Source organism: Panthera leo, chromosome C1 (assembly GCF_018350215.1).
Source record: "Panthera leo isolate Ple1 chromosome C1, P.leo_Ple1_pat1.1, whole genome shotgun sequence".
NCBI classification, from domain to species: domain Eukaryota; kingdom Metazoa; phylum Chordata; class Mammalia; order Carnivora; family Felidae; genus Panthera; species Panthera leo.
In genome coordinates this window covers 80,673,022-80,817,200 of record NC_056686.1, presented here as the reverse complement: position 1 = coordinate 80,817,200, position 144,179 = coordinate 80,673,022, and the positions used below count along the sequence as shown (strand labels likewise).

Sequence of the window (144,179 nt, the reverse complement as noted above, 5' to 3'; positions counted from 1 at the left end):
TCAAACTCACAAATCATGAGATCATGACCTGAGCTGAAACCAAGAGTCAGACACTTAACTTGACCGAGTCACCTGGGCACCCCTACTCTTGATTTTAGTCCAGAGTCCAGACTTTGGATCCACAAAAACTGACATATTAAGTGGATGTTATTTTAACATGTTAACATTGTGGTAATTTGCCATGTGGCAACAGAAAACTAATACAAGAACACAGCCTGGGGCAGATGATATTGATAAAAAAAAATGAATAATGCAGCCAAGACCCAGAACAAGCACTGAAGATGGCTGTAAAGAGACAGGAAATGGTGGCTTTGGAAAAGTCTCAAAGAGGCTCCAAATTTGCAATCAATAGATAATATAGAACAGGAGAGAGCTGTGGGGCTGCAATCAGGAGCGATGATAGAGAGATGGCCGTGGAAACGCTGGGCCAGGGATTCCCTCCCCTTCCTTGGTATACATAAGACAGCTAGTAGCAGCATTTTGCCCAGCTAAACCCTCAGAAATAGTTTTTTAATAAAGTGGGATTTTGTTTAGAAAGGACCCAAGATGATGTGCTAGAAATAGGGAAAGATACACAGCAGCAGAACCTGTGATAACTCCAGATTCCACCAGAGACTTGGAACAGGAAAAAAGACCATTCCACTTAAGGAGAGGGTGACTGTGTAAGCTATCACCCGAATCAGTCTTCTTTAGAAGGGGGGCACTATGAGTAATTATGATATAACAATGGGCATAAATTGAGAAGTATGGCCACACTACACAGGAGTGAAATGCATGAAAGCACTTCGTCCCAGAATGAAGTCTTCCTTTAGCTAACTTTCAACATATTCTGCATCCACTACAATCTTGTGACTCACTCCACCCACCTATACAGAGTCTGCAGGCAGTCCTTCCACTCACAAAAGAGGACTTTAATCTAACGGACTAAAACCGAGCACAGGAAGCACATGTCAAATACCTTTATTAAAGTCAGCACAGCCCTTTATACATATAACAAGGGAACCGAAAATGCTAGTTTTTGTAGAAAACAAAGAGCATGAAAAAAAAAATTCAAGCCAAATAAACATAATGACTGGCCCTTATGAAACAAAAATGATATAATAACAGGAGAAAATTTTAGGATCATTTTAATTTCAGAGACATTCAAGCGGATCTGGCATTAATAAAACAAGAATAGGCTACTATGAAAAAGGAGCAATCCAAAGACAAGAAAAAGGGTTTAGACATTAGTTAGGTTTGCTGAAATTAAAAACTAAAATAGAAAGGCTTAATAGATAGAATCATTATGAATGACAGCAGATAAAGACAAGAAGATCTCCCAGAACATTAAGCAAAAAGAAAAGATGAAAAAATATGGTAAGAAATACTCAGGTTCCTGGGTGGCTCAGTAGGTTGTGCATCCACCTCTTGATTTCAGCTAGTCATGATCCCAGGAATGTGGGATCAAGACCGGCATTGGGCTCTGCACTGAGCGTGGAACCTGCTTAAGATTCTCATTCTCTCTCTCTCTCTCTCTCTCTCTCTCTCTCTCTCTCTCTCTCCCTCTCCTCTACTCTCACCACTCTCAAATAAATAAAATGAAAAAACATTTTTAAAGAAATATAGACAACAAACCCAGAAAAATCCAAGAACTATTTAAGAGCAATTACAAAAAGAGGAAACCAAAGCAATAAATGACCAGGGAGGAAAAAAAGCATTGAAATGAGTTCATTTCCCTGAGCTTAAACACACGCATGTGCGTGCATGCACTCTCTCTCTCTCTCTCTCTCTCTCTGTCTCTCTATCTAAGTTTCCATATTGAAATGTCATCTGAGTGCCAAGCACAGAGTAAAGATACATACTTAGAAATACTCTGATAAGGTTTCATAAATCCAAATATAAAAAGAAAATCTAAAATTTGGAAATCAGGGTGGGATCAGCTTTCTTCACATATGAACTCTGAATGTTTAAAACAGTGTCACAATTCCCTTGAGGTTCCTAGGGAAAATTATTTTGAACCTATATTTCTATAACTAGTTAATTATCAATAAAGTATAATGGCAAAACCAAGACATTTTCTGACAGGCAAGAAGTTAAAAAGCTTACCACCCACATATACTCTTTAAAAACAAATTATTTGCACATGTATTTCTGTAAAGATATGCCATGCTAAAAGCATATGCCTCTTCTGTCAATAACCAAAAAAAAAAAAAAAAGGGAGAAAGTTAGGAACTCAGGGAAACAAAATGCTTTATCTAAAAGTCATTCAAGTATGAATAAAATTATAATGTGGCATGATTTTGAGTTCAAGACAAGAGATGCCACTTTTCCTTGATGCTTGGAGCATGTGCCATTAAATGCACATATATAATGACATAGGACTACATTTCCTTCTTTTGGGATACAATCAAACTACTTAGCTCTTCAGTGAATAATACGTATATCATAATACAATTGCAAATGCTATTTAAAGGGTATTCAGCTTTTCAAATCGACTTACATATGGCACACAAAAAATTTAATTATAGTTATAGACCAGAAGTTAAATGTTTTGAAATTTTATAATATTTAAGTAATATCACTAATATAAAAGTAATACAGGAGTCCAAATATCACAACTGGGAAATAGAGTCAGCTGGGGCCTGGCAATGACATTTATTTAATTAAGCATCCTTTGAATTATTGATTTAAAGGTTTTAAAGCTCATTAATTCCACCCTCTCTTGCAATGAATAAGGACAGCCAAGAGTATATCCAAGCCACCAGGGAGCCCCAGCTATGGGTATTTGAACATACAGAAACATCATTACAGAAATAATTTACTACACCTCTAATGTTCCCATTCGCTCCTTACTTTTCTGTGACTTCACTGTTTTCCTTTTTCTCATAGTCTCTAGCACACAATAACAAATAATCTATGATTCCTAGATTTCATGGCAGTCTTCAATTGTACAACCGAGTCCATACTTAGCTTCCATAATGATGTATCTCAAATATATTATGAGCCTCATTTTCTCACAAGATAAAAGTATACTCTTGACTCTGATGAGCAGGATCACCTCTTTAAGTTCCTTAGCATATTAGTTATTGTACCCTAGAATATACAATACATAAATCCTATAATCTCATCAGCCTAACACATATGGATTTATCGCTTGCTCAGCAGGGAGTGGTGGTGTAGAAAGTTCAGCTTCATTTAGGGACCTACGCTAACAGGTTCTACTATCTTCATTCAATACTTGACTTTCAGGTAGTGGCAGGTGTGGACATCCAGCCAGCAGATGGCATAAGAGAGAATAAAGGGTTGTATGGGGGTCTTATGGGACAGATAAAAAAAGTGGGATTCATCACTTCTTTTTTTTTTTTTTTAATTTATTTTAGAGAGACAGAAAGAGAGTGCAAGCAGGGGAGAGGTGGAGAGGGAGAAAATCTCAAGCAGGCTCCACGCTCAGCACCGACCACAATGCGGGGGCTCTATCCCATAACCGCACAACCCTGGGATCATGATCTGAGCCAAAATCGAGAGTGTGCTGCTCAACCAACTGAGCAACCCAGCTGCCCCTCATCACTTCTATCTACATTCCATTGGCTTTCACATAGTCATATGTTCACATTTATTATAAGGGGAATCTGGAAAATACAGTCTAGCAAATTGCCAAGGAGGGTAGGGAAAACTGGTTTGGTGGACAGCTAGCCAGTTTGCCACAATTTAGAGTGTTATTTAAAGGGTTTTTAGTAAATGTTTATTTTCAGAGAGAGAGAGAGAGAGGGAGGGGCAGAGAGAGAGAGAGAAGGAGAGAGAGGGAATCCCAAGCAGGCTCCACACTGTCAGCGCAGAGTCCCACGTGGGGCCTGATCTCACGAACCACGAGATCATGACCCGAGCTGAAATCGAGAGTAGGACACTTAAATGACTGAGCCACCCAGCTGCCCCGAGAGTGCTATTTAAAGTTTTTTTAAGGACAAAAATGTGAAACACTTGCAATGTGGTCAACCACTGGCTCAGCTCTATCTCATCATTTAGCCCGCAAGTAGCTGTGGGACAGGAAACATGGCTTAAATATCTTTGCTTTCTTAGTTCCTTCACTTGCACACGAGGTGTTGGAGAAAAAACTTGAAGGAATTAATTTACTTAATTATATTCTAGTCGCAAAGGCAAATTAATGCAGCTACCAGAGTGAAAAATAACCTCTTTCCTCAATGAAAAGATCAAGCCAAGTATTTTTGAACTGATTATATTTTTATTAAAATAACTACAATACAATGAACCCATAATTGGTTACTCTGAATAATAGCTGAGTTAGTGAATTTCAATATTTGTTTTATTATTGAATGCAAAAGCAATGGTAAAGACTGCAAAACATAAGCATTCTCTCATTTTTCTTAAGAGAATAGAAACATGCAGGAAATGTTTAATGATACAATGAATTGGTAATTTCCTAATTTGCCTCAAAAGAAGCAGCATTTATCAGGTGAGGTTTATGCACGTATGCTGCAGCAAACCATTAATGTAATAAATCCAAATCCCATAAATCAACCAAACAGATAAATCTTCCAACATAGCAACTGCTACAGGGGCACCTCAATCTCCAATTTAGGAGGTGAAACTTCAGATATATGGATAAAAAATTATACGAGGGGCACGATTTGTGAATCCGCAAACCAAACGGGCAGTGGTCTGGAGAAAGAATGAAAAAGAGATTCCAAACGTCGTTCATTGCCTTCTGTAGTTTAGATATGAGATATTATACCTGTTAAACACAACCAAAGAGCAAGAGAAAAGGATTGATTGTGGGTAGAGGTACATAAGTACAAAAAATGATGTTTGAGAGCTATGTGAAGCAAACACCCTTTATCAAACTGTGATTAACAGCAGTATCATGAGGCAGATAGAAAAAGTGCGAATCCGCGAGTGGGCTGTTTAAAACCGTGATGGTGGAAACTTGCTGAGAGAGCAGATCTCAAGTGTTCTCACCACACGCACCAAAAACAAACAAAACAAAACAAAACAAGGCAACTGTGTGAGGTGATTGATGTGTTAACAAATTGACTGTGGTAATCATTTCACAAAGTATACGTACATCAAACTGTCTCACCGCGCACTTCAAATATACACAATTTCTGCATGTCAGTTATGTGTCAGTAAAGCTGAGGTGAGGGGTCTGATGGAAGGTCACAGTAAAGACAAGGTCCAGGATGTGGTCATGGGGTGAGTGGCCAGGACAGCACCGAGGACCAGACGGTTGGAGAAGAGCAGGCCAACAACTAAGAGGCCAGTTGACTGGGAAGACTATATTGCAAATAATCCACTCGTGAGGAAGGAAGGCAGAGCTGGTGCTGGCTAACTGACAGGGAGTCAGGAACTAAAGACACAGGAACCCAGGGCTCAGGAGATAACCAGCCACGGAGACGTGGGGGTAGTGGGTAGAGTCTGAGGACATGAGATTCAAAGCTTGCTTTTCCTAGAGGTCTAAGAATGGTTTGCAAACATCAATGAAAATACAAGGAGGGAGGAAACGTGTGTGAGAGAAAACAGACACCAAATGATAGAGCTGCAGAGGGAGCAGCATCTTCAGGGGAAAACCAGGAAAATATGGCAGATTTTGTTAATGACGGACTATTGTGTTCTCTCTGCGTGAATAGCCTTTCAGGAGTTGGCGGGATGCCTTTGCTAAATGGTGCTTCACGATGCTTTCCATGACTAAGCAGTGCATTCAAACGTGCTAAAAGACTGCAAAACCATTTGAGACTCCTTTTCTCACACTCTTCATACTCTGAGAAAGAGGAGCCAAGGAAAATTTGAGGCCTGAATGTCCAGTCTTGCAAGGCTAGTGAACGATCTTGGCAATTCAGGGGCCATTCTGATACATCACCTTTTTTTTTTTTTTTTTTTTTTTTTTTTTTTTTTTCCAAATTTCATTTGCTTTTGTTTTATATTTGGGAAGTGCTTGTTAAAATGGAAGCTTGGGGGGCACCTGGGTGGTTCAGTCGGTTGAGCGTCAGACTTCGGCTCAGGTCATGGGCTCACAGCTTGTGAGTTCAAGCCCCATGATGGGCTCTGTGCTGACAGTTCGGAGCCTGGAGCCTGCTTCAGATTCTGTTTTTGCCTCTCTGCCTCTCCCCCACTTGTACACTGTCTCTCTCTCTCTTTCTCCAATAGAAATAAACATTTTTTAAAAATTTAGAAAAAGATGGGGCACCTGCGTGGCTCAGTCAGGTGAACGTCCGAATTCGGCTCAGGTCATGATCTCACGCTTGGTGAGTTCAAGCCCCGTGACAGGTTCTGTGCTGACAGCTCAGAGCCTGGAGCCTGCTTCAAATTCTGTGTCTCCCTCTCTCTCTGCCCCATCCCCACTCATGCTCTGTCTCTTTCTCTCTCTGTCTCAAAAATAAATAAAACATTTTTAAAAATGTTAATATAAAAAAAAACTTATAAAAAGAAAAAAATGGAAGCTTGGGTCCCAAGCAGTGACTAGGCCATCTGATGATGAGAGCTGACTAGATTAGCATGCTAACTGGGTGGCTAGGCCAAGGGTTTAAGCCAGGCAGATTTCATCAGGATTTCAGAATGGCGCTCGCACTCTTATATTTGAAATGTGTTATAGTTTACATTATTATAAAAGAAATCTCACTGGATTGGGGAGTATGAAAGGAGACAGGGAGAAAATTCCTCAACTGTTTTTTGACCCCAGAAACCCTATAAAACTAGTTGTCATCATATTTAGTATTTTACACTTATACAAGTCAAATGTGGTTTATAAGAACATTTTTAGAAAATTATCCTTGGGATGTGGGGTCTTTCCTAAGCTGGAAGCCATGTACATTTATTTAGAATTATGGCCTTGGGGGCTTTATGACCACATCCCAGGATTAGAAATACATTTTACATTTTAACTCAGTGTAAGTACACATTAACAAAGCCACATGCTCCACACATGAAATAACATTTTCATGAAAAAGTATCTGTTCATGGATGTCAAATACTCCCTCGAGTTTGTACTCTATTTCCTATTTTACTTTTTAAAGTTTACTTATTTATTTTGAGAGTGGGGGCAGAGAGAAGGGGAGAGAGGGTCCCAAGCAGTCTCTGTGCTGTCAGCTCAGAGCCCAACGCAGGGCTCAATCCCATGAACTGAGAGATAATGACCTTAGCCAAAATCAAGAGCTGGATATTCAACTCACTGAGCTACCCAGAACCCCTATTTCCTATTTTAAATACTGGCCATGACTTACTAAACTAACTTCATGACCCACTAACCGGTCAAATGACAGTTGGAAAAACGCTGATCTTTGCGTGGTGATATGGAATTGCCTTGTTCTTTTTCTTTTTCCTATCAAAGGTAAAATGTTTATTTCTCCTGTTTCTGAAATAGAGCAAATGCCACTATCTTAAAACAAATCAATAACCAGCATAAGAAAATAACTGTACAGTAATCCTAACAGCTAACATTTACTGTGCTGGGCATGGAGCTAAATGCTTTGCATTCTTTATCTTACTAAATCATCACAGCAAACCTAGGAGGTAGGTACTCTTCCCAAAGTACATTTTCCATTTTACAAATGATGGAATTGAGGGTTTTAACCCTACAGTACACTATATTGTTCACAACTGCCCCAGTTTTTCTCACCACGACTTACTGGCTACTAATGGACATATCAGGGGACGAGACAGGGAAGACATCTTTGGGGATTTCTATTCACATCATGTTTATCCCCCCACATGGAGCACAATTAAAGAACTATACAATATATATCACCTTTTCCATGTTCATTATCTTTACAACTCAACTTCTTAAGGTAGTACAGCTTGAACTTCAGAAAATTCACACAATAGCTTTCAGGATTCTGATGCTTTTATCTGTTTCTATTTTCTATTCTCTGGTATCAGATGGCTTCCCGTCTCCTCAAAATGCTGCTACTAGGTATCTAATTTAACATTGTTAGTGGCGGCCAGAGAAACTTGGAGATATAGCCATTTCATCAATTATCTCCAGCTGGGAGGATTTAGTGCTTTTAAATAGGGCCACAATATCAAGTTCATCTACACTATTAGTGAGGTCTTTATCACTGCCAGGTTCAGAAAGTGCTAAAGCATTTAAAACGGGTTTTCTTTTGCCTTTGTATTTTGGGTGCAGTTCATTTTCTGACTTTTGCAGAACTTTCATCTCCAGGAGAACCACCACTCAAAATCCAGTCAAGGCAGAGCTGTGGAATGAACATCCTTTAGGTCCAGCAAAGAGTTAGCATTTACTGTTATATACTAGAACCTACACAAACCTTCAAAAGGAATAGAAAGAAGTCTTATGTGATCGTTAGTGCTGTTCATCAAAGACTTCTACTCTTTCCATGTGTACAGTGACGTTGCATTTCTCTACCCCTCAGAGTTAGGCATGGTAAAATGGCTTGCTTCGCAAATAAGCAGCGTCACTTCCAGGTAAAATTTGAAGAGCCAGTATGAGATTTGCAGTGCTCTCTTTCTGCTATCAGCTTCTATCAGTGTTCTATCAGCTTGGGTCTTAAATAAGACCAAGTGGGAAAAAGTCCTAAATGACCTATAACAGGGAGACTGTATGAATCATTAAAAACAAAAACAAAAACAAAAACTATCTGTTGCTTTAAGCCACTGAGTCTTGGGAATTGTATCCTGACTGATACGACTTTCTCTGACCTGTTAAGTCTCTGAAGAGATTTTTAAAATTTTAAAAACACACCAAGGGAAAAAAATAGTTTAAAAAGTACTAAATAAAAATGGAAAATTTAAATTACGTAAACATAAGATAAAAGAGCAAAGCAATAGCTAAATGAATAATCATAATAGTTGGCAGTTAAACATGGGGAGCAATTTCAATGTGAGGCATCCAGGAGGCACAGGGAATAAGAGGAGGTGTGAAATGGTTTGTGTAAAGGTGCAAAGGAGGAAATAAACAAGTCACATGAGCAAAGCCACATTTGAAATGTGGCAAAGCCACATTTGTTTGTTGAGGCAAAGAACTAAGAACAGAAATACTTGAGGGGGGAAGAAAAGGCAATTGAAAGGGGGATGCAAAAATCAGACAAGGGAGTTCAGGCATTGATATTAACTTACTCATCCCTCTTTACTCACTCATTCGTTCAGTCATTCATTCATGTATTCAGTAAGTATTATGAGCTAGGATCTCTGCTAGCCAGATGCTTCGAAACCAAAAAGAAATGAATTATGATCACTAATTTAGATCTCATCATTTTGTAGGGTTCATATAAACAAATGATCCCAATATGGTAAGCTTATAATTTATTATAAACATTTATGCTGCCAGAAACATCCAAGCCAGGAAGGAGTTGATTTACACATAGGGAAGGGTGTAAATGAGGAGAAGATGATGGGATCTGGTAAGGCTTCAAAATAAAACATGACTTTTGAACAGATTCTTCAAGGATTATTTAGCACACAGATAAGGGAAGGAAAGATATTTCAAGGTGAAGAATATCAATTCATTACTCATTGTTTCAACATCAGTTTTATGTAGGCATTTTCTTAAAGTGCCCTGTGTGTTTGTCTCACTACAAGGCTAGTAGGTATTTATCAAATACCTACTACCTGCCAGGTACTGTGTTTGGCTCAGGATACTTGGATATCCTTCCTCGCTTCACATTCCACCTGGGAAACAGGAGATAATTGATTAAACAAGTAATTGCACTCATTTGTGACATGTGTTCTGACAGCGGAAAGCTGTGCCAGAACATAGCAAGGGCACCTAATGAAGTCAAAGGGCGAGGAGGAATACTGCCAGAGGGAGTTGCCTTGAGCTGAGATCTAAAAGCTCAATAGGAGCTAGCCAGGTGAAAAGGAAAGAGAAGATAGTTCCAGGGAAAAGGACCCACCTACATGCAGACTTGGAAATAAGGCAAAGTATACGATGCTAAAGAAATGAGAAGCCCAGTGTGGCTAAAGGGGGGGAGGACAGTAGAGGACCATGCACCTGAGGAAAGGGCAGGAGCCAACTGCAGTGCAGTTTTTATCCCAAACTCTGCTGAGAGCCTCTGAAATATTTTTTAAAGGAGGGCATGATAAACTGTGCATTCTAGAAGACATCTTGTGTGGCAGACAGGAGAATGGCAAAGAAGCATACCCAGAGATAGGGAGATTAGGTCAGAGGCTTTTGTAGGGATCCAGGAGAAAGACAACGGTAGAGGTAGAAAGTCGTGGGCATATTTGAGAAGTACTGAGAGTAGTGATGTAATTTTATTTGGAGCTATGTATGAAGAGATAGAGAAAAGCTGAGGATCACTGTGAAGTTTTGTTTTCAAATTTTGACCAGTGGACATGTAGCAGTGCCATTCAGTGAGATAGGGACACGGGATTTGCAAGTCAATGAAAATAAAAAAGAATCACGTATGCAGAGAACCAGATTCCCTCAACACAGTAAGAAATGGAGCTCTACCTGGAGGCAGGTGAAACTTGATATTTGGTTTTCAGCTAAGATTGCACATGCCTTTCAATGTCTATGTGAAGGCAGTGGATTGAAAGGCAGAATCTGCCAGATTCAGACCAGGAGATTGAAATGATCTGATTTCAAGTAAAAAGATAACTCTGGAGACAGTGTGGAAGGAAGACTGGAAGAGAAAATGGCTAACAACGAAACAATAGATTAATTCAATTGTCCAGGCAAGCTTATTGCCTAGTGGGGTTCCAGAGGAAGGAACAGAATCGAGACTTAGGGGAAAGAATCAATAGATTTTGATGATAACTGCACGTGAGGGGAATAGGCAAAGAGAGGTGCTGAAGACGAGCTGGATATTCTAGTTCAGGAGACTAGAGAAGAGGAGATTCCATTCATGGAGGGTTGCTCTTTGAGAAGAGGAGGAGTTTCAGAGAAAACATGACATATTTGGTGTGGACGTGTTAAGTTTGACATACCTGTGGGACACAGAAAGCAGTCAGTAATGTTTTTTGTAATCGTGAGATAGGTCTGGAGTTGAGGAGGCAGTTGGGAATAGGAGATGCAGTTGTGGGAGTCATCAATATCTGTTGGAGCCCAGGGAATGGGTGGTAATTGCCCAGCAGGAACAAATGGAAAGACAAGAAGAGAAGGAAGACACCTTGGGGAACTCTGATGTCTAAGGAGTTGCTGGATGCAGGTGGATGATTGCGATTGGAGCCACTATAGCCTCTGATGCTGGAGACCCACTGAAAGACAAAAAGATTTCAGGATGCTTGACAGGTATCTACATGATAGAAGGATTGAACAGCAAGAAGCTGGTGGAAGGGAGACCAACGTAAAAACTAACAACAGACCAGCCCCAGAGAATGGTAAATTTCAACGCCGTCATAAATAACACGTAATGAGGATATAAATGCCAATAGGTCTTTGACCATAATGAATAATAAAAATATCAAATTTTAGTTCCTTTCTTCATGCAATCAGTTTTCCCATAAAGTGGGCAGTTTCTTATTGAATTTTTATCGAATAAAAAAAAACTAGATAAAAAGTGACTGTTCAGTTACTAGTCGAGTCAAAGAATAACAGTAACTATTATTAGTTGGGCAAATGGTCCAGAAAGAATAGAAAAAGAACTTACAGTAAATTTGGCTGTATGACTGCTCAACTGAGAATCTGTCATGAGGCACCAATTTAAGGGTGCCTGCAGCAGTGTTCAGATCCAAACAAGGTCAGTAAAAAATGGCAAGAGCACAAGCAAAGAGGCTCCACCTACTCATGCATAATGCTCATTCCATAGCTATCTGGAGACTCCGGGACCACTCTGGAATTGTGTTTTCTAAGTCCTGGCTAGCACGTGTGTGACATGATGATGTGTCACTGCTTACCAAGTGTCAGTGCAAAATATTAGTTTTGAATTTTACCAGGCATCTCATTAAAAGGAAAAATACACTGTAAAATTTCCAAACATAAGCCTCTGTTTGTCTTTCACCTGTCTCGGAGAAAACCATGGACAGGAAGATATTTGTCTCTATCCATGGCTGGGGCCCCAACGAAGTACTGTATAATGGAGTGAGTCATTTCCCTGTAAGCAATGATTTGAAATATGCTGTAATTATGATCTTGCTCATGTCACAAGGAGAAAACAAAACATCTGAGTACCATTACTCTGCCTTACGAACTGTCAACTCTTCATCGATGATTTCATCACACACTGGTAATGACCATTCGGTGCTTTTACACTCACAGAACTGCCAGCTTGATTTGAGAAGAGGAAACTTAGAAAGTCGGGGTGTTGGGTTCATAATTAGCTTTATCACGACAATCCAGGCAAAACCCAGAAGCCTATATTTTAATTGGCTTGCTAACATATATGAAAACGACATTTCGAATGAGATTATTTTTTCTAAATTCAGAAATAAGGGGAGAAAAAAAGCAACAGTTATGTTTTAAAATTGCTTAATACTTACTATTAGGAGGTTAGAAAATTATTGTCTGTTTAGCATAAATGAACCTGACATTCTCTTAAAGCTAAGATTTTCTTCCGTGGAAAGGTGCTCAGAGGCTATGGCACAAAGAGCTGGATTAATAAACTGGGATGGAATAAATGATTGTTTTAGTTTGCTAGGGCTGCTGTAACACAACGCCACAAACAAGGTGGGTTAAACAACAGAAATTTATCGTTTTGTAGCTATGGGAGCTAGTAGTCCAAAGTCAAGATGTCTCCGAGGTTGGTTCCTTCTGAGGTCTTCTCTCCTTGCCTACAGATGAGCATCTCTCCCTGTGTCTCTCCACACCATCTTCTCTCTATGAATGACTGGTTCCAAATTTCCCCAATTTATAAAGACACCATTCACATTAGATTAAGGCCCACCTAGTGACTCATTATAACTTGATCACTTGTGTCAAGACCTTATCTCCAAATAAGGTCACATATTAAGGTACCATGGGTTAGGACTCTAGCATTTCTTTTTTGGGAGACATAATTCAATCCATAACAATGGTTAGAATAATCTTTTGGGGGAGAGAAAATGAATGGCATCAAGTCCATCCATTTACCTGCTATCTGCTATCCACTCTCCCCAGGTAAGATAAAACAGACAAATCAGAGATACATTACCACGGAGTTCAATAGCTAAGAGGAGTGAATTGGTAATGCCAGTCCAGTTCCTTAAGGACAAAAATATTAACAGGTAATTTTCCTGTAGATGAACCCCATTATTGCCTCAGTAAAGCCGACTAGGGAAAATAACACCACATGCTATGTCATTTATGACCATTACAACTCACCAAATGTTTAAGTTCTAATAATGTGAAACTACTGAATTCTACATTAAATTTTCTCTATCACTGACATTCCTAGGAATTCTAAAAAAGTAGCAAAATATCTTCCTCTCTAAAGCTGAACAAGAGGATGATACTGCAATGCATCAAATCAAGATGAATTTGGGCTTTGCATCTAAAAAAGTCTGAAGACACTTGGACTCATTCCCCCACTGACCTGGGCCCCCAGGGATGTTTACTCTGAAGACAGACAACAACCTTACCACAATGTTGCCATCATAGCGGCCCAATGGCAGGCCAGTGGACCCTTTCCTGCTCTGTGGCATCTTCATGAAGATGACAGACTCAGAAAATAAACTCTCTTCCAAGGAAATAATCCAATACGTGTAAAAAGATGTCCATCTGAGAATTATTTCTAGTAACAACTTTAAATGCATACTCAGTATCAGTCAGTAGCTCAATATCAATCGATTATGTTATATTTACTCTATGAAAGATTTTTCAGTTATCAAAAGTAGCAAACACAAAGATTATATAGTGGCCTGACCATGGGATACTAGAGCAAAACACACAGGTGACAACTTCATTCATGCACACAGAGCCTTCAATCAACTTGTGAGTGTCCCTAAAAAGACAACCAAGGATTATCAGATAGCTGAGAAAATGCTTTAACATAGAATGCATAACTCAAAACAAAAAGGGGGGGGGGAATGATTGGAGGAAAGACACTATGAAAGAGGAAAGCCTCAAATAAAAAGCTATCATTTATAACCTTAAAGAGATATCGAAAGATAATAGCATCCACAAAATAAGAACAAACATTATTTCATCATTTTTCAAGGAAAAAAATTAGAGTTCAAAAAATTTCTCCAAAAAGGTAAAGCAAAAAATGAGACAGAGAGAGAGAGAGAGAGAGAGGAAGAGAGATGAAAAATAAGTAGAAAATATGAAGAAAATTAAGGGTAGATCAGGAACTTCAACATCAGATAATAAAAGTTCCAGATAGACATCACAGAGAAAATGGAATGAGGAATATTATCAATAAAATAAATAAATAAATCAGACAAATATCCCAGACTTGTAAGGTAGGAGTTTCAAGAATTGAGAGTTCACCCAGTACCTATCACAATAAAAAAAAAAAAAAATGGACTTACATCATAGCATAGTATCATGAAACTTTGGAACACTTGAAACAAAGAGAAAGATCTAAAATTTCCAGAAAGAAAAAAATCAAGTTATATCGCAAAGGATCAAGAATCAGAATGGTGTTCAGTTTTTCAAAAATAATAGAAGCTGATATATAAGGGAGTCATGACTTCAACTTTCATAAGATGACTTACAACCTAGAATTCTATATCCAACTATATCAATACTAAAGACTTTTTCCAAACATGCAAAATATCTCTAATTTGGGTTCCCTCAGAAACAACCTCTGAGACAAGGATTTTAGTACAAATAGTTTATTTGGGAGGTGATCCTAGGGAGCACTGTTCGGGGAATAGTAGACTAAGACAAAGAAGAGAAAGAAACAAAACAAGAATGCTTTATTGGATAGGTCACCTCAATGGACAACTGGGACTCAATCCTTTTGAGAAACTGCAAGAGACAAAACAGGCACCAAAATTGCCCTCACTGGCTGAGAGGGCTTCTCTGGTGAATAGACCAAGAAAACCCCTCAGAGGTGCCTGTCTATGCAACAATGGATACAAAATTTCAAATATCAAAGGAATCTGGGGAGGGCACCCACAATATTTGCTACAGTCACGAAGTTATAAAAAGCAGATGCTTCATCAAAATGCAGGAAACAGAGGATGCGACTCTAGAGAAAGGTGAAGGGCTCCTCTTGGGATGATGGTAGATGGAGATAAGATGATAACCAGACAGCAGCCAGTGAGAGTTGGAGAGGTCAGGAAAGATGTGCTTACATGATCCAATGTGTTTCATCAGAGGAGACTGAAACAATTGAGGGAGTAATTGAAGGTGAACAAGGGCTAAGTACACAGAAGATCAAGAAGACAAAAAAGACAATTATTAACCCAAAAGAAAAACAAAAAGTTGTGCAAGAAAGGAAAAATAATTCTAGCATACTACGTGAATGAGGTACTGTTTTTTCTCTTGATAATTCATCACATATGTACATGGAGACCTACCACATATTTTAAAGCCGTATCTCTTAGTAAGAATGTATTACAATTCATGTAACATCCCCACTATGATAGATATTTCAGCTATCCCTGTTTTTTTTTCTATCACAAATAATACTGTAATGAACATCCTTGAAATTTTCTATAGGGTATATTACTAAGGTGAAATTTCTGGATCAAACAGCACACACATTTAAAGTTTTGATTTTTCATCTCCAGAAAATTTTCATCAATTTACATACCCACCAACAGCACAGTCCTTTCCTATGTATCTTCTACAGTGGATATTATCAATCTGCTTTTTGTGGGTTTTTCATTTTGATAATTAAAATTAAAAGGGTAAGGGGGGAATCTCTTTTTTTACTTAATTATACCTATGTGACGGGGCACCTGGGTGGCTCAGTCAGTTAAGCGTCCGACTTCAGCTCAGGTCATGATCTCACAGTCTGTGGGTTCGATCCCCGTGTCAGGCTCTGTGCTGACAGCTCAGAGCCTGGAGCCTGCTTCGGATTCTGTGTCTCCCTCTCTCTCTGCTCCTCCCCCGCTCACACTCTGTCTCTGTCTCAAAAATAAATAAAAACATTAAAAAAAATTAAAAAAAATTATACCTATGTGTTATTTTGTTTTGTTTTAGCGAATGATTTTTACTTTTATTTTTTTAATTAATTGTCATTAATTTTTATGAATTGTCCTATATTTCATTTGAGAAATGAGAATATATATTTTCCTTCTCCTTACATTCACATCATTCTTTGTTGAAGGATATGGATAGAGAGAGAGCTCATGTGTGGACAAGCAGGGAAGAGGCAGAGAGCAGGGGAGAGAAAATCCCAAGCAGGCTCTGTGCTGTCAGCACAGTCCCACACGGGGGCCTCATCCCACAGAACTGAGAGACCATGATCTGAGCCGAAATCAAGAGTCCGACACTTAACTGAGCCACCCAGGCGCCCCTCAATGAACTATTTTTAAACTAAACTAACACAGATAAGCTAACGCAACTGATTAATTTAATTGTATCTTTATACGGTATGGGCAAATTTTTCAAAATAAACAGTGTTTTAAAGACATGAAACATAATAGTTGTACTTAATGCTGACTTATTTTACTCTGTAAAAATTTATAATCTAGTCTGTCATCTATAACATAGCTGCCAAATAACCAACATAATTATCAAGAGATTATCTTTGATATTTTAAAGGATCCATATATCTTGCACTGCTCGTTAATCTCTAAGTACCTGATGTTGTAAATTCCAGATCCTTCAACAAAGAATGATGTGAATGTAAGGAGAAGGAAAATATATATTCTCATTTCTCAAATGAAATATAGGACAATTCATAAAAATTAGTGACAATAAATGGGGAATCATATTAAATTATCTGGATTGATGATCACCTCTTACTCTGTTCAGTCCCTTTAGTTCTATACTAAAGATTCTGCTACCTATAGATGTAGACCCAGCTTGTGGCATAGAATTTTACCCACTGTCTCTTAAATATTTAATACTCTACTCAACTTCCTCTGGTATTAAAAAACTCCTTCACTAAGACAAGTAGCTCTTTATTTACATTGAACAATTTTCTGGCAAGATTTGAAGCTAATTATTTTGTCTTAGATTATACAAAGATAGATTTTAGTGTTTTATCAATTTCACCAAATGATGAACCACCCTCCTCGCCAAAACCCAAAAACTTAAGTAATAATAGCAAAATCTCATAATCACACACACACACACACAAAAACGAGTTTAAACTTTAGTCCTTTTAAATAACTATTGGCCATCAAACTAAATAACTTATGCAAAAATAAATCACATGTATTTGGCCACTTTTTTTTTTTTCCAAATTAACTATTTCAAATTTAAAAATCTTAAAAAACCCTAGCTGAGACTCTGAATTCATGAACACCCCCCAGTTGGGACATTAGAATAGTTGTGGTTCCAATTATTGTTTTGAAATGTGTTCTGCTGATAACCCCTTTAGCAAAATTCAAAATACAATGCAGGCACCGTTTGCATCTGGTATGTGTAGGGAGTTGAGGAACAGAGCAACTTCTCTCCCATGCAGCGAATCTTGCATAATTTCATTGTTAAAGGGCTGCTGCTGAATAAGAACGCCACAGATGCAGAACACAGAGGCAGGGGAGGAATGTCAACTGGAAACCTGGAAACTACAAAGAATTACATAGTTCGTGAGGGCCACAAGTGCTGTCCCATTCTCTGTGGTCAGGCCTTATTGGAATATTCATTCCATCCTGGGCTCCATAGGAATAAAGAGATGTCGGAGGGGGTTGGAAGGTGAGCCCTGATGATGGTTAAAGAGTTGGACAAGGACAACAACGAACAGATTGCTGAACTTGGAAAAGGAGGGCGGTCTGTTTAAAAATGGCTTCCAAGTAGTGGAGCTGATTAATAGACAAAAATAGAAACTCGGCTGCTTTTCATTCCTACTGTGCACAGAATAAGAGAAAACAGGTGGAACTAAATATGAAGATTAAGGCTGCCAACAGCTTAGCAAGTCAGGAGCAGCAGTGTGTATAGCAACCAGTTGTGATATTTCAATCCACACAATCCGTAAAGTAGGGCAATGGTCAAGGTAAATGAGTCATCGCCACCAGAAGCTAAAACAAATGAACATGTGTTGGAAGGAGGGAGAGAGTATTCCTAAAAGCGCTGAGCATAAGTCTGCATCCCACCCAGACCGTTACGATGACTTGTGTGGCAATCCTGATGTGTATAAATTAAATGTGTCTGGAGCTAGGGCTGCCTGGGTTCGAATCCTGGTTCTTCCCTACTGGTGTGGTGTCCTTAGACCAGGCACTTCCCCTGCCTGCTCTTCTACTTCCTCGTCTGCAAAAAGGGGGAAACCTCAGTGTTTGTCTTATGGAGTTGTTGAGAGGATTAATGAGTTTAATTGTGTGTGTGTGCCCACACATGTGTTATTATTACTATTCCTCAATCAGAAGGCATGTGCATTGGAGGAATGTAATTTGGTTGAGGACTGACATATTTCGCTTCAACATCCTAATAGTCAGAATTCTCCCTTCGCCATCACTTGGAGCAAGTGCACCAAATGCAGATGTCTACGCTGATGATGTCTCTGAGATAGACACCATGAGCCCCTCAGGTACCAATCAGGCAAAACGTATTCACATTTATCACTTTTTCCAATTCAGTCATCTAATTCTTTCTGATTGGGGACCTATGTTTATCTTTTACAATAATTCTTTCTTTATATGATATTCTATTGACTAGAACATTAATTTGTGGTCATAATACATAATAGAGATCACTTAATACATAATATGCAGCACTTAATAAGTTAACCAGTGACTGCCTACAGATACAGTTGGCCTTTGGCCAACTACCCCGTGTTGGTTTGTGATTAATAGCAAAGCACTTGTCTCTTTCAGTAGAGAAAATCCCACCCACAATTTCGACCAGGTTGTTTAATGAGCTGAAAAAATCAGTCAAGGAAAACAACATCCAATATAAAAGTGAGCTTCATCTATTTCGGGGAAACTAAATCTTTTAATGTATCTATTTATACGCTATGGATGAGCACTGCTTGGGAAAAAAATTCTTCACTAAGTTCTTGTGTCAACACTACAAGATCATAATCTAAAATGAAATAGTACGACTATGTTGGATAATTAAAACTATTTTAAGACTCTTGAAATTAAGAATAGAAAAAAAAAAAACGATCCACATTCCTTTTGTCTATCAGTTTCCTGTGCAATGATGTCAATTGTTCAGTCCAGAATTTTTTTTCTACTCTTTATTTATTTTTAAGAGAGACAGAGTGCAAATGGGGGAAGGGCAGAGAGAGAGGGAGACACAGAATCCGAAGCAGGCTCCAGGCTCTGAGCTGTCAAAGCAGAGCCAGACGGGGGCCTCAAACCCACAAACCACAAGATCATGACCTGAGCTGAAGTCAGACGCTTAACCGACTGAGCCACCCAGGCGCCCCTGTCCAATCCAGAATTAAAGTAAATGTATATTATTGCACATCTACTCTGCACACAGAAATGCTGTACTTGTACCTTTACAGTAATGACTCAAAACTGTTCTACTTTTAACACACTCTTTTCTATTATAATTTTTATTCAGAATTAAATGAAAAAAAAAAAAGCTTTAAGAAAAGTGTCTTGTAGGATGATTAAGCAAAGATGTTACATAATTAGAAGTAATTTCTTTAGACTAAAGATCTGAATGACAGGTGATATATTCAGGGTCTTTACTTTTAAGCAAAAACATTCCTTGGCTTCTGTTAGTTGACAAAAGTGGTAGAGATGAGCCAGGCCAGGCACAGATGACCCCTTGGGGATGAAGGGGACTGAGTGTCTGAGCCCAGATCTCTTTCTGAACATCACATAGCAATAGAACAATCTGGATGATGCTGTATTTCCACACCGTAAATCATGTAACTTCTGAAGATGAGCATTTTAAATATATTTACAGAGATGAACATAACTTTGAATAATACTTTCAATTCTCTCAGGCCAGGGAGACTGAATTGATTTCTACATTTGGAAAGACTCCTTCACAGGACTTAACATACATATAACATACTACATAACATGTAGTAAATGATGTCATAAGTAGGTCAAGACATAACTGATGGAAAAAACTTCTCCAACATATATGGTGAACAGAAGATTTGTATCCCTAATATACTCAGAGCCTCTACTATACGTTAAGAAGATAAGCAACAATAGAAAAATGGGCAAAGGATGTAAAACTAATATGACATATAAAAATAAACACATATTACCGATAATATAGCTATAAAAAGATACCCGATCTCACTGGTAGTCAGTGGAATGCAAACTTAAAAGGAGGAGATGCCATTTCCAAACATCAGTAAAAAAATGTTTTTGTTGTACTAACCAGTACAAGTGGAAATACAGAAAACTCAACACTCTAAGGATCGCTGGCCAGAATATGATTAACCACAACAAACTTTCTGGAAACTACTTTAGCGATGTTGACTGAAATTTTAAAAGTACAGATATCCAACTGAGCAATGTACTTTGGGAAATCCTTGCTTGTAGTTGGTCGTCTCACGCTCTTCGTATTCGTTCCCTTTCTTCAACAACTGCACCCCAGTTAATCTTTGGGTAACCATACTTCTGTTATTTTTCACTCCATATGTTTTGGTAAGGCTGGTCTCACACTCCAAGGCCCAGAGGAAAGCATGTGTGCTATGCATGGCCAATAGAATACTGGCCCCAGCCTTAGAGGCTGGTTCAGGGCTGAGCAACCTGGCCAGTGAACGTCCTACCCAGGATTTTGGATAAAACTACTGGGAAAGGAAAGCTCTCTTGGCACCACAGAATGAGATTTAAGATTGGAAGTGATGAAGTCCATTTTGTCAAAACTAAAAGAGGAAAGATTGAGCACTGAGCTTACAGAGAAGAAAGATGAAATAAGAACCAGAGGCAGACAGACTCCTGAATACATCATTTCAGTCCCTGGATCTAACAGTACCGAAGCCTATATTCCTTTGCACTTTTCAGGCCAATCAGATTGAGCAGATGATGCATATCCATTCTATGGAATATTATGCAACTTTCTAAAAGCAAGGAGATGGAACTACCCATACTGAAAAGAGTTGGCAAACTTCTTCTTCAAAGGGATAAACAGTAAATAGTTTTGGCTCTGCCGCTTTAGGTGGTCTCCACCACAGCTTCTCGATTCTGCCTTTGTAGTGCGAAAACACCACGGACAATCCATTTAGTATGGCCAGATAGTTTGCCTACCCTTGACCTGGAAGAATGTCCATGACGAATTATGAAAAGAAAAGTGATGTCATTTTAATCAAAGAAATTATTTAAAGACCAACCTATATGTAAGCATATATTAAAAGGATGGTGAAAATAATGGAATAATATATATTAAGCTGCTATCACTGATGACCTTACGTGGGGTGAAAGAGGGTGGTTCTAAAGAAAGGTTTAGGAGGGACACTTGAGGTTGAGCCCTTTGCTTTCTGTGTCTCTATATTATTGACGTGTTACAATGAGACTGCATTTCTTTTTTATTTTAAAAACACCTAATGACCAAAAAAAGGGAGGTGCCAAACATCTTTAGAGAAATGTGATCCGTAAACATTGACAAACAATTTTGTATCATAATTAGACTAGAATTAGGGAAACTCCTGAATATCCAGTCTGCCTACATCTTTTAGCACATGGATCAGTTTAACAGACCCATTTTATAGGTAAGGCCTAAAGAGGTATTGTGCCCTGCTGAATGTCACAGAACTCATTAGTGGGAAAGACTCATCTGGAAAGAAAGCCTTGTGCCATCAGCCCGATTCTTTATCCTTCACATATTACAGGTCCATAGATGCTATTACCCTTTCTCATCTGAGATTAATGCATAGAAAATAGATGCCTCTCCAAACACCACATCATGAATATGTTTATAGCATCCAGCTCCAAGCAGCTCTGCCTTCAAAGATTTTTACACCACAGTTAGATTTTTCTCTTCTGTAAATTGTTAGCACTATTTTTAGGAGGCCTTTTCTCTGGCAGATCCAGGCGTTCTCGCATTTGAGCCTGTCATCTCTTCAGTGTGTATTTAGTAGTTTCCGCGCTCTGCTCACTGTTTGCATATCATGACACCGGGCAGAGTTCAGCAATACAGAACGTCTTATCCATTTCCTCTTAATCCATTTTAAATTCATCCTGAGCCCATCAGAGCAGGAGATGGAATGAGAGTTTTATAATTACCTTTTGCAAACAGAACATTAAATTATTATACAGTGGAATCCTCTAGTTTCTTGGACATAAGATGGCCTTTACTTGCTAGTGAACGAATGTGCCTGTCTCTGTAAGTACACATATGTACTTTAGAAATCAGCCCTGTTAGCTGGAAGTTATTGATCAATTTTGGTAGATTACTGCAATAGATTCTTAAAGTGCTTTAAGATTAAGAGATGTGCTTGGCTTTCTTCTGTCATGTATCTCAAAGGAAAACCATGTGACGAGACACACAATGAAAAACAGCAGGTAATACCATATGAGACTCCTTATTAAAAACATAAAGTGCCTTTCACTCCTGCTTTTATTAAGTCTACTTTTCAACCTAAATGGGGGTTAGGTGAGGCGATTATAATACAAGTCACATCTAACTATTTCATTATCCGTGTCCTACAGCAAGATAGCCCCCAGAATACCTTTGAAAGCTCTAGAGTGATGGCAGCAGGTTGAATATAATGAACAATGTTACAAATGGGGACAGGAGATGGCAGGTCTGGTGGGGACAGAATCTCGTAGAAATTGCAAGGTTGTAATTACTGAACACCAGCTCAGTCTCAGTTGACTTTGAACACTGGAAACCATCTTTGGCAGATTATATTTTCCTCGGCTACTTAAAATGAAGCCAGTCAGGAGGCCTGAAATTTAGAAGGCATAATACACAAGAAAAGTCACGGTAGGCTTTTATGACTCGAATTTTTGTCTAGTTTCCAGAACATTCCACTGTATGCTACACACCTGAATAAAAGTTGGGTTGAGAAATATTTTTATATTCTTCTGTCTGAGGCTTGAATTGCTATTAGTGACATTTTAAATGGAGTGAGCAGTCTACTTTTTGGTTGGGGGAGAGAAGCAACATGGGATTCCGGTTTCTGTGTCAGCACGTTTTTGAAATATCTTCTCTGAAATGGTCGCTCAGTGAAGAATGGAATGAAAGGAGGCACAGGAAGAGAGAGGCATGGCATGAGTGGGGCAGGGGGAAAAGTATACATGGCAGTCCTGATGAAAAGTGAGCACTGCTAGTTCCATTTTCTTGATTCACCTTGAATATTTATCCCAAAACCACAAGAAAAATGAACATTGCTGACAAGGCCCACTTTAACCTGGTTTCATTCCTCGGCCGAGTTTTAGGGGGCAGTCGTTGTTAGTACAAATTTATTAAAGAGCTTGAATAAATTCCATTAGCTGACCTGCTACGTGGATAAGCGAGAATCCAGCTGAGCGGATGCCTGTTTTCTTGCCTGGAACTCCCTGGATAAAATTCAATTAGGTCAACTCTGAGAGCACAGCACAGGCAGGACCGTGCCCAGCAGGGCTGATGCAGTCCTGTGGCAAAGCACAAAACAGCTTCTACCCTTATCACCCATTCTTTGTTCCCTCTCTCCCTGATATTTCTGGGAATCTAGTTAAAGGGAACATGGTGGCCATAAAGAGCAATGTCACAAAAAAGCACAACCTGAGGGGGACGTGTTGAAGAGGGTGCCATTAACAGGGAGTCAGCCCCAGGCCCCCAGACCCCCAGCCCCTCACTGGAGCCTGGGAGCAGTATGGTAGTCGTTAGCTGGAAAGACACCTCTATCTCCACTCGTGGCCTTTGCTTTAGCATTGCTTGAGAGCATCATCTCAATCCAATCTCTCCTCCCACCTTCTGCTCCTTCAGTTCTTGCCCCTGTTGCAGAGTCCAAGATCCAAACGCGGGCCCACTTTACGACACCCCAGTGATGCATCCCAGCCGTGTTAGCTGCAGTGTGCCAGTTCTCCTGCCCTGTGTAGATGCAAAGAAGCAGAAGACAAGTGAGCATGGGTGTGCCAGCCTGGTAGAGGTTCTGCTGCCAAGGGGTAGGAGTCAGAGGATAACCTCCTGGGTTTCCATGTTGCTCCGCAGGACACTCTACATTCTCTCAGGGCTCTCCCGTGGGACTGAGCCCTACATCCACAGTAATAACTCTTTCTTCACTTTTCTGTCTTGCCTCATAGCATGTCCTAGGATTACCTCCGAAATGAAATACTTGACTTAAACCATCGTCTCCATCATCTGCATTTAGGGGAACACCATCCAAGAGCCATGGCATTATAGCTATGCCCTACCCAAACCAGAGCTTCTTCTGACCCCAAAGAATCATCTCTGACCTCCCAGAGAAGCAAAAGATGCTCCTTTATTAATCACGTTGCTACTTCCCCCAGGACAAACCAGTTGTTCCACCAGACCAGACACGGGGAGCTGCAGCCAGCAGGGGCGGAGTGAACACCTCCAAAGTCTCCTCCTAGACAGCAGTGCCTTTGGACCCTTGTCCTCGGGCTGCCATTTCACTCCTGAGGGATATAATCCGAACTTCACTACACTCCGATGTGAGCCACAGATGCTACCGGCTGACTTACGGTGTGCCGCACTAGATTTCACTGCATTGTGAAATCTGGGAAAAGAGTCACTTTACACCTGAATATAGGATATGAATGATGGGCCTGCGGTTTACCGTAACTCTGTGACTATGCTACAGCAACACTCAAAAAACAAATGGAACTCAGTACACCTCATCACCCCCCGTGGCCTCCAGGAGTCCAGTTTCCCATTCAGGTCCCTGTTTCTTTATTAGTAAAATCCAAATGGAAAGTTTCTCAGAATAAGCATGTTACAGGAGCTGAATTGAATGGATGGCCACGGGTCTTTGTCTGACGACGGTATGTAGTGAAATGGAGATAGACTGGTGCTAGACTCAGGTGGGATGTTTCGGGGTCCTGACCGCCAGGCTAGACCACTGGCTGGAATTTCTGCCTGCAGGAAATGTAAGAGTCTAAGAGGATGTGTGGCAGGAGCAGAGGCACCAGGGCGAGCAGCCAAAACAAGGAGTAGAGGTGTACAATGGGGTCGGGGGGGGGGGGGGGGGACAGGGGGCAATTCAGGAACTAGACCCAGGGCAGCCAATAGAACCTCTATTCTAGGGGTCTGGGAGAACTTAAGGGGGCCATATCGGGCTGCACCGCACATTAATCAGGTTGAGAGTGGAGGTACCCTCTTCCCAGCTTCATTTTCTGTCTTAGAAACAGTAAAGATCTTATCTTCCATCTCACTAAACCCCTGATGGGAGAGGGACCAAACAGTAGACTTGGGAATTACTAGAATCATAACCATTCTGAGGCTGCCATTAACGAGGATCCCCTGTGAGTCTGGGAATGGGTGAGTTTTGTCCTCAGCTTCCACAACTATTCTTGTCCAAGGCCCCTTCCTCAAGCCTTGGCTCACTCAGTGCCCCTGTACCTCAGCCCTATTCCCAAGCTCCTGCATTAGGATTATAAAACTTCAGTTATTTACTAGGAACTTATGAAGCTCCGTTTCAACTAAAATATACAGTCCCTGACTCCATAAAACTTCTGTCTATTGGGAAAGATGACATCAGTCAAAGGCTCGCACTAATAAATGTTACATGGCACCTGTGGGACACGTTGTGAAAAGCACACTGTTATAAGGGATACAGTGAAGGAACTGCTTAACAGGGAGGTCAGAAAATGAACTGGACAGGTGATGGGTGAACTGAATTCTAAAAGAAAAGTAGATATTAAGCAGTAAAGGGGTAGTGGCAGGATGGGGCATCAGGGTGAGAAGAGCATCCCAGGCAGGGAAAACTACATGTACCAAGGTCCTACAGCTAGAAAGAGAGTGGTGGGAAGTCACCAAAGTTTTAAGAAGTAACCAGACATAGGACAGAGTTGGATGGAGAAGGAACCTAATCAGATCTGTGTTTATAGGACCATGCTGGCTAAGTATGAAAAATGGCTCAAAAGAGCAAGGGTGGATGCAGACAAACAATGGACAGGCTACTGCAGTGGCCTGGAAGAGATGTTAGTGGCAAGATATAGGAGTAACGATAGGAACAGAGCAAAAGGATCACTTCTGATGTGGGAAACAAGAAAGAGGGAACTGTGGGAAACAGAACACCACAATGACCATAGGTGCATATTCATTTAGGCTCCAAGATCTCCGAGAAAATAAGATCGTAAGGTTAAAAATAACCTGAAAGGACTTGAGTGAATGGCCCTTGGAAAATGTGGTCTGTTCTTTAGTACGCAGATAGGGATGTTTTGCTTAAAGGAAGCCAGCTGTATATAGCACAGTGCATTCACTCCCTTCTTTGTCTTTGCTTCTATCGTAAAGATTCTTATCAGAACATATGTATCTGCAAGACTGCTCTTGTACACAAGATATGTACATAGCTGAATCAGATGTACATTGTTGACATGCTTTGCTAAGCTTCTGTTGTTAATCATTGCTGATCCGTTTTTCCTGAAAATGTATATAAGAAGATGTACAATAAACCTCGGTGCCTCGGGCTGTTGGCTCGGGGTCCCCTGTGACTCACTTTACCGTCCTCTTTTTCTCAGTTCCTTAGCCGCCCCAGGTCCACGGCCCTTTGGAGGTCGACATTTTGAGATAGATTAAGGAGGTAAATCAATGGGACTTGGTGATGGGTCAGAAATGAGGATTGGAGGAGAGACAATAGACAGGTTGCTGGCATACATAACTGAGTGGATAGTGGTGCCATGCATTAAGACAAAAAACTAGAATGAAAAGATGCTCAACATCACTCATCATCAGGGAAATTCAAATCAAAACCACAATGAGATATCACCTCATGGCAGTCAGAATGGCTAAAATCAACAACACAGGAAATAACAGGTGTTGGCAAGGATGTGGAGAAAAAGGAACCCTAGTGCACTGTTGGTGGGAATGCAAACTGGTGCAGCCACTGCGGAAAACAGTACGGAGCTTCCTCAAAAAGTTGAAAATAGAATTACCACAGGATCCACTAATTTCATTGCTGAATATTTACCCAAAGAATATGAAAACACTAATTTCAAACTATATATGCACTCCTATGTTTACTGCTGCATTATTTACAATAGTCATGATATGGAAATGGCCCAAGAGTCTATTGATAGATTAATGGATACAGAAGATGTGATATAGATAGATAGATAGATAGAGACACAGATATAGATCTATATACCTTTGAACATGGAATATTATTCAGCTGTAAAAAAGAATGAAATCTTGCATTTGCACCAGTCAGAGAAAAACAAATACCATAAGATTTCACTCATATGTAGAATTTAGGAAACCAAACAAATGAACAAAGCAAAAAAGAGACAAAGCAATGAAAGACTCTTAACTATAGAAAACAAACTGATCATTGCCAGAGGGGAGGTGGTTAGGGGGCATGGGTGAAAGAGATGAAGGGGATTAAGAGTACCTTTATCGTGATGAGCACTGAATTATGTATACAATTGTTTAATCACTATATTGTACACCTGAAAATAACATAATAACACTGTATGTTAACTATACTGGAATTAATTAAAATTTAAATTTTTAAAATTAAAAAAACAAAAACACAACAAAAATATCTTCATAAAATGAAAAAAGGAGAACTAGAGAAGGTCAGGTTTGAAGAGGAAATGCATGAGTTTGATGTCAATATAATGAACTTAAGGTGACTTCTGGACATCCAGGTAGCGATGATGACTTGGCAGTGAACTAATGAATCTGGAAATCATCCAGTCCAAGTCTTCTGAATGCAAGAGTCCCTTCTAACACATTCCCTGAGGATAACTGCCCAGGCTGGTCGTGCACACTCACTCCCACAGGGCATCTCAGTTAAATGGTTCTACCAGGAGAGCTTTCTTATGCTAATGTCAAACATACAAATCCCACTCTTGCCTGGATTCTGCCCCTCTCAGACCCCCAGAATAAAAACAGTCCAGCTTCTCTTCCGAAAGACATTTGAAGATGGCTATCACGTTTCCCCTCTCTCAGGCAAAGCTTTCTGGTCTCTAAATGTTCTCTGCTCTGTTGTGTTTATCCTGTTCTATAATTTCTAGACCCTCTACCACCCTAATTTTTATTCTCTGACTGGATTCCATTTTGTTGACCTTCCACATGAATTTTCTGTCTTCCTACCTAACTTTGCCCCTGAATGTCTGTCCCTTTAAGACTATGTTCGTGACAGTCATGATCTCAGCACCACTCTGAGTATGACTATACACAAAGGCCGTGATATTACCTATTTTCCAGATTAATCAAAATATCCACATGGAGTGTGTTACAATTATCCATAAGGAACCCTAGGAACATTACTTCTGAGATTTGTCAAACCACTAGAATGTCTCCACTAAGCTGAGTCCCTTGAATTAGCAGTTCTAATTCTTTGGGGAGCATTCTCTTTGAGAATCTGATAAAAACCATGCATCCATCTAAACAAAATGATATGTGCACATCCACAAATAACTCTGCATAAGCTATAGATGGATTCAATGTTCACCTGAAGTCCGTCTCCAGACCCAGCTGAGAGTCCACATTTCCATTTCAATGCCTAAAGCATCCTCCTCCCAACCCATAGTATATTTTCTCCATTACTCTCAAGCTAAAGATCCAGGCATAAAATTAAATTCATGACTATTATACAACTGGGACTTGGAAAGACAATTTCATTAGCTCTAAGAAAAGACTCTGCCTTGTTGAGCACTGTGTGACTGAATCCTAAATTTTCTTGGAAGAGGATACTAAGCAAAAATCACCACCTATTGCCTTTCTGTTTCTCACTGCGCAAAAAGAACCCACATACCTTAAACGACTTGCTATATAAGGTGACCTTCTCACAGCACCTCAAGGTGTTTGAATTTCTTTTGAGAACTTTCCAAAGTTCTGGTTGGAGTATAGGAGGTTTTAATTACTGAGAACTGGGTAAACATGCCTTCAAAAAAAGCTGTCTCTCTGGATAGGATCATTCAGCTGGAATGAAAGCTTATTAAGGCTGTGGCTACAGCTCAATTTCTTTTACAGCACTAAGAAATCAGCTGATTTCAATCTCTAATGCCTAGATCAGATATTCAAATAAGCTAAGTGACAAAGGAGGTTGAAAAGCATTGCTCTGTGAAGCAAGTGTGCTATGCACGATTACATAATGTTTTAGCAACCTACATTCACAGTTACTCGTACACTCCAGGTGAAGGACATTGAAAAGCTATGATTAGGGCTAGCACCTTGTCTTTTGTGTTTGTTTTCTGCAGAACTTTACAAGTACATGCGTGAGTGCATGTTGCTTTTTAAAATATTAATAAAGGCCTACTGTGTGCACTGTGAGGTATGTAAAGATGAATGGGATCTGCCATTATCGATGATTTTTTATATTTCAGTAGGGAAGATAAGACTCAAACACAGTATAATCGTTTCAGATCAAATGCTATAGGTATCTAGAAAAGGAGAAGGGCTCCTTCACATGAGATTTACCTTACATTTAAAAAGTAGATATTATTTCATCTGTGGTCATCAAATGAATTGACCTTAATTCCCTTTCTTACCAATCAAAGCTGGAGGGGGGTGTTTCAAACAGTTAATTCTGGGGACCAAACAAAAATTTGATAAAATACCAACTGCGTGTCCTAATGAAGGTAACATTCCTCAGCTAAAGAAATAACCAAAATATAAAAATAAGCAAAATCAACACATTTAATAATCATCCATAGGCAGGAGCTGAAAATATATGGAAACTAAAATCTAGAACTGCTCATGTAAGTGTAGGGTGCAGTTTTTGTTAAGTTCCTTCCTGATGATACTCCATTGAGAATAACAAAATTGCAGCAAAACCCCACATGAACAGGCCCAGCAATAACAAAAATGTGGATAATTGACTCCTCTCTGCCTAATCCTATCCTCAGATCTAGTGGGCTATGGTTTTTTTTAAATCTTTTATTTATTCTTGAGAGAGAGAGAGAGAGACAGAGCATGAGTGGGGGAGGAGCAGAGCGAGAGAGAGACACAGAATCTGAAGCAGGGTCCAGGCTCTGAGCTGTCAGCACAGAGCCTGACACGGGGCTCGAACTCAGGGACCACAAGATCATGACCTGAGGTTCAGTCAGACACTCAACCGACTGAGCCATCCAGGCGCCCTGTGCTACAGGGAAAGATGGAGCAGGAATGTAAAGAGGAAGGGGAGAAGTTTGTTTACAGTGGCAGGCAGCCTCTTCTCGGGAGGTTGGGAAGACGAGGGTGGGTCCCTGGTCCCGGCTTCTCCTGGCTCAGCCTCCACAGATGAGGCCAATGATATAGGCACAACTTAACCATGAGATTCCTGGAATCGCCGCTGCTGTCCTAGTATTCCAGGATGCTGGATCAGTGCCAATGATACTTAAGTCAGAGGACAGCCATTGCTAGGTGGCATGACACTGCCCCTGGGATGCAGACAGATTTGAATCCCGCGGCCCAAAGCCCCAAGAACTTCCTGGCAGCCAGCTGAACAGGCTCGCCCCCCTCATTTCATTAACCTCACAATATCTTGAACCTTCATTTTATAGGATTGGATTTTTTGAACCCCACTTATCAGGTTTTGGCAGGGTTTTCCTTGGTGAAATATCTCCTAAGTCATCATTTTTATCCAAAATCAAATTTATGAAAAGGTCAGCTATGTAGTTTGTAGGAATGATGAACAACTCAAACAGAAATTGAAATCTGAAAGACTTTTTGGAGGAGACTTGGAGGCAAGAAACAATATTGAATGAGAAGTGTACAAATATGAAAGTTTTCTCGGTTTATTTTTATTCAGTTTTTTAAACCGTATCTAAGCCCTTCAAAAGTCTGCCATTATAAGCTCAGAGGAATTCAGAGCAACCACTATCTAAAAACACAGCTTAAGAAAAAAACGACATTGGAATCATGGGGCAAATTTTAATCCAATAAAACCAGGATCCCAGATGTCCTCAAGAGATTGCACTGAGGGGACACACACACATGCAGGCAAACATGCACGCACACACACACACACACACACACACACACACGCAAGTCAAAATCCATGTGACCATGAAGTGTGATTTCCTGATCTCTGAAATTTCAAAGTGTGTATTTTGGTGATACAACTAGTTAATTCAATAAATATTTAGGGCGCATCGATCAAACCATTTAAACATAGTAACCAGGGATTTTTACATAAACATGAAAAAAACAGTACATGAAAATGAAAGATCATCACCAATGTTAATTCCACTTTGACTACTGGCTGCACTACATTTTATATACGAACTACCTCTTTCTCACCACCCCCATACACACAACATCACTTAGTGCTATAGGCAAAGACATAAAGCAGTATCAGAGAATAGGTACGAAATGTGACGAGAATTCTTTATCAAGTTTTACCCCTGGTTTATTTATTTTAAAAAAATCTGTCATCAAACAATAGGGTATCAGAAGTATAAAGAAAGGCCCTGCTAGGGTACCAAGAAGGATTCTGTTAATGTACTTAGTTAACGAAGATGCCAACGTTTTAAGAAATAGAAACATTTCTTATCGGAGTTTAAAATGAGTGCTGTTAGCAACTGACAAACATGTCCCTCCCTACTAGTTTCCATGGCTTTTGCGACTATGTCACTCAGTCAAACGCACTGCAAAAAGTCTGTGGCCACCCTTTTTGCACCATCTGGTATACTGCAGTTCTGAGGAAGGGGAGTTAATTGGCTATATCTGAGCAGCCACAAGATTTATAGGTTTGATTATCCAAAATAGATGCTTTTAGCCTGATATATAGAGAGTTTTCACTGTTGTATTAATAATAATAAAAGCATGCCAAATGAATGAAAAAGCATCATTATAAACGGGATTTGTGTGTGCAATGAAACAGTATGGGTGCTTCGTGGTTCCCACAATGAAGATGTAACTATTTTCATATACAAGTTATTAGCTCAAGTTGTTCTTTATTACACCATAACTTTGCTCCTATGGCAACATGGCTCCAGCAGAAAAATAATTGTGCCTGGGTGTTATATGCCAGATGTTTTTAAAGCAAAGGTGGCAGTTTAATTCTAAGCTAGTTTAAATGGTAGATACAAGCAGTCCCAGTGGGAAAAAAAGAGTGTCATGCTTAATTAGAAGCACATATTTCTAGATATCTTTCTTCTAGACCAGAACTGTCCAATAGAAATATATGCAAGCACATAGGTAATTTTAAATTTTCTGGGGGCCACATTTTTAAAAAAGTAAAAAGAAACAAGCAGGTTTAATTTTAATAATATATTTCAACCCAATGTATCCAAAATATCATTTCAACATGAAATTAATATAAGAATTTATTAATGAAATATCTTACATTCACTTTCTATATCTGGTATTTCATACTTAGTGTACATCTCAATTCAGACTAGAAAAATTTCAAGTACTCAATAGCTACATATGGCTAGTGGTTACCATAATCAACAGCACAGTTCTAGACTTTTCCCTTGCTTACGTTTAGGACTCTAGTTAACCTCTGCTAGCAGCTTATAAAAATATTCAGAGAAGATGACCCTAGGAAGGCTCTCCATGATTCATTAATCACTTGGAAATATCTGCATGTGTCCTCTTCACAGAGGGCAGCTGAGTACTTTCATTCAATCAAGATGAACACAGTTCTAAATTCAACCCAGAAAACATATTTTTAAAAAAAACTTCTTTAAAAATCCTGGGGTCCAATAACTAAACTTGAGTTACTATATCTGACAGTAAGAAGGAAGAAAACCCAGAGACCATAGTGACAAAGCTAAAGTATTCCATGTTCTCACCCAGCTGTGGGAGGCAGGTGCTGCATGGAGTTGTAGTGAAAATTAAAGGAACTAATGTGTGAAAAGCATCAGGGCCGGCAAATATTGGCCTAACAAGGAATTGCTAAAGAAAGAGAAGGCTCTGCCTCTGCCCCAAAGTTCTAGGTCTCACTGGGTCCAGAATAACAAGACAGAAGACATGATGCTGGAGGAACGTAAATGGAATGCAAGGGAGTGGTTGTGCATGGGTGAAATCACAGGCTGTTTCTGAGTGTGGATATGTGTGGTGTAGTTCACAACCAACCCCTGCAAGAACTCCTAATCTGTCTGTCCTACCCCTCCCCCCAGAACATTGGCAAGTAGATAAATTTAAGTATATGTTTGTGTTTTGGTTTTACATGAATACCAGCCTTGAGAGAGCAAATCACAAAAGAGAAACTTGCAGTCTAAGATGTAAGGAGAAGTAGTATGGAAAAGGAAAGAATAGTCCCTTTTGGGGGCAGGGGGGCAGGAGATGGTACCTAAGTTCACCAATTGTGTGGGTGTGTTTTTTTCTTTTTACTTTACCTTAAAGTCATCTCTTACTCCATGTCTAGCCAGAGCAATTAAACAAGAAAAAGAAATAAAAGGCATCCACATTGGAAAGGAAGAAGTAAAACTGTCACTATTTGTAGATAACACGACATCATGTATAAAAAAATCCTGAAAAAAATAAAATAAAATAAAATAAAAAACCCTGAAGACTCCATCAAAACACTGTTACAACTAATAAATGAATTCAGTAAAGTTACAGGACACAAACTCAATACACAAAAATCTGTTGCAGTTCTATACACAAATAGGAATCTACAGAAAGAGAAATTAAGAAACCAGTCCCATTTACAACTGCAAGAAGAATAAAATACCTAAAAAAAATTTAGTCCAGGAGGTGAAACACTATATTTTGGAAACCATAAGACATTAATGAAAGAAATCAAAGAAGGCATAATTAAATTAAAAGATATTCTGAACTCATGGATTCGAAGAAATAATATTGTTGAAATGTCTGTACTATTCAAAGCAATATACAGATTCAACGCAATCCCTATCAAAATTTCAATGGCATTTTTTTCTCACAGAAATAGAACAAACAATCCTAAAATTTGTATGGAGCCGCAAAAGACCCTGAATAGCCAAAGTGATCTTGAGAAAGAAGAACAAAGCTGGAGGCATTACACTCCCTGATTTCAAACTATATTACAAAGCTATCGTAATCAAAACAGTATGGTATTGGTATAAAAACAGACACATAGATTAATGGAACAGAATAGAGAGCCCAGAAATAAACCCAAATGCATGCAGTCAATTAATTTGTGACCAAGAAGCCAAGAATATACAATGGTGAAAGGACAGTTTCATTAATAAACGGTGCTGGGAAAACTGGACAGCCACATGCAAAAGAACAAAACTGGACCACTATCTTACAACAGACACAAAAATTAACTCAAAAGGGATTAAAGACCTGAGCATAAGACCTGAAAACATAAAACTCCTAGAAGATAACATAGGCAGTGAACTCCTTGACATAGGTCTTGGTGATGATTTTTTGATTCTGACATCGACACCAAAACCAGCAAAAGCAAACAAATGGGACTCTATCAAACTAAAAAGTTTCTGCACAGCAAAGGACACCAGGAACAAAATGAAAAGGGAACCTACTAAATGGGAGAAAATAACTGCAAATCATACATCTGGTAAGGGGCTTATATTCAAAATATACAAAGAACTCATACAACTTAATAGCCAAAAAACCCAAATAATTCAATTAAAACATAAGAGATCTGAACAGAAATTTTTCTGAAGAAGACATACAGATGGCCAACAAGTACAGGAAAAGATGCTAAACATCTTTAATCTTCAAGGAAATAGAAATCAAAACCACCTCACACCTGTTGGATTAGCTAGCATCAAAAAGACAAGAAATAACAAGTGCTGGCAAGAATGTGGAGAAAAGGGAATCCTATGCACTATAGTTGGTAATGTAAATTGGTGCAACCACTGTGGAAATAAAAAATAAAACTACTCTATGATCCAGAAATTTCGCTTCTGGGTATTTACCAAGTAAAAACAAAAACACTAATTCGGAGAGATGTATGCATCCCCATGTTCATTGCAGCATTATTTATGATAGCCAAGATATGGAACCAGCCTAAGTGTCTATGGATGGATGAATGGATAAAGAAATTGTAGTATATATACATTGGAATATTATTCATCCATAAAAGGGATGAAATCTTACTATTTGCAGCAACATGGATGGACCTCAAGGGCATTATGCTAAGTGAAATAAGCCAGATAAAGAAAGACAAATACCATTTGATTTCTACTATATGTGAACTCTTAAAAAGAAAATTCGAGCTAATACATACAGAGAATAGATTGGTGGTTGCAATAGGTGGGGGGTGAGGGGAGATACAAATGTGTAAACAGATTTGTTTTTGTTATTGTTGTTGTTTTGTTTAAATAAATTGAATTCTTAAAAAAAAGAAATAGAAAGAAAGAAAGGAAGTTTGGGCCAAGGCTCATATATCATTGTATCATAGTGGTGTTTCTCCCTGCCACCTGCCTTTGTAGGGTTTGCTCACAGCCAAGAGCTATTGTGCTCTCTCCATGTAAAAGAGATGGAGAAAAAAAAATTCAACCACTTCCAGCTAGAAACATGGCAAGTGGAATATCATCAATGTCTTAGTTGAGGCAGCTATAGCAAAAATCTCATGGCCTGGACACCTCAAAAAACATAGTTCTTACTATGCTGGAGGCTGGAAGTCCAAGATCAATGCACCAGTAGATTTGGTATTTGGTGAAAGCCTGCTTCCTGGATGAAGACTGCCAACTTCTCACTGTGTCCTCATATGGCAGGCATAAAGAGGGCTGGAGAACTGTCCGAGGTCTTTATTTTTTAATGTTCATTAAGTTTTGAGAGAGAGAGCATGAGCAGGGGGAGTGGCAGAGAGAGAGGAAGACAGAGGATTTGAAGCAGGCTCTGGGCTGACAGCAATGAGCCTGACACAGGGCTCAAACTCACAAACCATGAGATCATGACCTGAGCTGAAATCGGACTACTCAACCAACTGAGCCACCCAGGCGCCCCAACCTGGAATCTTTTACATAAGGGCACTAATCCCATTCATGAGGGCTCTGTCCTTATGACCTCATCCTAAAGGCCCCATGCCTTAATATCATCACTTTGGGGATTAGGATTTTAACATATGCATTTTGGGGAGACAAAAACATTCAGTCCATAATAACCAGTAATCCTCTAGGATACAAGCTCTCTCAAGACAGAGCCTCTTTCTTGTTACCTAGTGTCTGGACTTACAATAAATGCTTAATAAGTATTTATTGAAGGAAGGAAGAAAAGGACACCAGCAACTGTGGGTTTGGAAAATCAAGGCTGCCTGTCATTTGACATCCCCAAAGATATGACAAAGGACAACTGAAAATTTGCCAAGGCCAAGCATGAGAGCAGATGGGAGAAAGGGCCAGGTAGGTACTAAAGGAAGAAATGGACACTAGAGGAAATGTGGGAGCTCTCGTTCCCAACTTTCAAATAAAAGTGAGATCAACTCATTTGCAGATCAATTTTTCTTCACATTTATCTCTATTGATTTGTCACTTTTGTTAAGTGTCTACCCTAAAAGCTAATCACTTTGCTTCCATAAAGCTAATCCTAGATTCAGCCCAGAGGTCATTTTTAGTTACTCTTAACCATACTGTCTTCTAACAAGCTAAGTAATTTCTCTCCATCTTTGATGTTTATGCCATTCAAATGTTTGTAGAGCATTATCACATCTCCCATTAGTTGTTGCTGAGCTAGGCTTTAAGGATTAGACACATTTAGACCCTTTAAACCTGGTAAATGCCTCAAATCAATCCTTCCAGTACTCTAACCATTTCTGATGTTCTTCTTGACTGTCTTCAGTATCTTTGTATATTTCTATACCACTGAGAACTCTGTGGCTCAATCTGATATTCAAAAAAAAAAAAAAAAAAAGCCTCACCAAAGTCATATAATGACATAGTTTTCTCGGATCACCTACATCAAAATGCCCTAATGAATCAGAACCTCTAGGAGGCCAGTGCAGAAATTTAAAATGTTAAATTAACAACGAAGTCCGAGGTTTTTCTTAGGCACACTAAACCTTGAGGACTACCCACAAAAAGTCATTTTGACAAATCCTCAACATAAAACTTAAATATCTTTACTTTTTCTTTAAAGATTTTATTTTTAAGTAATCTCTACACTCAACATGGAACTTGAACTCAAGACTCTGACAACAAGAGTCTCACGCTCTACCAACTGAGCCAGTGAGGCGTCCCCTTGAATATCTTTTCTATGTACATACCTATACATAAAAATTTAAGAAAATATATTATCTTCTATTATTTGTGACTGTTTCACAAGTGAAGGTGGCAGAGAGAAAGCAGAAAGAGTCTCAGACATGCAGGAGAGGGAACGAGAGGCTTTAGGTATGTTACTTATAGTCTTCTTCCCCATTACTCTGCAAATAGCAGCTACCCTTCTGTTTATTTCAAGTTCATGGAATTAGATTCATCATACCCTTGATTCTTATGGCACACTTTCATCATTGGTCTATGCAGCTTTGTTTATTTATTTGTTCATTTTGCTTGCTTATTTAAAACACAATAAACACCAGTGATTCCCATTGCCTAACACAGAAATTGGAACATTCACAATGACTTACATTCTCCTGTGTGATCTTTTGTTTTCCTATCCCTTTGTCCCACCTCCTTTTACTATAACAACTGCAAGGGCTAATTCTGAAGCTGGCAGGGAATGTGCTGGGATATTTTATAAAGTTCTTCCTTTGCACTGAAAAGAACCATTACGAAAAAAAAGAAAAAGAAAAACTACTCAAGCTATCCAATCTGGGTAGAACAAAAGTGTTTTAAAGTAAGAGGAGATCTAAAAAATAATTTAAAGTCACATTATCAGGAATCCTGAATGCTATGCTGATGAATTTGGACTCTCATTTTAATACACAGTGTGGAGCCACTGTGTATTTTTGTCGTTGTTCTTCTTCAGGAATATTCCCCAGGCAGTGGGATGGGGGCATGGAAATGGGGAGAGACGATAAGCGGGAACAACGGCTAATAAGTTGTTTATTCAACAAGTGTGCACTAAATGCCTACTGTGTACCAGGTGCAGTGCTAGGCTCCAAAGATACAAAGAGAGTTTCCACCCTCAAAAAAGTCACAGTCAGTGGAGAGACAGACAAAGAAATTTAGTGTCATAGATGAAATGAGAGAATTATATCCAAATAAGAAGTGAGACCCATAGGAGAGTCAACTCCATTAGGGAAATGAAGAGTACCAGGAAACGCTTTCACAGAGAAGGTCATGTTTGAACTAAGTCTTGAAAGATGGCTTTGAAACAACTGTAAATAAAACACAACTTTGAGTCTCAGAAATAGGAATCGAAAAGGACTAGTGCTTTTAATCCAAATTCCACCTCACGTCCACTTAGTTTCCAGAACGTCACTATCATTCATGTACGCCTATTGAAGACAGGAGCCATGTGATTCAGTCTCAACAGTGCACATTCAGCAAGACACTGTTCAGCAACAGAGTAATTCTGAAATCACTCAACCCCTTTGGATTACATTTGAAGAATGACATTTCACAGCTATATGTTTTTTAAAACTTTAACTTCTTCTCCCATATATTTTTTTCATACCCTGGAACACCTCTCATGCCCCTCCCCTCAGGACTCTCTAAAAATACCTCCTCCTCCACATCTGGTCTGAACACTCTGATTGTTCTACCTTTTCCACCTATCTTTCTCATTTTGCATCACGAATCCTCCAAAATCTGGCCTGGCAATAGCAGAACACTCTTCAGGAGGTAAGAAAGGCAAAGAAACTGCAGGTAAAGCCAAAACACTTTTTTGCAGACAAGGGAAAGAGAAAGGCTCAGAATATTGTTAGGTTATCTCTGTATTCAAATACCTAGTTTTTTAAAAAACAGTGGATTTATCAAAAATATGTATAACCTGTGTCTTCTAGCCTGATAGTCTTCTCTATCATCTGAGAAGTTGGAAGACTAAAAAATACAGGGGTGGAAAGGCAGGTAAGAACCAGATTGTGGGAGGCCTTGAATCCAAGCCAGGAAGCTTGAATTTTACACTCCTGTCAATAGAAAGTCAGTCATCAAAAGGTTTTGAGAACATCTTAAGAAAATAATACATCAAATGGTTGGAGGAGAGAAAGTTATGAGGCCACTAACAGTCCATTATTATCTTCCTCAGTGTCAAGCATAATTCCACATATTTAAGGGTAAGATTATTGTTTCTTTTCCCAAGAACCTGCATTTACCATTAGCTACAAGAAAGGGCTGGACTCTATTGTTTCCTTTGTTTCCCTAGCCTCCAAAGCCATTCTCTATTCAACACTTACTTTGCCTCCTCCCTGAACCTGGAATATTTTTTTCCTCCCCACCAAGTCAACAAACCAGGCTCTCTTTCATCAAACACAACCTCAAAACCCATTCTCCCTACATTCTAAGTGAGTAACTGGTATGCACAGATGCTGAATTCTTTCTTTCTTCTTAATGTTTCTATAAATTTCAAAATGCCAAATATTCCTTTTCACGAAATCTCCATTGACTCAGATGCAAATCCTAACCTTGTTGTTGCCATGTTTTAGAACTACTCGTTGGTAGTTGGTGGTCAAAAAAAACCTCTTTTCCCTTTTCTTTTTATTTATTTATTTATTTATTTATTATTATTATTATTATTATTAAATAGAGAGAGTGTGAGAGAGCAAGCCAGAGAAGAGGCAGAGGGAGAGAGTATCCCAAGCAGGGCTCAATCCCATGACTCTGGGAACATGAACTAAGCTGAAATTAAGAGCCAGATTCTCAACCAGCTGAGCCACCCAGGTTCTCACCTTTCTTTTGAAAAAACTCATTCCAAATTTAGTGCCCAAATATATGAGATAGCCATTTGTCAAAATACAAAGATAGAATTATTAATTTTTTTAAGTTTTAAATAAAGATGTAAGTGATAATCTTGAATAAATTACAATGTAATCATTGACACCAATATCTCCCTTCTGAATGGGCTGGAGATGCTGTAGAGATGGACCTTCTATACATGTTCTACATGTGCAGCTCACTTCTGAATGTGCTCTAGATGCACACCTCACTATTACCTTTTGCTGTAGGCAGAATATAGATGAACAACTTCTTAATCTATTTTGGTTGTCTGTTTTTTAATTGGTACATTTAAACCATTTACATTAACATAACTACTGAGAAGAAAGGCCTACTTCTGCCATTTTGCCATTTGTTTTCTTTATGTATTATATCTTTTTGTTCAATTCCTCTGACACTGCCTTCTCTTGTTTTCATTTTTTCTAGTGTACTATTTAGATTCCCTATTCATTTCCTTTCCTGTATATTTCTTCAGTTACTTTTGTTAGTGATTATCACGGAGATTACAATTAACATACTATGTCTCTAACAATCTAAATTGATACCAACTAAGCTTTAATAGCATACAAAATCTGTGCTCCTGTACTTCTCTCTCCCCGTATGCCCTTATCATCACAAATTAGATATGTATATACTGTGTGCCCATTAACCTAGAATTATAATTAATCTTATGCATGTCTTTTAAATCATACAAGAAAATCAAAAGTTACAAACCAAAAATACAATAATGTGGCTTTTATATTTACCTATGTAAGTTACTTATACCAAAGTTCTTCATTTCTTCATATGGCTTCAAGTCACTATCTAGTTTCCTTTCATTTCAACTTGAAAGACTAGCATTTCTTGCAGAGCATGTCTATTAGCAATGAGCTCTTTCAGCTTTTGTTTATTGAGAAATGTCTTAATTTCTCTTTCATTTTTGAAAAGTAGTTTTTCTAGATGTAGAATTTTGAGTTGGGTTTTCTGTGTTTTTTTTTTTTTTTTTTGCTATCAGCACTTTCAACATGTCACTCACTGCCTTCTGCCCTCCATGCTTTCTGCTGTGAAGTCAGTTGTTAACTTTATTAAGAATCACTTGTCAGTGATGAATTGCTTTTAACTGCTCTTCTCAATATTCTCTGTATTTAGCTTTTAGTAGTTTGATAATAAGATGTCTTCCTGTGGGTTTCTTTGGAGTTTACCCTATTTAAGGTTTGTTGCAATTCTTGGATGTGTAGATTCATGTCTTTCATCTATTTTGGGAAATTCTCAGCCATTATTTCTTCAATATGACTTCTTTCCCTTTTCTCTCTTCACCTTCTGCAATTCTCATAATTATATGTTGGTATAGCTGATAGAGTCCCACAAATCCTTTAGGTTTTTTTCTTTTTTCTCCATTCTTTTTTTCTCTTTCTGCTCCTAGACTCAATTTCAATATTCCTGTCCTTAAGTTTACTGTTTCTTTATTTTGCCTTCTCAAATTTACTGCTGAATCTCTCGAGCAAATTTTTCATTTCAGCTATTGTACTTTTCACCTTCAAAATTTCTATTTCATTTCTTTCTTATAATATCTATGGCTTCATTGATGTTCTTTATTTATTCATTCATTTGTTCTGCTGGTTTCCTTTAGTTCTTTATCCAACAGTTTCATTTAGATCTTTAGATTTAAAGTCTTTTTCTAGTAAACCTAATGTCTGAGCTGGCTCAGGACTCATTTCTGTCAATTTATTTTTTCCTGTGAATAGCCATACTATCCTGTGTCTTTGTATGCCTTATAATTTTTGTTGAAAATTTTGTTGACGTTTGACATTAAAATGTGGTAGCTCTGAAAATCAGAGTCTCTCTTCCTCCATGGTTTGCTGTTATTGTTTGCTGAGGGCTTCAGTCATCCATTTGTTAAGTGACTTTTTCCAACTATTTTTTGCAGACTGTATTCTTTGTTATGTGTGATCCCTAAGGTCTGCTTCAATCTCAGCAGACACTCAATGACCTGACAGAGATTTCCCTAAATGCTGAAATTTAGCAATCACTCTCTTCATTAATCTCTCTCTCCATTATCTTAAGGTTTTTTTTTAAATTAGATTCTAGAGTTCTGAAAAACATGAGTCTATCTGTTTTTACTGGTTAAATGGCTACCTCACTGGAAGAACCAGTTCTTAGAGCTTCCGACTTCATCATTTCTGTGACATCACTCATGCATATCACTCTGAATGTGGTCTACATGCAGATCTCGCTCTGTAAATGTTCTAGATGCACTCCTTACTTCTGAATGTACTCTACATGTGCACCTCACTTCTTTCTGTATATATTCTAGATGCACACATCACTTTTGAATGTGCATCTAGATACTTGCTTCCATGTGCCCAATGAGATTTGAGTTTATCTCCAATTAGAAGACAAAGGGCTATAAGGGGAATGACTTTTCTTAGCTTATTTATCATTTATTACGTGGCAAAGAGAAATTTCTTTCATATTTACATATATTTATTCCTTTCTATCTTTTTCTCAGAATGGGCTTTAATGGTTGCTCTTTACTAGTTTTGCTTTTGGCCTATAGAGTAGGATTTGTAATAAGGTATGCGAAAAATCAGTGTTGACAAAAAAGCACTATGATTCCTTTTTGTTTCAGCCTTCCAGTAGTCCCCTATGAGGAATAATGAGTTAATGCTCGCAAGCCCCTCTGAAGTATTAGGATATTACATATTACTGAGAAGAGGCAAGAGCCGTATGTTAAAAATTAATTGGAGGAAACCACTTGCAGATTGTAATAATGAAACATCCCAAGTTCCAAGGGCACTGGGGACTTCAAGTAAACAAGCCCTCATTAATTTGGCTAATTAGTCACTTGCTGTATTTGCTGGTTTATAAGAGGCACCCTTTTAAGCAGAAAATTGAGCTGTAAAGTGCTAAGAGCCATATGTGTGGTAAAGATGGCATTAGTACCCTATACCTAGGATTTCGAAACATATCTCCAACATTCAGAAATGCATTTAGGAGACTGGGACATTTCAGGTTCATCCATGTAACCTGAATGGACACAGAGAAGATGAGAAAATAGGCTCTGCTCTACTAGATGGAGGAAAGAGAAAAGGTTAGGGAGACACTGATGGAAATCACCGTTAATTTTTTTTTTCCAAAAGGGAAGCCAATAGGCTTTTTCAGACTAAGCTTCACACACAAGGGTAGTGCCTCATTATTGTCAACATTGAGGCAAGAGAAAGGGAAGAGGCAAGTTTGATTCCTATGACTGGCAAATACAAAACCCCATATACTCCAGCTCTTGAGAGTCTCATAATGAAAGAAAATTAGATATCTCGTGTAAACTGTGGCAAAGCCTGGTGAACTATTCTGCCACAGAGAGTCCCCATCCACTGAACTGAATGCTTGTGTCTACCAGATACAGTGCTTGACTTTCTCGGGCTAAAAGTTACTGGGAAAGTCTTACCTTCCATTTCCTTCTTACGTCAACATATGTCATATGTTCAATCACTGAAAAATTTTCTTGATCTTATTCTCAAACCCTCATGACCTATTAATCCAAATTCAATTAAAATTTTTTGTATGTATTATGTACAAAAGCCCTAACTTGTAGAGAGTACAAAGATGATTAAGATTTTCTCCTATCGTAAAGGACTTCAAATTTGCCTCTGCAAGCAATGATTGTCATCTACAGGATAAAGAGCATGTTACTTGTAGTGGAATACAATGGCTGGCTTCCTGTCATCTGAAACTGAAATAGTTTCAAAATTCAATTCACTTAGAGCTCCATGATTCCAAACGCATTAATTTAAATGAATTCTCATGTAGCACATGCACTTTTCACCACTGCGTTTGTCCCAGAATGGCTCTCTGCCTGCTTTCCAAATACAGTTCAAGTGGACCAAAACTGCAGAGAAACTGTGGGAATAACCAGGGCTTTTGTGGTTGGTGCAAAGAGGAAATGTAAATATCCTTTTAGCAGGCAAGAAGCTAGAATATATTTTTGAGTGTTGCTAATGAGTGGAAGAAGCAAGCTGCTTTTATCATGCAGTGGTGCAAATTAGATATTTATGGGTTTCCTGTGGTGTTCAAGGTGTTGCTCCTTTCCAGTATTTTAGGAAGGAAAGCTTTGTGTTCTAAGAATAGTTTCATTGATGATTCTCCATTGGGCACAAAGATATTCTGATGGGACTAGTAAATTTTATCTGAAAAGCCTGAAAATCTTAGTGAGTGTGAGGCCTACCTTCAGGCTTTGGGGTGTGTTTGGGTTTTTTTTAGTGGTTTTTAACAGCTTTATTGAGATGTAATTCATAAACCATACAATTCACCCATTTCAAGTGTACATAATTTGATGGTTTTTAGTATCTTCACAGATTAAGTGCAACCATCTCCGCAGTCAGTTTTAGAACATTTTCATCACCTCAGAAAGAAACCCTATACCCTTTAGCTATCACTCCTCTATCTTCCCATGATCTCATCCTCTAAGCAACTAATACGTTTTCTGTCTCTACAGATTTCTCCATTCTGGAAATTTCATATGAATGGGACCATATACTATGTGGTCTTTTGTGACTGTCTTCTCTCACTTAGCATAATTTCAAGGTTCATCCATGTTGTGGCATGTATCAGTGCTTCATTCTTTTTTATGGTGAAATAAAATTCCATTGTATGAATATGATGAGGGACCATAAGGCAAGCTGAGGGCAAAGCACAAGCCAGCACAACTCCCTCCCCAAGTGGGATATGTGTGATATTCCTCAGGCTCTCCAGGCTGCCAAAGAACAAAGGAAAGGACAGAAAGCAGATGGTTGAACTGTTAAGAATCTCCATCAGTTTACAACTATCTTAGTACAATTACAAAGAAAAAGGCAATCTTATCAATAGCCTAATCTCCAGAAACCTATAGACTCAGTTTCCTGGAGCCCCAACATCACCCTTCCTTCCAGAGTGATGTGGGGAACAAAGAAAAGAAGGAAATGGCAGATAAAATTGACTTTCCTTATACCCTGCAGCCCATTGACAAATACTTGAGGCAGGAAGAGTAGAACGTTTTTCCAGGAACTCCTTACTGTCTTAACGTTAATGCTTTGCCAGAGGGAAAAACAACTTTAGCTTGACAACACCTAGGCCTCCAGTAATCCAGTCTTCAGCATATGGAAAATCCCTTTAAGAAACCTCCTCTTGATTTTACCTCCCCCAGCCCCATAGCATATGAGTCACTCTTCACAACCCCAGTACAGCTCTTTTGCCCATAGGTCGTGTCCGCATGCTTTAGTCTTCAAGACGTCTTCAAGAATTCTTTCTTGGCCATTGGCTCCGAACCCCACCATAACCCCAAAACCCCATCCAATATACCAGATGTTGTTTATTAATTTTTCAGTTGGACAAACTGGACATTTGAATTGTTTCTACCTATTGACTACTATGAATAATGCCACTATAAACATTTGGCTGTACAAGTTTTCATGTGTCCAGAGGCTTTCATTTCTTTTGAACACATACCTAGGAATAAAATTGTTAGGATATGTGGTAACTCCATGTTTCATCATTACAGGAACTGCCAGACTGTTTCCTAAAGTGGCTGTACCACTTAATGTTCCCATTTACATTCCCAGCTTATGAAGATTCTGATTTCTCCGTATTTTTGCCAACACTTGTTATCATCTTTTTTATTACAGCCATCCTAATAGGTATGAAGGGCTATTTCATGATTCTGATTTGCATTTCTCAGACAATTAATGATGCCAACCATCTTTTCATTTGCTTATTAGTCATTTGTATCTTTTCCTTGGAGAAATGCCTATTCAGATTCTTTGCCTATTTTTAATTGGATTATTTGTCTTTTTACTATTAAGTTATAAGAGTTCTTTATATATTCTGGACATAAGTCCCTTTTCGGATATCTGATTTGCCAATATTTTTTCCCATTGGACTATCTCTTCACTTTCTTGATGGTGTCTTTTGGAGCACAAACATTTTTAATTTTGATGAAATTTTAAAGAAATTCTGTAGCATGGTGTTTTCAACACTCCAGCAGCATGGATCAGCTTTTGACGTCACCTAACTCTCACCCCGCTCTTTGACACGACCGTCTCTAAACCCCTCACATTCATCCTCACATCCCTTCTCTCTTCTTGTGCATTCAGCCTCGAGCCGCACTGCCTTCCTTCCATCTTTGATACACACCGAGCTTTTTCCTACATTTGAATCTTCACATTCACATATCAGTTCAAATATTATTTCCTCAAAGAGGACGCCCCTGCCACCCATCTGAATCACGTCTAGTCATTATCACAATCCCTGTTTGATTTTCCTCATAACACATCTTGGTTGTTTATTTACTTGTATAAATACTAAATTATTCCACCAGAATATAAGCTCTATGAGTGTATCTTTTAGGTTATCCATTTTGTTCACTGCTGTATCCTAAGTTCCCAGAATAATGTCCACCACTTAGTAGGTGCTCAATAAATATTTGTTGAATGAATGAATGAATCCTCTAGCCCAGACATTATGCTAGGGACTACTGGCAAAAGAGTAAATAAGACAGATCCCTGAACATGGGTAGTGTCCCATTAGAAACATGCCTTGTGATCAGTGTTCTTAGAGGAGAATGTTTGTTTACAGGAAATTCATTGGCAGGATGAATTCATTTTTTTATTAAGTTTTTAATTTTAATTCCAGTATAGGTAACATACAGTGTTATATTAGTTTCAGGTATACAATGTAGTGATTCAACAATTCTCTACATCACTCAGTGCTCACCAGGATAAGTGTACAGTTATTTTTTAACTCTTTATTTGTAAATAAACTTAAAGATATGAATACTCAGCACTCCTTCAATCAACTTTATTCTCTTCACAAATACACTTTTCATTGCATTTCACTCCTGCTAACTCACCCTGCAAAAATTTTTATATTTTCACTAGTAGCCAAGAGAAGTGAATGGACCTGATTATACTCTCTTCCTCCATATCTACTGACTGATAAATCATAATCATAATCATAACAATGCTTTGTAGAAAAAGTTTGCTGCCCTATCCTAAGGAGGGAGGAAAAAGCTACCCTCCTCTTCTGATCTAGTTGGAAGATGCAGGATGGCCACTGGGGGGCTGGGTTTCAGTCCCAGCTTACCTAGAATTAGCTGTGTAACCTTAAGTGTTGTGTACTTTTTTAGGCTCCCATTTCCTCCCCAGTGATTTTCAGTTGATAAGATCTTTGCTACTTAATCTATGGAATTTGTGTGAAGATCAAATAGGGTAGATGTCAAAATACTTCTAGCTCCTCCGGGGCAGGGAATGTGCTATAATCAACTCAGTATCTCCAGGGACACCCAGATTTAATCAGGTGCAAAAACACTTCCTAAAAGACTCCATCCTCTTAATGCACCTCCACACCCTTGCTTAACTCATTTCCTCTGCCTGGAATGACATTTGCTTTCCCTTTTCCCCCTAACTCCCTTCCATGCCTCAGTGTTTGTATAAACATCCTTTCCCAGTAAGGAATGCTGGTTTTGAATATTCTGGGCTTCAGAATCTTCAATGTAACAGTCATATGGGGATTAACAGCTTCAAGATTAAATAGCAATGACCAAAGATATACTCTATAACAGGAACCACACATACATACGCTATAACAAACTAGAAAGGACATTCAGTGTATTTCCAAGTTTCCAAGTCCTAAGAAACTGGTGATAATTCTTAACCAGCATGGCCAAGAAGTGTGTACTATGAGCTGGTCTACAGCATTCTTTTTGCAGTCTCTGTGATGTTTCCGTCTGCCCATACTGCTCACCTTCTTTGCCACTGGCATTAATATATTCACTCCTTGCTTCAGAATTTGTTTCAGGAGTTGTTAGCTTTAGCTTATGCATGTTTTCAAGCCACGTACAGTTGTGCAGATTGTGCACTGCAAAGAAGCACCCACTTGGTGGGTGTGGGGGAGTGGTAGGAGTAGGGGCTGAAATCCAGCCTGTCCCGTGCTAGCCGTGCCAGGAGGAAGAGGTGTCTTTTCCAATCTGTCCACCAACAGGCATCAACATTTGGTGATTTATAGCATATAGAAGCTTGCAGAAGCTCTCTTTCAAAATACCAAGCGAACAAGTCAGTCTTTATCAATTAATTTCTACAGAAGACTGCATCCCTCCAAAACTCTGGGTAAAGGGGACAGCTCCAGGATGCTGCCTCTCCCTAACCTTGATGGTTCTGGTCCAGGGCCTGTGGTCTCTCTCCTCTTGATCCATGTTCACCATCCTGAAAGAGGAGGAGGCATTTTGAAGCCTTTTGGTGAAATGTTCATTTCTTGATCGGGATCTGAACTGCGAACTAGTCTCTCTCTGGGATAACACTTCCCCTCTTTCAGAAGTCACTCATCCCAGTGGTAGCGACGGGGGTTGACGACAGTTAAATTATGTGATGCTCAATATCCTGGGGGCTACACATGCATTACAGTGAAAATGTACCTCTAATGAGGAGGGCCACTCAATCTGTGCATTCTACCCCTGTTGTCTTTGCTCTGAAATGTTTACAAGGCATTTCACAATATTGGGGTGAGGAGTAAAATAACTGTAGAATGTCTGACCGAGTACCAAAGAGGAATGAAACCATTTGCAATATTTTTTCAATATTTCTCTAAGACCTTAATGAAATGTGAAGTTTAAAGGCACTCCACGCAATTGAAATACACATGATGTTCTTTAAGGAAATTTTCATAGAAGCCAAAAACTCCATCATCATTAAAATTAAATATGTTGTCATTAAAAGAAGTGGGCTTCTTGTAAATGCACTGAAATGTAAAAATATTACTTCAAACTTAAGTCCAATGCACCACAAAAGGAGGAGGAGATAGCTGTTGAAAGGATTAATAATGAGAAATGACAGAACTGTTTTATATCTATTTCTTTGTGTTTCCCCCCTTCTCCTTAAAAGCAAAGATACTATAACAAAAAAAATTTAATAAGTAAAAAATACATTTTAAATGAAAAACCATGATTAACTTATTAAGAACCATTAAGTATATAATTACAAGGATTCTATTACATTAAGATACCAATTTCTTTAAAGCCAGAAATAATACCTACTGAAACTTTAATTATTTAAATGAGAAGAGAAAGAGGCATGTTATCTTCTCTGACAAAGATTAAAATCAATTTAATTGCTTCTCTGCTGCCTTGACATGATTCTTGCTGTGAGTCAAGCAACCAAAAAGGGAAATTAATACCGCAGCTGTTAATCAAGTGATATCCGTGCACTCCGTTTGATTGCATCAGGGAGAAAACCATTGCTACTCGACTGACTCGGGCGTCCACACCACTCTGTGCTGTTGGTAGGAGCTGGGTGAGCTCTGAGAGGTGCTGAGTCTGGACTTCATTTTTAGAGCCTGTGAGAGCCCCGGCTGAGTTACGGCCTCAGGAAATTGCAGGTTGCTGTGTTTGAGCCTGAGTAAAGGCAGTTCTATCAAGACAGGGGGGTCTGTTCCAAATTAAACTCACCCTCTGGCTCCTGATTCTACTGTCCACAGTGTGAAGTACAAAGAAACACAAGGGCATAGCAGGGCTGGAAAACGAAAAAGAATATGAGAATGTGGCTAAGAGGGATGCTTTTTTGCCTGTAGAGCATAACAATATATTTTTCAAAGTAGACAGCAGCAGTTTCTAGAGGTCAGACAGCAACTCTCTCACCCGAATTAGAACATGCATTTGAAAGCAAGGTACAGTGGCAAGTGATGTGCACCTCAAGGCCCTAAATGTGCCGGTTTAAAAGCAGGGCTTTTGTGAAACACCAGCACCAAGCAAGCATCCAGCAGCATCCACACTTGGCAAACTAATGTATCTGATTGTAAGAAAATGGTATTGTGAAATATTTATGAGGCTGGAAATACAAACCAGTACCCTGCCTCATCATGTCTTATCAGCCCTTGTTAACTTTACAGATGATGAGAGGCACCGGAATAACTGAGGTTGTCGAAATGAATGGATCTCAGGCACTCTGCACCCGTGGAGCTCAGTCTCATCAAGAGCCCTTTTTTCAGGAACTTTTAACCCTCCTCTTCCTGTTTGCCTTCTCTTGTCAGAGACAGAGGTGGATAATAACAAGCCTCAAGTAAATACATTCCGGGGGAGAAAATTCTCCTGAGGACCTTACCTTTTCTCCTGGATAGGAGAAAACCTCCAGTTAGGGAGCGAAAAATTCAGTTCACAGGAAAAAGTTTTCGATCTGGGCTGTTTAATATCCCTGCCAGTGACATGAAAGGATCCTGAGGAAAGTGGCCAGCTGGAAGAGAAGCCTGCATCTAGCAGGATATGCAGAAAGGCAGAAACAACACAAAACAAAAATCCCATACTGCCCCCAAAAGATTACTCAACATTTTTTACATTACAGAAAACCCATCATCGGCTCAGGTCAGCCCATAAGATGAGTTAAGATGCCCATCAGCTCTTATTGTAGCTGAGCTCAGTTCACCTGTCCCCAGGATCTGTAGACGACTCTGCCTGGCTCTTTTTCATCAAATACAACTCATCGTACTATATTGGATCACCTTGCTGTTAGCCTGGCACTGTCCCTCCCCATTTCAATTTGACCAAATTGAAACAGATGCCCAGAGGCCACAGAGATCAAGACTGGTATAACAAAATTTGGAGCCAGTTTCCAAGCTTAAATCAATATTTAACGGTAAGCCCGCTTTTATTTATTTATTTTTTGGCAGGCTTTTACTGGCAAATATCACTTTAAACCGAAAGCCAGAAGCCTTAATTATAACGGATGCCGTTCAGGCTATATTTTGAAAAACAATAACTCATTTGACAAGCCAACCTGGTAGTTTAAGGAATTGTGCTCCCCCAGAATCAGGCAAGGAGAGGAGTGTTATTGCTTTCTGTATCCTTCAAGGATGTATTTAATTACCTCATCTTCAAGCACACACAGACAATTCAAATAGGGGAGAGAGAAGGGGGGGAGTGAGAGCCGTTCACTGTCTCAGTCAAACCCGGCGGAAGCCCCGGGCCCACCAGCGACATCAGAGGTACAACATCCCCAAGCCGGCGCAGAAGGATCGTGGAGAAGCGCGCAGTGGCAATCACTTGCCAAGGCGGAGGAACATCACCCACAGAACTTACACGCACGGACCTCTGGCTAGCATGAAGACCGGTATGCGTGCTATCCCAGGCGACCTTTGTCTCACCTCTCTGCTCCCCAACACGTGTGGCAAACCTTCTGATGGGTCCACATCTCGACAGCTGGGAAGGAAGTGATATTAGGTCAGAAACATAAACCCCAATGGGCTTGTCAGTCTCAGCAAGCCCAGGCTAGGAATTTTATTTCTTCAGTACAATTTTCGGAATGAGTTGCAGATACCAAAATTCTGTTTTCATCTTACCTACTTCGAACAGCGATAGCAAAATAGAAACAGATGATCCACATAAGTTATTATTAAAGATAAAAAAAAAAAAAAAAACTATGCACGTGCAGGTATACAAAACAAATCCACACCCAACTTAGCAACCAAAACACAGCTCACCAAGAAACAGAAGGGACTCAAAGCCATCATGAAAGAGAAAAAAAAAAACAGTCCCCACATGGGCACCAAGCCTGTTTCTCCCCCGTCTGCCAGAACAGAGTCAGGAATGGTAGTCTTGTATGTTGTTTTACAAATGCAGACCAGCCTCCAGCTACCGTTCTCTTCCCTCTAGAAAGTAAAAATTCCACGAAGCTTGTCCCCCTTGAAATGCCACCCCCAGCCTCCACCCCCCTCCGCTATCTCCCCACCAGGGCCTTCCAGAGACTTGATACTTGCCTTTTGTGTCTCCTCCAGCTCTGGGCAAAATGACTTCCGCAGGATCTCTTCCAGACACTCCTATAGGTTCTCACACCCACCTCTGCGAGCAAACCGAGGAGGGGGGACCCCCATCTACATTGACACAAACACAGTTGTAGGGCTTTAATTTCATTTCATCGACTTCCCTTTGCAGCTTGTCTGTCTCTCCCATGTCTGCCGCCACAGCAGGAGATTAAAAGAACAGAGGAGGTAGAGGCTCTTGCGAGAACCACAGGGATTTTGGCAGAACCTTTACAGGAACCATATGGCAGCAACTTTGCAATACAGGAAGCACTTCTAAGGGAGAAGATATTATTATTCCCAAGGAATTTTTCTCACCCGCACAAGGGAATGGAGCACTCCTGCCACAGGATGGGAGTAATATTTTCTGGAAAGACTGTGTGAATACAGATGATATCTAACTTCCATGTAGCTAGTCATAACAGGTCATCATTATAATGCACAATATATTTTACTAAGCCCCAAACAGAGAAGACAATACATGGTATTTCTGATATTCCTAGCTATTAAAGCCTGCTTAGAGCACGTTTTACTCATGTGTGTAATGAAGGGACTGAACAAGATAAATGGTTTTTAATTTTTTTCATCTTTGTCGTAGACTCCTTTTTCAATCAAAATCTGATTCAGAAGAACTTCAGTACAGGAAACGAGATAATGACAGAGCACGGGTGGCTGAAGCAAGGGTCAAAGGTCTGGGTCTGCTTTCTTAGGCTTTGCCTCACTTTTTTTCTTCTTTCCTTCCTAGTTCTTCTTTTTCTTTTTCTTTTTCTTTCTTTTTATTTTCAAGGGTCTTCCCTAGATTATTATTCTTTGTTAATTTTCAACAGGTAGAACAAAGAGAGAAACACGCTTTACTCTTCGGGTAAAGAAAGACGAGCTATGTGTTACATTGCCTCAGTGGGTCCATGACTTTGCAACCAGCCCTGCAGTCCACGTGGACCCCGGACTTCTCTCTTAACAATCCAGTGGGCAGAACTCAGCTAACAACCAGGACCAGCACTCCTAGAGGACGTCCCCAGGACACTGCCTCCAGCCCCGGCAGCCATGGAGTCTGTTGTGAATGAGACACAGCCACGGAGGAGGGATTAAAAAGTGGCTGAAGAAGGGCATCACCAACCCCAAACCACCTCCAATCTAGAGCTCCCAGAATGCATCAGAACTCTCATACCACAGGGATGCCTGTATATGGTTTGAATTTTAAAAATATATTTAAATTTGAGTTCACTCTTGATGTAATGTGTAGCGTTTACTTCTTAGGTCATCTTGAGTTCCTTCCCCCTCAGTTATTTAGCCCTAAACAAAAGAACCCTTCAGACACTTTAATGGAAATGCTCCTCAACCAAGGGAACCCAACGTTACTCTTGGTCAGATGGAAGCAATTGAGAAAGAATATAAAAATGTCCTTTAAGTGTCATCACTATAGATACATATGTGCTTATTATTATTCATCGAGAACATATTCTAGAACAAGCAGTAATATAACTCACTTTCTCTCAGCATAAGTTAGGATGCTTTTAAGAAATAAGCATTCCAAGGGGTGCCTCGGTGGCTTAGTCGGCTAAGTGTCCAACTCTTGATCTCAGCTCAGGTCTGGATCTTAGGGTCATATGTTCAAGCCTCACGCTGGGCTCCACATTGGGCATGGAGCCTACTTTAAAACAATGGGAAACAAAAGAGAGAAAGAAGCATTCCAAACATACTAGGAAGAGATACAGAGGCAGTTCATTTCACAGGAAATATGGAAGACCAGTTCTAGTCTTCTATGACCACTGTTAGATTTTTGGAATAGTGTTAGTTTCCCTTTCAAGGTGTAGTTTTAGAAGCCATCACTTTTTCCTGGATGAAAAACCTTGAGTATTTTATAGGTAAAATACTTTCAGAATTCCTCATCTGAAAACGTGATAATGACGATGATGATGGTGATGTCTACAACTAGTCTAAATATGCTTCACAGGAGGAGGAACTGGTACTTGAGTACTAGCCAAGGAACCTAATTCTAACACCTAGATTCTGGAACTGTTGGGAGTTAGCATTAGACCGAGATGTACTGGATACCTAGCAAGCTAACAATTTGGTGGTCCTTAATCGGGTATTATTTTTTAAAAAATAGCTGTTTGACACTATCTATGGAAGATGTTGAGGGCTGAGATGAGAAAGAACAACTGCTGTCTATCAAATTCTATCTCCCCTTTTTTCTTAGCAGTTGGGCTCTTGCTAAACTACTCAAGAATTTACCTTCAGTGTCTCATCACCTCCCCTCCAAAGCAGCTTCTCTGTGGTTTCCTAACCCTGAGAGGAGTTCCAGAAATATCATTTTTCTCTATCTTTTCATATTTCCACGGATAGTTTAGAGCCCAGGAATATTCTAGTGCTCTGAATTACTGACACCCTAGGAAATGACCCAGCTGACCTCCCAATTTAAGCTGAGTCTGGGTAGGGCTTCCTCCCTGACAGCTTCCCAGCTGACCTGACCTTCCAATTTAATTTGATTCTGGGTGGGCTGTCCTACCAGATCAGTCAAATAATACCAGAGTGAGTGGCAACCAAAGTCTTTGGTGTTGGGGGTCCAGCAGAGACAAACAATAGCAGCTAATATATCAAAAAGATGAAAGCAGGGTTGAAAGTGAAAAGGGATATTCTTTGGAGCTGAGACTGGGGGACTAGAACCAAACAGAAGCAGGGCAGGCATGAAGGAGGAGTATCCTGGAACCCGGGTCTTGGGCAATGGCAGTAGATGACTGTGCCGTGTCTTGGCACTTACCAAGGACTCCAAGGTGTATCACCGTGTTAGGGCAACTTAAAGGTCGAGGAAGACAGACTCTATAGTTGGGAGAACTCAGTAAGATAATGCATGTAACGGTTCCTGCGTTTAGTGGGCCACTGCTCTGTAATTAATAAGCAAATGCTGTGATTACTACCTCTGCTGCCCTAATTACCAATGTCTCTCAAGTACAATTTGCTTGACATTCTTAGTCCTCTCAGAGAATACAATTCATGCTGGAGAAAGACATCAGTAAAGATCATGAGATTGGGATTCAGAGAGAGCCAAGTTCAAATTCCAACCCCATCACTCAGCAGCTACGTGAACTTAATCAATTCACGTAACCTGGAGCCTTGATTTTTCTATTTTTCAAAAATGGGGATGACAATAATGATTTGAAGGGATGTTGTGGGATTGAAGACAGCATTCATAAAGGGTCTGGCCCAGAAGAGTGGTCAGTTAATGACATTCATTAGTGTTATTATTTTCATATATTAAGTTGAAACTGTCAGTCTGGGGGTCTTCTTTCTGGGTTTGAAAGAAACGAATGAAGTTTTCCCACTTATATAATAATTAAAAAAAAAAAAAGGGACAGTTCCTTGGGCACTCCTGCCAGGAGAGGAGGTTATCAATGCAAACCCATTAACACACGCATTTTTTAAGTATTCAGATGATAGCAAGAAAACACCAGGGTCAGCACAAAGTAGCTTCAGTTTACTCTTGCAGTGTCCTTTCTTAAGGGGTGGAGGGAAGTGGGGAGGCCTAAATGTCCAGCGGGTTTGATTAATGGTTTGTTGTTGTTGTTTTTAGAAGAAAAACTTTTTTCTTGACTTGAGATTTTGGGATTTTCAAGTTCTAAATTGACGATCAGTGTCTTCAAAGATTAGAGAAGAATATTTGAACTTCCCAGATTGTGTGAAAAACTGTGGGAGTATTTCACATGTCTGTAGAATGATTAAAAAAAAAAAATCTCAGCAAACACTCACTCCTGAGAGACTGACAGAAACATGCTGAAAAGTCGGGTGGAAATCAACACACCCGACACCATCCAGAGACAAACACAGCTTCCAGGAGAAACGCTGGGACAGCAGCGGGTTCTGAGTGAGTCGCTTTTCTTGTGGGTGGAACCAGCGTGCTTTGTGGACAGGCTGCAGAGTATGTGAGCCAAAGCCTTGGAAAATTCACACACAAGCCAGCAATGCAACAGGTTTTGGCTGCGCACAGATCCAGCCTCCATGAGGAGTCAAGCACCAAGAGCTGGCACAGAGACACAGCACAGATGTTGGTTGGCGTGGTTTCCCGTTGTGCCCACCCGCCCGATCCTTCGGCACCCTCCTCCGCCCCAGGTGATGCCAGCCGCCTTCCCATCCTCTCCCCGCTCACTCACCCTGTCTCCATGAGGTGTCTCTGTGAGTCCCACAGACGCCTCCCTACTCTCCCTACTCTTTCTTTCTGCAAGAAAGAATGTTTGAAAAAAAAAATTATGTATGATTTCCCTGCCCCATGCAGCCCTGTATGCTTCATGTACGATAATTTGAAAAACATGATTCTCAGAGACTTCACTTCTCTGGAAAAAGAGAGCGTAGTGTGCTAAGGAAGGTAACTGAGGTCCCACAGGGGCTCCTCATCATGCTCCCTCGCGCATGGGAAACTTGAGTTCACCATTCGATTTTCCACTTGCAGCAGCGAACAGATGTCTCCCCAGCCCCCTCTGCTAAAAACCTAGAGCGCTGCATCCCAGGAACAGATTAAAGTAGTAGCTGGAAGCATACCCAAGCTGAGGATTTACAGATGTTCAATAAAACCTGCAAACAGCCCACCAAAATCCCCGCGCAGAGCTGGAAAGGGCACACATCCAGCTCGGTTGGAAATGGGTCCACGGTGAGGGAAGGAAACAAGAATCATAGCTGTTCCAGATATGCATGTCACAAAGGATGCTGAGGAACTCAAGCGCATCCTTCAAGAATAGCAACTTTTCAATCCATCACAGTCTGTTTCTGAACCTCAGAATTCTCATTTCGCCATTAAAAATGTTCAGTTTAGTCAGAGGATATTCCAGATATTGTACTGCCAAGGAACAGTGAGATGCACAAGCTGAGGCAAGCTTGGCGTGAGGCAGAGAACGCAAATACCCTGAGAAGTCGCCGGGTAGCCGATCGGAGGGCTCGGCACCAAACAGGCAACCCCGTCTTATTATCCTTCTCTCGATTGCCCTATTTGGACACATTTGTAAAAGCATTGCTCACCCCCACGCCTTTATTCCCCAAATACAGCAGATGGCTTCAGTGCAGTGTTTCAAATCAGATGTTAGGCAGAGACGAAGCCAGAGCCCAGAGCATCTGGGTTTTCCAGAAGCAGAACGCGGAGCATGTGAGAGGATTCAGAGATAACAGAGGGGAGAGATTGTTCAGGGTATTTACCAGGCCATTTTAGCCAGCGGGAGAATAACCCCCCAGACTTGTGTGATTATTCTTTCTTTAACTTCAGTGGGAAGAAAATGTGTGGGTTCACAAACCACCGTGAGGGTGGAAATTTTAGGTAAATTTCTTTCTTCACTACACACAAATACACACACACACAGACAAGATGCCATCACCATTTTTCTATCTACATTATTTTAAATGGAGTATTAAAAAGAGATATACATGAGGATCAAGATGGGGGAAAAAAAGAAATAATTCAGCTCAATGCAATGTTCATGTTTTTCAAAAACCTGAGTGGGTTGGGTTCAAAAGGACACACTACTGTCTCTGAAAATTATACTTTGTCTTTTTAAAGATTGTCAGGTACAGAGTTAGTTAAATTGTGAGAAGACACAAGGTGTAGAAATCACTTGATTTTATCAATATCTGAAAAAAGATTGAGGAATCGGAATGATGTCATAGTGTCCAGTTGGTTCCTCGTCAGCCTTGTTGCACGGCCAGCTTGTTAGTAACAATAACAGGCTGTGAGATCTTATGCATTCTATGAAATCTCAGTGACCCCACTTTGCTCATTTGTACAGTGAGGGGGTAAGCCCCATCTTGTACTGATATTCACTTACTTAGCATACTTAATACGATATCTTGCACACGAGTGCTGAGAAGTGATAGTTAATCATTATTCATAACAATACAAACTCCCCGTATCTGTCACTACTGTTCTATCAGTTATATCTAAACACTGGCTGCTTTAACTTAGAAAAACAGAGACTAGGCAGCTCAGACCTAGATCATGACCCTGGCTGGGCCCATGGAGAAATGGGGAAATGGGGAGAAATGGGGAAAGCAGGTGCTGACGTCATACCTCACTTCTAGGAAGTAGAGCGAGCCCACCATTATCCTATCCTCATCTGGTGCATTTTCTCATTTCACCAATGATTTCTCTTGGGGACTGTTTAGAATGGGAATATGGGCCTTAAACCTTTACTTCTTCCTATTTCTAAAATCTTTTTCGAACCTACCTAAAGATATGCGCTTCTTGGTCCTTAAAGTTATTTCAAAATAATATATACATTTGTGTGTTCCCCACTTTGAGAAGTAATGGCTAGTTGAAAAGGCCTAAGAATAAACCAATGGAAATTATAAATAAAGCTCGAGCACATAGGGTTCTACTCCCTGCTATTCTTTCTGTGTTTCCCTAGTGAACAGTATCCATTTCACTGAGTGTCTGTGCAAGCCAGAAAAATGAGAATTATCCTAGACATTTTTTCCCACTTTCACCTTCTCCTTCCCCCTTTTCTTCCTCATACCTTATCCAATAAGGTTATATAATGCCTTGCCCATTGTATATATTTGATGAATATTTGTTGATTCAATACCACTAATACCTAAAAGTTATATAGGGCTTACTACGTGCCAGACCCTCTTTTAAACATCTTGTATGTATTCGCTTATGTGATTTTCACAACTCCATCATCCCCATTTAACGGATGAGGAAAACTGAGTCACAGAGGGTTTAAGTGGCTTGCTCAGAGTTACATGGCTAGTAAATGGTAGAACTGCTTCTCAAATCCGGTCAGTTTAGTTTCAGAGTCCATGTGCTCAACCACTGTTCTTTACTGCCTATTTCAATCTTGAGACATTTATTTTAATCCTGCCACCAGAGTCACATATATTCATTCCAAGTTGAATAAAACAGTATATTGAGTATATTGTGTGTGTTTAGCTATTGTGTTTCTCTAGTCTGTCCTACAGATACTATTTTTTAAGTTTGTCTCACCTTCCCAATTAAGTAGGTGCAACCTGGGCCTCTAGAGTGGCATGGACACTAGTGTGGAGAAATATAAGGTAGACCCATCGCCCCTCCCTTGCAGGCTTATGGCAGCCCAGTTTCTCATACGCACACAAGTCAGCAGGATAGGGAGCAGCAGGAGAGAAGCATCAAAGGTAAACTGAGAGCAGCATATGAAGGGAAAGGAATACAGACTTGATTCAGTAACCTATTATGATGAATTTGAAGTCCACAGCAGGGTGTGAGGTGACCCAAGCTGTGTTTCAGGAAGGTCAGTTTGATAGCGGTGCAAGGGACAGAGTGGCGTGGGGATAGGCTGGAAGCAGGGATACCAATTTGTCAACTCATCCCCCAGCCAACTCTGCTGAGCCATCATGAGAGCTTCAAGCTGCGCAGTGCAAATGGGAATGTACAGATCAAGTTGAGAGATAACTTGGAGGTAGAATTGGCCTCTGTGCCTCGTTAGATGAGAAGGTGAGGGAGAGGAGACAAACGCATTCTCAGAGACAAGGAGAAAGGTAGTGTCAGTGGGTTGCAGTGGTGAACAAGATGCACATGGGCCTTGCCTTCCTGCAGCTTATGGTCTAGTGCAGACACACACTACACAAGTAAGTTAATAAATGATGTCAAGTCCTACAAAAGAAACCAATAGAATATGAGGTGGCAAGGAGGATAGGAGGTCTACATAGAGGCAGGAAAATAAGCAGCGAAGCCTTGCATCATAGAATCCAAGGAAGTAGCAAATCTCAGCAAGAAAGAGATGGTAACCAATATCAGACGTTAGGAGGTTATATGATTTAACCTTAGATGACCATAATGGCTTTGGAGAGCAGAACTGTAGAGTGGATGGGCTGAAACATCATGGTCAATCGGTTTGAGAATGACGGAGGCATGACAAAGCAGGGAAAATCAACCCATACCGTGCTTTGTGGAAATTCGGCAGAGGAAGAGAAATAGGGGTAGCTGGAAAAGGCAGCAGGTTTGCAAGGACTTTCCTAAGATGAGGGCAAATGTCAGTGCTTCGTGGCCTAAGGGAGAGGTGAAAACTGCAGAAGAGGAAAGGGCACAGAGGAAAGAGAAGAGAGGATTAAGAACAGAGTTGCACACATGAGTCTTGAGATGAGTAAGAACGCTTCACCCAGAAGACAGCGTGTCATCGGGGGGCTAAGAAGGTAAAAGAGCCAGGTGCTCTTATCTGAATACTGAAGGAGATCAGGAAGCAGCCTAGGAAATGCTCGCCTCTCCAGGTGGCTGCGTCTGAGAGACAACACCACCATCTTACAGAGACAGCTGCATACTAGGAGAGAATCCCGAAGTAGTCTGTTATTACAAATTCAATACACAAACGACACTTGCAAAGTCACACCAGCATTTATCTCAAGAAATCAATAAAAAGTATTAAGTGGTTCTGATTTTCCTTTTACTGTCAGAAACAGGAAAAATCTAGTAAGGTGTTTGGATAGACATTATTTAAATCAATTACTTACAAATAATTACATTTATTTTCAAGTACAACAAAATAGGAAAATCATTTCAATTGCCTGTTTTAGATGGATGTATTTCCACAGTGGGCAATGCATAAGCAGGAGGAAAAGAAAAGAGAAGGCGATAACATTTACTGAGCACCTACTGGGTGCCAAGTGTCTTGTTCAGATATACGATGCTTGTCCTCACCTAATCCGAATACCCTGTGAGGTAGACACTCTTAGAGATGAAACTGAGGCTCACACATGTTAAAGAGCTGTTCTCCTGAATGATCATTTTTTGATGTAACCCCGCTGACTTGTTTATGTCTAGAGAGTGGCTTGGTATCAACCTCTAGAACACCATGTTTGGCACCCCACCAGCATGGTAACCCCAGAGCACTAAACATTCCCATCCTCAGGATTTATAACAGGAAGGACCTTCATTTCACTCATAACCGTTTGTAGTATACATGGTCTCAGACATCTTTCTTGCCCACAGTCCTCTCTCTGGCAATTGCCTGGACCTTAGCCCTCATTGAAGGGACAGGCCCAGGTGGTTTTATTCAACACCTCTGCTCTTTGATCATAGCTCATGGGATATCCCAGAATGGAACATTTTATCCAAAGCCAAGGGCTGGTCAGCTGTTCTCTAACAAGACTCTAACTGACACTGAGAATGTACCAAATTGTGATGGGCTCTGGAACTAAGAACTATGTAGGTCTGAGGGCAAAACCAAAGCCATGAGTAGGTTCTAGCATGGGCCATGAGAGCAGCAAGCAAGAATAGAGAAGAAGCTGATCTGAGAAGAGAATGGAAAAGCAACCTAGAGAATGAGGGGTAAGAAACCACATAGCCTCGGGGAAAGAGAGATTATATCCATTCCTGACTCCTTTCTATTTGGGGTTTTCCTATACTTAATCCCTATACTTAACCTTTTGCCCATGATGTTGTCTAATGTACTAAAAAATTGCTCATTCAACACAAAATATTGCATTAACAATATAGCAACACTAGCTAACATTTAGTGCTATACATTCAAAGTGCCGTCCATTCATTAATTCATTTGATCCACACAGCAAGGTGTTAATTCTATTCTCACTTTACAGGTAAAGAAACAGTGATACAGAAAAGTGAACTCCACTGTAAATTCATTCCCTAGCACAAGTGGGACCCTACTTCCACCCCCAAATAAACTCTACTTTGCCTGTGTTTCTACTCAAAGTTAATTCAGGTCTTAAATCCAAGAGGGTTTTCCAGGCAGTTTAATTGGTAGAGTGGGAGTAATTCATTTCTTTTTCAACTGTAGCAACAAGTTGAAAATAGCTACAGAAAACAAAATTTATTCCTGAACCAAAAATTAAAACTTAATAATGCACAAGCAAATTGCATTGAGCTTTTATCACATTTTGCCCTTGCTGAACATTTTTGGCTTCAGCAGCTGCTCCATGAAATGTAACTGTCACTACAGTGAATAAATAAGCAACTATTGCTGTGATACAACTGCCCCTTCTAACAACATTAGGGTAAAGCCTTTAGTGAAACCACAGGCCAGAAGAGAGCTGCATTTTTGCTGAATACGGATGGGATTTTATGTGGTCTATAGCAATCCCCTGAGATTAGTGTATCTAGAAGGACGAATGAGCTTCATAGTGGACATTTACTATGTGGCCTGCCCAGGAGACTTTCCTTCTGGGAATTTTTCCAAACTTAACTCCATTTTAACTGTGTGATTCCTATAGAAGAACTGCCATTTTTCTCCAAGACCTTGCCTACCTGGCCACAGCCAGTCGGTCCAAGCCAGGCCAACCAGAGCCTTCCCTTGGGATTCTGCACATTGGACCCAAGACAGAGAATCAGTGTCTAGGAATGAAAGACTTAAAATGTAAAACTTGGGAGCTATCAGTGGGCCATGTATTCTACCACACAGAGGAAGGCAGCCTGCAGAGAGAATGAAGCTGACATTCAGAGACAAAAAAAAAAAAAAAAAAAAAAAAAAAATCTAAAAGCATTTGAATCTCTAGTTACAGTAGTTCCTGGTTCTAACTGTATCACTCTTCTCTCCACATTTCACTGATCAATCCTTTCTTGGATTACATAGGCCAGTAAACTCCCCTTTTATTTAATTGGCTTGATTTAAGTTTCTGTTATTCTAAGAGTCCTAATACAATCTTATCACTTATTTTCAAATTTTTGGTCATTTGTAAGGGAAAACACACTTTCTTTTGCACAAAAACTTGAGTAGCCTCAATATGTTTCTTTTTTTCCCCATGCTGTTTCCTCTAACCAGTATCCCCCTACTACACAGACTAGCCTTCCAATTTCATGATTTTTGCAAGTATGTTAGTATTAGGGCCACCACATTGCAGAACCTCAGGAGGGCCATTTGCAAATGTGAATCGCATCCTCTGGAGTTTCACAACACATAGTCATATTCAGCAGCCCTACTGATACCCAGTATGGATTTTTTTTTATTCTAAAGAGAGCATGACTGGCTTGTTTACTTACCAACGTTAGCATACAGTTTATGGAGAGCAAATGGCGGATGTGGCCTACAAACAAACCAATGTGCTGTATAAGAACAGAAACTTATATTCCACAACTATAGACTTACTAAGCCATCTCAAATGTGGGGTGCCAGTAGGAAAACAGTGCTGGCAAGGCCTGTGGGAGAATGAAGGACATTGTAGGCTGGAAGAGGCCATAGCAGAGAGTTTCATGGGTCATTCAGGTTCTCATTCTTGTGGTCAGAAGTGAAGGTGAAAAGGGAAACTTAGTCTTCATTCAGTAATTCTGCTTATTAGAAGTCATCTATACAATACTTTAGTCAAATCCCAATGGCAGGGGCCCTCTAACCACACTGTACTTACCATACCAGCTCAGTCTGTCCAGAAGAAAAGGACATGGGCACCAGAACTTCCACCATAGATATTCACAGATATCCTATGAAGAAGTCTTTTGTATTTTGCAAGCCTCAGATTACACATCAATAAAAGAGCTTTGGCGAAGTCCATCACACCAGGAGTCATGGCTGGGTCCCAGGAAGGGCTTGGAAGAGGCTATTCCTACAGCCCTTGCCCTTGTCAAAACTTGCTCGGGAATCAGGGTGAACTAAACCACAATGAATAGGTTTAAGTTGAATAGGTTAAAGTTGATGAAGCAGAAAAAAAGAGGAGCAGGGGCATGGTTCCACATTCAACACAGGGGAATGAACATTCTTAAGGCCTTTTTTCACAGAGAAAGCCTTCTTTTTATCTTTAGCACCCCACTCCAGGTAGTTCAGTGGTTCTCACATTTAGGGAGCAAAAAAGTATCTATAGCCTTGCTACTCAAGGTGTTGCCAGAACAGCTGCATCACTGCCAGCGGAGAGCTGGTTAGAAATGCAGGATCACAGCTCTCCCCCAACCCTGCTGACTCAGCATCTGCATTGTAACACAAGGTCCATGTGATTCACATGCACAGTACAGACAAAGAAGCACTGACTTGAGGTATTTATTGAAGATGCAGATTTCTAGGCATTGCATCTGAAAATTCTGATTCTGCAGGTCTGAGGATGGGCTCAGGGATCTATATTTTATTAAGTATCTCTAGTAATTTTTTTTCTGGATTTTCCTGGACCATACTTTGCAAAATACCATACCCCAAATTTCACTTCATACTGGTTAAAATGATTTCTTATTCTTTCAACATATTTGAAGGAGTAAGGAAAGGAGTAAGGAAGGAGTAAGGAAAGGAACATTTTCATTCTTTCATAAGTAGCCAATGGTCAAAGAAAAACAAACTATCAAAGTCTATTTCTGTCCGTTGCATATATCCTCCTTCTGAGCTAAACAAGCAATAGAAAGAGCAGGTGGGAAGACCAAAAAACGGGGAGCCAGAAGTGTGGGGAAAGTGGAACACCGGAGAGGCAACCAAGTGGAGAACACAGGGGAGAGAAGGGAAACAAAATGGATCATTGCCACAAGATCCATATCATGACTGTCATTAAGAATTAGAATTCACGTAATATGAAATAAACAGGACCTATTTGAAGCAACTTAAAACAGTCCTGAGAAACTTAAAAGAATATTTGAATAAATAGAAAGTATATATTATTCTTGGATAGGAAAAGGGTATTATAAACTAATCAGTACTCCTTAAATTAACCTAGAAATATTTTTTTCAAGTTGACAAAGTGACAGAAGTTCATGTGCAAAAATAAACATTGTAAGAACAGTCAGAGGAAAATGAGGAGTTATAGCTTTATCAAATATGAAAATACATTAGAAAGCTATGCTAATTAGAAAGTTTGCCATTGACACTAGTATAATCAGACCTAACAAATGTAGATATTTGGTATATTATAAGGTAAGTAATAATGTAATATAGTATATTTATTAAATAAATTTAATAAAAATTGTGGAATTATTTAATAATATTGAGCCAGTTGACTAGCCATTTGCAAAATTAAATTGTTGCTTATACAAAAATAAATTGCAGGGGCCTCTAGGTGTCTCAGTCAGCTGACTGTCTGAATTCGGCTCAGGTGATGATCTCATGGTTCTGTGAGTTCGAGCCTTACATCAGGCTCACTGATGTTACAGAGCTCACTTTGGATCCTCTGTCCCCCTCTCTCTCTGCCCCTCCCCCACTCACTCTCTCTTTCTCTCTCAAAAATAAACAAACATTAAAAAAATTTAATGGTCAACTAATCTTTGACAAAGCAGGAAAGAATACCCAAAGGAATAAAGACAGTCTCTTCAGCAAGTGGTGCTGGGAAAACTAGACAGCAACATGCAGAAGAATGAACCTGGACTACTTTCTTACACCAACCATACATAAAAATAAACTCAAAATGGATGAAACACCTAAACATGAGTCAGGAAGTCATCAAAATCCTAGAGGAAAAAGCAAGCAAAAACCTCTTTGGCCTCAGCTGCAGCAACTTCTTACTCAACTCCTCTCCAGAGGCAAGGGAAACAAAAGCAAAAATGAACTATTGGGACCTTACCAAAATAAAAAGCTTCTGCACAATGAAGGAAACAATCAGCAAAACTAAAAGGCAACCAACGGAATGGGGAAAGATATTTGCAAATGACATATCAGACAAAGGGTTAGTATCCAAAATCTATAAAGAACTGATCAAACGCAACACCCAAAAAACAAATAACCCAGTGAAGAAATGGGCAAAAGACATGAATAGACACTTCTCCAAAGAAGATATGCAGATGACTAACAGACACATGAAAAAATGCTCAACATCACTCATCATCAGGGAAATAGAAAACACAATGAGATACCACCTCACACTTGTCAGAATGGCTAACATGAACAACTCAGGCAACAACAGGTGTTAGCGAGGATGCAGAGAAAGAGCATCTCTTTTGCACTGCTGGTAGGAATGCAAACTGGTGCGGCCACTCTGGAAAACACTATGGAGGTTCCTCAAAAAACTAAAAATAGAACTACCCCACAACCCAGCAATTGCACTACTAGGTATTTATCCCAATGATACAGATGTGCTATCTCGAAGGGGCACATGCACCCCAATGTTTATAGCAGTGCTATTGACAATAGCCAAAGTATGGAAAGAACCCAAATGATCATCAACAGATGAATGGATAAAGAAGGTGTGGTGTGTGTATATATATACACACATATATACATATATATACACATACACACACACACACACACACACACACACACATACACACACACACACATATATATGTAATGTAGTATTACCCAGTGAACAAAAAGAATGAAATCTTGCCATTTGCAACTATGTGGATGGAACTAGCAAGTATTATGCTATGCAAAATTAGACCATCAGAGAAAGATAAATATCATATGACTTTACTCCTATGAGGAATTTAAGAAACAAAACAGATGAACGTAAGGGAAAGGAAGGAAACTCTTTAATATAGAGAGCAAACAGAGGGTTGCTGGAGGGATTGTGGGAAGGGGGTGGACTAAATGGGTAAGGGGTAGTAAGGAATCTACTCCTGAAATCATCGTTGGACTATATGTTAACTTACTTGGATGTAAATTATAAATAAATAAATAAATAAATAGGGGCGCCTGGGTGGCGCAGTCGGTTAAGCGTCCGACTTCAGCCAGGTCACGATCTCGCGGTCCGTGAGTTCGAGCCCCGCGTCAGGCTCTGGGCTGATGGCTCAGAGCCTGGAGCCTGTTTCCGATTCTGTGTCTCCCTCTCTCTCTGCCCCTCCCCCGTTCATGCTCTGTCTCTCTCTGTCCCAAAAATAAATAAATATATTAATTAATTAATTAATTTTTTAAAAAACGTTGAAAAAATAAATAAATAAATAGAATTTTAAAATAATAAATTGCAAACGGAACAAAAATTCAAATACATAAATAAGAAAGCACAAAAATACTAATATAACACCTAGATGAATAATCTTTATTATTACTCAAGAATGGGAAAAGCCATAAAGAAATTGCTTAATTTGAATGCATAAATCCTAAAAAGTTCTTTTTGACAAAAGTCAAAATAAAAACTGTAAACTTAGAAAAAAATTACAAAACATACAAGAGACTAATTATATGAAAAACAAAATAATCTAACAGAAAAATTGGGAAAATACATAAACCAGCCACTTTTATTAAAAGAGATATAAATGGTCAGTAAATATATGAAAAGATATTCAATATCATTCATAACTGTGGATCCTGAGAAACTTAACAGAAACCCATGGGGGACGGGAAGGAAAAAAAAAAAAAAGAGGTTAGAGTGGAAGACAGCCAAAGCATAAGAGACTCTTAAAAACAGAACAAATTGAGGATTGATGGGGCGTGGGAGGGAGGGGAGGGAGGGTGATGCGTATTGTGGAGGGCACCTTTTGGGATGAGCACTGGGTGTTGTATGGAAACCAATTTGACAATAAATTTCATTAAAAAACATTACATTTAAAAAAAACATATCACTCATAATTAATAAATGCAAATTAAAACAAAAATGAGATACCATATTTTACAGGCTACCAATGATTTTCATAGTTTTCTAATACTTAATCTTGAATCTCATACATCATTGGCAAGATTATAAATTAGTACCAATTTTGGGGAGGAGGCACTATGGCAATATTAATCCAAGTTGGAAATGCTATACTCTTTGACCAATGAATTTCACCTGTAGGGATTTATCCTACAAAAATAGTTGATATGTGTGTAAAATTATCTGTAGGATATTTGTAATAGCAAAAAACTAAAAACAACCTTCAATAGAGAATTTGATAAATGCATGATAGTACATCTATACCATAGACTTTCATGCAAATATGAGAAAAAACAGGGTGTATCTACGTCTACCTCTGTGGAAGGATGACGAAGAAATACTGGCTGAATGGTCAGAGGCAGTTCATTTCAGAGCAGGATATGTAGTGCCACCCTCGATTAAAGGCATGACATCCGAAAACAGACTGCCTACTTTGCAACCAGGTCTCCTACTAATGAACTCAATGACCTTAAAGAACTACTCAACCACACTGTGCTGCATGGTCCGTATATTTAAAATGGGAATAACACTATGCGCTTTAAGGGTTGTTGTGAGGCCTATACGAAATAGCCATGTAAATAATTTAGCACCGTGCTGAACATATAGTTAGCACCCTGCACAAGAAACTTTTCACAGCAGTTCTCTCTGGAAAGTGTGGCTGAGCTTAGAGTTTGCATGAGATTTTATTTTATACTTTTCTATTCTGCTTGATTTTCTTCAATTCAAACATATTACCTTTACAATAAAAACTTCTCAATTTAAATTTAAAGTTAAAGAATCCTATCAGAAATTGATTTTAAAAGACTGTTCCATGAGTATTTCAGTATTTGTCATATTATCAAGTTAAATTCCCCTCAAAATAAATGTCTATACTCTTTCCTCAAATAATAAAACCAAATGGCAGCTCTCTAGCATCTGTAAATCTCACACTACCCATCCAGACAGGAGGGCTGAATTTGCTTGGTGAAGGATAATAGCAGTGAGTCATAAGGCTTAAGTTGACTTATTTGTTGTTATAATAAACCATTATTCATTCATTCTCCAAAGTATATAAGACAGACTGACCTTGGCGGCATTCTTTAGAAGTGCGAAGACTATAAGCCAAATATCTAATCATCAGAATCAAAATCTGATTTCTGGATCATCAGAAAAATCGGCCTCTTCTGCTGCCAAATGATCCTCCTGCTGACCACATTTTCAGTCAATCAGAATATAATCCTATCACGGGCAGTGAGCGAGCGTGAGGATTGCATTTTGTTTCATAGCTGGTCTAAACATGATTACTGCTTTCATCACACAGCCATATCATCAAGTCAATAAGGATTTTCTATACTGACTTTTCATGTTGCACAGACTGTATAGAGGAACTTGGGTAATTCCAATTTGCTGCACAAAACCCAGCTCTTCAGAGAATAGATTAGTCCCTGTTCACCTTGGCTTGTTCAGGATAAACCACAGTACTACTCACCAGTCCAGAGTATATTTCTCTTATTCCAAACATATGAAAAGCTCACCAACTCTAAGTCCTCTTAAAAATAGGTTCCTCTTTTAAAAACAGACTTTCGTCTTACTCAAGCCATGATGCTGTGAAAATTGCAATATTGCATTTCATTCTTTGCACATCCCTATATTTAAAAAAAAAACCACAAAACCGTCTCCCCTTTTGAAACCCAGAGTTGCAGAGCACAGCAACTACTAGCCCAACAGGATTTTATGGAACCAACTGTCAAAATATTCTTCCAGCCTCGAATGTAAGCTCAGTCCCAACAGGACACAGAATCACATCTTTCTGCCCAAAGCTCCATGGCCCCAGAGCTGACTATGAAGAAATGAGCCAACAGTGCAGGAAAATAGTTCCTTGAAAAGTCTTGTGGCTTGTCATGAGAAGCAGAAAAAGTCCTAAGGATTTGTAAAAAGAGAAGAAACATGCGTCATAGTTATCTTTGTAAAATAGGTAACTATTTACAAGGTGTAAGAAATATCTGGAAGAAAAATAAATAGATCAGGAGTCATCACAACTACTTTTCTCTTACCACCAATTTATCTCTTGCTCCAAAAAGCATACAAATTTTACCAGGAACACAGCAAATCTTCTATACTGAATAACAAAATTTCCTATTGATTCCATGTGTCTGCTCACCTATTACAACCATTTCACAGAAAAACATCCAGAAAGCTATTAATAGTCACCATCTTTACTTCCTTACCCCCCAATCTCTCTTCATCCCATTCTAATCAGACTTCTGTTCCCATGATGGCACAGTAACTGCTTTTTTTCAAGTCACCAGTGAACTTTACATTACCAAATATAATGGTCATTTTTCTGATCTTATTCAACTCAACTTCCCAACCACCACCTCAGTGTAAAACTCTCTTCTTTTCTCAGTTATGACATTATGGTATCTTTGTTTTCCTACTAAACACAGGTGTCTCCTTCTTGGTCTCAGTTGCCATTCATCATCCTTTGCTTCCCTCTGAACCCTCACATGTCCAACACTGGGGCAAGACCTCTCTTTTCTATCTTCCCTTACCCCCTTGGGATCTCATCCAGTCCTATGGCTTCAAATACCACCCAAATACTGATGACTTCCATGAGAGATCCCTGTACAAGTATCTCCCTTAAACTCTAGCCAGATATTCAAACGTCTAGGTGACATTTCCACATCAATGCCTAGTAGAGATCTCAAACTTAATGTGTCTAAGCAAAACTCCTAATTTTCTGCCCCAAACCTGCTCCTCTTCCAGACTTCCCTGTTTCAGTAATGTCTTTATCATGAACCCAGTCTGTAAGCCAAAACCTACAATCATCCTTAACCTCTTTTCCTCATCACCCCTTATATCAAGTCCAATAATCTAACTCCATAGAATATCTCAAATGCATCCATTTATCTTCATTACCCCTCCCTCTACCCTAGCTCAAGACACAATTTATTTCCCTCACCTGACCTTATGCAATAGCCTCCTAATTGTTCTCTCTGGCTACCAAGGAAATCTTTTAAAATATTAATCAGATTGGGGTGTCTGGGTGGCTCAGTCGGTTAAGTGTCCGACTTCGGTGCAGGTCATGATCTCGCGGTTTATGAGTTTGAGCCCCGCATCAGGCTCCATGCTCACAGCTTGGAGCCTGGAGCCTGCTTTGGAGTCTGTGTCTCCCTCTCTCTCTGCTCCTCCTCTGCTTGCACTCTGTCTCTGTCTCTCTCTCTCAAAAAAATAAACATTAAAAAAACTTTTAAAATATTAATCAGTTCATGTTTCTCCCTTGTCTAAAATTTTCCAGTGGTTCTCTATCATTCTTAGAGAAATATCCAAACTTCTTATGCTGCCTTCAATGCCCTGTATGATTTGGCCCCTGACTTGAATGAGCTTATCTCTCTCTCACTCATTGCAATCCAGGCATGCTGGCTCTTTTTCTAATCCTTGAACATACTGAGCTTTATCTCACTTCAAATGTTTGCACAAATAATGTACTCTACCTAGAAGCTTCTTCCTCTGAATCTGCCATGGCTGGTTTCTTCTGGTCATAATAGATCTTGGGTTAAATGGAATCACTCCAGATTAACTTCTCTGACCACATACCTAAATAGTCCACCGATCCAATCTCCTTTTGTCACTCTCTATAAAAACCTCCTACTTTATTCCTTCATAACACTTCTAACTGTCTGAAATCACTATTTTTAGAAATTGTCTATTTTCTACCCCACCCCCATTAGAATATACACTCCATGAAAACAAGAACCATAGGCATTCTGGATCCCTACTACACAGAAGAATATTTGGCACATAGTAAGAACCCAATAAAATGTGAGAAGAGTTAACAAATAAATGAATACCAAAGACAGTGCAAATGGAAGCTTTGCTTCCATTCATTCAACCATTCCAAATATTTATCAGGTGCTTTGTTGTGATGTCCAAGCTGGATACAACAATAAGCAAATGTTCCTCTGCCTTTGAGAAGGAGCATCCCCAAAACCAAATTCATCAAGAACTACCAAAGAAGAGCCACAGGAAGTAGATAAACTAGAAGGAAAGTGTATAGATCTTGGTTTTTGTGACATCAATCACTATCTGTGGGTATCTACAAAAGTGAAAAAGTAGGCAGCTTTCAAAGAATGTGGAGGATGAAAGTCAGCCTGGAATAATCAAGAGATAATTATTATAGAAAATAAAATTGTTGTAGAAACAAAGTAACCCATCTGTTTAGAAACTGAAAAAGGAAGAATTAAGAAGGAAAAATATAATAAAAATAAGAGGTATTTTTGAGCTTGGTAATGACATAAACTGGACAGATATGAAAGAAGGAAAGGCAAGAAAAGAGGAGAAAAGGCAGGGAGAAAGAAAAGGATGGAAAATAAAATGAAAGACAAAAGAAAGGAGAAAACAAGAGTAGCACAGAGAAAAAGATGTAAGGGAAAGCAAAATGAATGTGAGTCAGTAATCAAAGATAGAGGCTGGGGAGACCATAAAGTCTGATAAGAGTCAGAGAGAAATTGGGTATGAGTTGGAAGTTCCACTCAACTTGGAGCATTCCAAAGGCATGGACTGAAGCTTACTTTGTATTCCCAGTTCCTAGTGTACCTGATTGTTAAGTTGCAAGTTGTCACTGAGGTTCCATGATATGATGGAAAATTCCAAACTGAGATAACAACTCACAGAAATTTCAAAGTGGTGCTATATTAATCAGCTCAAGCTGCCATAACAAAGTATCACAGACTGCGTATTTGAACAACAGGAATTTATTTTCTCACAGTTCTGGGGATAGAGGTTCAAGATCAAGGTGCTATTAGTGTTAGTTTCTGGTGAGACCTCTCCTCCTGTCTTGGAGAGGGGCACCTTCTCACTGTGTCCTCACAAAGCCTTTTCCCTGTGTACATGAGGAAAGATGGAAAGAGTCCTGGTATCTCTTTCTCTTTTCATAATGACACCAGTTCTGTAGGATTAGGGCCCCATCCTTAGGACCTCATTTAACCTTAATTGCCTCTTTAAAAGCCCTATCTCCAAATATAGTCACATTCAACATGAATTTGGGACAGGGGGAGGACACAGTTTAGTCCACAACAGGCACCAAGAACCAGTTAGATAGCTCTAAAACTCTCAAGGGGAAAATCGATGCATTAAGAAAATGGAGATAAAAAGATGTATGAGACGGTATTCTTTGGGAAAACTCTGGAGGTGATATACTCTCTGCCTCCAAGGGTTGTAGAGGAGCTGCCTGACCTCTCAGCTCAAGCCTAGCAGGAGGGGCTTCAACTTGACCATTGAAAGATGGAGGTGGGGTGCTTGGGTGCCTCATACAGAGCATCTGACTTCAGCTCAAGTCATGATCTCGCTGTTTGTGGGTTCAAGCCCCGCACTGGGCTCTGTGCTGACAGCTGAGAGCCTGGAGCCTGCTTCGGATTCTGTGTCTCCTCTCTCTGGCCCTCCCCCACTCATGCTCTGTCTCTCTCTGTCTCTCAAAGATAAATAAACATTAAAAAAATTAAAATAAAGAAAGATGGAGGCCTTGTCGTGTGTACCCTATATTTCAAATTAAAAAATAATTTTTTTTAAGAGAGAGAGAGAGAAGGCATGTGTGTGTGCGTGTGTGTGTGTGTCGGTGTGTCTGTGCACACGCGCATGTGCACATGTGTGCAGGGGAGGGGCAGAAGGAGAAGGAGAATCTTAAGCAGGCTCCACATCCAGCTCAGCACTGAGCCTGATGCAGGGCTTGATCCCACGACCAGGAGATCATGATCTGAGCTGAAATCAAGAGTAGGATATTTAAGCTACTGAGCCACCCAGGCATCCCTGTGTCCCCTATATTTCTGGTGCAAAGCCTAGGAGAATGGTCTTTTTTTAATTTTTAAAAATGTTTATTTATTTTTGAGAGAGAGAGAGAGACACGGAGTGCAAGCAGGGGAGGGAAAGAAAGACAGGAAGACACAGAATCTGAAACAGGCTTCAGGCTCCAAGCTATCGGCACAGAGCCCGATGTGGGGCTAGAACGCACAAACTGAAATCATGACCTGAGCTGAAGTTGGACACTTAACTGACTGACCCACCCAGGTGCCCCTCCAGGAGAATGGTCTTGATGCATATCTGAAGAATCTGGAAATGAGAGGTGTGCTCATCAGCCTGAGGTGGTGTAAGGTATTATAGAGGGCTTTCTTTGAGAAGTAACTGTACCTCCACCAGCATCAGGGCAAAGAATACATAAATGTTTCCCACATGGGGGGAATACAGCCCGGAGCTAGTTTATGTGCTGCCCAAGAGGACCACATGGAAGGGTAAAGGATGCCAACAGAGAGAGTAGTATCTACGTTGAACCCCTGGAAAGCTAGGGGCTAAAGGAGATATTGGCTACCAGGAGAAAATGTACTCCTCCAGCTTTTAATTCCAGGGTCCCAGCAGAGAGGCTCCTAAGAATCCATGGAAACCAGTGCAAGGAACTCAGCTTTGAATAGCTGAGTCAGAAAATGAGCCCTGAAAATGCAAAACTATCTTATGATAGTACCAGTCAAGTGAGAACTTTCCATTCTCACTTTTCCCACCTGCCCCTTTGTGCTCCAAGAGTAAGGGGCCAGAACCTACAACTAGCAACCTAGGAAAGAAAGCACAAAAGAAAAAGAAGGAAGTATACTGTAGCTCTTAACAAGGCAGGTCAATACCCACCAGAAGCTTGGGGAAAGGAGAATGTTTAATTCGAAGTCAAGTTAGGTTTACCAAGCATTCTAGTTATGGAATTAAGATTACAAAAGTCATGGAGTTTGCCAGAGTTTTTATTCTGTGCAGGAAAACAACATCCATATCTAAAAAATTTCAAGGAACAGTAGTAGGAAACCTAGAGGTGCCTACTGATTACATCTCATAAGTCATGCTTGTTCAGCATATTGGTTATGCTAACATAGGGCCGGCCACACAGGACATTCAATACACTTTTTGATCAATGTAAATAAAATCATTTTAAAATACTGGCTAACTCATATAATATTTAATCTGCTTCACTTATGTACTTTAATGTTTCACTGAATGTTTACAATCGCTCTATGATTGATGTAGGCACTATTATTATCTATATGAATGGGGAAATTGAGGCACAGACAAGTACCCTAAAAACAAGGATCTGTGTATTGGAAGCTCCACTAGACATTGAGCTTCCAGAAGGAACAGAACACAGCTAGGAAGGAGAAGAGTCAGGATTCATACCCAGGCAACATGTCTCTGGAGGCACTCTCTTTACCTCCATCCTGGTCTGCCCTCTCAAATTAGCAAACATTTTGTTGGCTGTCTACTATGTACCTTATGTTGTATATTCAACAATGGTAAGCCAGATACAGCCCTGTCCTCAAGGAATTTACATTCTAGAAAGGAAAACCAAATAACAAACATGTAAATACATAAATACAAGAGCAATGCAAGAAATAAACAGGGTGCTATGGTGGAAGGTACGCACAGGACCACTTTTAGGTGTGTAGCCAGAGAATATCTCTCAGAAAAGGTGACATTTCTGAGTAAGTGTGGGAAGGAGCAAGCCAGCCATAGCAAGAGGGGGATTTTTAAAATCAAGTAAAAGAGCAGATTTGCCACTGATCTTGTAAAATGTGCCTTAAATGGAACGTGATCTGACAGAGGTTAAAATGTGATATGCTTTGTGTCATATTTTAAGAAATGATATCAACATTTACTTAAGAACAAACCTCCATGTGCGCAAACCCCTCCTCCACCCCCAGGCAGAGGCTGAGATGGGAAATGACTTGGGCTAAGCATTTAATGAGCCGTTAGGAGGCTCCTGATGGGTCCTTGCTCTACCTGCAGCTAGGTGAGCATCTACATGACATATGTGGCTCAGGGGTAGCTCTTTTTCTATTCCTTTTGGACCAAAAGAAACACAATTTAGGGGCACCTGGGCGGCTCAGTCGGTTGAGTGTCCGACTTCGGCTCAGGTCATGATCTCACAGCTTGTGAGTTCAACCCCCGTGTCGGGCTCTGTGCTGACAGCTCAGAGCCTGGAGCCTGCTTCAGATTCTGTGTCTCCCTCTCTCTCTGCCCCTCCCCTGCTCACACTCTGTCTCTCTCTCTCTCAAACATTTAAAAAAAAATTAAAAAATATTTTTAAAAAGAATTTAAATGTGGGAGAAGAGAAGAAGGAAGATGAGTTAAACTCCTCTTATGCTACATAAAACAGTGAGGGGTACTATCATCCTAACACCTCAACTGGTGGATACAAACAAGTGGGGCAGGTATGAAAGTGTTTCTTGCTGAGTTGCAACCATACTGTCTCAGAGAATTAACAGTTGACCTTGAGAAGTGTGCATGTGTGTGTATCTGTCTGTCTTTCTGTCTGTATATATGTGTGTTCCAACAGCTTGAATTTTGAGAAAAATAAAGAAGTATGTTTCCATCTCTACCCATTGGACAACCTCCTCAGTGACCAGGTTGGGTGTTCAGGTAGACTCTGGACTGTCTACACAGACTCAGAGTTTCGTATATATGAGGCTACAGGAGGGAGCTATTAGTCCAGACTGAGTCACTCACATTTAAGAACTGGGGATGGGGATTAAGATCCTCTGTGGATGGCAGGTGCATAGAGAGTCATGTGGTGAAGATTAGAAAAAAGGACACACTCCTGCTGAAAAGCCTGACTTAGAAACAGTGCAAAATTAATAACTAGGGAATTGACAAGAGAATTCCCATCTAAAGATGGGTCTGCCATGAAATACGGTATGGGAAAGGTCGTATATAGGCACAGCTTTAAACATCCTTGTAGTTAATCATATACCTGGCAACCCTGTGAGACAGTCCTGCAGAAACAAGAGATGGGCAGGCAAAGGAAGCTTGGTAGGCCACATTCTCACTCCTCTGTGGCTGCACCAAGGGAGCTGCTTCCTGTGGAGGGAGGTACAGTGGAAATGCTAGGAGCAGGGATTTCAGGCAGGGGCGACTGCAGGGGTGGGAGGGCTTGGAGACGTGCGGGGAATGGAAGGAGTACATGATGATAGGGTGGGCAATGTGGCAGCAGGTATGAAATGGCCCCTCTTCCTTCCTCTGTCTTCACAGGAGGGAACTCTACGGGGGAAGGAAAAGTGGACTCTCAAGTAACAGAACCCCTGACCATGTTGGAAGCCTAAAATTCTATGTGCTGTCCACTTTGGCCCCCTCAGGCCAATGTAGCTATTCCTTTTGTACGTAGTTCTTCTCTGGTAAGAAGCCAAGTATTGAAACCCACTTCTTCCCAGGGAGACAAAAGCCCACTCAGGCCTCCAGCATTGGCTGGGCACTGCCAGATCAACGAGCCCACCCAGGGGAGAGTGGGAAGGTTGCCTGAGGAGGCTTTGCTTTTTAAATGCGCCTTTTCTTTGTATCCAGGCAGGAAGGAAGCCAATAATTTATGGCTCTCCATGCTATGGTATGTTCATGCCTGTGCATGTGTGCGTGTGATAGAGTATTTCTTCTGTTGTTTGTTCTTCTCCTGTTAAGAATGTAACGGACTGAGTCCAGGGACTTCTGAGGGTTGTCATGCTGACCCTGGGTTTTCTCTAATGTGGTTTTCTCAAATAATTTCATTATTTGCCAATGGTGCCATAGCTACTGCTGTGAATAACAAGTTCATATTTCTCATGAATGGGCCCATCTCCCATAAAAGTATATTAACAAAGGGAAAGTACCCATTCATTAGTCCTATTAGCATGATTTGAAAAACCTGGAAGGTAAACAAATGGAGACTTCTGTACATTAATATTATTCTTTGTTCTACAAAGGATTTATACTTATGTTCTGGCATCTTGCAGGTCTGTTCTCAGCCTCCCTGTTTCAAATCAAATGCTGTCAAATTCTACCTAAAGCTGTCTACACTCCTCAGCCTCAGGGCCTCTAAGTCCTCACACATCCCCTATGGTGCCAAGTACTCTGGTGGCACTCAGCAAAAAACATCACAGTCTTAACCGCGGTTAGATTTTAATTTCATTACTTTGGACTTTAACCTGCCCTCTAATTAGACAATGAACTGAGGAAAATCTAATTACTTTTCCAATATTCCTTCATGTGGCATTCTTGATTATTGCCATGTCACATTTGGCAACTCACAGAGACTTCCTGAATGTGAATAACAGTCATCCTTTTCTAAACAAAAGCTGAAGTAATGCCCTGCATCAAAGGGTGGAAAGGTTTTGTATTTGCTTTGTCTGTTTGTTTATTTTGTTATTAGAATTGGCTCTGTAGGTCTCACCCCTACCATGAGATTAGTCAAGTTTAGGCTGCTCGAGTAGCCAAAGGCATTTGCAACACACTACAATTGGCCTCAACCTGTAACAATTCTCTTTTGCTTTACAAGACAGACATACGACCTTTCCTTCAGCCAGGACTGACTGGGTAAATGGATTACTTGATTGACTGGGTATGACAGTGCTGTTGAGAAATGTACTTTAAATATATTTGGCAAGTTGAAAGTGGCGTGCTCCATTAGGATACAATTATGCTAACCGGGGTTGTCATTCAGTAGGGAAGCAGTGCTGCTATAATGATACGTTGTAAAGAACTGCTTGGGTCCTCCAGGTGGAAATGGCCTTTCAGTGCTGAGACTTGCGGGACGTTGTAGAAGGCGTGGACGACATATAAGCTCTGCTACTTACCCATCTCCTGTGACTGCTTTTATGAGGAAGGCAAGAAAAGGAACTGGGACCCCTTCTTGTTGCTTGATTGACTACCACTGGCCTTATGAATAACAGACAAATGGGAGAAACAAGGAAATCAATGGCTTAGGTCTGAGCTTTCACCCTTTGCCTCATCATTTAAGTCTTCTCTACTCAAACTCACCACTGTCACAACAATTGCTGGAGTGAAAAAGGGGGTCCTTGTGCGACTTTGTATCAGATTTCTGAAACAGATTTCATAAAGAGCCAAAGAGATAGTATCGATAAAGATGAAAAACAAACACTATTGGCCCAAAAAGGAATTTAAATAGCTGCAGCAACAACAACCACAACAAAAAGAACACAATTTCTCACCAAATGTTTACAGACATTTCACAGCCCCTCTACCTCATTTTTATTAAACTATTTAAAGCGCTAGATTTACTTTGAGAGAGATCCCATGCATTTGAAGTCTGTGATCCACCAACAAAAACTGCAGTGAGAGGATTTCTTGTGCAGAATGGGAAAAATGTTGAGCAAGAGACCCGATCCTACCTGGTACTTCAAAAATCCTTTTCCTTCTCTGCTTTTTCTGAGATGCAGGGTGACTGTCTTTTGCTTCTGGGGAGGGCAAAACACAGAAAGGAAACAAGTCCAGAGGAAGGATTATCTTGGATACAAACCCTTTTTCTGGGATACTAGATAATCCAGAGTGCAAGCTGGTGCAAGACAGCTACACATTAGTCAGCTTCTCTTTGTGCCTATAAATGTAGCCCTCTGCAAGTGGCATGGAAGAATTAAACCACAAAATCCCAACAGGACAAAGTGCAGACAATTTACGAACCAGATATTGCAGCTAGGGAGAGATCTCTGATAGTCTTACCTAAGAAGCAATTACAAATAAAAGGGTTTCTCACTAGTGGAAAATTTTTTTTTCAGGAGGCACATCAATCAGAATGTTTTTCACCAAAAAGCAGAGAGATGTATAAACCTCTTCTTTCAGCACATCATTGATAGCCGAAGCAGACATATTTGCAAAATTGGATGAGCGCACATCTCCAAAGCCACAAGGATCGTTGCAATAGGAAAAAGGGGATAAATAGCTAGAGCTAAAAATACATAGTTGATGAAGTCTCTGTGCTCTGAAGTCCTTAGCCAGGGGGCAGCCTAGTGAGAACAAAGAGTGTCAGTTTCAGAGCCAGGTGAATAAGAATTCAAAATAGGCTTCTAGGATTTGGGGCAAGTTTTTTAACATCACTGAGGCTCAGCTTCCTCAGTTGGACGAAGAGGATAGTATCTGCATCCCAGAATTATTACAGAGCCAGTATATAACAGATGCTCAACAAATATTATGTCTCTAATCCCTTTTTTCCCACAATTAGAGACTAAAAATAGAATAGCCAAATTTCCCACTGTCTATACAAGGTAATGTGTGATAAAAACCAAGAAAAGACAACATGACATCATTGAAAAGACAATTTTCCCTGGGAGGCAAAAGACCTGAATTCACCACCTGTCTCTATCCATTTCTACTTCTGTGATTCTGCTCTTCCGACTCTCTGGGCCTCCAATTTGTCATCTTAAAACCGAAGATATTGGACTAGATAATTGGCCCCTATTGTTTTATTTTCCTGGAGGTTGTTATTAGTAATGTCTGAGCCACTGAAGAGGTATTAACTTAAAGTCCAACACTTTTGTGTTAAAAGCAGCAATATATAGATGATATAGATACAAAAATCCTCAACAAAATATTAGCAAACCAAATCCAACAATACATTAAAAAAATCATTTACCATGATCGAGTGGGATTTATCCCTGGGATGCAAGGGTGGTTAAATATTTGCAAATCAATCAATGTGATACACCACATCAATAAGAGAAAGATAAAAAAAACATATAATCATCTTGATAGAAATGCAGAAAAAGCATTTGACAACTCCAACGTCCATTCATGATAAAAAGCTCAACAATTAGGTTTAGAGGGACTATATCTCAACATAGTTTTTCATTTATGAAAATCCTACAGCTAACATCATAATCAATGAGAAAAACTTTTCTCCTACAGTTAAGAACAAGACAAGAGTGTCCACTCTCATAAATTTTATTCAACATAGTACAGGAAGTCCTAGCCACAGCAATCAGACAAGAAAAAGAAGTAAAAATGCATCCAAATTGGTAAGGAAGAAGTAAAACTTACATTATTTGCAGATGACATGATACTAAATACAGAAAACCCTAAAGATGGGACCAAAAAATTCTAGAACCAATAAATTACTTCAGTAAGTTCACAGGATACAAAATCAAAATACAGAAATCTGTTGCATTTCTATACACCAAAAACGAAGAGGCAGAAAGAGAAATTAACAAAATGATCTCACTATAACTGCACCCAAAATAATAAAACACATAGGAATAAACTTATCCAAGGAGGTGAAAGACCTATATTCTGAAAATTATAAAATATTAATGAAAGAAATTGAAGATGACATAAACAAATGGAAAGATATTCTATGTTCACAGATTGGGAGAACTAATATTGTTAAAATGTCCATACTACCCAAGCAATCTATAGATTTAATCCAATCCCTATCAAAATACCACCAGCATTTTTCACAGAACTAGAATAAATGACCCTAAAATTTGTATAGAACCACAAAACATCCCGAATGGCCAAAGCAACCTTAAAAAAGAAAAACAAAACTGTAGGTATCATCATCCCAGATCTCAAGATATACTACAAAGCTGTAGTAATCAGAACAGTATGGTACTGGCCCAAAAATAAACACAAAGATCAATGAAATCGAATAGAAAACCCAGAAATGAATCCATGCTTATATGCTCAATTAATCTTTGACAAGGGAGGCAAGAATATGCAATGGGAAAAAGATAGTCTCTTCAACTAATGGTGTTGGTAAAACTGGTCAGCTACATGTAAAAGAATGAAACTGAACCACTTTCTTATACACTACATAAAAACAAACCTGAAATAGATTAAAGACCTAAATGTAAGACCTGAAACCATAAAAATACTCAAAAAAGAATAGGTAATAATTTCTCTGACATCAATCATAGCAACATTTTTCTAGATATGTCTTCTGAGACAAAGGACACAAAAGCAAAAATAAACTATTGGGACTACATCAAAATAAAAAAGCTTCTGCACAGCAAAGGAAACAATCAATAAAACTAAACGACAGCCGACTGAATAGGAGAAGACATTTGCAAATGACATATCCAATAAAGGGTTAGTATCCAAAATATATAAAGAATTTATACAACTCAACACCAAGATAACAAATAATCCAATTAAAAAATGGGCAGAAGACATGAACAGACATTTCTTTAAAGAAGACATCCAGATGGCTAACAGACACATAAAAAGATACTCAACATCACTAACATCAAGAAAATGCAAATCAAAACCACAATCAGATACCACCTCACACCTGTCAGAATGGCCAAAATCAAAAAGACAAGAAAACCAGTGTTGATGAGGATGTGAAGAAAAAGGAACCCTGTGCACTGTTGGTGGGAATGCAAACTAGTGCAGCCTCTCTGAAAAACAGTATGGAGATTCTTCAAAAAATTATAGAACTACCATATGATCCAGTAATTCCACTAATGAGTATATACCCAAAGAAAACAAAAACACTAATTCAAGAAGATATATGCATCCCTATGTTTACTACAGCATTATTTACAATACCCAAGATATGGAAGCAGCCCAAGTGTCCATCAATAGACTCATGGATAGAGAAGAGGTGAGATAGATAGATAGACAGACAGATAGAAAAGTAGATAGATAGATAGATAGATAGATAGATAGATAGATACATAGATAGATAGATAGATAGATAGATAGATAGATAGATAGAGGAATGTTAGTTTGCCAGAAAAAAAGAATGAAATCTTGACATTTGCCACAACATAAATAGATCTAGAGGGCATAGTGTTATGTGAAATGTCCATCAGAAAAGACAAATACCATATGATTTTACTCATATGTGGAATTTAAGAAACAAAGCAAATGAACAAATAAAAAAATGTAAACAAACCAAAAAACAGACTCTTAACTACAGAGAACAAACTGATGGTTACCAGAGGGGAGGTGGGTGGGGAATGGGTGAAATAGGTGAGGAGGATTAAGAATACACTCGTGATGAGCACTGAGTAATATATAGAATTGTTTAAGATTTTTTTAATGTTTATTTATTTTTGAGAGAGAGAGAGAGACCAGAGAGTGAGTGGGGGAAGGGCAAAGAAAGAGGGAGACACAGAATCCAAAGCAGGCTCCAGACCCTGAGCTGTCAGCACAGAGCCTGATGCCGGGCTCGAACTCGTGAATTGTGAGATCATGACCTGATCCGAAGTCAGGCACTGAGCCAACTGAGCCACCCAGGCACCCATAGAATTGTTTAATCACTATATTGTATACCTGAAGCTAATATAACACTGTATGTCAACTATAGTGGAATAAAATTAAATTAATAGTTTTCTGTGAGATACAGAAAAAAAGCAATATGTAAAAGCAACATTTGAGGACTACAAAGGTGTACTGCTTGGGATCTGAATTCCACAGTTGTCACTCACTAGTTCAGAAATCTGGGAAATTTGATCTCTGTGTATTAGTTCTCTTATCTGCAAAATGGGGAAACTAATAGTTACTCTGTCATACAATGGCTGTGAAGATTTAATGACTCAGTCCATGGAAAGGGCTAAGAACAGTATCTGATGCAGAGGAAGTACTTGATAAATAATAACTACTATTTTGTTGTTATCGTTGTGTTGTTGCTATTATAAATTATTATTATTATTATTATTATTATTATTAACGAAAAAAGATGCAATAATCACTAAATACAATGGTTTCACCCACTATGGATTTTTTAAAGTTTATTTTTATTTATTTTGAGAGACAGAAAGAGAGCACACACAAGAGCAGGGGAGGATCAGAGAGAGAGGAAGAGAGAATCCCAAGCAGGCCTACACACTGCCAGTGCCAAGCCCAATAGTGGGCTCAAACTCAGACCGTGAGATCATGACCCAAGCCAATAACAAGAGTTGGACACTTAATCAACTGAGCCACTCAGGTGCCCCCACTATGTATTTTTAAATATCATGCTGTATCTTCATATAAACAAACTTGCAATAAATTATCTTTTTATGTGCTTATGGTGTATTCACTCAGCACTTGGTACGTTGTAAACACCCAGAGCAATGACTGCCCCTACTTCTGTAGCCCAAGCAGGCAGATCCAGGAAGCACTCTGAATGTGATTCAGATATCTATGCACTGAGAGAAGACCAAGCCCAGAAAAGTACACTGTTAAGTACTTCCATAATTTGTGAAAAGGCCAGACACAAGCATTTTGCTGAGACCAGAGAAAGCCAAACAAAGGAATATACAAGTGCAAGAGGCATATAATTTCAAAGTAAGGGACACTTTGAAAACTTTAAAGACTCACTTTCAGAAAGTCTGCATCAGCATATATATAACAGGGCAGCAATATTTCCCAAACAGTTCAAACAGGTGATTGATCGAAACAGATTTGTATGCCAACTCATCTAAGTTACATTAGAAACAGATGCCTTCTACAAGTTTTATTTACTTTTATTTATTTTTTTAATGTTTTTTAATTTTATTTTTTATTTTTTAAAATTTACATTCAAATTAGTTAGCATATAGTACAACAATGATTTCAGGAGTGGATTCCTTAGTGCCCCTTATCCATTTAGCCCATCCCCCTCCCACAACCCCTCCTGTAACCCTCAGTTTGTTCTCCATAGTTATGAGTCTCTTCTGTTTTGTCCCCCTCCCTGTTTTTATATTATTTTTGTTTCTCTTCCCTTATGTTCATCTGTTTTGTCTCTTAAAGTCCTCATATGAGTGAAGTCATATGGTATTTGTCTTTCTCTGACTAATTTCACTTAGCATAATACCCTCCAGTTCTATCCATGTAGTTGCAGATGGCAAGATTTCATTCTTTTTGATTGCTTAGTAATACTCTAGTGTGTGTGTGTGTGTGTGTGTGTGTGTGTGTGTGTGTATATATATATATATATATATATATATATATATATATACCACGTCTTCTTTATCCATTCATCTATTTATGGACATTTAGGCTCTTTCCATACTTTGGCTATTGTTGATAGTGCTGCTATAAACATTGGGGTGCATGTGCCCCTTCGAAACAGCACACCTGTATCCCTTGGATAAATACCTAGTAGTGCAATTGCTGGGTCATAGGGTAGTTCTATTTTTAGTTTTTTGAGGAACCTCCATACTGTTTTCCAGAGTGGCTGCACCAGCTTGCATTCCCAAGGTTTTATTTACTTTTAAAATACACTTAATGGTATTTCAATGGTTTCGTGAAACTTTGGTCTCACCAGCCATGATCAGCCACAGCACAATGAAGTCAAGTGAACAGCAGGGATTATTACTGCAATGGACAGTCTCTGGCCTCAAGGAATTTGCAGGGTAATGCATGAGCAGTGACAATCCAGCCCAAGATGTAGTCAAGAGCTGCACTGTATGGGTCAGTGGGACATTAAGAAATCACTAAGGGCTTAAGGAAATGGGATAAGTGCTCTTTCATGAAGGTGCTTCAAATGCTGACACGTCAGCCAGGTTTTGCTTTTTAGTTTTCACTAAACCTGCCCTCTACTTCTTCCTTTAATTGTCTCAGTCAATTCTTCCAGCCTTAGCTGGCTCTAAGTCCCCACATAAAGGCAGTTTGCTACTGGTGTAGAGAAATCACTTCAACTCTTTCACACATTTTCATAGACTCTCATCACTAAGAACTTAATTTTCATAAGTTCAATGACTTAGAATATTATCAGTTAAAACAATTCCCTTATGTTGTCTTTCCCAATCTTTTAATAAAGTATCCTTAACAATGCAAGGGGAAATCCAAACAGAAACTCAAGAAAATCTAGAAAATAATTACAATAAAAATACAACACATGGTAATCTATGGAAAATAGCTAAAACAGAATTCAGAGGGAAAATAATAGCCTCAAATACTTCACTGAAGACAAAAGGAAAAAGGGAAATGTGAAAATTATGCATTCAACTTTAAAAATACAATTTAAGCCTTTTAAAAGCAGAACAATGCAAATAATAAAAACAAGGAAAATGAACACATTTAAAGAGAAAAAAATTTAATTTTTGTACTTAAAAAAATTTTTTTAGGGGGCCTAGGTGGCTCAGTCGGTTAAATGTCCTACTTCGGCTCAGGTCATGATCTCGCGGTTTGTAAATTCGAGTCCCGCGACAGGCTCTGTGCTGACGGCTCGGAGCCTGAAGCCTGCTTCGGATTCTGTGTCTCCTTCTCTCTCTGCCCCTCCCCTGCTCACACTTTGCCTCTCTCTGTCTCTGTTTACTTATTTTTTGAGAGAGAGAGAGACAGACAGACAGAGCGTGAGCAGGGGAGGGACAGAGAGAGAGGGAGACACAGAATCCGAAGCAGTTCCAGGCTCCCAGCCGTCAGCACAGAGCCCAATGTGGGGCTCAAACTCACAAACCATGAGATCATGACCAGAGCCAACGTTGGACGCTTAACCAACTGAGCCACCCAGGTGCCCCTAAAGAGAAAAAAATTTTTTACTAGTTAAAAACACCAAAGCAGACAAACCATTATGAATTCTAACAAAACAGAGTAAAAGCAAATAAATATACATAGTAAGAAATAAAAGAAGAAAAATATCTCAGATCCAAAGACAATTTGAAGAATCAGAACAGACTATCCTTCCCAATTTCACATAATGCATAATTTTCTAGAAAAAAAATAACCTATATACCCTTGCTACAGATCACCTCTGTGGCATATTAATAAATAGTGGCACCAAATTCACCCAAAGCTAGAAGGTCCCTTGATTCATGTCTATCTCCAGTACGCAAACAAAAGCAGCTCCAGATGTCAAGCCTTCTCAAAATATATGGGAACCACAGATGAGCTTCAACAATATAGAACTACTGTGCTATTTTTCATTTGCCCTGCCAGACCCCTCTCTGCCCTTCTTCAGCCTAGTCTCTGCCCTGGGAGATCATGTGGATAGACCATATCAGCTGGTTCCCATGCCCTGTGGCTTGCACCCTGGTTGAGCTAATGTGGAGCACTTGTAAGAGATGGAAAGGAGGAGAGTGGTGGCTTTTTACCGAAGGAGTCTCTGATGGATGGTTTTGTCTGTCCACCATTCTAGGAGGCTGACTACCAAAACTTCCCTCCCTTCTTGGTACCTTTGGGTCTCAGCATTGTAACAGCTCAGATGCTGCCAAGATACTGAGTTATTACATCATTTCTTATGGTTTCTTCATACCCATATCATTGTATAAAATCCCTTGGTAAGTAAACCTCCTTTAATTATTTTATACTGAAGGTGCCATCTGTTTCCCATGAACATGGACAAACACATTGTCTTGATTGGGGAGCTTCTAAAACCATGTACAAGACAAATTCTATCCATAAAAATGCAAGTTATCGCCTCCCCGGCCAAGGCAGAGACCATTTACTCCTGGATCAAAAGCCACTAGATCTTCTCTAAAGAAACTGAACAGATGGGAATAGCAAATATTTACACCATGTTTTCTGATTTTCTTTTCTGAGAAAAGACCTTCTTATCCGGCATTCTGAAGCCAGGGGCTGTGAGGTGCTTCCCTCTGACCCATCATAAAGTAAATACTGCCATGCCCTGCCATGCTGGGTTCCCCTGAGAATTCTCATCCAGAGAAGAGACTTCAAGGAAAACATTCCTACTGCTATAATGGGAGAAGAAATCCAATCCTACTTTCTTATACATGAAGGGATAGCCATTGATGACCAGAAACTGAGGAGAACCAGAATTATGAAGGAGAAATGTAAAAACTGACTTCAAAAGTAAGTCAGGGAGGAGAAGCAATTTTTAAAAGTCTAATTCATGTAGACAAAAAGAGTAAAAAAGCTATCACACTCATAAAACAAAATCAGGGTGCTATGACAAAGGAATAAGTAGTGCAAATTACAAATTAAGATACTGGACATTTAAAATCATTCCCAAAATAAAATTATTAGGAGGAAACTAAAAAATAAAGTCAAAGAAATTTCCTAAACTTGAAGCAATAGACAAAGACACAAAAAATATTTCTCAAAAAGTTCAGAGTACCAACATCCAATTAATAAACATTCCATAAAGAGAAAATGAAAAAATTAAAAGGTAAGAAATTAATGAAGAAATAATATAAAAAAATTTCCCAGTGCTAAAGAAAGACATGTGTCTCTAGATTAAAAGTACAAACAAAATGCCTAGCATGATGAATTAAAGAAAAGAAAAGGGGGGAAAAAAAGAAACCTCTATCTAAACACACCGTTGTGAAATATCAAAACCCTGAATATAACAAAAAGACTTTAAAAGCTTCTACAGAGAAAAACAAGTTACCTGCAAGTTACCCAGGATGCCTTTTCATCAACACAGCAGATGCTAGAAGCCAATAGACCAATGCCTTCAAGATTCTCAGGGAAAATCATCTTAGACTGAGAGTTCTGTACCTAGCCAAATTATCAATTAAGTTTGAGGGCAAGTGAAGATATTTTAGTCATGTAAAGACTGAAAATTTTATCTTTCTTCAATATAATTTCACCTCAAAATGTCAGTTTGGGTTTTTATGAGGAACTTGATAGATACACTCTAACATTTTATAAGAAAGAATACACATCCATGAATAACTAAGTCGGCCTTAACAAAAGGAGATAAGAGGAGGTGAGAGTTTCCCTAAGGGAAACTATGAAACCATAGTAATCAAAATCATGTTGTATTCATGCAAGAAGAGACTAATAAGTGAACTGAACAGAACAGAAAGCATGGAGACATCTATTGCCTTCATTAGATGATGCTAGGGCAATTACTTCATTATACAGAAAACAATTGTTGATCCCTATTGAAAACTCCATTCAAAAATATGCTCCAGATGAATTAAAGGCTTAAAAATGAAAGAATAAACTGTAAACTTTTAAGGTAAAAATGTGGGAGAATATCTTCACTGTTTAAAGACTAGAAAGGAATTTTTGGGAGTTTTATTTAAAACTAAAGCTTAAACTAGGGCCCCTGGGTGGCTCAGTCAGTTGAGCATCTGACTTCAGCTCAGGTCATGATCTCACAGTTCATGAGTTCAAGCCCCACATCAGGTTCACTGCTGTCAGGACAGAGCCTGCTTTATATCCTCTGTCCTCCTTCTTTCTCTGCCCCTCCCCCACTTACACGCTTGCTCTCTCTCTCTCAAAAATAAACATTAAAAAAGACTAAAAAAAAAAAACTAAAGCATAAACTACCAAACTAAAAAGAAATTCATAATTTTTTACATTCAAATTTTAAATTTAAGCTCCACTTACCATTTGAAACCATTGACAAAATCAACAGACACATGTAAGACTGAGATCTATCTATGTCTAAACCAGTCACTATTTAGAATATTTAAGGAACATCTGCAAAATAACAAGAAAAAGAACAACAACCTCACTAAGCAAAATGGGAATATAAGAATAGGCAACTTGCAAAAGGGGAAACCCAAAAGACCAACAAATATATGAAAAGTTATTTTTTAAAAAACAGTAAACAGAGAAACTCAAATTAAAGTATATAGGAGATATCATTTCTATCAGGCTGACAAAAATTATGAAGTTGGTGAGAATGTAAAATGATGCCGACTTTCTGGCATACAAGCTGGCAGTCAAAATGATGTTACACCTGACTCAGCAATTCCCCTCCTGCATCTATATCTCCAAGCAATTCTCACTGGTCACCAGCGGTTCATATAGGAGGATGCTTGATGTAGATTTTCTGTAGAGTAAGAAACTGGAGGCAATCTAACTATCTATAACGAGAGAGAGGTTTTATGTTAACTATGCCAAAAGTACAAAACAAAATACCGTACAGCAGCCAGAAGCAATGGGTTAGATATACATAGCAACAAAGATTGCTCTACCAAATATAATGCTTAGTGGGGGGAAATGTAAGGAACAAAATTAAATATATAATTATGTCAGTAAGGATCTTCCCAGAAAGCAGTACTTAGGCCAAGTAGTTAAATAGAGGAAAATTAAGAATACGGAAAATTAAGAATATTTTAGAAGAGCTGAAAGAAAAGACAGAGGAGTATTAAGGCAAAGCACAAATCAACAACTGCTGGTGTGTGTTTTTTTCATTATCATTCCTCTGAGACTTTTTAGATAGATTTTCCCTAATCATCCCCTACCGTGATGCACCATGCATCTCTTTGTGCACAATACGTAAAAAAGTGAGATTCCCCTCTGCCAAGAACCACTGTAGCTTCCATGGAAGCAAAATTTCCCCCACTGAGATGCATGTGTTAGAGGAATAAAGGGAAAAGATGTTACTGGAGCTTAGAAGCCGGGGTCACCTGGTTGGTGCTGGCAGCGCAGCGGTGATACAGCCACTGTCCAAGTCACCATGAGGCCGAGGCCATGAGGCCAGGGTGGTATATTCCCTCCCTGTCCCTTCCTCCTTTCCTCTAATCTCACACGGGTGCCTTCCGTTAGTCAAACCCAGCCAGAAGCCAGTGACGTCTGGGAAATGCACGTTGCAGGTCATGCCCTGGTGTGTAATATAGAACCCAGCAAGAAAAATCAGGAAATGGATCTGAAGGGAAACAGACAAATGACCAGCACAGTAATACAATGCCATTTACTTAAATGGGGAAAAAAAAAAGTACGCAAACAAAAAAACACACATTTTCACAAGAACACATACATGCAAAAACATGCACATTGAGCACATTAAAATTGTTGCCTGAGTAGAAGAAGGGAAGTGCAAAGGGATTGGAGATAAAGATTGAAGGGATGTGAAAAACAAGAGAAAGATTATTTGGGGGAGAATTTCCTTAAGGAGAGGCTCCAGTGAAACAAGGAAACAAAAAGAACAGATGACTAGGAACCAGGAAACAACCGGACAATGCAAGAGAGCAGTATCTACGGCTCCCAAGATGGCGGTCGTGCAGCAAACCCAGGAAGCTACCATTCAGATTCCAGTAGAAGAACAGAGGGTGGCAGGAGGGAGGATTCCAGAAAAATTAGAATGAGCCCTCAATAGGATTGAAGGCAGCATTAATAATTTAAAAAAGAAACTAAAGCTATCTTAAGAGAAAACCATGCAAGAACAACAGAAAGGCAACAGAACTCTAGGAAAACAACAGAAGGTGCACACGGAAGTGAGGCTCCAACTACAAAGTAAAATGAATCATTTTTGAGCAATTCATGGAATGAAAGAAAGAAGAATCCATTTGCCTTTGATCTTAACGCTATGAAGAGTCTGCATTGCATGGCTTGGACTACAACACGGGGCTCACAGAGATCAAAGTATTATCCTAGCACACAGTGACCTGCCATCGTTGACTAATGCTGACCAACATTCACATGTATTCACAGTACAAGACGTAAACCTTGACTACCTTGACAAAGCAAACTTAAAAGAGGAGCAGCTAACAAAGGTGGACTGAGCAGGGCTGGGGAGGGGAAGAAGCGGGGAAGAAAGCACAAGAGAAAGGTATCTGTTGTATGAAGTGGCGAATCAAAAGCCACTACCAAATCTGACTGAACAGGAGCTGAAGGTGCAAGCATGTTGTTAACAGTTATGATGGTAATTAGTGGAAGAAATAAAAATAACGACCACATTGAGAATCTAACTCTGAGAACAGAAGAGAAGGAGTAAGGGGCAGAAAAAAAGTGAATTAAATCATCATCCTTTACTTCTGACATCACTAGGTGTCACCTAAAATTGACCAAACAAGAAATAAAAGCGAAAGGCCTTATCTAAAATATGGCAAAAACCACGCACGGAGAGGAGGAGGAAGAGGAAGGGGAGGATGAGGAGAAGAGGAAGAGTTTGCCTCTGGAGAGTGATACCTTATCAGGGTAGGAAGGAATAGAATTGCAGGCTTGTTTTCACGATAAAACAATCAACTATAGTTCAGTTGTTACCATGTGCACATAACAGTTTTGCAAGACAAATAAAAATTTTGAAAATCTTCAGTGCAATTCAGCTTTGCTCAATAAACTTTTATTGAGAGTCTATTCCTGACAAAGAAGAATAAAATTCCTCTTGCAGCAAAAAGCCCAAACTTTCTACTTGCATAAAAGGCCCCGTGTGATGTGACCCAAAGAACCTATCCAACATCATTTCTGTTCTCAGAGCATCTTCTCCCCCTGCATCAAGGTACTGGTAAGACTCCAAACCTGAGATGCCTTTTCCTTCCTGCTCACCTTCATACATACACGCTCCCTCTGCCTTGAATGACTTCCTGCCTGTGTCTTTCTGGCCACCCCAAGACCCTAGCTAGCAATTCCATCCTTGTCAGGCCTTCACCCCTCAGGGAGGAGTGATCCTGCTTCTCCAATCCATCAGCTATAGGACTTCCCACAAAGCCTACAATGATTTACTTTATCATGCCTCCTTTTCTTTTTTTTTTATTTTTTAAAGTGTTTTTTTTTTTTAATTTTGATTTATTTTTGAGAGAGAGAGAGAGAGACAGAGTGCGAGTGGGGAAGGAACAGAGAGACAGGGACAACAGAATCTGAAGCAGGCTCCAGGCTGTCAGCACAGAGCCTAACGCGGGCTCGAACTCACAAACTGTGAGATCATGACCTGAGCCGAAGTCAGACGCTCAACTGACTGAGCCACCCAGGCGCCCTTTCTTTTCTTTTTTAATGTTCATTTATTTATTTAGAGAGAGCACGAAAAAGCACAAGTGAGGGGACGGGCAGAGAGGGAGGGAGAGAGAGAATCCCAAGCAGGTTCCACACTAACGCAGGGCTCGACCCCACGAACTGTGAGGTCATGATCTGAGCCAAAATCAAGAGTCAGGTGCCCAGCCAACTAAGCCACCCAGGTGGCCCCATCATGTCTCCTTCTCTAAACATTGAGATTTTATTCATCTTTGTATCCACAGCAGCAATTAAAATGCCTGGCACATAATACATGTTCAACAAATGCTGATTTAGTGACCACTTCCATAAATGAATAATGAATGGAAACAATGAAATATTTTGGATAAATTAATTGTGTGGCATTTTATATTGATTTTGTATTACATATATGTTACTAGGCATGAATAGTCCCCAGATAAAAATTTTTATGATATATATTTACTTTTTATATTCATGTATATTTATTTATAGCCCTCCTCTTCCCAAAAGATTTGAGAGAGGCCAAGCTAAATAAATAACCTTTTTATTCATACCCGTTTTAAATCAACTTAACATTTAATCAATTTAATCATTTACCCATTTAGCTGGATGTTTTCAGGTTAAGATTTTCCATATCTTCCCTAGCAAGAAAACCTTGTATTGCCAGGTTTCAATTTGTTTCAGAAGCAAACAGTCAGAATTTTTTTTTAAGCCTGTAATACTGAAATTTCCTTTTATGCTAATTCTTTTAGGGCAAAGGTCTAAATAGGAACCAAAATACTAGACAGCTCTATCTGCCCTCTTGCTGGACAAGGGAGGGACACCTTCTCCTCTGGACTCTAATTCTCTCTCTGCGTGGCACATCTTTTTCACAGCACTGAGCAGCTTGAAATGATGGCTTCAGGAGGGGGATGGGGAACAGATGTCATTCATTGACTCTGGTAATGAGATTTCATATTCCGTCAAAATCCTGAATAGGACAGGAGAGGTCTCATTAGTGGTTTCATGACTGAACAGGTGTAGAGGTCCTATGCACACAGCAGGTAGAGAGAGGCCATTTCAATTCCATGTGTGGATGTATCCGGGAAATTGGAAAGAGAAAAAGTCCTCTACCACAACTGCCACCTCAGGAAAATTACAGCTTTCAGAAGCCAAAACAATACACTTTCAGACCACTGGTTACAGACCTCATCCAGGGGCCAGAGAAATGCCTGAAGGCAGGAGGTGGGTGATAATTAGAATTAATAATTCCATACAAAGGAGGTCACCTCCTTAATTCTTTAGTTCCATATGGCATGTCATAAAATTTTAGTGCTCTTTAGCCAACAAAGTAATAACCCTCGTAAGGCCACCAGTCAAAAAATGGGACTGCAGGGTAGACTGAAATCCTCTCTCCAAAACTAATGACAGAAACCCCTTTAGAAGACAGGCTACCTTGGAAGCAGTGTGTGGATAAAATGTTCCAGGCACAGAGAAGCTTGTCTGGCAATCTGGCAGCTGCATCCTGGACAAGTATCTTGCTTTCACTGGGGGTAATCAATGACTGACCCCACCGCCTATTTGCTGAAAGGCAACCACACACCATCCAAGAATCCTGTGATCCACAGGCTACATCCCCACTGGGACCTGCTAGGGGGCGGCCTCGCAGCACCTAAGATGTTGACAATAGCTCAGCCTGGGGAACACGAAATCATCTGAGTCATCTGAGACCTTCAAACTGTGGCAAATTCCGAAGGCCTTTCTACCTAAATGCCCGAGGTCTTTCCTCAGTGGCCACATACCCTGCAATGCTGCCAGGTGCTGCCCTCTCCAGTTTATTGTTCTTCTATCCACTGCACTGAAGTCAGCTCCATAGTGAACTCTCACTTCTCAGAAGAGCTTAAGGGTAGGCCGACTTCAATTATAATATGTATATGTTTAAAATCATTTTGTTATGTTCCCTGTTGGTTAAAATTCAGCAGTCTTGCTCTATTAAACAGATCTGGTTTCTCCAACTTTTTGAACAAATAGGTTATATATTTATGCTGAAACTACCATGTGCTGGTCACCATGTGGGACACTCGATAGGAGTTGTCTCATCCATCCTCATATCAACATTATAAAGTGCTGAAGCGTTAAAAAGTGAAGTCATGGGATCAGGGTCACAGGCTAGTAAGTGGTTAAGGTACAAAAAAAGAAAGAAAATGCCAGTCTCTGGCACCCAAGTCTACATTCTTTTCACAGTATCGTGTTGCCTCTTGTGGTCACAGAGAAGTGGCTCAAAAAATGTTGAATAAAGACCAAATATTGTCAAGTAAAGCTCTCATCGGACCTGTTTTAATAAATGACTAAGAACCATTTATAGTAATTACAAACACATGGTTGCCATTTAAGTGGCTTGGTAAATACTAGAAAATGATTCACTGCCTTAAACAGACTCAGTGTGACCTCCATAAACTGATTTACACCCTCGGTGCTACCTTTTACCCGAAGTGGTATAGAAGGTAAATTTCAACCCAGACCATGCTCACATGATCTCAAGGTCTATATTGCTTAAGTAGTAATTGTGTCTTTCATGGGGGTATTACTTTGCACTTGTTAGTGTATTATTTCTCAGGAAATGAAATCTCTGGTCAGTTTATGTATGTGGTCTGATTTCCCAAATTTCTGAGAGCATGCACCACTATATATTTTTTTTTCCTTTAGGACCTCTGTTCACCCTTTCCTCACTCACTACTGCACCAGGACTACGTGGAGCCCTGAGCAAACTAGATGCCCTCAATATACTGTCAACTAAATGTAAGTCTTGTTTTGGAGTTAGCATATTACAAAAGCAAACAAGACAGTATAATTTAACGTAAGAATGTACCACTGTGGTTTGGGATATTGAGAGTGGGGGTTATGCATATGTGGGGAAAGAGGGTCTATAGAAACTCTCTATACATTCTGCTCAATGTTTTCTGTGAAACTAAAACTTCTCTAAAAAATAGATTTATAGGGGGTTCCGGAAGATGGCGGCGTAGGAGGACGCGGGGCTCACAGCGCGTCCTGCCGATCACTTAGATTCCACCTACACCTGCCTAAAGAACCCAGAAAACCGCCAGAGGATTAGCAGAAGGGAGTCTCCGGAGTCAAGCGCAGACTAGAGGCCCACGGAAGAGGGTAGGAAGGGCGGCGAGGCGGTGCGCGCTCCACGGACTGGCGGGAGGGAGCCGGGGTGGAGGGGCGGCTCGCCGGCCAAGCAGAGCCCCCGAGTCTGGCTGGCAAAAGCGGAGGGGCCGGACAGACTGTGTTCCGACAGCAAGCGCGACTTAGCGTCTGGGAGGTCATAAGTTAACAGCTCTGCTCGGAAAGCGGGAAGGCTGGAGGACAAAGGGAGGGAGAGCTGCTGAGCCCCCGGACGGCAGAGCTCAGCTTGGCGGGGAACAAAGGCGCCAGCGCCATCTCCCCCGCCCATCCCCCAGCCAAAATCCCAAAGGGAACCAGTTCCTGCCAGAGAACTTGCTCGCTCCGCGCACACACCCAACTCTGTGCTTCTGCGGAGCCAAACCTCCGGCAGCGGATCTGACTCCCTCCCGCTGCCACAGGGCTCCTCCTGAAGTGGATCACCTAAGGAGAAGCGAGCTAAGCCTGCCCCTCCAGCCCCCGTGCACCTTGCCTACCCACCCCAGCTAATACGCCAGATCCCCAGCAACACAAGCCTGGCAGTGTGCAAGTAGCCCAGACGGGACACGCCACCCCACAGTGAATCCCGCCCCTAGGAGAGGGGAAGAGAAGGCACACACCAGTCTGACTGTGGCCCCAGCAGTGGGCTGGGGGCAGACATCGGGTCGGACTGCGGCCCCGCCCACTAACTCCAGTTATACACCACAGCACAGGGGAAGTGCCCTGCAGGTCCTCACCACGCCAGGGACTCTCCAAAATGACCAAACGGAAGAATTCCCCTCAGAAGAATCTCCAGGAAATAACAACAGCTAATGAACTGATCAAAAAGGATTTAAATAATATAACAGAAAGTGAATTTAGAATAATAGTCATAAAATTAATCGCTGGGCTTGAAAACAGTATACAGGACAGCAGAGAATCTCTTGCCACAAAGATCGAGGGACTAAGGAACAGTCACGAGGAGTTGAAAAACGCTTTAAACGAATTGCAAAACAAAATGGAATCCACGATGGCTCGGCTTGAAGAGGCAGAGGAGAGAATAGGTGAACTAGAAGATAAAGTTATGGAGAAAGAGGAAGCTGAAAGAAAGAGAGATAAAAAAATCCAGGAGTATGAGGGGAAAATTAGAGAACTAAGTGATACACTAAAAAAAAATAATATACGCATAATTGGTATCCCAGAGGAGGAAGAGAGAGGGAAGGGTGCTGAAGGGGTACTTGAACAAATTATAGCTGAGAACTTCCCTGAACTGGGGAAGGAAAAAGGCATTGAAATCCAAGAGGCACAGAGAACTCCCTTCAGACGTAACTTGAATCGATCTTCTGCACGACATATCATAGTGAAACTGGCAAAATACAAGGATAAAGAGAAAATTCTGAAAGCAGCAAGGGATAAACGTGCCCTCACATATAAAGGGAGACCTATAAGACTCGTGACTGATCTCTCCTTTGAAACTTGGCAGGCCAGAAAGGCTTGGCACGATATCTACAGTGTGCTAAACAGAAAAAATATGCAGCCGAGAATCCTTTATCCAGCAAGTCTGTCATTTAGAATAGAAGGAGAGATAAAGGTCTTCCCAAACAAACAAAAACTGAAGGAATTTGTCACCACGAAACCAGCCCTACAAGAGATCCTAAGGGGGATCCTGTGAGACAAAGTACCAGAGACATCACTACAAGCATAAAACATACAGACATCACAATGACTCTAAACCCATATCTTTCTATAATAACACTGAATGTAAATGGATTAAATGCGCCAACTAAAAGACATAGGGTATCAGAATGGATAAAAAAACAAGACCCATCTATTTGCTGTCTACAAGAGACTCATTTTAGATCTGAGGACACCTTTAGATTGAGAGTGAGGGGATGGAGAACTATTTATCATGCTCCTGGAAGCCAAAAGAAAGCTGGAGTAGCCATACTTATATCAGACAAACTAGACTTTAAATTAAAGGCTGTAACAAGAGATGAAGAAGGGCATTATATAATAATCACAGGGTCTATCCACCAGGAAGAGCTAACTATTATAAATGTCTATGCGCCAAATACCCGAGCCCCCAGATATATAAAACAATTACTCATAAACATAAGCAACCTTATTGATAAGAATGTGGTCATTGCAGGGGACTTTAACACCCCACTTACAGAAATGGATAGATCATCTAGACACACAGTCAATAAAGAAACAAGGGCCCTGAATGATACATTGGATCAGATGGACTTGACAGATATATTTAGAACTCTGCATCCCAAAGCAACAGAATATACTTTCTTCTCGAGTGCACATGGAACATTCTCCAAGATAGATCATATACTGGGTCACAAAACAGCCCTTCATAAGTTTACAAGAATCGAAATTATACCATGCATACTTTCAGACCACAATGCTATGAAGCTTGAAATCAACCACAGGAAAAAGTCTGGAAAACCTCCAAAAGCATGGAGGTTAAAGAACACCCTACTAACGAATGAGTGGGTCAACCAGGCAATTAGAGAAGAAATTAAAACATATATGGAAACAAACGAAAATGAAAATACAACAATCCAAACGCTTTGGGATGCAGCGAAGGCAGTCCTGAGAGGAAAATACATTGCAATCCAGGCCTATCTCAAGAAACAAGAAAAATCCCAAATACAAAATCTAACAGCACACCTAAAGGAAATAGAAGCAGAACAGCAAAGGCAGCCTAAACCCAGCAGAAGAAGAGAAATAATAAAGATCAGAGCAGAAATAAACAATATAGAATCTAAAAAAACTGTAGAGCAGATCAACGAAACCAAGAGTTGGTTTTTTGAAAAAATAAACAAAATTGACAAACCTCTAGCCAGGCTTCTCAAAAAGAAAAGGGAGATGACCCAAATAGATAAAATCATGAATGAAAATGGAATGATTACAACCAATCCCTCAGAGATACAAACAATTATCAGGGAATACTATGAAAAATTATATGCCAGCAAATTGGACAACCTGGAAGAAATGGACAAATTTCTAAACACCCACACTCTTCCAAAACTCAATCAGGAGGAAATAGAAAGCTTGAACAGACCCATAACCAGCAAAGAAATTGAATCGGTTATCAAAAATCTCCCAACAAATAAGAGTCCAGGACCAGATGGCTTCCCAGGGGAGTTCTACCAGACATTTAAAGCAGAGATAATACCTATCCTTCTCAAGCTATTCCAAGAAATAGAAAGGGAAGGAAAACTTCCAGACTCATTCTATGAAGCCAGTATTACTTTGATTCCTAAACCAGACAGAGACCCAGTAAAAAAAGAGAACTACAGGCCAATATCCCTGATGAATATGGATGCAAAAATTCTTAATAAGATACTAGAAAATCGAATTCAACAGCATATAAAAAGAATTATTCACCATGATCAAGTGGGATTCATTCCTGGGATGCAGGGCTGGTTCAACATTCGCAAATCGATCAACGTGATACATCACATTAACAAAAAAAAAGAGAAGAACCATATGATCCTGTCAATCGATGCAGAAAAGGCCTTTGACAAAATCCAGCACCCTTTCTTAATAAAAACCCTTGAGAAAGTCGGGATAGAAGGAACATACTTAAAGATCATAAAGGCCATTTATGAAAAGCCCACAGCTAACATCATCCTCAACGGGGAAAAACTGAGAGCTTTTTCCCTGAGATCAGGAACACGACAGGGATGCCCATTGTCACCGCTGCTGTTTAATATAGTGCTGGAAGTTCTAGCATCAGCAATCAGACAACAAAAGGAAATCAAAGGCATCAAAATTGGCAAAGATGAAGTCAAGCTTTCGCTTTTTGCAGATGACATGATATTATACATGGAAAATCCGATAGACTCCACCAAAAGTCTGCTAGAACTGATACATGAATTCAGCAAAGTTGCAGGATACAAAATCAATGTGCAGAAATCAGTTGCATTCTTATACACTAACAATGAAGCAACAGAAAGACAAATGAAGAAACTGATCCCATTCACAATTGCACCAAGAAGCATAAAATACCTAGGAATAAATCTAACCAAAGATGTAAAAGATCTGTATGCTGAAAACTATAGAAAGCTTATGCAGGTAATTGAAGAAGATATAAAGAAATGGAAAGACATTCCCTGCTCATGGATTGGAAGAATAAATATTGTCAAAATGTCAATACTACCCAAAGCTATCTACACATTCAATGCAATCCCAATCAAAATTGCACCAGCATTCTTCTCGAAACTAGAACAAGCAATCCTAAAATTCATATGGAACCACAAAAGGCCCCGAATAGCCAAAGTAATTTTGAAGAAGAAGACCAAAGCAGGAGGCATCACAATCCCAGACTTTAGCCTCTACTACAAAGCTGTCATCATCAAGACAGCATGGTATTGGCATAAAAACAGACACATAGACCAATGGAATAGAATAGAAACCCCAGAACTAGACCCACAAACGTATGGCCAACTCATCTTTGACAAAGCAGGAAAGAACATCCAATGGAAAAAAGACAGTCTCTTTAACAAATGGTGCTGGGAGAACTGGACAGCAACATGCAGAAGGTTGAAACTAGACCACTTTCTCACACCATTCACAAAAATAAACTCAAAATGGATAAAGGACCTGAATGTGAGACAGGAAACCATCAAAACCTTAGAGGAGAAAGCAGGAAAAGACCTCTCTGACCTCAGCCGTAGCAATCTCTTACTCGGCACATCCCCAAAGGCAAGGGAATTAAAAGCAAAAGTGAATTACTGGGACCTTATGAAGATAAAAAGCTTCTGCACAGCAAAGGAAACAACCAACAAAACTAAAAGGCAACCAACGGAATGGGAAAAGATATTTGCAAATGACACATTGGACAAAGGGCTAGTATCCAAAATCTATAAAGAGCTCATCAAACTCCACACCCGAAAAACAAATAACCCAGTGAAGAAATGGGCAGAAAACATGAATAGACACTTCTCTAAAGAAGACATCCGGATGGCCAACAGGCACATGAAAAGATGTTCAACGTCACTCCTTATCAGGGAAATACAAATCAAAACCACACTCAGATACCACCTCACGCCAGTCAGAGTGGCCAAAATGAAGAAATCAGGAGACTATAGATGCTGGAGAGGATGTGGAGAAACAGGAACCCTCTTGCACTGTTGGTGGGAATGCAAATTGGTGCAGCCGCTCTGGAAAGCAGTGTGGAGGTTCCTCAGAAAATTAAAAATAGACCTACCCTATGACCCAGCAATAGCACTGCTAGGAATTTATCCAAGGGATACAGGAGTACTGATGCATAGGGGCACCTGTACCCCAATGTTTATAGCGGCACTCTCAACAATAGCCAAATTATGGAAAGAGCCTAAATGTCCATCAACTGATGAATGGATAAAGAAATTGTGGTTTATATACACAATGGAATACTACGTGGCAATGAGAAAAAATGAAATATGGCCTTTTGTAGCAACATGGATGGAACTGGAGAGTGTGATGCTAAGTGAAATAAGCCATACAGAGAAAGACAGATACCATATGGTTTCACTCTTATGTGGATCCTGAGAAACATAACAGAAACCCATGGGGGAGGGGAAGGAAAAAAAAAAAAAAAAAAAAAGAGGTTAGAGTGGGAGAGAGCCAAAGCATTAGAGACTGTTAAAAACTGAGAACAAATTGAGGGTTGATGGGGGGTGGGAGGGAGGGCAGGGTGGGTGATGGGTATTGAGGAGGGCACCTTTTGGGATGAGCACTGGGTGTTGTATGGAAACCAATTTGACAGTAAATTTCATATATTAAAAAAAAAAAATAGATTTATATATATAGAGAGAGTCTGATATATATACATATATATGCATATACACACACATATACACACCTTATATATATATATCTTGTTATAATATATATACCTTTTATACATATACCTTATATATATATAACATGTGTGTATGTGTGTATATATACATAAATATACATATATACATATATATGTATGTACTTTACTATAGATATATCAACTATCTATCTTACTATAATACATGGACATACAGAGAAACCAAGAAAGTCCGTACCTATCTCATTTACATTTAATTTCTGAGCAGAGCATTTCCAACTCATTGTTCCTCACCCATGCTAGATGGAGGTAGTCTTAGCCCCTCCTTGGAGGAACCAGTTTATGCATTGTAAGATAATCCTATGTGGACTGGACATTAGGAGGAGCAGCCACTTTCTAGAAGGCTGGCATTAACTCTTTCCATTTTTGAATGTGCTTAAACCACCCAACCAAGGTGGCTGGTCTATAGAGTTTAACAGTTCAAAGACGGTCATGAAAGGTGGAGTGAGTAGGGAGTTAAGGGTCAGGCTCTACAAAATACAGACAAGCATGCACAGTCTAGTGTATGTAAATGCTTCAATTTATATTTTATAACATGAGGGAATATATACTCATAGCTGTTCATACGTGCATTAAGAAAACTCCAAGTGATTAGAAAGAAACTAGTAAGAGGACTTAAACGGTTTGGAGGGGTTGGGAGTGGCAGATAGATAAAGGATGGAAAAATGATCTTCACGTTCAGGTTTTTGAGCCAGTGAGTGCAATTTTAATCATTTAAAAATCTATATGAATCCAACACACAACATGGTCCAAGGTCTGGATTCAATCTATATGGAGTCCAATCCCCACTTAAAAATAGTGTGACCTTGGACAATTATTTAACTTCACCAAGTCACCATTTCATCTATAAAATGAAGGTAATATACCTAATTTATAGAGCTACTTTGAAGGCTTGATTACATAATCCCTGTATCATGTGTACCACCTAGGAACTTCTCAATAAATGTTACCTATTAACATTTTATCATTGTTATTGATATTAGTATTTAAGAAACTTACTGAATATTACAGAGTCCAGGAAAATTGAAAATTGATGAAAGAACTTTCTTTTAGACTCAAGTTATTGATATATCCTTCCAGGAATCCTCCTCTATTGAGGAAATAATTGAGTGTTTTCCTTGTAATCTCCAGAATCTGACCAGTGGGACAGATACACTCTCTGAAAAAGCCATAAGGGGCGCCTGGGTGGCTCAGTTGGTTAAGCGTCCGACTTCGGCTCAGGTCACGATCTCACGATCCGTGAGTTTGAGCCCCACGTCGGACTCTGTGCTGACTGCTCAGAGCCTGGAGCTTGTTTCAGATTCTGTGTCTCCCTCTCTCTCTGAGCCTCCCCCGTTCATGCTCTGTCTCTCTCTGTCTCAAAAATAAATAAACATTAGAAAACAAATTTAAAAAAAAAAAAGGAAAAAGCCATAGTATTACACATTCTAGTAACGATATTAATAATACCAATTTCTTAAGAATAATTTATAAAATTTCCAAAATTTCATTTTACATCTGTGAAAAAATATCTACTTCGTTGTCTTCTCCTTAAGAGATATTACGGCAAAAAATAACAAAAGAAACAAAACATGGTTTTTGAGAGGTGAAGGAAACCTATCAGGTTTTGCCAAGAGAGAACTGAGGCAATAGAAAAATATCTCTCTGAACGTTAGATTAATAGGGCTCTTTATCTGAGATAAAATGTTTGTTTATGCGAACAACTAACCAATCAAACAAACAGAAACACAATACAGTAGAGAATAAGCAAAATTGGCTAACTCTGTGAAATTCTGTAAGGATATTGAACATAGCATATTAGATCAAGTGCTCAAATGAACTATTCGTAGTTAGAAGTTTCTTCATTACTTTTTTTAAAACTCCATATGGTATTCTTCTTTTACTTAATAACATGTATTATGTACTTAAATGTCCCCAAATTAGTCATATTTTGTGAAAAGGTAAATTCACAATCATGTCACTTCGACATGGAGATGTCCAGTTATAAGTGACTAAGGCAACCAAACCTGCTGGCCAGTGCTAGCTGCCATCCTTTTGCCTTTTCTCACCTGGTCAAGTCAGACCGAGGTGAGTCAAATGTGTCAGGAAACTATTTTAAATCTTCCTAACAGATGCCTGCAATGCCATTTCCTCTCAACACACTTTAAATAAATGGCATCGACCCTAACCTACAATCTGATGTACGGTAGCACACACACAAGAAGGAAAGAAACGGATGATCGGGTTGCCCAAATATTACCAGATAAATGATTCAATTTTGCATAATAGATTATGTTCCAGAAAACCTTTCAGGTGTGATACTGTTTATCTCACCTGAAGAATCACCCCAAATAAATAAAGGTATGTACATACATGTAAGTAAATGAATAATATCACTGAATGAGTCAAAACAATGGTGGTTACGCCTAGACTTTATTTTACTAAATATCACGAATAAATTTTCAATCCATGCAATGATAAACTTGTAGCCACTGTCTTATTAAAAACATCTGAGCCACAAGAGGTCAGCCCATAGAACTGTTAGGAAAATTTTCAACAGCTCTCAGTTCCCTGGAGGCACACTTTGAGAACAAGCTTAGGCTGGCTTTTCTGGCTGTTTTCCAATTCGTTTATAAGATTAGTCTTATTATTTGATGACAATTTTTTCTAACCACCTGATTGGCATTCTAATAATCTTTTCTTGGAACAATCAAGTTTTATAATTTTTTTAATATAAAATGATTTAATTCCAGAGGTTCTGATCAAATTATACAGAATTCTAATTAACTAGTAATCAAATTGTACAGTAGGCAATGTTTAAGTTACAGTATGGAATATTAGTAATACTTTGTAGTAAGAGCCCCTCTCTAGGGACTTAGCAAGCCTTGTTGGGCTTGCTCAAAGTTCTCACAACAGGATCCAAAGTTACTGAAAAGAAATGAAAGCACCAGTCTGGGTAAAGGATGTAGCAAATGAGGCCAAAGATAAATATTATTTGCTTTGATGTAGGCAGGAATTTTTTAGGAAAAAAAATATGAAGCTAAGAAATAAGACTATTTACTCCTGGGCTTGTCCTCACCTCCTTCCTAACCCAAAACACCAAAAAGTAAAACACTTTGTTTGCAAGCAGGAGTTAAAATTATTTGGGGTCATGTCTCTATAGGTCGCATTCAGTTCAGGTCAACTGAATGCACTGAATACCATGTATTTGCAAGGCACTGATAAATAAATAAATAAATAAATAAATAAATAAATAAATAAAGTAAGTGACCCTTCGACATTGATTCATTAAGAAATTGTCCAAGGGCATACTTTCCAGTCTTCTCTCTTCTCTGGCCCCCTCTTAGGCTCTATTTCATTAAGACCTTGCTGTGACACAGCTACCATCACCCATACCTCACTGTCCAGATTTATGTTATCTCTAGGCTTAAAATGAAGGTTAAACTTTTTAAAGGGTCGATGGAAATTTATGAGGAAATATCTAGTTTCTCAGGAAAAATGTTGTAAATTACAACAGGAAAAATGTTGTAATTCATCGAAATCTGTACAAATCAAATGAAGTCATTACAAATGACCCTGATCTTCCTCAAATGCTGCCATATTAACAGCAACTAGCACATAAATTTTGATAAATCCAATCTCACAGCTCATCTTTCACCAAAACTGCGACCAATTAAAACCAGTCTGTGTTCTTACAATAATGGTCAGAACTAGACCTAATTTAGGCACCTGAGCACTCTTTATAGAGTATGAAGACATTTGCCTTCCTACACTGATGGAACTCAACACTCCAGTGCCTCAACTTCACTCTCTGGGCTTAAGGAGGGTTTCCACAGTCTCCTGAGGGAACTTTTAAACTCCAAACACCTTTCCAAAGTCTGCCCAAATCTGACCTCACTTAGGAGACCACATTGTGAATGACAGCTATACCCCTTAGTGGGAGTTCAACTCTGGTTATCAAAGAGGGGGGAAAATGCCATACTTCTCTTCTTCCAAAGAGTAAATAAATAAAACACCAAATGATCCCTTAACCTTATGCTCACGGTAGAAAACACGGGAAAAAAATAAAACCTCAAACTCAGAGACCCATAGCTGTAAACCTTCTTCCAACTCTCATCGGTGAGGTGAAGAACTCAGAAATGAGCAGCACTTCACAAGAGCATATTGATTTTCAATAAAGCCATTTACACCTTTTTGCTTGGACTACAAGTAGCATGCTGTTTTCCCAAAGTCTCTGCCACTGAATTAAAAAGTGTGGACAATGTCCTCACTGGCTATACAAAGTTGTCTTTGGAAATACTCTGGATGAGAAGAATGTTCCAACCTTGACCAGAGACGAAAAGGGATACAAACCGGGGAAAATGACTTTTGATATTTTTCCCTGACTGGGTTAATTACTTGGAAAAGAAAAAAGAATACCCAGTCCTCCAGAACAAAAAGGCATTTGTTTGAAATATAGCATAGCTCATATTGGCTTTGCACCAGCGAGCCTTCCAACAGACAGAACACAGGAAATTAAGAAGAGACTGCCTTGGGAAAATATTTTACATCCTAGGTGAATGGTGATATTTCTTATTGCAGTCCTCCAGAGTAACACCTCAGTGTCCATTGAAAAATGAGAGATTTTTTTATGAAGAAATTAAACTGAAGACAGAGCTAATATGATTCCCTGTGTTGCTGGCTTACCTTCTGTCTTACTGTGGTTTTGATGCCACAAGCCATTGACCCTCCAATATAAAAAAATAATAATAATAATGACTAGAAGGAGGAAAATATTACAATACAAAGATAGAAAGAAAAAAGAAGAAACACAATACTGATCTGCTGATGGTTGTCCACTAAGATCCACTATGTTCCTCCCTTTATGTGGGACAGTTGGAGGAACTGAGAAGAAGAGGGGCCAGGAGTATCATAAACCAATCACGGCACACTCATCGCCCTTAATAGTGACTGGTTTAGAAACCAAAGCTAGTCCATCAGTGGATAGACGAATAAATAAAACACAATGTATCCATACTCCAGGATGCCATTCAGCAACAAACAGAACTGAAACACCAATACGTGCTACAACATGGGTGAAACTTGAAAACATGCTAAGTGAAAGAAGTAGTGTCTGATTCCACTTCTATGAAACCTCCAGAAAAAGCAAATCTATAGGGACAGAGGGTAGATTAGTGGTTACCCAGGGTTGAGAGGAATGCAAGAGATGAGGTATAATGTTTAAATGATGGGGAGTTTCTTTGGGGGGTAATGAAAATGTTCTAAAAGTGATTGTGGTAGCAGAGACACAACTATGTGAATGTACTAAACCATTGAATTGTACACTTCAGATGAGCGAATTGTATGGTGTGGGAATCGTATTTTAATAAAGCTGTTAAAAAGAAAAAAAGGCCAAAGCCAACAGTCCCATGAAATCCCTGGCCACATTCACTCACTAATTCAATCAATAAATATTTATTAGATGGCTTCTAAGTCATGTACTGTTCTAGACAAAGAAGATACCACAGGTAATAGCACTTATAAAATCTCTACCCTTATGGAGACTACGAACAATAAGCAAACAAAGGAAAAGCTAAGTAAAAGGTATAGCTAGTTAGATGATAGTAAGTGAATTAGACAGAAATGAAGCTGCAAAGTTGGGTTGTGATTTTAGAGTGAATGGTCAGGGAAGGACTGAAGGAGATGATTTCTCTTTTTTTTTTTTTAATGTTTGTTTATTTTTGAGAGAGAGAGAGAAAGAGAAAGTGCAAGTTGGAGAGGGACAGAGAGAAGGGGGACAGAGGATCTGTACTGACAGGAGCGAACACAATGTGGGGCTCAAACTCAAGAACTGCGAGATCATGACCTGAGGCGAAGTTGGACTCTTGACCAACTGAGCTACCCAGGTGCCCCAGGAGGTGATTTCTGAATAAAGCTTGGAGGGAATTATTGGTTCAGACATGGGCATGTGACCCAATTTGGTCCAATCCACCCAAAAGGAAAGAAAAAGTCTTTTGTTAAGTGGCTGGGTAAGAGGTTCTCTCTCTCTTTCTCTCTCTCTCTCTCTCTCTCTCTCACACACACACACACACACACACACACACACAGAGTCAGATGTGAAAGACGAAGCATGTAGCACCAGTACTGCATGTTACAACCACAAGGAGTTCCTGCCCCAGTGTGAAGCCAGCCCAGGACAACAGAACAGAGATGCAGAGAGAATCTGGGCTTTTATCAGGTCATGGATTAATAACATTGAAATCCCCCACCTATCCCCTTCCAGGTGTATGACCTAATCAATTTTCTCATTGTTTAGACCACATGCCACGTACACACATATTTTCCCCAGGAGAGATATCGAGATTCCATTTTAAGAGATTTTTCACTGCTTTCTCAGGCTCCCAGTGGGAAAATTACCATGGGGCTGACCACCAGCAATGGTGCCTACGTGAACTCTCTGCCTCTGTAGGCTGCAGCTTCTACAGGAGATGAGCATGGTCACAGGGAGGAAACCGTATACAGAGTTTGCATGACCATGACTCCTCTCTCTTTCATTACTTAAACCAAACATTATTCAGTGTCTCCTCTTGCAAAGCACTGTGCTATATGCCAAGAATACAATAGCGTCCACCTTTAGGGAGTGTCAGGTCCAGAAGGAGTGACAGACAAACAAGTAAGCAAATAATGAAGTAAAATAACTACTAACTCATAAACAGCTTGAAGACAAGAAACTGGGAGGTGAGAAACAGAATAATAAGGAAAACTACTCTGCAGGACATAATTAGAAAAGACCGCTCTAAAGAGGTGACATTAGCAGCTCTGTTAGGGTCCCCACTCCAGTAGACTTACCCTAGATCTTTGTGAGCAAAGATAAACATCACTCAAGTGGGGACAGAGAGAAAGGGAGACAGGGAGGGAGTGAGGGAGGAAGACAAAGGGATAGAGAGAGATGCAGTGTTTCAGTAATCTATCTTCAAGTTCTCTTTAAGAAAATACAAAAGAGAATCAAATTGTCCCTTTCAGAATGTTTTCAGTTCTAGTCTTGCTGAAGAGACAAATCTCTGACTGCAAAAGCAGGGCCAATTTCTTATAAGGCCCCTTGCCAAATATTGGGGGCCAGAAAGGGGTAACACTAGTGTGGGAGGTTGGGCGTTAAGACAGGAGAGAGGATGGAGATTATGTGGTTCACCGAAAGATATGAAAATTCAAATAATGTTTAAAAATACTCTGTGGGCCAAATAAAATATGCCTGTGACCAAACTGCCTAAGGAGACTGTTTTGACTCCTTTCCTAAGAGTTCAGTTCAACACCTGAGAAGATTTTATATCTTTTGGAAACATTTAAAATATTAAAAATTACCATTTTCAAAAGTGAAGGTCAAAGATGCAGAGCTATACCAATTAAAATCTTGTGAGAATAAGTCAGAAGAATGAAATCTTTGTCAGAAGTTGTAAAGACAAAAGAAAGTCATAACAATAATAATTCAGTTTGCCTTTATTAAAAATAGTACCTTAACAGTGAAGGATGGGCTAGGACAGCAGAGACCAGGAGGACCAGGTATCATAATTGAGACAGGGGGCCCCACAGTGGTGGTGATGGTGATAGTGCCAATGGCCTCCATATTTTCTCCCCTGCTGCTCAGCATTGAGGAGATGTAGGCTGAGAACATTCCAGCATGCACTGAGAGGGCAGAACTGCCTCTCATGAGCTCCATGCCTGTTTTAGATTTTTACTGTGTTATTAATATCAGCATTCTTTTTTACCATTTTGGTGAAAATTTTTGGAGTTTTAAGCACAAGAGAAGAATGACACAGGAGGATGGGGTGCAAGACAGGAAATATTTGATAGTAGATATATTTCACACAATGCACCCTTGCAATCTCTAGAGTAACCAATAAAAGACTAAGAAAGGAATGTATTAATATTACTATCAAGTGAGTAGAGAGAGAAAAGGAATAATAAACATAATAAATCCGAAAGAAGGAAGAAAACAACAAAAACAAAAACAAACAAAACAAAGGAAGATAAGACAAGAAAAAAATATATAGAAGAGGAAGACAAAAAAATTTTGCATGATTGATTTAAATTTAGTATATTAGAAATTACATCATATGTTAAGGGACTAAATGTTCCAATTGAAGAACAAAAGTGATCAGACTACACTTTTTTTTTTCAAGTATATGCTATTTATAACAGATATATAAAATGTAATTAACCAAATTAATGAAATAAAGGAGAAAATCATAAGATTACTTGATAGATACAGAGAAAATATTTGATAAAATTCAACATCCATTCACAATTATTTTTATAAGTTTTTAGACAAAAAATGAACTATTGGGACCTCATTGAAATAAAAACCTTCTGCACAGCGAAGGAAACAATCAGCAAAACCAAAAGGCAACCGACGGAATGGGAGAAGATATTTGCAAATGACACATCAGATAAAGGGTTAGTATCCAAAATCTATGAAAAACTTATCAAACTCAACACCCAAAAAACAAAGAATCCAGTGAAGAAATGGGCAAAGGACATGAATAGAAACTTCTCCAAAGAAGACACCCAGATGGCTAACAGACACATTGAAAAATTCTCATCATCACTCATCACCAGGGAAATACAAATCAAAACCACAATGAGATACCACCTCACACCTGTCAGAATGGCTAACATTAACAACTCAGGCAACAACAGGTGTTGGCGAGGATGCAGAGAAAGAGGCTCTCTTTTGCACTGCTGGTGGGAATGCAAACTGGTGCAGCCACTCTAGAAAACACTATGGAGGTTCCTCAAAAAATTAAAAATAGAACTACCCTATGACCCAGAAATTGCACTACTAGGTATTTATCCAAGGGATATAGGTATGCTGTTTTGAAGGGGCACATGCACCCCTATGTTTATAGCAGCACTATCAACAATAGCTAAAGTATGGAAAGAGCCCAAATGTCCATCGACAGATGAATGGATAAAGAAGGTGTGGTATATATATACAATGGAGTATTAGTCAGCAATCACAAAGAATGAAATCTTGCCATGTGCAACTACGTGGATGGCACTAGAGGGTATTATGCTAAGCAAAATTAGTCAGAGAAAGACAAATATCATATGACTTCACTCATATGAGGACTTTAAGACTCAAAACAGATAAACACAAGGGAAGGAAAGCAAAAATAATATAAAAACAGGAAGGGGGACAAAACATAAGAGACTCTTAAATATGGAGAACAAGCAGAGGGTTGCTGGAGGGGTTGTGGGTGGGGGGAAGGGCTAAGTGGGTAAGGGGAATTAAGGAATTTACTCCTGAGATCATTGTTGCACTATACTAATTAACTTGGATGTAAATTTTAAAAAATTAATTAATTTAAAAGTTTTTAGATAAACTAAGAAGGGAACTTCCTTAATCTTATAAAATTTCACAGTGAACAAATACTAAGCATGATACTTAAATATTAAATGTTGAAAAATTTCTCCCTGATATTAGGAATAAGATATGAAAACCTCTAACATTATTTCTATTCTAATTGATTGGAGGCCTATACAGTCCATTAAGGCAAAAAACAGAAATAAAATATACCAGGATTGGAAAAAAAATAAAATTCTCAGTGTCTTGCAGACGCTATTATTTTTTGTGTTTTAAAAAAATGCAAGTAAATTATTAGAATTAATAAATGGATGTATCAGGTTTTCTGGATAAGGTTTAATATTTTAAAATCAATTTTATTTATATATGTTAGTCACAAACAGTTTGAAAAGGCATATTAAAATATGACTTATCATACTATAAAAATTTGATAAATATAAGTAAATCTAACAAAAGATCTGTAAGACTACTACACAGAAAATTATAAAACATAACTTAGAAAATTTTAAGAAAACCTAAACAAATGGAACCACTTACCATGTTGATGAACTAATGAACCTAACATTGTGATGATAATTCTCCTCAAATTGATGTATGGATTCAATGCAAATTCAATAAAATTGCCAAAAGATATATTTTGTGGAAATTGACAGAGAATTTCAACTTTTACATGAATGGACCAAGCGCAATGGACCAAGACCAGCAAAGACAATCAGAGAAAGAGAAGAAAAGTTAGGAGTACCTGTTCTCCCAGATAACAAGACTTATTCTTTAGGCTCCATTATGACAGTGTGGTAGTGGGGCAAAAATAGAAAAACAGACTATGGAACAGAATAAAGAGCCCAGGAATATAACCACATATATAGGGACACCTAATTTACAACCAAGTTTGGCACCACAATCACAGTAGGATAAGGATATTCTTTTTAAGAAATGACACTGGGTCAACTAAATATCCACTAAAAAAAAAAAAAAAAAAAAAAACAAAAAACCTTAACCCTCACTATGTACCATACACAAAAAAATTAATTCTAGATTTATCAGAGATGAAAATATGAAAGGCAAATTAATAAACCTTCCAGAAGGAAAAAGTAAAGAATATCTCCATGACCTGCAGGTAGATAAAAATACTCCTTTAGCAGGATACAAAAGGCATTAACCATAAGAAATGTTAATAAATTTCACATTAAAATTAAGAACTCTTTATCAAATACACCATCACAAATGTAAATAGGTAAGTAACAAATAGAAGATTTTGCAACACGTGTAACCAGAAAAGCTTCATATCCACAGTAGTCAAAGAGATTCTATTATTCAATTTTTTTTTTAATGAGACAATGCTAAGAAGCTTAACTCCTATGTTTTCTTTGGGAGATCTATTGTTTTGGGTCTTATATTCAAATCTTTAAACAATTTTGAGTTGATTTTTGTACATGGTATAAGATAGTGGTCCAGTTTCATACTTTTGCATGTGAGTGTCCAGTTTTCCCAACACCACTTATTGAAAAGACTATCCTTTTCCCATTGTATATTCTTGGCCCCTTGGTCATAAATTAATTGACCGTACACATGTGGGTTTACTTCTGGGTTCTCTATTCTGTTCGATTGATCTAAGTGTCTATTTTTATGTCAGTACCATACTGTTTTGATGACTAAAATTTTGTAATATACTTTGAAATCCGGAAACAGGATGCCTCTAGCTTTGTTCATTCTCAAGATTGCTTTGGCTATGTGGGGTCTTCTGTGGTTCCACAAAGATTTTAGAATTGCTTATTCTATCTCTGTGAAAAATGCCATTGGAATTTTAATAGGGATTGTGTCGAATCTGTGGATTGTTTTAAGTAGTATGGACATTTTAACAATATTAATTATTCCAATCCATAAGCATACATTATCTTTCCATTTATTCATGTCTTCTTCAATTTCGTTCATCAATGTCTTACAGTTTTCACTATACAGGTTTTTCACTTCTTGGTTAAATTTATTCCTAGGTATTTTATTCTTTTTGACGCAATTGTAAATGAGTTTACTTAATTTCTCTTTTTGATAGTTTGTTATTAGTATATGGAAATGCAACTGATTTTTATATACTGATTTTGTATCCTTCAACTGTACTGCATTTGTTTATTCTTATACTTTTTTGGGTGGAGTCCTTCAGGTTTTCTATATTTAATATTGTGCCATCTGCAAATAGAGTCAACTTTACTTCTTCCTTCCCAACTTGGATTCTCTATTGTCTAATAGCTCTGGTTAGCATTTTCATTTCTATGTTAAATAAAAGTGTCAAGAGTTGACAACTTTATCTTGTTCCTGATCTTAGAAGAAAAGCTTTCAATTTTTCACCACTGAGTATGACCTTAGCTGTGGGCTTGTCATATATGGCCTTTATTATGTTGAAGTATGATCTCTTTAAACCCACTCCGTTGAGAGGTTTTATCAGGATGAGAATTTTTATCATGAAAGGGTGTTGAATTTTGTCCAATGCTTTTTCTTCATGTATTGAGATGATCATATGATTTTTGTGCCTCATTTTACTAATGTTTATTAGAGCAACTGATTTGTGGATATTGGACAATCTTTCCAGCCCTGGAATAAATTCCACGTATCATAATGCGTGATGCTTTTAATGTATTGTTGAGTTCAGTTTGCTAATATTTTGTTGAGGATTCTGCATCCACGTTCATCAGGGATATTTCCCTGTTTTTTTGTTTTGTTTTGGTTTTGGTTTTTTTGTCTTTTGTTTTTCATTTTTTGTTTTTTTGTTCGTTTTGTTTTGTTTTTGTAGTGCCCTTGTCTGGTTTTGATATTAAGGTACTGCTGGCCTTATAAATTGAGTTTGGGAGTGTTCCCTCCTCTCTATTTTTCAAGAGTTTGAGAAGTATTGCAATTAACTCTTCTTTAAATGTTTTATAAGATTAACCAGTGAAGCCATCTGGTCTTGGACTTTGTCGGAACAGTTTGGATTACTCATTTAATCTCCTTCCAAGTAGTTGGTTTGTTCAGATTTTGTATTTATTTGTAATTCAGTCTTGGTAGGTTGTGTTTCTAGGAATCTATCCATTTACTACAGGCTGCCCAGTTTGTTGGTGTATAACTACTCGTGGTAGTCTCTCACAATCCTTTGTATTTCTGTTGTACCGGTTGCCATGTCATCTCTCATTTCTGATTTTATTTTAGTTATTTCATCAGTTATTTCTAGAAGTTGTCAGTTATTCTATAAAACACATTTGCCCTATAGCTTCCCTGTCTAGGAACCACTTGGGCAGCAGTCTTGGTAATTTATTCAAGAGTACAAGCCTGTTTGCCAGATCATTTCACGTGAAAGTCCCTGAACAAGAAATTTAAATGTATCATCACAATGACAGAGAACTTTTCAGAAATGCCCTCAGGTACATGCACAGCTATATGGACAGAGATGTTATGTGAGATTCGGTCAAGCATTACATGCAAATATGCTTCGACAAGTGAGGCCCACTGCATTAAATGTAAGAATTTGTTAATTAAAATAACCTGGAAATTTATTAATAGAAATAGAACAAGAACCATTTCTCAAATAACATTCAACTTATAGTTAGCAAATCAATATGCTATAGCACAGCATGATTTAGAACAATTAAATTTACAGTACTCTGCTAAACACAAATGAAAGGTTCTCATTACTCATCCCTGTTTGCCCTAGGCCCCAGGGCAAACATCTCTGCTAATAACTGGGCACTGACTCAGAAAAAGAGAAAGGAAACAGGAGCCTTCAGGCTGTACTAAAACATAGCTGAGACTGTTCCAAGGACAAGCAATCAAGCCCCAGGTCCACCAACAGCTTCACATAAAGGTTAGAGAACCATCCTGACTCCTTAGGTTACTATTTTACATCTCTTTTCTCTAGGTCTCTTCTTGATAAATCTGCTGCTTTCTTTTACCCACAGACTATTCCAGAGTATCTTTGGTATCCAAAGATTTGGTGACCAAAGGGAATTTAAAGATTCATAGACATCTAAGTAATTCATCTGAATATATTTAATTGAAGTAAATCAATTAAAAATGGTATCACTTTCACAAAAACAAATCTACCATCTACATAATCCATGGCATTCGTTGTGTGCTTGCTGCATTGATTTAAAAATAACAGCACTGATAACAATGAAACAGTATCAATTTGCAGATTACTGTGCAAGTTAAGTACCTGGCTTTTGGTTTTATCTATCTTGAGATAGATAACATAATTGTTCAGTTTGTCAGTTTACCCCACTGTGAAAGACATTATTTTGTTTATCTTCTATGCCCCTCATAGAAAAGGCCATTTTTTGACCAAAATCTTTAACTATGGAGGAAAATAACACATTTATCAAAGGGTATTGACCCATCCATGGCATACACAGCTGTGAATGCTAAAAGAACCAGGCTGTGAGAACAGTCTGTGACATCCATATGTGACATCTGTTTCTCGTACTGATTGCCAAGGTCGATTCCCTTATTCTGGCCAACTAGGTAGGTGCTCCTTTCCTCTCATACAATTCCTGGAGCTAGAAGTTAGAACCAGGAAGACTTTCCCAAAAGAGCAGGAGTGCCTCTCTGATAAATATTTGAGAGTAGCTGCATTTTCCTTCTCTAGGAGAAGAAAATCAATACTATATAACCACTGTGTGTTACAAATACATACTGATATCTCACACTAAAACAAATTAAAATAAAAAGTATAAAGGGGTCAAAGAGCTTTCTTCCATTTTTACTAAAAAATAAATTTAGAATCACTCTAAATCACTCCATTCAACACTCTTATCCTTTCCACCGTCCAACTTATTCTTCGTCTTCTCTCAAAATGGAAAAATTTGTCAAAAAAGAAAAATTAATTACAAAAGTCTCACTCCAAAGCATCCTTCTTGTTCTCAGGGACTGATTTTCCAGGCTGATTGACCCAGTGTCTAGGACACCAAGGCAGAGACTCAACAAACACTATTTGGTAAGTTAGCTGACTCCCCATCCCTCCACAAGAAGCAGTGATGAGGCAGGACAGTGCTGGTTAAATGAGAGAAGGGAAGAGTATTTGCTAAATGGAGATTCAAACAATGACACTAGCAAAAGTCCCAGCACTACACAGTAATGAAAGCTATTTCTAGATCTGAGAGAAGAGTCAACTGGCCAAGTCAAGAGTGTTAAGTACAATAAAAATAGCAACCACTATTCATTGAATATTTAACTCTGTGCCATTTATATATACTATGTCACTTAGTACGTTGGCAGGTACTAATACTAATACTCACTAATACTCACTTTGCCAGTAAGAAAATTGTATTAGTTATCTACTAGCGCATAACAAATTATTCCCAAAACATAGCAAACTTAAAAACAGCAAATGTATTATTTCATACAGTTTTTGAGGGTCATAAATCTAGTTGGAAGCTGGCTATCACCAAATTGATGCACAAAGTGTAAAGGCTGTACTAGAGAAATCAAGATTTACACCCAGAGGTCGTTACTGTATTTGGAGCCCTAAGTCCTTAGAACCACTAAGCTATTATGGAGCCAATCTGGAGGACAACATGCAGACTTAGCAGACCCCCTTCTTATTTGAAAGCCACCCCATATTGGCTCCAACCTGAGAGTTTCCGCTCCATTTGACTCCAGCATGGCTGACGTCTTATCAGCACCCGGCATACTTTAGTGCAGGACCCTCAGCCTGTTCGCTTATTCTTCCTTCCCCCCCACAGTGAGATATTAGAAGTTCTGTCCAAAACAAAGTCTTCGTCCAAAAACAAAGACTTGGGATCAGGCATAGGACACAACTCAGAGGTTGTAGTAATTTGACAGGTTTAAATTGTAAAACAGAATGCAGTTTTAAGTTCTCTTGCAATTCCCCTCCTCGAAAATAAATTCACATGCTCACTTCAGCTAAACACACAGGGAAGAAATAAGTTTCCAGTGACTTTTTAAAAGATTGCTAGCCATATTTCTTTAACAGACATTCATTTCCTGGATTAGACACTAAGGAACTTACGTTATCACTCTATTTTATTTATTCTGTGCATCTGTGGATTATAGAGTAGATCATGTTAAGTATCATGCTTTGAAAGGACCCTTCAGAGAAAGAACTAAATGAATTTTCCCATCTATTCTTAATATTCCCCCTACTGAATGCAGACAGCAACAGGAAAATTCAAAGCTATTATTTTTAATGTCAAATGCCTTACTAGTCCAATAAAAGGGGGAAAGATATTAAACTTTTTATACAACAAGAACCAGATAGCACATATCTTCAAGAAACACATCTTAATCAAATTGAACATAGGAAATTAAAAAGAGGGTGGGTGACTGACGGTATCCATCCTCATTTAATTAAAAAAAAAAAAGAGCACTGGCAATTCTTGTGAACAAGAGAGCCTGTATTCTTTGCCTGTGTTCCTTTCAGAGGAATAGTGTGGATTAATGTGGGTTCAGAAGGTTCTGAAAAACCTGAGAAATTGCTGTACTCATTGTCCTCAGATGAAAAAGAAATATCCCTTGTTTTAGACAAGCCTGTGTTATGTTAGGAAGCAATACCAGTGAGTGGGAGATATGGACTCCAGACTCACCTCTGTAGCCTTGACCAAGGGGATTGAAATGCCTTTCCGCTGACCTTACAGAGTGGCCGTCAACTTCAGATGAGATACCTCATTTAAGGCCTGTTGAGAAACAAAAGCCCTATGTAAGTACAAGGTGGAAAAAGGAGTGGTGTGCTTGTTAAAGTTATCTATGTAAAATACTCCAAAATCGGGCTTAAAACTAATTGAGTCACCTATCATACCAGGAGAAAAATGATAATAGCAATGTATGGAGTACTCACTGTCAACAAGGCACTGTGTGTTAGTCTATTTATTCCTCCCAACAAACCCGAAAACTACGTTCTGTCCCACTCCACAGATGAGCCAACAGGTTCCAAAAGTTAAGCAACTTCCCCCAAGATCATGCAGCTCTGGATCATGCAGCAGGGCCAGGATCTGAGTCTGAATGCATGGTGTTAGCTTGCAGGCACTCTGCTCCCTGGAGCTAAGAATTACGCTGCTCATCTTCAGGACTTGGAGGACAAAAGGAGCCTCACTGTGTGAGCACACACACAGACACACACCACACCCTCACATACATGCAGAGATTTCACATTACGTTCTGCAAGTCAGAAACACTCCTCAACATGAACTGTGGTTTAAATACATTATTATAAAGCTGAGCCAGGTTTGGAAATATACAGAGACATACATCCAGTTCTCACTTCACACCGGAGCATCAGCAGAGAAGAATTAAAATAAAAATGTTACTGGTTTGACATATGTCTTAGCTTATTTGGGCTGCTATAACAAAAATATCATAAACTAGGGGCTTATAAACAACAGACATTTATTTCTTTCTTTTAATTTCTTTTAATTTTTTTTTTAATTTATTTTTGAGACAGAGAGAGACAGAGCATGAGTAGGGAAGGGGCAGAGAGAGAGGGAGACACAGAATCGGAAGCAGGCTCCACGCTGTGAGCTGTCAGCACAGAGCCTGACACAGGGTTCGAACTCACAGACTGTGAGATCATGACCTGAGCTGAAGTCGGACACTTAACCGACTGAGCCACCCAGGCGCCCCTTAAATTTTTTTTACTGTTTATTTATTTTTGAAAGAAAAAGAGAGAGTGCGAGTGGGGGAGGGGTAGAGACAGGGGAAGACACAGATTCTGAAGCAGGCTCCAAGCTCTGAGCTGTCAGCACAGAGCCCAATGCAAGGCTCAAACTCACAAACTGGGAGATCATGACCTGAGCTCAAGTTGGGTGCTTAAGACTGAGCCACCCAGGCACCCCGAGATTTATATCTCACATGTCTGGAGGCCAGAAAGTCAAGACACCAGCAGATTCAATATCTGGTGGGAAGCCACTTCCTGGTTCATAGATTGCCATCTTCTCACTGTGACCTCACATGGCTTAAGGGTGAAGAAGTTCTGCAAACTCTTACAAGGATGGGTCTTGCCTAGAGATCAGCTTCAGCCTCGTCCCACCGGGAGTTCTGGCCCACTCACTGCACCACAGAGTTTGGGGGCCCTCTGGGACAAGGGGTTGACCAGTCACCCTGGTTTGCCTTGGACTGCGGGGTTTCCAGGCACACGGGACAGTCAGCATTAAAACTAAGACAGTCCTGGGCAAACCAGGATTTTAGTCGCTTGTGAGACACTCGGTATTGGCCCCAACCTGGAGATGAGGGAGAGACTTCCAGGTGAGGCAGACACATCCCTTCTCCTGAGGAGGGAACATTGTAAGCATTAGAGGCCCATTCTGAAAAGTGGGGGATGGGCTCACCAGCCTCAAGGGGGACCTCAACAGGGCACCTCAGCAGTCGCCTAGACCCCTCAACCGGCACGGTCTCTTTCAATTCCACATCCTGGCTGTTGTATGTGTATATTTGTCCACTATGTTTACAGATCAAAAGCCACAGCCAAGCTCTTCATTAAAACTAAAAGATTAAATTATCATCAGCAATTCAACCCTTGATTTGTTTTCTCCTTCCCTTTTGTAGAAGACAAAAAGAAGTGACAGACTATAAAGAGTGAAAGTTAAATCGGATGTTTTGCAATATTTCCGAGTTTCTAGGTAACCTAAACTCTCTAGACAAAAATCTCAAACAGCATTTGTCAGCCCCACAAGCTAGTGGGAGATGCAGGCTGTGGGGTCGGTGCAAATGCACTCCTCCTTGGTTGCTTCATCTCTCAGAGCCGCAGTTTCTTCTTCTGAAAATGAGGCACAAATCCTAGCCTCACAGAAGAGTTCAGAGGATTCAACACAAAGTGAAATAAATGTGCCACAAGCAGTGGCTTTTACTGATCAATGCTGAACAGAATCTGAAAGATTGATTTCTAAATCAGTGTTGAAAGTGCGATGAGAGACTTGCACTAATTAAAATCTAGGTGGTGGCCAAAACAGAGTTCTCCATCTGCAGAAAATGCAGAGCTTCACATTCATCCTGGAGTGCTCTTGAATGGCCACTCAAAAAGATTTATATCTTGGACTTTTATCAAGTGATTCTAAAATATTAACTACAGTTATTACTTTAGAGAAAGTCAAAGGCCATTGAAAAATTTTTAAACCTAGAGTGAACACTGACTCATGTGAGTTTATTATCAGCATGTGTTCGTATGTGTGGTGGGGGGTGTGTTTCAATGAAGCCACGGTAGCAGGTTTACTGGGGAGCAGGAACGAGGGAGCTAACGTGATTCCAGCTGCATTTCAACCAGGCTCTTTAGACTGGGAGCACGGTTCAGTAACTGCACTTACACGTAAATGGGTTTATCCTTGTAATTCAAGTAATTGCTTTAGTATTTTCAGTACCAACCGTGTATGAAAGCTCTATATGAAAGCTGGAGAAAATTCCCAGGGGAAGGAAAGTATCTATAGATCGGCCTATGCAACTGTATACCATTCCCACTTTCCTTCACCTCATAAGGGAAAATAACAGATATGCTAAATAATACCCATTTCATGGTTTGTCAGAATAAAATGAGATCGTTATATCAAAACCTTTGGTAAACTGTAGAGGCTCTTATCAATGAAGGTGTGACTATCCTAAGTATAATGCAATTCAGAGTACTATTACACGCACACACACACACACACACACACACACACACACACACACACACATGCTCGCAAGTGCACACACACACACACACGAGTTATAGACAAATGTGCAAACCGTAGGAGTAGGAGGGGGAGGCTGGTTCTTCTCAGCTTTTTGACAGGAAGGCAAATCTCCTCCCCTAAAATAAAGCAGTTTGAGATGAAACTGCAAAGATTTGGCAAACGTAAATACCCACTGGTTAACTAGAAGTGAATTATAAACAATACCTACTCAGGGTTATAAGCATTAATGGGGTTAAGTAGAATTTCACACTTGAGGAATTTCATATGCTCAATCTTGACCCAGCTTCAGAAAATATGTGGCTTTACTGTAAAATGCCCTAGAGACTCAAGAGGCATGCTGTTAGTTTGTGGGCAAGAAGCAGCAGAATTTAAATCAGGATGGAAAATTAAACACATGGCACTCTCCCCTGGCCTTCTGTTTCTCTCTAGGTGGGAAAGAATCTTACATGACTTCTCCTTCCCTCTAACCCTCATGTCTAACAAGTCTCCAGCCTGAGTCAACCTCAGAGTGTGTTTTTCTGACCACTCCTTCCTCTCTACCCCACACCACTGCCTCAGTGGCTCAACACCTGGACATTCTGCTGCCCCCCTTCTTGCCAGACTCAGGTCCTGGAGAATTCTCCAGCCACAGTCTTTCCCAAATGAACTCATGTTTCTGTCTGCCACCAGATCAATGCTCCTAAAAGAGAAGTTCCAGAGGCCCACGAAAGGCTCCAAGAAAATCAGAAGTTCAATGGTCAAGCCAGTTTGGGAAACATCACTTATATCTCCTTCTTGGAGCATCACTTTTGCACATTAAAGGTTCTGATAAGTCCTGCAGCAAGGATACCAGCTTTACTTTATTTAACCCCGATTCTTCCAACTAAGTAATGTAACCAACAACCCCTATGAAATAAGCACTATTATGAGGTTTCTTTTCTTTTTTTTTTTTTTTTGAGGTTTCTATTTTACAGATGATGGGACCAAGGCCATACAAGGTTAGGTAACTCACAAAGGTCACACAGTACTGAATGCCAGCGCTAAAGTTCAGACCAGACTGACTCCAAAGCTACACACTTCTGGTATCCTAGAGCACTACAAGTTGAGAAACAATCTCTTGGACGTTTCTGCCATCCCAGGCTTCTGATCAAAGATTTGCACCAAGTCTCCCTACATACAATTTATATTCTTTAACTTAGAGAGCCTTGCTACTCAAAGTGAGGCCCCAGGACCAGCAGCTCATCAGATGCAGCATTATAATACCCCAGCCCCAAACACCAGCTCTACTGAGTCAGAATCCACATTTAACTCAGAATCCCACTTGCAGAGCACCGCCTGAAAAGATTCAAGTCACTAATGTAACCTGTGCTTAGTATTCTTCCACTGGTAATTTCACCTTCCACAAACCATGTTCCCTGGACATATCAGCCAGGCGATACAATTGGGTGGTGTCAGTCAGCAAACAGTATCCCTCTGACTTGGCCCCCGCCCACTCTTACTTACTCCTCAAAGTCCCCCCAGATAGTTCTGGGATTTCCCCGCAGGCGTCTCACGTGTGTCTTAAAGTCTGCCATCCACTCTTTCCCTCCCTTCTCATTCCGTCGCCATCTTTATTCTCTGCCAACCCCAAGCTCTCAAGCATGCCACCGTCAGCTGCCGGCGACGGTGCGTCTGATGCTGGGCCAAGCTTACCGATGCAGGTGTGCAGGATATGGAGGGACTGCCCTGCAGAAGCCAGCATGAGACCCTCGGCTTCTTGTGGACACAGACCATGAACGTTTCTTCCACACAGCCCAGCGTGGAGCACAGAGCCTTCACACTCAAGACGGAGGAAGAGGCAAGGCAGAGTGGGAAATCCAGCGATTAGGACAGAAGGATTATTCATTTTACAAAATGATTCCTTACAAGGATACCTCAGAAACATATATTTCTAAAAGATTTGATTGACAAGAGTGTTTTGCACACTACTTTGCAGAGAAAGGCCATGACTGTGGCCTGATGTGAGATACAGGCATACGCTCTTTTGGAGGTGTCCCTGTGGGGAGGACATAGACAAAGGGGAGGAAGGAAATCTAAGGGCCTGACTCAAAGACGCATGTGTGACCCCTGGAAGATTCATAACTTAAATGACCCAAATTAAGGAGCTAAGTAACAGATGGCTCCAGGCTGAAGAAGGGGACATAGAGGGAAAAGGCTGGTAGAGGAGAAAGGAAGTGACAGAGGAGCCGATGCCAAGGAAGCTGACCAGTGATGACTTGAAACCCCAGATGAAGAGGCCGCGATGGCATCTGTCCCCTCTCTGTGAAAGCAAGGAAGGTGGCCAGGACAGAGAGTTGTCTGCAGACCTGCAAGGCACCCTACTCCTTACTTCCACAAAGAGGAAGGCAGGTAAAACCTGAGACGATGAAAGGGATGTTCGCTGTGCTCATTCCGGTCCAAAGACAGGATGCTGGACAAAGGCTGGAGTCATCCTGGGCGGCCACTTGGCCTCACCCACCCACCTGAGCAATCACAGGGCCCAGCCAGATTTTGAATACAGTCACCCACTTTTCATCCACCTCCACAACTGCCCGTCTCGGCCAGTTACCTCTCACCCTCTGCAGTTAAAGAGCCTCCTGTCTGGTCCCCTAAATCTTCTCCTGCCCGTCCCCTAATTCATTCTCCACACAGAAGCAGGTCCAGCCCTGAAGAGCAGCACGCTGGTGCCGTCACTGTTGCATGAGACTCCCCAGCGCTCCTGAGATCTTCTAGGCCTGCACAGCACTGGGGCAGAGAGCCGCCGTGATGGGGTGCATCCGACCACCCGGTCCAAACAGCCACTCCTCTCCCGCTCGCCGTCTTCATGCCATTGCCATTCCTTGGACGAGCCAAGCTTTCCCCCACCTCAGAGACCGCGTACGCCAGCCATCCTTTATCCCTGGACCGCTCTTCCTTGCACACAACCTGTCAGGCCACCTGGCCCAGCCCCTCACCCGGGTTCCCCTGAGACCCAGATTAAATGTCACTTCCTTTGTGACATCATAAATCTCTCAGGACTCCCCAAGACCAGAGAGGAGGCCCCTGCTCTGCTGTCTTATATTCCCCCCAGCACCCCAAACTTTCCTGATAACATGTATCATAATTCCATTCAACTAATTACTTATGCACTTAAAATAATTAATTTCTGCAAATGCCAGGGTGGCAGAAACCGTATTTATCTTATTTATGACTGCATCAGCAGTGCATAGTACATATGTTTGGCATTTAGTAGGTACTTAACAAATGTCTGTGGAAAGAAGGAATGGAAGGAGGGAGGGGACAGAGGATGGGAAGAAGACAGAGCTATTTTCTAGACATTTTAGACAATCAGGAATTTGTTGTTTTTCTCATCAAACTCCTCCAAACAGTATTGTCAAACAACTAAAACAGTTAACTAACTTCGTTTGGCATCATCTGTCCATGGAAAATGATAAAAGCAGGCAAGACTTTACCGAAGTCAAGATCAGCAGGTATCTCCAGTTCTACAAGGAAAAATATTGTTCATCTAATTCTTGACTGCCGTCTAAGTTTTAATTAGAGAGAAAAGCAGTGCTGGGCAGTGATGGCCAAAACTGAAGTCTTAACACCAATTTATCCAAACAAAACACACATGGATCACATCTCCATCTGTTCCCATAAATCACCAAAAATATATTCAGAGAACATGTTACAAGTGTGTGCATATACACGCACTAGAACATTTGCCAAGATAAAACAATATTACTATGTCTGTTTAAAACATTTTGCTTTTTTCTTTGCAATGTGAATTCAGTGTTCCAGTGGAAAATACTTCTAAGCAGAAAAGAGACACCTCATCTTTGTCTGACTTACATTTCAGCTCAGCTCTGCTACACTTCCAGAGGCCTTGTCTGAACAACTTGACGGATGGCACCAGGGACGGGAGGAGGGACACAGAACAACAAATAACTCCCACACCTTGTTTTACCCTCCTTTCCTCCAGTCCCCTTAAGAACTGTAATTAGAGGTTTAACCCATGACCCATACTGATTCCCACCTATCTTCCCTCTCTGCCCTGTGGTGAGGTGTAAATGAACAGAGAAATATCAAAAAGCAACATCAGCAGTAGAGAGAGGAGTTTGGTTAAAGAGAGAGAAAAGAGAGGAGATATTCCGTTCACCAGAAACAGAAATCTCGATGAACCAGCTGTTCAAAATTTGCCAAACTGACATGTACCCTCCTTTTGCTGGGGATACATCTTGCTGAATATTCTCTTTCTGGATTTCTTGCCTAAGCTCAATACCATAAATGTATCTTAAAGTCTTTCAGGAGCATTTACTGGTTAACTAAAGACAGGTAGGGCGCCTGGGTGGCTCAGCTGATTAAGTGTCCGACTTCGACTCAGGTCATGATCTCATGGTTCGTGGGTTCCAGCCCCGCATCGGGCTCTGTGCTGACAGCTCAGAGCCTGGAGCCTGCTTCGGATTCTGTGTCTCCCTCTCTCTCTCTCTGCCCCTGTCCTGCTCATGCTCTGTCTCTCTCTCTCTCAAAAATAAACATTAAAAATTTTTTTTAATTAAAAAAGACAGGTAAAGCCACTTTTCTGCTATGGTTTAAAGATGCTAACTCATGGATATTCACTGCTAAAGTTCTGATGTGCTCACTGTTAGAAAATGTTATTTGGATTGTCTCCCTTTCCCTGTCTAGGGTTCTACTAGTCTCAAACTTACAATAGGATCTTGAGCAGGCTAATTATCAGTTCTTCAATTTCTTCATCTGTAAAATGGGATAATTCAGTACAATCACACTATTTCTAATGGAACTGTGTAAATATTTCCCCAAACATATGGTTTTAATATAGTTCAAAATGCAGTCTTGTAACTACATTAACAAAAATTGGCAAGTACTGGCCCTTTAAGGACTAACCTTAAAGAGCTAAGCATAATTGTCAATAGTCATTGTATAGCGATTATTCAAATGTTAACAGGTGGTTCACACCTGAAAGCAATTTCTTATGTTAAATAAGTTAAACAGTCCCTTGGACTTCCATATAGGTGATCGCTTTGCTCTTCTAACAAATAGTGTTCTACCAACTGGGCTACCAACATTAGCCTAATCTGAGTGCACACACCTATACGGTTTTCTTGCACTTTTCCATTCTTATCCATTCTGCCACAGTGATGTCCAGTATTCATCATCTGTAGGGCTGACTGCAGGAATGAAGAGAAGGGGTGGGGGGGGCGATACCATCTGCCGCCAGGGGTTTCACTTTGCTCGCATCCCCCGACACAATCTGAGCTCCCCACCCTTCTTCAGCAGGCACATGTATTTACTTCATTATACAGAAACTCTCTTCAGGGGAATTTTTCATCACTAAATTAATAAAACGGGGACTCCGTTGGAATCAAGAAACAGAAGCTCCTCTACCTGATCACAGGTTAGTGCTGAAAATTTTATTCCTAAATCCATGTATTCATAAACACAGAGGAACACTCTGCTTCCCATCTTTGTAGTGCCTATGTGTGACCGGTAAAATCACCTGGCTGGCAAAGCTGGCCATCTTTCCTTCTGAGATAAATTGTGTTTTCACTTCTCCGAAAGGTCCTAACATTCTCTACAAGTTTATAAGTAGAGGAGTTTCTGAACCCAGAGTCCTATTTTATCAAATTTCCTTGCTTCCAATATTTTGACAGGTGGAATTTTCCATTATTTCCACATGTGTGTTCTAACAAGTGGTCTCTCCTAAGGGCTCCTCAATCTCTGTTGCATTTGATGTTTTGCCTCTGCTGTTTCTACATCCTCTGCTTTAGACCGATCATTACCTCCGGGCCCACAAAGTGCTAGAAAACAGCATCTGTAGAACCAAAGAGGAACATGTCCTGAGGAATGGCTTATAAATTTAAAAGCAAGATGGGCTGACTCTCTGTTCAGAGGGGCCTCTTCCTGGTTTTGTTGTTGTTGTTGTTGTTGTTGTTGTTGTTGTTTTTCTGTTTTCCATCTAACTTTGGATAAGGTTGTAACGGACAAATAACCCACAGATAGTCTGCATTCATTTTAGAATTAAATTGAGCATTTTACTAAGAAATAACATCCGTCCTTTAGATATAATGATACTTCCAACAATAGTCATTATTCATGAGTGCTTACTATTTGCCAGGCACTGAGCCGAGTGCTTTTCCGACACATATTTAATCCTCAAACCCACCATATAAGATAGATGTTATTATTTCCATTTTCAGGTAAAGAAATTGAGACTTAAAAAATGAAGTAACTTGCCACAGTGACAGGTGTGATAGAACTAGATCTAAGTCCATCGCATTTGCACCTAATGGACACACTATACTGTGTCCCAGAGGTTTGTTTGGAAAGGTTTTTGTTAATAATTAACAACGTATTCACCCTCTACTGTGTGCTACTGCATTAGTCTATCCACAGGTCTTGCTGTCCTTTTCCTCTCTAGTCTGTTATCTGTCCATACATCAGAATAGCGTCTCCCAAGGAGTAATTCTGAAACCATTTGCATCAGAATCATCTGGATGCCTGTTCAGACTGCAGCTCCCAGACTCACCCAGAGATACTGAATGAGAACCACCTGCACTTTTAATAAACACCCCAGTTGATTCTCCTGCACGCTAAAATTTGAGAATCACTTCTATCAGTACATCATCTGTTCATAATCTTCAAATGGTTTTCCCAAAATGATACAATGCTCGCGGCAGGCTGAGTAATGACCTCACAAAGATGTCCGCATCCCAATCTCTGAAACCTGTGAATATGTAACTTCACAAGGCAAAATGGACTTTACAGATGTGATTAAGTTAAGGATCTTGAGATGGGAAGATTATTATCCTGAATTACCCAGTTGGGCCCAAGGTAATCACAAGGGTTATTAGAAGAGGGAAGCAGGAGGGTCAGAGTCAGAGAAGATAACTTGACAACAGAACCAGGCAATGGAATGATGGGGGTGGAGGGTAGCACACCAGCCCAGGGATGCAGGCAGCCTCTAGAAGCTGGAAAAGGCAAGGAGACAGATTCTTCCCTCGAGCCTCCAGAAGGAATGAGGTGGTCTACCAGCAGAGTTTGGAGTTCTTACCCCCAGGCTCTAAGAGAATATATTTAGTGCTTTAAGCCACTAAATTCGTGGAGATTTGTTACAGCAACAACAGGGGACAATACATTGTTTAAAGCCCTCCACAGGTCCTCAGTGGGCCAACTCCTTCTCACTCCATGCCTCTTCTCTCCCATCTCTCCACACTGAACTTGAAGCTCCGGTCATGCTAAACCACATCCAATTCCAAAAATGCCAAGCTCCTTAATACTGTACTTGAACATTTGCTTCCCCCAAACATGTCAGCTTGAGGAACACCAGTTTATCCTGGAAAGAAATCCAAACGTCACTCCTTAATACCTAGAGATGGAACCAATTCTCTCCTCTGTAATGGAACTTGGATATATATATACACTGTTGTTCTCATCACGTTCTGCTATAAATATGTGAAGCCCACAGCTACAACCCATTCATCTTTATACCCCAGGGCCCATTCACAGTGCCTGGTCCAGAGTAAATGCCCAATAAAAGTTAGTTGAATTGAACTAAACCCTGAGTAGTTGGCTGGAAAGCTGTAGATGTATTCCCAAATGCCACCTTTAAAGAAAAGCATTTAAGAAAGTCCTATTTTATAACTTCCAGCAGATCCTATATCACTGCTGTTTTCCCATGTATCCTCAGTGATAACAAATTCCCACCCATCCTTTTGAAAGGTTTGGATTTAGGAGGTAAAAAAAAAACAAAAACAAATGAATACTATACAAAGATATCTACTAACCAAGGAGGATGATCCAGCCATAAAGTATGATTTTAGATCGAAATGAGTCAAAGCTATCATGTGAAATGACTCGTAAACCAGCTCTGATGGCATTGACAATATTCAAGTTCTGGTATTTTAGTCTTTTAAAGCCTATAAAGTATTTATGATTATATTATCAAAGTATACTATTCGCCCAAAAAGCTGAAAACATGACTCTCCTACAAAACAGAATGAATGCACGTGAAAGGATGTATCGAGCTCATGAGTGAATGAGGAAAACTGTAAGTTGGTAAACTGATTCAAAGAGCATTGGAAATTTAATAAAAGGCTGTTAAAACAGTTTGTTAAATTAGATACAGAACTGGTTAGTGCCCTGTAAGGCACCAAACCAAAACCTTTACGGTTACCTTATCTGCTTAACAAAGATGATTTCTAGCAAACCATCTACCTACAAACCCACAAGTCAATGTATAACTTCACATAGTTCGAGCCCTTAATTATTGATAGACAACAAAGTCAATGAACAGTACCCTCCCCCAGAAAAGGAAATAAACCGAGAGAGGACATGTGGTTATCCTTATAGTTTAATATACAGCTTTTTGATAACTTTTTCAATAGTATTTTAAAAAATAGATTACAAAGATGGCATCTGACTAGTACCACAAAACTTCAGAGGAAGTAAAACACATTGGGAAAATGTGGAGATTCACATAGAACTGGGCCTTAAAGAAGAAAAGGACAAGTAGACATCAATAGGCTTTAAGTATCATTTTACAATACATTAAGACCAAATTTTTCTCCAAAGAAAGGACTCTAATAATTTTAATATGTAAACAATTTAAAGAGATTTAGAAATTCACTTTACTTTTCCAGAGCTATGACTATTCTGAAAATCAAGGTACAGCTGTAGCTCCTGTTGCCAAACTCTGAATCCAGAATTCTCTTCCACCTGCAGGCCAGTGCACCTGTGTCACCACCACCAGCGCTAGCCCCTGGCAATCCCCCACCCTTTTCTCCCCCTACTGCGCCTGCACTTCAACCACACCAAACAACTTTTCACTGGCCACATAGGACACGGCCTTTCTTTACCTCTCCACCGTTGTGCAACTACGGATGTGTGTGTGAGAGCGCATGCGCATGTGTGCTCTACGAGAATCTCAGAAGAGATGCTACTTGAACGTTAGAGGAGTAACGAGGGAACTACAACACTAAAAGGAAGCTCCAGGGAGATGAAGATGAACAGAAAAAAGAAAACAATGATTGAAAGCTTGGGGCAAGACGCTGGAGGGTAATCATTCAGACACATGAGATGTGAATAACTGTAGGGCTGTAATCAACGTGGAGGAACACAGCGAAGGAAAAAGGTGCTGCTCAGCCCTGAACTTGTACGCCGGCCTCCTACTCCACAGGCCCTTTGTTCTGTGTGGTCTAACTTTTAAAATCGTAATTATGATTAACATAGTCTTCTATTTGGTTGCCTCTCAGTAACTACCAAGTCACAGAGCCTTTTGACAGTATCTGCTTATGGTTTCTGAAAGCTATAGGAGTGTGCACAGCTGTTCATTGTCCTCTTATGGATTCATTCAAGTTAGATTCATTAAGTGTGAACTCTGAGAAAATATTAACTGTGTATATAATTAACTATGTAAATAAAGTACATTAATATTTTATGAAGTACTATTAAGATCTGCTAGAATGGCAGAAACTATACTTCGTTTAGTTAGGAATATTACAGTATTCTGCATTCATATCTTCTATCTCTCCAGCTTGGTTATAATGTAGTTAGATATATTTGAAGATAAGGAGATTTCTCACTCACTTTTGTATTCCCACGGTGGACCACAATGTCTGAGAAGAACATGGCAGGAACATGCAGTAATTGACAATTTAAGGAATGTTAAATAAATGAGCTGAGGGATGAACAGAAAGTAGTGTTCTTTGATTTTCAAACTTTTTTGAAAAGTGGAGCTTCTTTAAAAATGTATACAAAATCCCGATACATGGAAGAGATCAAAGTGGATGGCTCGGAGAGAAGCTGAACAATGGCGTGGGCAGAGCTCTCTTCCCATTCTCTCCACCTCCCACCAACATAGCTCAGGAAAAAAGTGGCATCAGAAATATCATCCTGACAGATCAAGGTAGAAAGTGACTTTTAAAAAACATTAGCTCTGGTGCAGGGGTGCCTGAGTGGCTCAGTTGGGTAAGCGTCCAATTTCGGCTCAGGCCATGATCTCACGGTTCCTAAGTTTGAGCCACGTGTCGGGCTCTGTGCCCACAGCTCAGAGCCTGGAGCCTGCTTAGGATTCTGTGTCTTCCTCTCTCTCTGCCCCTCCCACCCCCCCCCCCCCCCCACACTGTCTCTCTTGCTCTCAAGAATGAATAAACTTAAAAAAGAAATTAGCTCTGGTGCCTTTTCATACTTTTCCCCCCTATCTCCATAACAACTTTTAATAGAGTAAAACAAGACTGTATACCATCTCAAATTTTGTTTGCCAGGTCTGTGATGTCTCATGAAAATGTGCAGAAATTGTCAATCACTTTGGAAGTGAAAAGTTCAACCAGATAACATATTGCCAGGTTCTTTCTCTTTTTTTTCTTTTTCATTCATTGGAATGCTCTAAAAATCATTCTTCTATTTCACAGGCATCTGTGACGAGCAAAAAGTACTGAGTTCTGTCAAGTTCACACGAAACAGAAATTCACAGAAGTCAACACTTCCAATCAATGCAAATGATCTTGATGGAGAAATTGACAAGATTTACTGAGGGATGTATCCAGGCGCCTTCTCTTGTCAGGCCATAGAATCCCCAAGCTCTGTGATCTGTCATTAAACTAACTGGGGGACCCAGGAATTGGTGCTGGGGCAAGGTCAGGAACAGGAAAAAAAAGTTTAAGACAGGATAAAAGAGCAATTTTAAAATCATTACTTTTTAACAATGAACACAGCTATTATTCTGAACCCCAAATCATGGATGTGATTGTCAAAAAGACAAAAGAATAGCAGGATAAACTGTTGAAACCAATCTCTTTATAGTAGATAGTAAAAATCTCATTGCAATTCAAAAGATAAATGGCAATTAAGTAGTTTCTGTTAAGTGTTTATTGTTCACCTTTTATGTGGGTGGCCTTTTAAGTGATTTTCTTTTTAAAGGAAAAGAAAGTTTGTTCTCTCCACCATTTGAACCAAACATGATGCAAATGCATGCAACCATCAATTTTAAAATAATAATCGTCTTGATTTTCTAAGCTGATAAACCAACCACCATGCACCACTTCCTTTTCAGGCGGTTGTTTGCTTGGCTTATCACGGTTAACTATTGCACTGTGACTCTGCATGAAGACGGTAATGTAATTAAATCCTATTAACACATCAGGAATAAAGCCCTTTAATGGGCACACAAGGCTTTGAGAGGCAGCTCGTTCCTGAGCAGATTTAATATCCTTAAATTAAGCAAGTGTGAATGGGAAGATGAATCTTATTAAAAACTTAAATCTGATTATATTTGAAAATTATTGGTTTCTTAATGTAATAAATTATCCAATACAGACTAGAACAAATAATATGTCCTAGCTTCACATAACTCCACTCTATAACAAGTGACAAAAGAAATTATGTGTGACTGTGGGGCAAAAAGAAAGGTCTTTTTATAAAAGTCATTTTGCATAATGAAATACCTAAATCATTTTAATAAACATTTGGGGGGGGGGAGTGCAAATGACACAGTTGGAGAGGGAATCATTTACCCTATTCAGAAAGGGAATGTGGAAATAGTGATGCTAATGTTTTTTTTTAAATTGCCATTCTGGCCAATTTGTTGTAAATTCTGAAAAGAAAAGCTGCAGCTTCTGTTGTTGGTAGCGAATTCCTTCTCCAGAAGGCTAATGCAAATGTAAGCCATCTGCCACGCATTCTGCTGAGAAAGCTGGAGTCGCAAACAATGGGCCAACAGTCTCTGAATACTAACACACACACTCGGCGGGCAAGAAAAGTTTGCATTTTCCCCAAAGGTATACTTTGCCTTGCCTCCTTTCCCATCATCACCAGGACCACCAGGCACCCACTCTCTCTCCCCCAATCCAACTGGCACCAGGCAGGCTTCCACATGATTAGTCTGATGATGTTCACAAGGAGAAGCCCCAAGAGAAGCATTTCTGTTCAAACTGACTGAAGCAGGAAGGCGAGACCTGTTAAATAATTTAACCAGACAAATGCTTCACAGTGTGCGTGTTTTAACTTATTCCTATTTTAGCAGAATCTGGCTTCGCCCACTGCACTACACATCCGAGCCTCTGCGTGGGCTTTATCCTTTCATGACTGGTCCCTTTCCGAGGGCTCAGGAACACTGACCTCAGCTCATCTGAAAGCCACCGCCTCACCAGCAGATGGGTGCATTAAACAGAATGCACCGGGCAAGGGTGCCGGCGCGTGAAACCAGGGTCTGCTCGCACACTTTCAAGTAATTCTTTCCACTCCATTCGAGGAAACTGGAATGCTCAGTTGTTTGGCAAGTGTGCCCAAATGGCTCATTCGACGACGTGATGAAACATTTTAAGTATTGTTTGGAGTTTGGTGACGGGGCGGAGGGAGAGGCGACCCCCAGTGAAAAGCCATCGCACAAATGCTAGCTTCCCTTCTCCCCAGATCTGGCCCCTGCCAGCTTTCCTCTCCAATCTCTTCTTGCTCCGATTACCATGTACTCTCGGGCCTCTTGCTGGAGGTTTCCCAAACTTGCTAGACTGTATCCTATCTTCCTGCCTGCGTACAGCTGCGTTCACTGCCTAGAATGCCTTCGCAAGACCCTCCCGCTACACACCTCCTAGGCAGGGGTCTAGAGTTTGCTCTAGAGTCGATCGTCCTGGGTTCAAATCCCAGCTTCCTCACTTGGTAGTTGTGTGGCTGTGGACACGTTACCTAACTTCCCTATGCCACAGTGGACTCCTAGAAGGAGCATAATAAGAATATAACCTACCCCGGAGACTAACTAGGGGAAGACACAGAAAGCACTTGGCACAGTATCTAGAATACTGCGTGTTCAATAACAGCTATGACTAGCCTTTCTTTTCTGGAACCTCAGGCTCTCATTTGCCATCCCCTCTCTCTCACTCCTTGATATTAGTTAATCTTTCTCTGCATGACCACGTTCTTCTGTGCAAGTACATGCTTATGCTATGCCATTCATCATCTATTTAATTAGGTGCTTATATCTGTCTTTTCTGTTAGGCTATACATTTCTTAAGAGCTTATTCTTACTTGTTGTATCCACAAGGCTTAATACAGTACCAGACTTATAAAAATTGCTTCATAAATATTTATTAGCTAAATATAAGAATTAATGAATGAATGAGTTTAGTTAAGAGCTGGATTAAGCGTATAAACCAAGATAGAGAGGAGATAAATGCTTCCCATCATATATTTAACGGCGATGGCCAGAGAAGACCAGAAAAGGACTTTCAGGTACTGAGGAGGATGGAGAGCAACTAGAACATTTAATACATTGCTGATGAGAATGTAAACTGCCTCAATAACTATAAAAAGCTATTTAGCAGTAGCTCTAATAAAGCTAAATATATCCCTATCTGATGGCCCAGCAATTCCACTATTTAATATACACCCAGTAGAAATGAATGAACATATTCGCAAAAAAGATACGTAAAGCATATTCACCACAACTTCTCAAAATAGCCTCAAACTTGAAACAACACAAACACCCATCAGCAGGAGAATGGATTAAAAATGCTTACAGTACCTTTATATAGTGAAATATACCTAGAATTTTTTTAAAAAGAGGGAATGCAAGAATCCCCCTCATCCTAAATTTTACTTTCCACAGTTTCAGTTATGCCGGGTAAACCATGGTCTGGAAGCAGGTGATGTTCCTCCTGACATATTTTCAGAAGGTCAATAGTAGCCTAACAGGGAGTCACAAAGCCTGCACAATTCACCTCACTTCATCTTGCAGGCATTTTATCATCTCAGATCATTACAAGAAGAGCAAATACTATACAATAAGATATCTTGAAGCAGACCACATTCACATAACTTTTATTATAGTATGTTATTATAATTGTTCTATTATGTTATTGGTTCTTGTTGATAATCTCTTACAGTATCTAATTTAGAAATTAAACTTGGGACGCCTAGGTGGCTTGGTCGGTTGGGCGTCCAACTTCGGCTCAGGTCATGATCTCACGGTCCGTGAGTTCGAGCCCCGCGTCGGGCTCTGTGCTGATCGCTCAGAGCCTGGAGCCTGTTTCAGATTCTGTGTCTCCCTCTCTCTCTGCCCCTCCCCTGTTCATGCTCTGTCTCTCTCTGTCTCAAAAATAAATAAACGTTAAAAAAAATAAATAAAACGTTTAAAAAAAAAAAGAAATTAAACTTTATCATATATATATATATATATATATATATATATATATATATATATATGAAAAAACACAGAATATATAGGGGTTTAGTACTACCTGTGGTTTCAGGCATCCACTAAAAGTCTCCTATGAATAAAGGGTACTACTACACTGATATAAACAAAAATAGAAATAAATCTCCAAAATATTATGTTTAGCAAAAGAATCCAGATACACAAAAGTATGTATTATAGAATTCCATTTATATCAAGTTCAAGAACAAAGCTAACTAGGATAGCAAAACTCAGAATAGTGATTATTTCAAGGGGGAACTTTCTAGGATAATGGGGATGTTCTATATCTTGGTCTGAATGGTAGTTAACACAAATACATACATTTGTAAAAATCCATTGAGCAATACATTTCAGGTCTGTGCACTTTACTCTGTATAAATTATGCCTCAAAACAATTGTCATAACACTGCTGGCAGGCATGTACATTGGTACAGCCTTTCTGGAATGCTGTCTGTTAATAGATATCAAAAGCATCCCCAAACCATTGACTCAGAAAGCCCACTTGTAGGAATTTATCCAAAGAAAATAATTAAACAAATGCACAAATGTATATGTATAAGGATATCTACTGAACTGAAGTTTACAATAACAAAAACTGAGAATACCATAAGCATTTAATGGTGTGGAATATTGCACAATGAAATACTAGGGAAACAAAAATTTATAGGTCTATAATTATTGAAATGGGAAGATAATCCCAAAAGATCATTTAGTGAAAAAAAGGCAGATGACAGAGGAGTACTTTGGTATGATCTTATTTTGTTAACACATAAATATACATATACACACATACATATATATGTACATATATATTTGCCCAGGAAAAAAGTCTCCAAGAATGCACAACCAAGTGCCACAATGGTTTTCTCTGGATGGGATTTCTCTGATTTGGTTGTTTTATTTTTGTCTGTTGCTTTCCATTAATTTTTTTTTATTATGACCATTTGTCAGTTGGGAAATTTAAATAAATACATAGATACACGATAGCTGAATACACATAAATGTGCATGTGCAGACATCCATTCAACAGAAATGCGCCAACATGACCTAAGGCCGTATATGATACAAGAAGGCTGCACTCTCTTTTTAAGTAAAAAGTTGTCTTGAGAAGGCAAGGAGGCTACAGGCCACCTCTATAAAACAAGGGTAAGTCCTGCATGACGGATGAGAACAGGAACAGTCCCTGGGGAGGTGCCATTTTGAAAGACTTGCTATGTTGGACAGAGTCAGATGGGAGACTGTCTTTTTTGGGGCCCCCTTAGGGGACATGTTTAAGAGACTCATGACCTGCTAAAATCCAAAAAGAAGAATATCCTCTTAGACGCCTAAACTGTAATTGGATGACCAGCCAAATTTTCAAGTTCAAGAATGTGGTTTTACATACACACTAAAGTCTTTTTAACATCAGATTTCATCAAATAATAAAAAGCTGGGGGAGAAGAAATAGATAGACAGAGAGAGATAGGGATAGATACAGAGAGGAGACAGAGATAGAGATGCCCATTTCTAGTCATTGCCAGTGAAAAGTAAATTCTCATTTCTGGCATTCTCGTGTGATCATACTTTGTCTGAGTTTCTTTCTTTTCTTTCTCTTTGATTTTCTGTTGATTCTCAATGGTTGGGTGTAAGGTCACTAAGATTCCTTCAGTATTTTTCTCAGTGTATAATTATTACAACTCAAGGACTTGGAATCTGTCCGAGATTACAGTCCGTTTAAACAACCTTGCCCCATCCTATATGCCCCACACTACTCATCAACCTCTTCTACTCTGTTTTTAGACCTAGATGCCCTGATCCAAACCACAGGTTATAATTTTTATATAATTATTTTTAATTTGGAAAAAGCCCAGAAACTTATAGAGACATTGCAAATATAAAGAACTTTTGCCTTAAAAGATTTTAGAGTAAATTGCGGGCCTGATGCTCCATCATCCCAGAAAACCTTACTATGTGTATCTGACAAACACATTCCCCTGTATAATCAGAAAAAATCGGGACATCAACACTGATACATCACTAATAATCCTCAGAATCCCCTTCAAGTTCTGCCAACTGTCCTCATAATGTCCTATAGATCAGATGAATGCAGTTCAGAATCACACAGGGCATTTAGCTGTCATGTCTCACCTATCTCTTTCAGTCTGGAAAAGTTACTCAGTCTTTCCTTGACTCTTAGGACCTCAACATTTCTGAAGATTATAAGCCATTTATTTCGTAAACAACCCTCAATTTAGATTTTTCTGATGTTTCTCATGAAACGGGTTATACATCTTTGACATGAATGTCACAGGAGATGCTGTGTTCTTCTCATTGTTTCCTCTCAAGGGGCACAGAATCTTGATTTGTCTCATTACTGATGTTCACTTTGATCACTTAATTAAGTTGGTATCTACTAGGCTTCTCCACTGAAGTTATTCATTCTCCCTTGTAATTAATAAATTGCTGAATATACTGATATTTAAAGGCAGTCCAAGGAAGAAAAAAAATGAAAAAGGATTAATCAAAAGTAATAGGTAAGTGAATTCGAAGAAAATAGTTCCATGAAATCCAACACAAAAGAGACCTTCTGAAAATGAGAATACGATCAATCATGTGAAAAGTTACAAAAATAAAAGATCTAAAGAATAGCCATTGGCTTTTGCAACTATAAGATCAGTGGTGACAGTGGCTAGTCAGTTTCAGGAGAGTGGATGTCATAGTTTGAGGACCGAAGGGAGAGCAGATCAAGAGGACATGGGTAGGATGGTCTTAGTCTTTCCAGCCCGAGTCAAGAGGGAAGATGAAGATGAACAGAGTCAGAACAAAGAACAAAGAAACTATGGGAGTTTATACCTGATGGCTTCTATTTTCTCCACGAACTTGTGTCAACTACTAATGGAAACAGGGCATGGGTGAGGTGGAGGTTTGGGGAAGATAGTCAAGGTGACAGCTGCTAACCATGGAGGTTGATAAAGGGAGTTTCCTAGGAAATCAGGAAGCACATTCGCTCTAAGAGAACTTTTCTCTTTAGTCATTTGCCTTATGTCTCCAAGCCCTCTAAGCAATGTTTCCTGACTGGAATTCTACTGCTGATGGCTGAAATCTCAGCATTCTATATCTCAGACCCGAAATGAAAAGAAGACAGAGGAAAGAAATGCGTTACAACCATAATCACTGGAAAGATGGTCAAGGGAGAGTCATATAGCAGGTGATTATTTTGAAATTGGCCCTGTAACATATGGTTTTAAAGAACACCACGTTGGCCACATCTCCCCTGGTCACATATGCCTTTCGGGCTTACTGACTTCTCCAGTCACTCTTGTCCCTATGTGCAGACCCACCTCAGGCCAGCACTAGCCTCATACCAACTATGGAACCAGGAGTCCATACCCTCTTCAAGGGCTCCCACATAGTGCAGATCTTGGGCTCTGATCTCTCAGCTGCTTATCTTGCTCTGTTGTTCTGAGCAAGAAAAAGCAGCTCTAGTGTTTCCTGTATTCAAACTTCAAATACCTCTTTCTTTCCATTGAATCATCTTTTTTCCCTTTAAAAAAAAAAGTTTATTTATTTGGAGAGAGAGAAAGAGAGTGTGAGTGGGGGGAGGGGCAGAGAAGGAGAGAGAGAGAGAGAGAGAGAGAGAGAGAGAGAGAATCCCAAGCAGGCTCCATGCTGTCAGCACAGAGCCTGATGTGGGGCTTGAATTCACAAACTGTGACATCATGATCTGAGCCAAAATCAAGAGTCGGATTCTTTTTTTTTTTTTTTAACGTTTTATTTATTTTTGAGACAGGGAGAGACAGAGCATGAACAGGGGAGGGTCAGAGAGAGGGAGACACAGAATCTGAAACAGGCTCCAGGCTCTGAGCCATCAGCACAGAGCCCGACGCGAGGCTCGAATTCACGGACCGCGAGATCATGACCTGAGCAGAAGTCGGATGCCCAACCGACTGAGCCACCCAGGCGCCCCAAGAGTCGGATTCTTAACCAACTGAGCCACCCAGGCGCCTGGTTGGACCTTAATCTTATGTCCATACATAATGAAAGGCTTTGCTATTCCTAGCCAGAGAATATCCTCACAATTTTTAAATCCACTGGCATCTCTTCCTCCCACCCCTACCTACCTCCATGTATACTTACATATATACCTGCATGCATACATACGTATGTGCACCTGTCCCATCATTTCTCCCAGACCTACTGAGGGGTTTGTGCTGTTCCTGTCATACTTACCAACCCTATGCATTTGTGAGCAGTTAACTAGCCAGTAGGATTAACTGGAACAACTGATGATTAAACATATACAGTCTTAAGCTAGTTACTCTTGTGCTCTAAACACCTGAGTTCTTGGCCACAGTGTCTGAGCACATTAGTCACACACATTCAGCCCCATTAAAGCCAAATTCCCTTGTGGCCTTTAAGTGGAGTCTGAAATGGTTATTAAACCTTGTCCTTACAAAAATATTTTTATATCCAGTGTCATGGTAAGACCCCTTAGAACATATTTGCATACATTGGATACCGTTGGCCAACCATAGCTTCTCACTCTCAGCAACACTGCACGCTGTAGGAGCCATCCATCCTTTATTTGTGGCAGAAACTAAAAACCTCTATAGGACAACAACGGGCCAGAAAATGAGTTTGGAGCATAGTAATTTACACATGTATCACCAGGGCAGGCCACGAACATAATCTATGGGACTCTTTAGGCCTCCAGTCTTTCATAAGACAAGCAGCAAGTCAAGTTGTATTTGAGAAATATTCAGTCTTAAAATGTTGATAGGAGACGCTGTTCTCTATAGTGAGCACCCCACAAAAATACTCTGCGCACACACAAACAGTTTCCCAGCAAGCAGTGCTTGTACCTGCAAGTTTTCTCTTAGCTGTGTGGCCGTAAAACTTGCTCCTGTCACAGCAACCACAACTGTTCTGGCTTGTGGATTCTAGACACAAGTATCCAGACACACAATTGGCCCAGTTTCCCCATCTGGTTCTGCAAAACACAATGCTTTGTCCTTCTACGATGATAAGACGAGGCAAGTGCACACGCACACACACACACGCACACACCACTTACTTGGAAGGAGGGATACATATTTTTTCACATTAGTAAAATATCCCGAGAACTTCTCTTCAGTTTTATGGCAACCGGACTCTAAGAAAATAGTAAATAAAGCACAAATTCCAAATGAATAGAGGAAAGCTGCCATTCTCGTTGGGATCACTAAAGCATACGATGTTTTAACCATCTCAGTGAGTCTGTTTCATGATGTCATATGGAGGGATCATTTGAACAAATTTAAAGAAAGAGTGATATGTGTCCTCAATGTGTATTCCTTAACCACACTAATCTCAAAGACCACATCCCATCGCCAAGCCCAAACCCTACCTCTGTGCTTCCCTTCTCACACTCACTACCTTATGCAGAGCTATCACTGGGAGCTGGTACAATGGTGTGATTCCCCAGGTCCTGCATTTTGAAGGGATTCATAGCCACAGCAGAAAGAGGTAGAGATGAAGAACTGATGTCTGGTAGGTCAGGTTTCAGCATGAAAAAAGAACCTAACTCTCACTGTCTTCCATTTTAAAGAAGACCTGGCCCCTCGGGACCCACCAAATGCTTTCCTTGATCCTCTTACACCTGTTGAATGTAAGAGGTGATTGAATGTCAAGAATGACCTTTGTGCTCATTTCAACCCAAATTTCTCTTCCATTAAAAGGTAGGAGGGTGATGGAAATACAATTTGCTTAGTCCCAAGCTCCACGGCTCCTAAACGTGAACGTGAGTCTCTGCACTGTCTCCTTCCAACCTCCACTCTGTGGGGCTGACAGCTGGGCTGTCTCAAATGTGTCTCCAATACTGTAAGCTCCCACACTCATCTGCCTGTAAGTCCAAAATCTAAAAATTAAAAAGTAATAAAAAAATGCCAGCTTTACTTAACACTTAAATTAATAAATTATCTTTCTCTTTATCAAACATATTTTAACCATTTAATTGTATGTCTGTTCTTAGATGATATCGAAAGCACAGTTCCTCTTGGGTAGACACATAATAAATGTTAAGCGGGAAAAAATACATAAAGTAAATGAATAGCTGGCTATCTTAGCTATAGTACATCTGTCAGGGTTAACAGCTTCCACTGCTGGTGAGCACATTTCTCTTTGCACTTCACATTTCATTCTTTCTTCCTGAATTTTTCCCCCAAGTCCCCACCCTCATCCACTAACATTTAACAATTGAAATTTTCAAAATTCTTAAAATTCCCTTTCTCACTTGTCTATCTCTTGATCAACATGTTTTAGTCATGTTGATTTTCTATCAACTCCCTTAACACACATTTGTATACATTGTCTTCTACACCTGAAACACAATTTCTCTACTCCAAGGTCATTTCTTCTGTCCAACTGCTATTCACCCTTTGGGTCTCCTCTTAAAAGTCCTCTCTTTAGAGACTTCCAAGCCTAGATTAGGAAACTCTCCTGCCATAATATCTCCATGGTATACATCATAATTGTATTCAATAACTATAATTATGTTTATTATTTGTTTCTCCCATTAGAGTCTAAGCTCTTGAGACTGTCGTTCCCCACTGACTAGAAACTACAGCACTGCTAGATTAAATTTTAAATATCTATTCTAAAACACACACACACACAACTCTAGGTGCATAAGAAAAACTGAGATGTTAAAGAGAAAAAGAGCAGTAGGCAAGAGTTAACCCCTCCATGCAGAAGTAAAATTATGACAACAAAAGCACAATGTCTGGGAGGGAAGAAATGGAAGTCTACTGCTATAAGCTTCTTAGGTTATATGTGATTAGCATATCCCTGAAGGTAGACTATGATAAGTTAAAGGTGTACAGTATAAACACTAAATAGACCACTTAAAAAAAAATAAAAAGTTGCAACTCTAAGCATGTTTTTTTTATGCCAATAAAACTGACAGCTTAGATAAAATGCATATATTTCTGAAGAGATACAGACTACCAAAATTTATTCAAGAAAAAAAATGGATAATCTGAACAACCTTATATCTGGTAAAGATATTTATTTATTTATTTTTAAGTTTATTTATTTATTTTGAGGGAGGAAAGGGCAGAGAGAGAGAGAGGGAAAGAGAAAGAATCCCAAGCAGGCTCTGCACTGTCAGCCCAGAGCCCGACACAGGGTTCGATCTCAGGAACTGTGAGATCATGACCTAAAGCTGAAATCAAGAGTCAGTCGCTTAACTGATGGAGTCATCCAGACACCCCTAAAGAGATTTAATTTGTAGTTAAAAACCTTCCCACAGTGAAAACTCCAGGCCCAGAAGGCTTCATTGGTAAATTATACCAAGCATTTAAGGAGGACATAATACCAATTCTATACATACTCATCCAGAAAATTGAAGACGAGAAAATACTTCCTACCTCATTTTATCAGCATAATCCTGGTAATAAACCAGATAAAAGTACTATGAAAAGAAGAAGAAAAAAACCTGCTCATTCACTCACAAATATAGATGCAATTCTTAACAAAACTTTATAAAAGCCAACTTAATAATATATTTAAAGGGTAATATGTGGTGACCAATGGGATTTATCCTGGGCATGCAAGGGTGGTTAACATGGGAAAATCAATCAATGTAATTTGTCGTGTCAACAGACTAAAGAAAAAAAGCATATGTTTATCTAAAAAGATACAGAAAACGCATTTGACAAAATCCAACAGTCATTTCTAATTCGTTTTTATCTCCCAATAAATTAGGAAGAAAAGGGACTTCCTCAACCTAATAAAGGGGTATCTATGAAAAAAGTAATGCACATCATACTTCATAGTGAAAGACCAAATGCTTTCCTCCTAAGATCAGGAGCAAAGCAGGGACGTCCTTTCTTACCACTTCTGTTCAACATAGTACTAAAGGTTATAAGAACTTCAAAAAGGCAAGGGGAAAAAAGACATTGAGAGTGAAACGGAAAAAGTAAAACTGTCTCTACTCTTAGGGAACATGATTGTCTATGTAGAAAATCCAAAGCACTATTTAAAAAGCTATTAAAACTAATAATGGAATTTTATAAGGTTGTAGGGTACAAGATCAATTTAAAAAATCATTTGTATTTATATATATTAATGATGAACTATCAAAAATTAATATTTTAAAGTAATATAATTTAAAGCCCTCAAAAAATAAAATACTTAGGAATAAATGGGACAAAAGATATATAAAATCTGTACACTGAAAACATTAGAACATTGCTTAGAGAAATTAAAGATCTAATAAATGGAGAGATAGGTCATGTTCATGGGTCATATAACTAAATATTGTTAAAATGCCAATTTCCCCAAAACTGATCTAGAGATTCAGTATAAACTCAATAAACTTAAGCAAGATTTTTTTTAGAAACTAAAGAGCTAAATCTAAAATTCATGTGGAAATGAGAAGGAAATATAATACCAAACAATTCTGAAAATAAATAATAAAACTGGAAGACTTACACTAAGTGACTCCAAAACCTTTTATAAAACTATAGTAATCAAGACAGTCTGGCACTGGCATCAAGATGACAAATAAATTGATAGGACAGAATTGAGAGTCCAGAAATAAACCCACACGCATATGGCCACTTGAGGCTTTCAAAAATTTTATTTTGAAATTATTAAATTATTACGGTTCCCAGAAAGTTGAACAAAATGTACAGGGAGATCCTATAAGCCTTTCACTCAGCCTCCTGCTATGGTAACAACTTGCATACTACGTATAGTACAATATCACAACCCGGAAACTGACATCCTCAGATACAGTTAGTTTTACCGTCTCATCTGTGTGTGTATATAGTTCAATGCAATCTGATCACATGCGTATCTTCATGAAATCACACCACAATCAAGTGACAGCTCTGTTCTATCAGCAAGGCTCCCTCTTGCTACCCCTTTATAGCCACACCCACTCTCTCCACCTTTTACTTTCTAACCTCTGGGAACCGCTAATGTTTTTTCCATTTCTATAATACTTTTATTTCAAAGATGTTATACAAATGTAATCATACAGTGTACAAGATTGTGAGCTTTTTTCACTGAGCACAAATTTTCCTTAAAATCCATCCGTGTTGTTCCAGGTAGGATCAATTTATTTTTGACAAAGGAACAAAAGCAAAAGAAAAATAAGTCTTTTTAATAAATGTTGTTGGAATTAACATTCCATTTTTTTGCATTAACATTCCAAATAATGGAAAATAATTTCAACTTATATAATATGCAAAAGTTCATTCAAAATGAATTATATATCTAAATGTAAACCCCAAACCATAAAATTTCTAGAAGACAACACATATTTGTAATCTTAAGTTAGGCAAAGATTGCATTGATAGGACACAAAGAGAATGATCCATAAAAGAATATGTTAATAAATTGATTTCATCAAAATTAAGAACATCTGCTTTTCAAAAGACACTGTTAAATGAATTAAAACACAAGACAAAGACAGGGAGAAAATATTTGCAAAGCATACATGTTAAAGTACTTGTGTCCAGAATACATAAAGAACCCTTTAAAGAAATTATAAGAAAATAAGCAAACATTTTAAAAATGGACAAAAGTCTGATTAGACATCTTACCAGAGAAATAACAACAGCCAATAAGCACATGAAAAAATGTTTATCGTCGTTAGTCGTTAAGAAAATGCAAATTAAAACCCAGTGAGGTACCACTACATATCTATCAGAATGTCCAAAATTAAAATGACCTACCTCCAATACAAAGTTAAGTGCTGGTGAGAATTTTGAATAACTGGAACCATCATACACTTCTGGTTGGCAAGAAAAGTGGTACTTTTCCTTTAGTTGGAAAATAACTAAGCAGTTTCTTAAAATATTAAACACACCTACCATATAACTCACAAATTCCATTCGCAGGGAAATGCAATCATATTTCCATATAAAGACTAGCACATGAATGCCATAGCAGTTTTGTTTGTAACAGCCAAAAATTGGAAACAGCATAGATGTTCTCAACAGGTGAATGGATAAATAAATTATAGTATCTACATTTGTTCTAGTTAGGATTCTCCAGAGCAACAGAAACCAATAGACTATAAAAAGAGATTAATGAGGCTCCCGGGTGGCTCAGTCAGTTAAGTGTCAAACTTCGGCTCAAGTCATAATTTCATGGTTCATGGGTTCAAGCCCCGTGTCAGGCTCTGTGCTGACGGCTCAGAGCCTGGAGCCTGCTTCAGAGGGAGCCAGCTTCTCCCTCTCTGTCTGCCCCTCCCCAGCTCATGCTCTCTTTCTCTCTCTCAATCTCTCTCAAAAATAAACGAACATTTAAAAAAAATGTTTTTAAAAGAGAGATTTATTATGAAGAAATTGCCCTCACAATTGTGGAGACGGAGAAATCCCACAATCTGCAAGCTGAAGACCAGGAAAACCAGTGGTGTAATTTGATCTGGGTCCAAAGGTATGAAAGCCAAAGGAGCCCCAGTCTGAGGGCAGGAGAATGGGAGAGATGTCCCAGCTCAAACAATGAGGCAATGAAGAAAAGGAGCAAATACCTGCTTCCTCCACATGTTTGCTCTACTTAAGCCCTCAAAAGATCGTATGATACAACTCACATTGGGGAGAGCATCCTACTTTGTGAGTCCACCAGCTCAAATCGAATCTCCTCTGAAACACCCTGACAGACACACCCAGAAATAATGTTCCACCAACTTTGGGGTAATCCTTTATGCAGTCAAGTTAATACATAACATTACCTATCACACCACACAGTGGAATACTACTCAGAGGCAAAAATTAATAAGCTATTGACATACTCAAAAACATGGATGGATCTCCAAATTATTTTGCTGAATGAAAGAAGTCAGACAAAAAGAGTATGTATTGGATGACTGTATTTATGTAAAACTGTAGGGGAAACAACTGTAAAATGCAAAGTATT

The 144,179-nt window shown here is 39.5% G+C and overlaps 1 long non-coding RNA gene across 3 annotated transcripts; it reads right to left on the bottom strand.

The window, feature by feature from the left end:
* Window positions 1–51,396: 51,396 nt before the first annotated feature.
* On the bottom strand, window positions 51,397–122,044 carry LOC122228094. Of its 3 annotated transcripts, none has more exons than XR_006206414.1 (4): window positions 121,677–122,044; window positions 120,782–120,908; window positions 116,036–116,125; window positions 51,397–51,504 (listed from the first exon to the last, which is right to left on the bottom strand). It is a non-coding gene; the product is annotated as an uncharacterized LOC122228094 (long non-coding RNA). The 3 variants fall into 3 exon arrangements; XR_006206413.1 differs by lacking the exon at window positions 120,782–120,908 and adding an exon at window positions 52,920–53,083; XR_006206412.1 differs by lacking the exon at window positions 120,782–120,908 and adding an exon at window positions 52,920–53,080.
* Between the last annotated feature and the right edge of the window lie 22,135 nt (window positions 122,045–144,179).